This window comes from Alnus glutinosa, chromosome 7 (genome assembly GCF_958979055.1).
Source record: "Alnus glutinosa chromosome 7, dhAlnGlut1.1, whole genome shotgun sequence".
Classification (NCBI taxonomy): Eukaryota; Viridiplantae; Streptophyta; class Magnoliopsida; order Fagales; family Betulaceae; genus Alnus; species Alnus glutinosa.
Genome location: NC_084892.1, coordinates 23,584,094 through 23,728,272, shown reverse-complemented (window position 1 = coordinate 23,728,272; position 144,179 = coordinate 23,584,094). Strand labels below are relative to the sequence as shown.

Here is a 144,179-nt window from a genome sequence, read left to right as displayed (position 1 = left end):
TGAAATTTTCTCTAAATATAAGGAAGGGAACCAATATAGGGTAACTGTTACTAGTGCTCTAAGACGTGTACTAACGGTACTTCAATAAACAATCTTGGAAAAGAATTGAATGATATTGTATTAAAAATAAATGAATGAATATGAGATTAAAAAAAACAAAAAAAAAAAATTACAAAGATCGACTACGTACAATATTTAACAACTAAAAAAAAAAAAGAATATGAAATTAAAAGACAATTGCAGTATCAAATTATCAACCGAAGATCGACTGCAGGAGCCTTATTTCCAAATAACAACTTCAAATCGTTCTCCAATGGCGTCAAGTTCAAGTCCAGGCACATAACCCTTTTACTGTTGGACCTTTTCAGCACAGCTGGCACTTTCGATTCAACTGTAATGGAAGAAGAAAACCCTTCGTTCATCGTCGCTCTATGCCGCCTCATATGCCCGCCCAAAGCTTGCCCCATTGCAAACTCCAGGCCACAGATCGAGCACTCATGCATCTTCGGTTTGTTCCCTGCAGCAGAGCCTTGGAGTTTGGTCCGGTCTCTCTGCTCTTGTTCTTCCCCCGTTAATCTCGTTCTATTGTGGCTGGCTCGGTGGCCGCCCAGCGCTTGGAACGACGAGAATTGCCGATTACATGTCTTGCACTCAAAGACAGAAGAAACCGGCGAACTCTTTTTCGGCTCGGTCTGTAGGCCGTGAGACAGAAACATTAGACAATTTGCCATGTCGAAGCTCTGATCTCTCGTTCTCTTCATTGCTACGTACGTAGGTTTGTTTAGCTTTGTTGACGTAAATGGTCTGGGAAAGCAATCTACTGGTGACAGAGCTTGGGAGCTTGGGTATTTATAAGGATGTTTTATTTGACGAGCGAGGAAAGTACGGTGTGGTGTTCCTGGCAATAGACAAGTTGGACTTTCTCTGTCCTTCTTTGACTGGGTGTGCACCGACGAGAACGCTGATACTTGTGTACCAAGAAAAGTAATAAATGGTATATCTCCACTTGTGATGATTGAGAGCTTCTAGACATCCTCCCCTCATCTTCCTTATCATCCTTTTATAATAAAAAAATTAATTTTTATTAAAAAGTTGTCTCTGATGTGACATCAAAGACAACTTTTTAATAAAAACTAATTTTTTTAAGGAAAAGAGGGTGACAAGGGGAGGATGAGAGTCTCCTCTTTAGCATTTCCTGTGATGATTTAAAGGATATGGACCGTGTGACCACTGAACCCTTTTATTTTTTGGGGTATGATTCATGCATACCGTAGTAATTTTAGGGCTGAGCATGGGGCAGGGGGTTGGGATGCCCATTTTTTGGCACTGCCCCGTATTCATGTAGGTTGTGAAAATTACTTGCGAACTGCACAAAATGGGGAGAACCCGTGCGGTGCGAGGTGGGGGTGATGTGGAGCGGAGGGTGCGGGTTGTGTGGGGATATGCGGGTTTAATTCTTAGATACATGAGAAACCAAATCAAAACTAGATTTTCTTAGGAACCAAATAAAAAAATCAGATTCAAACAAATCACAAAAAAGGATGATACTTGTGTACCAAGAAAAGTAATAAATGACTTATAAAAAAAAAGTAACAAATGTTATATCTCCACATGTGATGATTTAGAGGATACGGACCGTGTGACCACTGAACCCTTTTATTTTTGGAGCAAGGGGGTGGCCCGATGGCCACCCCTAGTAGATCTACGCGCCACCCCCAGTGGCCACTGGGGGTGGCTGCCACCACCTTGCCCCATTTTTTTTTTCTTTTTTTTCTTTTTTTTTTTTTTTTATTTTTTTTAAAAAAAGTATATTTATTTATTTTTTAATAAATTTATATTATTTTATTAAGATGTGCATGTCAGCGTCACGTGTCGCCAAAAAGATGGCGACACGTGGCGCTGACGTGGCATTTGACGGAATCTGTTAAAAATTTTAACAGAATTTGACGCCAGAGATCGATTTGTAATTATTGCATACCACAAGGACCTCTCATACACTTTTTAAACTATAGGGAGTGAAAAATAATTATGACATACCACAGGGACCAACGGTGCAATTATCCTTTTATTTTTTGGGGTATGATTTATGCATACCGTAGTAATTTTAGCATTTTTCTTATTTTTTATTGCTAGCCAACAAATTACGAGGCTATAAAGGAATTTTATTTTATTTTTTTAGAAAAGTTTCGCGTTATTCTCGACCTCACATTTAATTTACAACGTGTTTTCGAAATAAAAACTGCATCAATATTCTTTTAAATTATCATAAATAGTAAAAATTAAAAACTTTCAAAAAATTAAAATAAAAAAAGTGATGACAGGCACATTGCTTTTTTTTTTATTTCCCTGAATTTATAAAGATATTTTTGCCTTATTATTTTTTTAAAGGGTATTTTATCCTTTTGTTGGATAAAATATGTACATTGTAAATTTTTGATAATTTTTTAAAAAATTAATATAATCTTTACTCTTTAGTTAGAGATATTGTAAATTAAGTGATAATTTAAGATGTATATGTTAATTTATTTATTTATATATGCGAGTGAAGGAATCTTCTTTTGAAGTCTCATGGTAGGTTACTGGAAGTGTCTTACGGATAAATCCAAATGAAAAAAAAAAAAACCATACACGTAGAGTGACAACTGACAAGCCACCTAAACTATTATGTACGGCACTTGACAACTTAACCTACTATTTCTTTTTAATTGACACTTTGGTCGGTGTTTTACAACAAGGTCCCGTTTGGTTAGGGCTGAGCATGGGGTAGGGGGTTGAGATGCCCATTTTTTGGCACTGCCCCGCATTCATGTGGGTTGCGAAAATTACTTGTGAACCGCACAAAATGGGAAGAACCCGTGCGGTGCGAGGTGGGGGTGATGTGGGGCGGGGGGTGCGGGTTGTGTGGGGATATGCGGGTTCAATTCTTAGATACATGAGAAACCAAATTAAAGCTAGATTTTCTTAGGAACCAAATAAGAAAATTAGATTCAAACAAATCACAAAAGCCATATTCAAACAAATCACAAAAAAGGATGAGAGGTCAGAGGGGAATCATTCAATACCGGTCTTGAAGCGAGCATCGATGATATTCCCGCCATTTCCAGTCTCCTCGTCAACCCTGATCTGGAGTTTCATGACATCCCCACAGGACTGGCGACTCGACTATGCCTATCAAGCTCTCCATGGTCATCTCTTCTTTGGGAAGAGATGGGAATAACTAAAAAAGAATGAAAGAACTGAAGAAGAACATGGAGCCATGGTCATCTCTTTCCAAAGAAGAAATGGGAAGAACTGAATAAGAACGGGGCAGATGCAGGAAATCGTGACGAAGTCTCTGGAAGACGAAGAAAAGAAAAGAAAAATGAAAGGGGGAGGAGGGGTGCGGCGTAGGAGAAGTGTTTAGGGATTTAGGGTTAGGCTTTTTAATTTTTTATTTATGCGGGGCGGGGATCCGGGGAAAAAAAAACACTAAAACCCGCGCCCCGCCCTGCACAGGTTGGTTAAAATCCAACCCGTACCCTTTAACCAACCCGTACCCGTTAAAAAAACACTAAAACCCACATTTTTAGGGGTGGGTTGGCAGGTTTTTGCTTACTCCTACGTTTGGTAATCCCTCCTCAAGTATGGGGATTTTTTTTTTTTTTTTGAATGGTTATAAAAAGTGATTGATGTGATATAAACTAAAAATAATTTATATAGAAAAGTGAAAAAAAATATATATATATTTGTATTGTAGTGAATTTTTTTTTCTTTAAATAATAATAAAAAATTGTTGATGTGATATAAAAAATGAAAAAAAGATATGAATGCTTTGAAGAAGATTTTTTAGAGAAAAGTGAAAAGAAGGGAAGGGAGAGGGGATGGGGTTGCCAAACGGGGCCCTTGAACAAAAATTTATGCATATGATTTGTACTTGAAATGTTTAAATTAACCTTTAATAGGGCTGTAAGCGAGCCGGTCGGGCTCGAGGTCCCGTTCGGTAGCCGCCCGGTTTAATCCGATTCGAGCTCGACACTGTTAAAACCCGCTCGATTAGTTAGTGATACATACCCGACTCGCCCGACATAACTCGACGGGGGCTCACAAGCTTGACCCGTTAAGGGCCCGACTCGCTTGGCTCGATTGCCCAACTCGTTAGCTCGATATATATAATAGTTTATGTAGAGATATAAGTAGGTATTGATATAGGTTACTTAATATTTATATCTATGTTATTATATTTCATTACTTCTTATTTATTATAGATAATCTCATATCATATGATATTATTATTTTTTAATTTATAAGTTATAAGTATAATATTATAATTATATAATGTCATACAAGTATATATATAACTTCATATTAATAGTGTATATATATAGTTAGTTATATATATAACTTCATATTAATAGTGTATATATATAGTTAGTTAGTTAGTTAGTTCCTTAATGTATATATAAATATATGTAAGTACAATGGTAATATGATTCATACATTATTAAATTGAGTGATTAGTATTGAAGTAACTAATAATTTAGCATTGTGTCATATGATCATATAATTCATATAAGTATCACACAATCATATGATATAACATTTTATCATTTAATCATTATATTATATCATATGCATATATTAATATGATCATATATATGATCCAAGAATTATCATTAGACTCTTAGAAATCGCTGGATCACATAATTCATAATTCATAACTCATAAGCACTACAATATTATAGGCACATAATGTAACGTAAGTATAATGTATGCAAATTCATTCTAATACCATATTTAGTTTCTTAATATATGTATGAATGTATGCAAGTGCAACAATAATATTGTAATTTACATAATATAAAAAAAGTGAATATAATCACAATTTAATCATTAATCATTATAATAAATATTAATATATCGAATAAATACATGATAGTAACTTAGTTAATATATACTAGATTAGATAACATAGAATATAAGTAATAAGAGAGTTAGTTAATATATAATTATGTTGCTTGTTAGCCTGTGACATTATGTACAAACTATTTTAGTTTAACATTAGCGTTAGCATTAACATATATGATATTAACTAATATTACTAGACTACTAGTTACTATATTAACTAGTATGATAGAATGATCCAAGTATTATAATTAGTTACTTAAGAATCATTGGATCACGTAATTAAAAAACTAAGATCATTGAATTGTTAAATAATATGATCATATGGTACTACTTAGATTATCTGATTATTAGATACTAGGGAATTAAGATAATTATGATTCATGATGATCATACTTATCATAAATAATCTCACAACTCATATGATATGATATTGATTCATAATTCATAAATATAGATAATTACAAACTAAATACAAGTATAAATTATAGCCACATAATGTTATATAAGTATACAAATTCATACTAATACAATTAATTCACAGTAATCATATGATATAATGACAATTCTAAAACTTAATTATCATATACAATGATAATCTAATTCATATAGTCCAAAATAAAATAATTAGGATTAGAATCATCAATCTGTTAATTATCATCATAAATTAAGTATTATGATTGCAATTTAGATCACGTGCTCGTATGATCTAAGATTGTTCTATATAATCATTAAATATGAATCATATGATCATATGATCTAAGTAATATCATTATATATTAGTATGTAAGTATATAGATTTCGTATCTAGATTATGATTAGGTATTTAAATTATGAATTGTATACAACTTCATATGAATAGTATATACATATATGACATGTTAGACTTATATGTTACTAGTTACTAATTATAATATGTTAAATTTATATGTTACGAGTTATCATGTACGCTATTTATATGTTAGTACTATACTAATAGTTATTATGTTACTAGACTACTAGTCAATATGTGACACTTTATTAATTAATATGTTAGTAGTTAATAACTATAATATGTTAGACTTATACGTTACTAGTTAATATGTTACTATCTATTAGTTAATAATTATAATATGTTGGACTTATATATTAGTAGTTATCATTTACATCGTAATTAATATGATAGTACTAGACTACTAGTTATTATATTACTAGAAAATATATTACATTTATTAGTTAGTATGTTACAATTTTCTTCAAGATTAAGCTTTTAGAACAACTGGTAATTTATCATGATATTATAGTAAATATAGTCATAGTTTACTCAATTTCAATTAAAATATTTCACTTGTTGAACTTCATTTATTAAAAGAAAAAATGATCAAACATATATGATTATATAGTAATGTTAAATATGCCTATATATTAAAGTAATATGTATTATATATGTGTGTAATAAGATTTTAAATTGAAGAAAATTAACTATTTCAAATTATAATAATAAAATAAAAATAAAATCTGTAGTTATCATGTTACTTGAAAGTACTCTAATAATTAAATAATTAAAGAAATATATGCACAATAAACAAAATTATTTAATTAGTATTTTATATTAATTTATTTTTGACAATATTTTACAAAATATAGTGTTTAAATTACTAAATTAAAATATAATAAAATAAATCATCTAACTTACATAATTGTTTTTAATTTATTTCAAAAACTGATTATACGAATAATTATATATTATAAAAATAAAAAATAAAAAAAAATTGATGATAATGTCACAACAATGTGTGTGGCTGTGGCTGAATGAGGGAGAAGAATATCCCTCCTCTGTCACACAAGGTCTATAAGGCTACAAAGTTAAGATGTGCATTTTTAAAGAAGAATAAGCCTAACTGACTCAGTTCAATTACAAACGTGTTCTTTATAACAACCTGTCAACCACTAATACACTCTTAATACAAAACGGTGCATTGCTTCTGTACTAAAACAATGCGTTTGCTTAGCTGCTCTCCATACCACGTTCAACTGCTATCCACGCCAGGTGTCCAGCTTATACTTCTACACTAGTCTTCTCACGCATGTTGCACACACTATCCAAAGACTGAACACATCACATGTCTTCACAATGCTCAAGGCCTAGACTGATTCAATTCAAACCAGCCTTCAACGTCTCTTTGCTCTGGAATCTTCCCGGTTTCTCTTCCTTCTGTTCTTTCTTTCTTCCTCCTTACAGACCTTAGATGTTGGCGCGTTGGTGGCCACCACGACGCGTGGTGGCAATGGGCCGTTGTCTTTGGCCTAGGGGACTGTCAGCATAGATGCCGTCACTGCGGTGGATCGACCGGGTGAGCATGAATCTGAGGATGGTTGTTGCTGGGTCTTCGGTGCTGGTTTTGCTGGGTTGTCTCCGGCCACGGAGCATGTCGGGGTAGCCGCCTCTCGCGGTCACAAGCCTTTGTGCGGTGCTTTTGTGCCGATTGGGTGTATGATAAGTTTTTTATTTGAGCATATTTCTTTCATTTCTGTATATTTTTTTTTTCTCTTTTTTTTTTTTTTTTTTTTTTCTTTTACGAATTTGCTTGTAAATGCCAGAAATTATTTGTTTGGGATTTGAGAACCTGCGTCTCTGAGATCTTTAGAATCTGTGTTCTTCAATTTGAACTATGAGAATTTTTGTTAACACTAAACGAGCCCTAATTGGGCCGAGCTGACCAAATAGGGCTCGACAGTCCGAGCCCTCGATCTGGGACTCGGGCTCGGGCTCGAATCGAACCCCAATCAAAGTTTTGGGTTTGATCCGAGCTCGAGTCGACTCGAGCGAGCCGAGTACTCGGATCGACTCGAAAAGACTAGCTTAATAGTCCCGAGCTCGGTCCCGAGTTAAGGTATTACCCTAACGAGTCGATCCCGGACAAAGGTCCTTAAACCCGGCTCGAGCTCGGGATCGACTCGATTAAATTTTCCTTAAAACGAGCCGGTCCGAGATTGCCAAAACTCGACTCGGCCCGACTCGTTTACAGCGGTCCTTTAACAAAAGAAAAAAAGTCAATACGATTTGTTAACGTGGTTTGGAGAATATTTTATATTTGTAGTCTGAAAATGTAAAATAAAATAAAGAATTATTTTAGGTTTTGAGGAATGTTTTAAAATGAGAAATGCTAAATGTCTTTTATTTATTTTTTTCTCTCTCAAAATTGATATGTATTTTAAAATTATTATTGGACTAAAAGTCAATAATAATTTGTTATAAATTTAATACTAATTTTAAAAATTACTTTAATTTTGAAATGACAAGAGTAGACACGACAAGGTATAGCATTACTTTGTTAACACTATCCTGCCTTGTAGATAGGTAGGATTGGTCTATGTTGTTTCCCCGGTGGTGGCGGCAGTAGTTAGACCAACTGCACACCGTAAAGCAAGATTAGAACCTTTTAAACGTTTAGTTTGATTATTATTTATTATTTAATTTTGGTCATTTGGGCAGGTATTCCAGTTTGACGTCACATTTTCTTTTCACAATTCACATAGTGCGACTGTGAAATTAATGCGGCTACGTAATCACAAAAGCAATCACTTGGACCATGGCTTTTTACGTTTATTTAGAAGGTGACATATTTTTGGTGACATAATTTAAATTTAGTTGTATTACTTATTTTTGGTGACATATTTTAAATAATTTTTTATGTTAATTATTATTTTAAAAAAATTGTTACTTAGAATACACAATGTTACGTCAAGTTAATATATTACATAAATGTAAAGAGTAGTCATAAAAGCTCCCTAATGCCGTTAAGGACACGTTTCTAGAATGCCTCAACGTTTTGACCACACTAAGTACTTTGTACAGAAGTTGGACCAACTTTCACGTGAATTTTGTGCATTCTCATGCGGAGCACACCAGAAGGATCCTCTCCAGTTCAGTTATAGGGCAGGAGTATTTTTGTTATTTCACAATTTTTTTTAACAAATATATTCCTACCCTATAACTAACTGAGCTGAACCGGAGGGGATCCAAATTCAAACCATAAAGGGTAAGAAAGCCAACTTTGGTTCACATGTCAACACTTAAGTCCTCGTTTGAATTTTGAAGAAATTTTCGCTTACTCCTTAAACTACAAATTATTTTACAGGCATAATCAGCGACAGATCTAGCATTTAAAATTTGAAAAGCAAAATTAAAATATAAAAATATTTAAAAAATTTATGGAATACAATTTTAAAAAATTATAATAATATTTTTTAAAAAATTTGAAGAAAAAATGGTGGAGTAAGTAGCTCCAAGCCACCATGTAGTCTATGCGTTTGGTCATAACATTAACTTTAAATTTTTTGCAATATCAGTATTTCACATTCTAGTTCATTTTAATTTTATTCCTACCATTAGTATTTATTGTTAAATAAAAAAATAAACATGTGAAATCTTTCTTATATTCTTGTAAAGCTTATAAAAATATAAATTTATCCTAATTAAATAATAATAAAATAAAATAAAATAAAATGAAACTAGCTCTGTGTCTGGTCATAACATTAAACTTTAAAAAATATTTATGATGCCAATATCTCATGTTTCAGTTCATTTTAATTTTACTCCTACTATTAGTATTTATGGTTAAATAAAAAAAATAAACATGTGAAATGTTTCTTATATTTTTGTAAAACTTATAAAAATATAAAGGGAAAAATACATATAACTCCTTCAAACTACCACCTTATTGTCAATGTACCCCCCAAACTACCAATTATGTCAATGTCTCCCCTTAAACTACTAAAAAATGCCAATGTCCCCCTAATGACAAAAATGCCCTTCATAAAATTATTAAAATAAAATAAAAACTAAAAAAAATTATTAAAAAAATAGAAAATAACAAAATTTTATTCCAAAAAAATAATAAAAAATTAAAACTGTTTTCTATTTTTTTTTTAAAAAATAATTTTCAGTTTTTTTTTCGTTTTTTTCTTTTAAAAAAAATTGTTCTTTTTCGTTTTTTTAATTTAATAAACACTGTTTTTTTTTTTCATTTGTTTTATTTTTTATTTTTTATTTTTAAAAAAAATTATTTATTTTTGGGAAAAGTACACATAACCCCCTCAAACTACCACCTCATTGTCAATGTCCCCCCTAAACTACCAATTGTGTCAATGTCCCCCCCTAAACTACCAAAAACTGTCAATGTCCCCCTAATGACAAAAATACCCTTCATAAAATTATTAAAATAAAATAAAACTAAAAAAATATTTTTTAAAAAATATAAAATAAAAAAATTTATACCAAAAAAAAATTAAAACTGGTTTTTATTTTTCTTTTTTTTCGTTTGTTTTTTTTTTTTTAAAAAAAAAATTGTTTTTATAAGTTTCAGTTATTTTTTTGTTTGGTTTTTTATTTTTTTTAAAAAAAAAATCATTCTTTTTCATTTTTTTAATTTAATAAAAAACTGGTTTTTCCTTTTTCTTTTTCGTTTGTTTTTTTTTTTTTAAAAAAATTGTTTTTATATTTTTCAGTTATTTTTTCGTTTATTATTTTTTTTTTATAAAAAAAAGACTTTCTTTTTCGTATTTTATTAATTTTTTTTTTAATTTTTTTTTAAAAAAATTAATTTTTTAGTTTTAGTTTTTTTTTTTGAATTTATAAAGACATTTTTGTCTTATTCAAAAAAAATTAGGGTTATTTTTGTCTTTTTGTTGGTCTTAGGGGGGATATTGACATTTTTTGGTAGTTTGAGGGGGGCAATTGACACAATTGGTAGTTTGGGGGGTACATTGACAATTGGGTGGTAGTTTGAGGGGGATATGTGTACTTTTCCCTTTATTTTTTGTTTTTTTGTTTTTTTTTTTCTTTAAAAAAAATTGTTCTTTTTTGTTTTTTAATTTAATAAAAACTGGTTTTTCTTTTTTTCATTTGTTTTATTTTTAAGAAAAATAAATAAATTTCTATTATTTTTTGTTTGCTTTTTTTATAAAGAATAAAAAATTTGTTCTTTTTTTATTTAATTTTTTAAAAATAATTTTTTTAGTTTTTTATTATTTTTTTTGTAAGTTTTTTAGTTTTAGTTTTAATTTTTTGAATTTATGAGCACATTTTTGTCTTATTCAAAAAAAATTAGGGTCATTTTTGTCTTTTTGTTGGTCTTAGGAGGGACATTAACATTTTTTGGTAGTTTAGGGGGGGACATTAACACAATTGGTAGTTTAGGGGGTACATTAACAATTGAGTGGTAGTTTGAGGAGGTTATGTGTATTTTTCCCAAATATAAATTTATCCTAATTAAATAATTAAAAAATAAAATAAAATAAAATTTGTGACCCACGGTCAGCCTGGCAACTTTTAGTTTTTTAAATTTTTGAAACAGGGTGTTTGGAGCATTAATTTTGGCATTTTTCGTTGGTGCGTGAGATTAAAAGAGGCTGAAATATGGGGATATTGATATTGTAAAAATTAAAACTTTAAGATTATGATTGCAAAATTATTTATACCACATTATTTGAAATTAATGTGAACACCACGTTATGTGAAATTAATGTGAAAAATGGACGTGAATGAATGCCTCAACGTTTGAGAACAATTGGTGACTAGGCTAAACGGTTGTGGTCGATGATGGGCCAGGTTGGACTGTGGCCGGCAATGGGTGAGGTTGAGAGGTGGCTGATGGTGGACGGTTGGCGACAGACAGTGGCCGGTGGTGGGCTACTGGACGTGACCACAAACGGTGGTTGGATCGATGTGTAGATAGTGACCTCACGCATCGAATTTGGGCAAATTGGCTAGCGATGCGTGAAGTGCATGGGAAAAACGACGGAAACTTTGAGTGGCGCATTAGAGCAAGTACTATGGTGGATGTAAAAGAGAGTTTTCTCGGCTCAGCATATCAGCGGTGTCCACGCCTGCTTTTGGGATTATTTTGCAAGAAAGGCTAGATAAGGTGGCATGTACGTGTGACGTACGCGTGATTTTCAGCAAATAAATCGAGACTTCTAATATTATATTTCTGAGAGCGCATGCGGTGCGGAAATCACTACGTTCAAGCGGCACTATGTAGATTAATTAATTGGGAGTTACAAAACCTGTGGGTATTGTTTTTATACCAACAACCAGATCCGAAAAGCCCTCGATTTTTTAGAAAAGCCGTGTGGCATTTTCCTTGCTCAATATATAAGGCCAGATAAAAGTGGCTCTGCAAGTACCATAAGATAAGATTTGTGCAAGAGAGAAAAGCGTTATAGAATAGAAATCCTTGAAGATAATTATTGATTTCTATCCCACATTAATTAAGGGATTTAGATGATTTGATTACCGTAAATTAAGGAATTTGTTAACCCTAATCTAAGGAATATATTTGTATTTTAAATTATTAAAATCAAAAGTTCTATAAATAGAACATTGTACTAGATCAAATATGAAGGAAAGAATCAAAAGATGTACCTTATACAACTTTAACGTGTAGATGTATATCATAGGCCGAATCACCTTAATCACTTTTGTGTTTTATCTTTTTTTTCCTTTTTTTTTTTATCTATATTTTTATTTTATCAATTTCTATAAAAGGAGAGCACGGAAATTTGGGATGGTTTAGTCTTAATTAGAAGTGTATGTCCACTGCTAAGAAGAGACCGATAAGATAGACTACGTACATTCATTGTCTACTTATGGGGAAAATATGGTAAGTGAGGTAGGCTAGAAAAGATGATCAAATCCAAACATATAGACAACTATATTAAATATATATCTATAAGAAAAATACGTAAAAACTAATGCAAAAAAAAAAAAAAAAAAAAAAAAAAAAAAAAAAAAAAAATTTCCTATATAATATTATAACCAGATAATTACTTAATTGAACGTAATATAGAAATTCCCGGATATAAGCTAGGAGCCCAACAACGACCAACAACATAGAGGAATGGATTATACGATTTTGACACATAAGACGTGTACCGGATAAGAAGAGAAGAACAGTACTTCAATAAACAATCTTGGAAAAGAATTGAATGATATTGTATTAAAAATAAATGAATGAATATGAGATTAAAAAAAACAAAAAAAAAAAGTTACAAAGATCGACTACGTACAATATTTAACAACTAAAAAAAAAAAGAATATGAAATTAAAAGACAATTGCAGTATCAAATTATCAACCGAAGATCGACTGCAGGAGCCTTATTTCCAAATAACAACTTCAAATCGTTCTCCAATGGCGTCAAGTTCAAGTCCAGGCACATAACCCTTTTACTGTTGGACCTTTTCAGCACAGCTGGCACTTTCGATTCAACTGTAATGGAAGAAGAAAACCCTTCGTTCATCGTCGCTCTATGCCGCCTCATATGCCCGCCCAAAGCTTGCCCCATTGCAAACTCCAGGCCACAGATCGAGCACTCATGCATCTTCGGTTTGTTCCCTGCAGCAGAGCCTTGGAGTTTGGTCCGGTCTCTCTGCTCTTGTTCTTCCCCCGTTAATCTCGTTCTCTTGTGGCTGGCTCGGTGGCCGCCCAGCGCTTGGAACGACGAGAATTGCCGATTACATGTCTTGCACTCAAAGACAGAAGAAACCGGCGAACTCTTTTTCGGCTCGGTCTGTAGGCCGTGAGACAGAAACATTAGACAATTTGCCATGTCGAAGCTCTGATCTCTCGTTCTCTTCATTGCTACGTACGTAGGTTTGTTTAGCTTTGTTGACGTAAATGGTCTGGGAAAGCAATCTACTGGTGACAGAGCTTGGGAGCTTGGGTATTTATAAGGATGTTTTATTTGACGAGCGAGGAAAGTACGGTGTGGTGTTCCTGGCAATAGACAAGTTGGACTTTCTCTGTCCTTCTTTGACTGGGTGTGCAATGACGAGAGCGCTGATACTTGCGTGAGAAAAGTAATAAATGGTATATCTCCGCGTGCCATGATGAATTTTCACTTGTTTCCACTTGATATCGTGTCGGGTCGGTGATTGTCCTGATTTAGAGGACACGGACCGTGTGTCGTGTGATTCTGTGAACACTGAATTCACACGGGTTTTTATTTTTTTATTGCCGCCAACAAATTACGAGGCTAGAAAGAAAGGAATTTTCGTTTTTTTTTCTTTCTTTTTTTTGGGGAAAAGGTACGCGTTATCCTCGACCTCACGTTTAATTTACAACGTCTTTTCGAAATAAAAATTGCATCAATATTCTTTTAAATTATCATAAATAGTAAAAATTAAAAACTTTCAAAAAATTAAAATAAAAAAAGTGATGACAGGCACACTGCTTTTTTTTCTTTTTTTTCTTTTTTCCCGAATTTATAAAATTATTTTTTGTCTTATTATATTATTTTTAGGGTATTTTATCTTTTTGTTGGATAAAATATGTACATTGTAAATTTTTGATGATTTTAAAAAAAATTAATTTAATCTTTACTCTTTAGTTAGAGATATTGTAAATTAAGTGATAATTTAAGAAGTATATATTAATTTATTTATTTATATATGTGGGCGAAGGAATCTTCGTTTGAAGTCTCATGGTAGGTTACTGGAAGTGTCTTATGGATAAATCCAAATGAAAAAAAAATAAAACTTACCCATAGAGTGACAAGTCACCTAAACTATTATGTACGGCACTTGACAACTTTAACCTACAATTTCTTTTTAGGGATAATTGTATTATTGGTCCCTGTAGTATACTATAATTATTTTTCATTCTCTATGGTTTAAAAGTTAATGGGAGGTCCTCGTGGTATGCAATAATTACAAATCGATCCCTAGCGTTAAATTCTGTTAAAATTTTCAAATTCATCTTAATAAAAAAATATAAATTTATTAAAAAATAAATAGAAATACTTATTTTTTTTTAAAAAAAAAAGAAATTCAAAAAAAAAAAAAAAGGGCCACCCCTTTGAGCTTTCTTTTTTTTTTTTTGAATTTTATTATTTTTTTTTTTGAAAAACTTTTTATTTATTTTTTAATAAATTTATATTTTTTTATTACGATGGACACCTGTCACCATCTTATTAGCGACACGTGTCGCTGACGTGGCATTTGACTGAATCTATTAAAAAATTTGACAGAATTTGACGCTAGAGATCGATTTTTGTAATTGTTGCATATCACGAGGACCTCCCATGAACTTTTTAAATCATAGGGAGTAAAAAATAATTATGACATACCACAGGGACCAACGGTGCAATTATTTATTCTTTTTATTTGACACTTTCGTTTGTGTTTCCGTTAAAATGAACGAAAACTTATGTATATAATTTGTACTTGAAATGTTTAAATTAACCTTTAACAAAAGAAAAAAGCCAATACGGTTTGTTAATGTGGTTTAATTTGGCAAATATTTTTTATTTTCAGTTTGAAAATGTAAAATAAAATAAAGAATTAATTTATGTTTTGAGGAGTGTTTTAAAATGCTAAATGTTCTTTTTGTTTTTTTGTTTTTTTTTTCTCTCTTAAAATTGATATATATATTAAAAAGTAATGATTCAACACCATCTAAAGATACAACTTTTTACTACCTTACCTATGTGGCAAGGTGCTTCATCACCTTAATTTATTTTTAAAAAATAAAATAAAAACTCAAAAAGTAGTAGAAAATCACCTTGCTACATAGCCAAAACGGTAAAAAATTATATTTTTGAATGATAATGAACTATTACTCTATTTTAAAATTATTATTAGATTAAAATTTAATAATAATTTATTATAAATTCAATAATAATTTTAAAAATTACTTTAATTTTGAAATGACAAGAGAAGACACGACAACGTTTAGCTTTACCGTCTTAACACTATCCTGCCTTGTAAATAGGTAGGATTGGTCTATGTTGTTTCCCCGGTCTTGGCGGCAGTAGTTAGACCAACTGCACACCGTAAAGCAAGATTAGAACCTTTTAAACGTTTAGTTTGATTATTATTTATTATTTAATTTTGGTCATTTGGGCAGGTATTCCAGTTTGACGTCACATTTTTCTTTTCACAATTCACATAGTGCGACTGTTCGTACACGCCGCAGCTATGCACTCACAAAAGCAATCACTTGGGTCCACACATGTGACACTTTGGCTTACGTTTGAGACGCGCCGGCATTTGGATTATATGAGAATGATTTTTTATAATTGGTAATCGTAAATTATGTAATAAATAAAATATTAATTTATTTAAGTTTATATATATAATAATAATCACATTATTTAATCTTACATATAAATTTATATAGTAATTCAAATTGTTTATTATCTTATATGCAGATAGTGAATAATAATTGTATTTATTAACCGCAATAACCACGCGAATGCAAATATTGCTAATTGTTACATCTGTATCCGCATTTTCACCCCTACTTATTTTTAGGATTTTTTATTTTAGTTTATTTTTATTATTCTTTCACTTTTTAAAAATTATCATTCATAAATTTTTTTCTTGCTCTTTCTTTTATCTTTTTATTTTTTTTAAAAATTATCATAAGATATTTAGGGCTCATGTGTCTCAATCTTTTTTTTGCTCCTTTCATCCGTTCACATTTTTAAAAAGTGGGAGGAGAGGAAGGGATCATGGCTTTTTACGTTTATTAAGAAGGGGTCAATCGGAACGAGTAATCATACTCTTCAAATTTATTTGTAATACTTATTTTTGGTGACATATTTTAAGTAATTTTTTATGTTAATTATTATTTTTTTTTAAAAAAAAATTGTTACTTATATAATACACTATGTTACTTCAAGTTAATTACTGATCCCTAATTCGTTAAGGACACGTTTCTAGAAGACCCCGTTTTGACTACACAACGTACTTTGTACAGAAGTTGGACCAACTTTCAGGTGAAGTTCAGAAAAATTCAGTGCATTCCCATGCGGAGCACACCAAACCATAAAGGGTTAAGAAAGCCAACTTTGGTTCACAAGTGAAAACTTAAGTCCTCGTTTGAATTTTGAAGAAATTTTGGCTTGCTCCTTAAACTACAAATGATTTTACAGTCATAATCAGCGACAAAGCTCACATTTAGAATTTGGAAAGCAAAATTAAAATATTAAAAAATTAAAAATTAAAATTTAAGGAATAAAATTTTAAAAAATTATAATAATATTTTTTAAAAAATTTGGAGAAAAAATGGTAGATTATGTAGCTCCAAGCTACCATGTAGTTACGCGTCTGATCATAACATTGACTTTAAACTTTTTGCAATGTCAATATTTCATGTTTCAGTTCATTTTAATTTTATTCCTACCATTAGTATTTTTACGGTTAAATAAAAAAAATAAACATCTGAAATGTTTTTTATATTCTTGTAAAACTTATAAAAATATAAATTTATTCTAATTAAATAATTAAAAATAAAATAAAATAAAACTTGTGACCCACGGTCAGCCTGGCAACTTTAAGTTTTTTAAATTTTTGAAATAGGGTGTTTGGGGCATTAATTTTGCATCTTCCGTTGATGCGTGAGATTAAAAGAGGTTGAAATTGGGAATATTGATATTGTAAAAATTAAAACTTTAAGATTGTAATTGCAAAACTACTTAATACCAGGTTATGTGAAATTAATGTGAAAAATGGACGTGAATGAAACCTACAAACTCCTCTAGAAGACATGATAAAAAAAAAAAAAAAAATCCTCTAGAAGACTAGAATAGGCAACGTTTTGACCACAGTGAAATTGAAATAGTAGGAACATTCATGCGGAGCACACCACAGGCAACCAAAGAAGGGTTAAGAAACTACAATAACTTTGATTCACAAGTCAAAATTTAAGTTCTCGTTTGAATTTTCAGACAACTTTTCCTGATGGCTTTCATTTAGGTTTCCTACAATCCTACCTGCAAAGGATTGTAGGATTTATTCATCAAAAGACACCCATTTAAAAAAAAAGAAAAAAGAAAGCATTAATTATTCCACTTCTAGTTTTGACAGGAAAGCTAGGGATCATACAGGAATTGATAGATCAATTAAGCACGTGCTATTGAATTGGAAATGGCTCACACCATCCTAAAAAGAAAAGACTTCAAATCACAGGATATATGGGGCTCTTACAAGAATTATTTAATGCCATTACGAAACTAATTGTATCATCCAAAACATATAGCTCTAGATAGAGACGTACATGATATGCAGACTCATACTCATCAGTTGATGAGCAGGTTCTGGGATTGAAACGAAAAGGCTTGATTAACATACAAATAAGCATAGCTTCTATTATTTTGATTACTAACATTTCTAGCTAGTCAAAATCAATTGACATCTGCAAAAGGAGTTCTCTCAAGTATTGGTGAGACTCTCAGATGCGGCGGGATCTTGCTTTCTGTGAGAGTCCATTTCAATCTATTCTCTGAAGTTTTGTCTTCTTTGTCAATTTCAAAGGCAGGTTCTCTCATCTCCTCAATGGATGCCAAACTTGGCACTACTATAGCTCGTTTCTTAGGCGTTGTACAACTATGCTCATCGACCTGTTCATGGCAACATTAATGTTAGATAAAAGTAATAGAAAGTAGAAAAATGAAATGGTTTACAAAGAGTTACAACAAATATTTCTTTAGGATATAATGGAGTCCAGAAATCTTTTGTTGTTTAGATTCATTTTCCACAAACAAAACTAAACCTAAAAACCCTCCAATTTTTTATTCTAGCAAGAGACAGAAAGAAACTTTGAAATTTTAAAGTACAAAAGGTGGTAGAGAGAAATAAAAAGAAGTGAATTATTCTGTGTTTTAAAACTGGGTTGCAGTAGACTATGTATAGTGTTAAAAATAGCAGTTATTATGCTTGTTCAACAAGTCACTTAGTTTCGAAATAAACTGTTATTTCTAACAGTAACAATTTGCAACAATATATAAATTGATAATTCAACAGTAATAAATTGCTAATTTCATAGATACTTAATTCAGTCATCATATCAAATAATAACAATTTGATCGTAATTATTTAATCTCAACCGTTAGATCAAAGTTTATTTGACCTTACAATTTACTTTAGTGATGATCCAGTAATACTTTGTTGTTGTTGCACTTGTGTGTATACTCTAGTGACACTTTTGTGGGGCTGTTGGGCTCTAGTGACACTTTTGTTTCGCAGCAAATACTTGAAGTGTGTTGGGGTTTTTATGCCAATTTGACTTTCTCTTTCAATGCTTTTTAATACCTTCTGTTGCGAAGAATCCCACTCGACCTGGCCCACGTTGGTAGCTACAAGACTTTCAGCCCATGCTCAGGTAAGGAAGGAGAACTGCTAGTATTATACTTGCACATACTATACACTCAGGGACTGACTTAGGCATCGGAGGGAGGAACGTCGGCCAACCCTCGGCGTGTTCTCTTCACCTTGTTTATTTTTGCAGCAATCAGAAGGCGAAGAAGTCACCGTAAAGGAATGAGCTGTCCCAGCCATACCAAAATTGTACTAATAGTTTGGTGCCTTATGTGGGAAAGTGTTTTCCGTTCTCATTAAAAATATCCGGCATGGCAATAACCACCCCCTCCGACAACTGAGTCAACAAGCAGAGAAGATAGGCACTGGAGACAGCAGCTCAACCGAACCTGCTTCCGGAAGGCCAGAATGATCCATTGCCGCCTCCTAACACTGCCCTCGGGCAATGTAGAATAGAACCAAATAGTGGCATTTGAAGCGCAACACGACAAAATACGGAGCAACACGAATCCTCGACCAATCTCACTCTAAGATTAACCGGGAAGAACATGAAAAGGAGCACAACGGCGGAGTCCATCCATCACGAGGACTACCCCTACAGGGAAGACTGCCAGGAAGGAGAACCCCCGAATATGCACTATGACAAGAGGGATCTAAGGAGGGGTTTGGTGGGAGATGCCGAAGAACTTAGACAAGAAGGTCGCTGAGTTGGAAAGGAGATGTGTCGACATGGCTCAGAAGATGGAAGGAAAAGGGCAAGGGCAAAGCCGCCACGGTGGACAAATTGTTGATGGGCACTGGTATCCCGTTCACACGACGGGTCGCTGAGTACCGCATGCTTGAGAAATTCAAAGTCCCTCAGATCCAGAGCTATGCTGGGACCGGGAATCCTGTTGAGCATCTAGAGAACTTCCGAGTCTATCTCAACCTGTATGGAACCCCGAACGAAGTTGCTTGCCAGGCCTTCCCGTTGACTCTGACAAGAATGCCCAAGATTGGTTCAAAAAGCTACTCCAAGGATCTATCGACACATTTGAGGAGCAGTGAGACCCTCAAGGATTTCATGGCTCACTTCAACTCAGAGAAGACGATTGTGGAGGATTTGACCGACAACTGGTCTTTGCAGCCCTTTATCAGGGGGCTATCACCGAAACGACCGTCGAGGAAGAAGCTAGCCAGGACACAGCCGAGTTGATGGAGTTTCATCAACTAGGAGGAGACCCTCAAGGCCATGATCAATGAAAGAAGAATTAGCCCTGGAGAAGAAGAAGAACAAGAAAGCCGGCAAGGAGGAACTGAAGCCGGTCAAGAAGTTCTTAGACTACAACTTCACTCCTATCAATGCGAGAGCGGCTGAGGTCCTTGCGGTGATAAGAGGAGATTCGGAATTTCATCGGCCCCCAAAACCATCCCGGCAGCAAAGATTAGGGGTGCATAGCTTCTGAGGGGTGCATAGCTTTGAGGATGCTCATCGAGAAATTCATCCCGTACTGATCCGATTCTTAGGAGAACAGAGAACTCAAGAGGCGAATGACAAGCCGAGGGACTAACCAAGATGCCCGAGAACACCCGCCTAGGGACAACTGGCCCCGGGATAACCTCCCGATGACGACCTCCTGGACCTTAGAGAGTGGAGAGACGGCGGTCAAGGAGTAAGAGTCAGCACTGCCGAGAGCGATTGAGACGAGTCCAACTCATCCAGGAAGGCTTATGCCCAGCGGGTGAAGAACTCGGAGGTGTATGTGATAGAGAGGCCCCTGAAGCTCCGGAAGAAGGAATCTATGGTTCTTAGACGACGATTATGAAGGAGTCTCTTGGCCCCACAGCAATGCCCTGGTGGTTTGCTGACAATAGCAAACAACGACGTTCATCGAATCCTGGTGGACAGCGGGAGTTCTGTTGATATATTGTACTAGCTAGCATTCGAGAAGCTAAAGTTGAGCCAAGACAAGATAGTCTCAATTCAATCCTCGTTGATGGGCTTTGTGGGCGAGCAGGGTTGGGATCAATTGAGCTTCCATTGACAGTCGGGGGTGATCCCAAAGCATGGTTAGGTCAAGTTTTTACTGATTGACCGCCCTTCGGCATACAACGTTATTGTAGGAAGGACGGTTCTCAACCAACTCAAGGTCATAACCTCGACCTCGCACCTCAAAATGAAATTCTCCACCGAGAATGGAGTCGGTGAAGTAAGGGGCGCTTAGTGGGTAGCTCGACAATGCTATAATGTGACTTTGAAGGACACCCCAAAAAAGGCAAGCTCCGGGACAAGATGCAACTCAAAAAAATAGCAATTACAAAGTGGGGAGCCGGTCAAGGAGGAGTTAGAGGAAGTCTAGACAGATGATTTAGACAAAAAAGTTGTTACCGTGCACAACAATGATGAATAACAGAATTTACGTGGTTCGACAATTCCACAGGAGTGAGTGCGGCTATATTCATTTTTCCAATCAGTTTGGGTTACAATAAAACATATATATAATGAAACCCTATTATCCCTAAAATACCCTAGTAAACCTAGCAGTAATCCATGTTTCTCCAGACGCGCATCCGGACAGCTTCACCGCTAGCATAAAGACTTCACTGTCTACAACCATCGCATTGTTGTCCAGACACCACATCGAACGAGTGCTCTCTGTGGGTCACGTCCACTCGACCGTCTGGACGTCTTTGCAAACACGAGCTCCTCTTTGTGATTTGTTTTTGCTGAACTGTTTAGACACTAGCGGGCGTCTGGCCGGACGGTTGCCCTCCCGCAACTTTACTGATACTCTCAAACTTCTCTCTATGCCCAAGAAAATATGAGTAACTTGTTCCAACAATCTCCACGTTGCGCGAATATTCACCTCTTTGAAGATAAACAAGTATTATACCTCCACTTGAAAATTGTAGGTTGGGGATGTCGCCTCCTATCCTCTCCTTTTTAGCACCTGGAGACATTTATCAAGTCCAAGCAATGCTTGAATTTGTTTTCTGTAACAGGCTTCGTCAACATGTCTGCTGCATTCTCAGAAGTGTGGATCTTCTCAAGTAACAATTCACCTGTAGCAACCAATTCCCTAATCTTGTGAAATCTCACATTGATATATGCTTTGTTCTCACATGATACACTTGGTTCTTTGCCAAATAAATGGCACTCTGACTGTCACAATTCAACTGAACTCCACTTTGCTAAATACCTAGCTTCCTGACTAACCCTCTAAGCCACAAAGCTTCTTATAAAGCCTTGGCCACCGTCATGTACTCCGCCTCAGTCGTGGACATCAGAACAATAGATTGGATCATAGATTTCCAACAAATAGGTCATCTTGCAAGAGTAAACGCATAACTTGTCGTCGACCTCTTGTCATCCAAATCCTCTGCATTATCTGCATCCACATACCCCACAATTGACAAATCACTCTTCTGTCCGGCAAAAGTGATCCATTTGACCAAATCCCAAAGCTATCTCCCTGGATTTGCCATGTACTTACTACATTGACTACTTGAGCTAAATCTGGCCTAGTACATACCATAGCGTACAACTGTCTTTGGGCACTGTGAGGTAGACAAATGAAAGTGATTCGCTTTGAAAGTTGTACTCACCGGTTTCGCATCCTCTATGATAAACCTCTCCAACACCTTCATATAGTCGGCCTGAGATAGCCACAATCTCCTGGCATCTTTGTCTCTGCAAATCTCCATCCTTCTTGGCAGTGCCCAAATCATTCATGTCAAATTCTTTACTCAACAAAGCCTTCAAATTGTTGACCTCCATTCTACTTCTAGCTGCAATAAGCATACCATCCACGTACAATAACAGAAAAATAATTGAGCCACCATCAAGGCTTTTCATATGCACACAGCAGTCATACTCACATCTCTTGTAGCCAATTTTGATCATGTAGAGTCAAGCCACTTGTACCACTGCCTCGAATTGTTTCAACCCATAAAGTGATTTCTTCAGTTTACAGACCAAATGCTCTTGTCCAGGTTGACTGAGCCTTTCTGGTTGCTCCATGTAAATTTGCTCCTTCAAATGACCATAGAGAAAAGCTGTCTTCACATCCACCTGCTCCAGTTCCATGACATAATGAGCTACCAATGCCAAAACTGTTTTGATGGAAGTATGCCTGAACATTAGGAAAAATATTTCCTCATAGTCAACACCTTTTTTTCTGATACTGCTTCATTTTTTTTTAACACCCATTTTACACCCTATTGACCTTTTCCTTTTCGAACGCTCCACCATATCCCACGTCTGATTCTAATGTAAAGACTCCATCTCTTCCGCCACAGAACACACCCATCTATTACTCTCTTGGCTATTGACAACCTCTTGAAAAGTTGTAGGATCTCCGCTACTGATACCAAGAGCATAAGAAGCCATATCTTTAAAACCATACCTGGTTGAAGGCCTGATAGTGCACCTGGGTCTATCTGTGGTTATAGTGTGCTGCTTCTCAACATCTGAAGTAGAGGTCCCTGTACTCTAAGAAATGTTCTCTTGTATAAGAGTCTCCAGCTCCACCTACACCACCTGCTGCTCTTCACCCCGAGTACTTTTCAACATGAAATTCTCATCAAATACCACGTCTCTGCTGATCATCGCTTTGTTTGCCTTCGGATCCCACAACTTGTACCCCTCAATCCTTTTTCATATATGAGAAATACACATTGTCTAGACTTTAAGTCAAGTTTCGATTGTTTTTCACTAGGTATGTGCACATAGGTTGGACAACCAAATACCCTCAAACCAAAGTAATATACCTCATTACTGGTCCACACCTCCTCTGCAACCTTACCTTATAGTGCGCCATACTCACTCAATTTGCCCAAAAATTCTTTGCAAGTCCTGCATTCAACCTAAGACATCGTGCTCTCTCTGCAATCGACCTATTCATCCTTTCCACCACACAATTTTGATGCGGTGTCATCCATACTGTGAAGTGTCTCTTTATCCCATGCTGCTCACGGAAATCCATAAACTTGTCATTCGTGTATTAAGTACCATTATCTGTCATGAGGCACTTGACCTTTCTCCCAATCTAGTTCTCCATTTCCACAATTTGAACTTGGCAAACATCTCTGACGTGTACCGCATGAAGTACACCCAAACTTTTTTGGAGAAATCATTAATAAAAGTCAAGAAATACACATTCCCCGTGATGTTGTTCCCACTGGTCCCAAAACATCTAAACGAACATAATCCAAAATACCCTTTATCTTGTGTGTGGTTGTCTTGAATTGCACCTGGTTCTGCTTCCTTAAAATACAAAACTTACAAAACTCAAGGTTGCACGTTTTGACACATTTCAACAGATTTCTCTTATGAAGTTCTAACTTTCCCCACTCACCCATATGACCCAACCACATATACCACAAAACAGTACAATTAGATTCAGACTCCACAGAAGCTACTCCACCTACAGATATTCTTTGAATTTTTTTACCCCCTCATCACAACCATCGCACTCTTAGGTACCTTCATTATTCCACCTTCAGACTTTTAACTGAACCCATTAGAGTCTAAAGCACCCAATGAAATCAAATTCTTTTTCTACGTCTAGTACATGTCTAACATCACATAACATCCTAACCACACCATCAAACATTTTAATTCTAATATTAACCATGCCAGTAATTTTACAATGTGCACATTACCCATAGTAACTATATCATAATTAACTGACTTGTAGGTGTCAAACCAATCTCGGTTGGACGTCAAGTAAAACGAACGTGCTGAGTCCAGAAGCCAATAATCCATAGGATGCTCTAAAGCGTCTGAATCTTATAACAGAGAGCATATCACCATCAATAGTGTCTGAGTCTTCCTCCATTACGTTTGCAAACGTGGAGGAACCTTCTTTCTGGTCGGCCTTATTCCTCTTCCAATCTGGACAGTCCCGCTTTATGTGCCCTTTCTTCCCGCACTTGTAGCAATTTAAATTGACGTCCTTCCTCTTCCTGGACTTTGATTGAGAATTATTTCCCTTCGAAACCCTCTTGTTACTGCTTCTTCCACACTCCTGGTTACCCTTCACAATTAGCCATTCTCCTTGAGAACTTTCGTCACTGACTTAGCAAAACTTTTGTAACGTCCTCTAATTCCAAGGACTCTTCCCCCCCATGTCAAGGTTGCAACCAAATTTTCATACGTGGTAGAAGCTAGGAGTGAATTTAACAGCATCAAGGCCTTGTCTTCATCTTCGAACTTCACATCAACACTCTGTAAATCACTGATTACCTGATTGAACATGTTGATGTGCTGGCTCAAATCCGAGCCTTCCACCATTTTCAGCCCGTACAATCACTACTTTAGATAAAGCTTGTTCGTATGACTTGGACATATACCGCCGCCAGGGATTCTTCATCCATCCATGACATGATACATCACGCTCCTAGACAAAGCCAAATAGTAGCCACTGCTCTCGCCTCAAGCTCGTTCTAATCTATGTCCGGCATATCATCTAGCTTCGTCCCATATAATGAAACCCTACTATCTCCAAAATACTCCTGAAGCCACGAAGACATGTCAGGAATAGACCCCTCTATCATGGTGCACAAGCTAAACGTGGCTCTTGACTACCGATTAGTCAAGCAAAAAGGAGCTACGCACCTGAGATAAAAAAGTTGAAAAATTGTTTCAAGCCAGGTTTATCTGAGAGGTGTACTATACTATCTGGATTGGTTGACTAACGTCGTAATGGTGAAGAAATCTAATGACAAATGGAGAATGTGCATAGACTTCACCAACCTCAACAAGACTTGTCTGAAAGATAGCTTTCCCTTGCTCCGGATAGACCTGCTGGTGGACTTAACCTTGGGACATGAACTTCTTAGTGTCATGTATGCCTTATCGGGCTCAACCAGATACCAATGCATGAGATGGACCAAGAGAAGGCGGCTTTCATAACAGCTTGGGGATTGTACTGCTACAAAGTCATGCTGTTTGGGTTGAAAAATGCCAAGTCAACCTACCAACGTTTGGTAAACAAGATGTTCCGAGAATAATTGGGAGAAACATGGAGGAAGACTTGAGTGGGGTCTTGTTGGCAGCTTCAGGGGGGGACTCGAAAAAAAGTCTAAGGACAGGATCCTACTCTCTGCCTGAGCCTTCTTCCTTTAAGTCTTATTTGCAGGAGACATCCCAGGATTTGGTAGCTGCGAAGTCCTAGCAACTTTGGCCTTCTTTTTAGCCAGCTTAGGAGACCCGGCTGCTCGGGTTGTCTTCTAGGACTGTCGCCGCTTCTACTGGGGTTGAAGATTTCCAACCCGCAAACCGCACCTAAGAGAGATAGTCTATGCCGGGTGGATTACTGCGGGGCGAGTATTTTTGAGTGGCCTTGTAGAGGGGGACCAAAAAGGAGTGCTAGAAAAATGAAGAAAGCAAGGTCTTTGGTTAAAGAGTGAAGATTGAAGAAGAAAAAAGATTGAAGAAGGTTGAAATGTTGGATGGTGAATCGGTGATGAAGAACAAAGAAACGGCGCTGATTGCTGAAGAGTGAAGGGCAAAAAGAAAAGTGAAGGGCGCTAGGGCTGAATGGCTGATTAGGTTTTCTTCTCTCTCTCTCTCCTTTTTTTATTTATTTTTTTTTTCCCTTCCGTGCGGGGTGCGGACCCGGTTTTTTTAAAACACTAAACTTGCAACCCGCTCCGCCTCACAAGGATTTCTCAAATTAAGACCCTAACCTGCCAAAAAACCCGAAAGCCCTGTCCTTTGCGGGGCGGGGCGAGGATTGCGGGTTTTGTACACCCCTACTCGAGAACATTTCTTATAGGGCAGAATCAGTGACTATGGCGTTGAAGTCCATCTTCTCAATGTTCATCTCCTTGGAGAATTTGAGAGCGCGCTTTAACCCTCTTCCCTCTTCTTCTGCACGCAGGTCAACTCAAGAAATTCTCCCACTCCTTCAATATGCCCCACTGTCGGGGGACCTTCTGATCATCGGGAAGCTCCTCAATCCCTAAACGTAGAAGAACTCTTTGTCTCAGTACTTGTTGTTGGAATAAAGAGATTTATTCCAACAAATTGTTGCTTCACCCTGACGGTGAAGACTAGGGTCCCAACCTTGTTGTAGATATGCCAATAAATGGCGAAGAATTCAGGGATGGTCATTTGATGCCCGGGGTAGATTGTCGGCCATCAATACCTAGAACAGGGATAGCTGGAGAAAGCATAGCAACTCTCGAACGATGGGCAGGAGGGAGGGAAGCACATGCTTGCCATTGCTTATGGAGGCATATATCCCTGAAGCACTATTCTGGGAAGACGTTCTGGTCGCCTTTGGGAAAGTAGAGGCGCACGGACGACGGGATGTCATAGTTGTATTGGAGCCAGGCCTCGTCTGCCACTAAGTACTTGGAGCACAACAACCCATGGGCATACTCCAAGTCCGGAGGCAAATCTTCGATGACCAGGCCCTCGTTTGTGGCCAAGACTTCGCCACCTTCAACAGCCTCATCAGGATGATCTTCACCGCAAAAAGCAGGGTTGTCTTCCCTAAAGATGGCATTGTCAAAAAATCATACTCCAAGTGCGGAGGCATATCTCCAATGACCCTCGTTTTTTGCCAAAACTTTGCCACCTTTAACGGCCTCCTCGAGCTGATCTTCACAGCAGAAAGCGGGGTTGTCTTCCCTGAAGATGACGTTATCAAAAAAGGAAGTGCTAACGGAGGAAGACATTTTTGTCGATGGATAAAGGTTGGGTTGTAGAGCTCAAAAGAGAGAGAAAAATTTTCTTGAAAGCAAGGGCACGCAAATGAAGGAGGAGAGAGTAGGAAGGGGATATTTATACTAAAAACCCTGGGACATGTGGCAGAAGTGTAAAAACCCGGAACGTCGTACCCCGAGAAGTGTAATACGGGCAATGCGTGAAGTACGGAGATAGCTCATTATGACCAACAGCTACACCACCAGATACTGGACATGTGTCCCAGCTTACATCACGGACCCGAAATCTCGAGGGTTACAGCTGGCAACGAAGATACGGATCATAACCAAGCTTGGATAAGGGAATTGAGGTGTAACTGTTAGGAATAATGCCACTTGACTTGGCCCACTTCGGGATCTATAAGCCTTTCAGCCCCGTCATGGTATTATCCCGAGGCTAACACATCGGACTAGGAGCCTGTTAGGATTATTAAGGGAAGAGTCTCAGTTTATAAGGTGGGCAATTTCAGGCTTAAGGTCTGTTTCTGGCGGTGCTCCTAGGTCAAGGGAGAAAAAAGAGACAAAACCCTAAAGCGGTGAAGGTACTGATCACACAACCTATAAATAGGTCGAAACCTTACTATTATTATACTTGCACATACTATACACTTAGGGACTAACTTAGGCATCAAATAGAGGAACACCCCAATGCGTTCTCTTCACCTTGTTTATTTTTGTAGCAATTGGAAGGCGAAGTCATCGAAAAGGAGCGAGTTGTCCTGACCATACCGAAAACTGTACCAACACCTTCCATTTAAACAATCTCAAACAAAAAAATAAATATATACCCAACTTAGAAACTCTGCAACAGTATCTCCAGACAAAGCCTTCATTACCATGTATAAAATGCAGGACCTCAAATGAAGGATCATCTATTTGCAATCCTATCTGAGTATTAGCCTAGTTGTAGACTGTTCATAACCCATTATCACATTTAGGCTGCCTAAATTAATTAAGCGTTGGGCACTCAAGTCCTTTCAAATCTATTCCTATCCTTTAATGGAGAAAATAAAGGAGCTTCAAGTGAGAGAGAGTACCAAATAATCTTTTATCAGGCACTTTTCTGCTTGGCTTCGGATGTTTGATATGCTTTCACCATGCTTCTCTTGTGTAGATTTAAGCTGATCCAAGCACAAAGCTGTTGTGGAGTCTATTTCCTTCTTATTTTCACGGTCCAGTATTAGTGAATCTGCTCAGTCCAGTATCTCCAGACAAAGCCTTCATTACCATGTATAAAATGCAGGACCTCAAATGAAGGATCATCTATTTGCAATCCTATCTGAGTATTAGCCTAGTTGTAGACTGTTCATAACCCATTATCACATTTAGGCTGCCTAAATTAATTAAGCGTTGGGCACTCAAGTCCTTTCAAATCTATTCCTATCCTTTAATGGAGAAAATAAAGGAGCTTCAAGTGAGAGAGAGTACCAAATAATCTTTTATCAGGCACTTTTCTGCTTGGCTTCGGATGTTTGATATGCTTTCACCATGCTTCTCTTGTGTAGATTTAAGCTGATCCAAGCACAAAGCTGTTGTGGAGTCTATTTCCTTCTTATTTTCACGGTCCAGTATTAGTGAATCTGCTCAGTCCAGTTAGGTTTTTAGAGAGTGCATAATAAGGAAAAAGAAACTTAAATCAACATGTAATGAAATTTAATTACCTTTAACAGTGACAAGCATGTCACACGCTCCAGTATTGAAATCTGCACTTACAGAGGAAGATGCAGATACAAATTCCTCATATGCAAAATGATTTGCGTGTATATTTTCCCTGTTGAACAAAGGTTAAGCACACGAAGGTACAAGAAAACTAAGAATGAAGAAGCAAAAAAATTCAACAAAGCGAGGAACAGGGAAACTTACATAATAGTAGATCCTATATCTGCAATGCCAATGTTATTAAGATGGTCTATGGTTGACTGGGCATTTTCCCACTGCTGCCCAGAATAATCCACTTTCTTTGAGCTGCATACCGCGAAAAGATACAATCATATGCGCAAAATAAGGATGTTTCAAGTATCAAAAAGAATTGAATAACATGAATCTGCCAACAACATTCAACACAAAGACAAGTCCACAGACGTCAACATTCTTCTCTAATATCACTAACTCTTCCCTTCACCATACCAAGAAAAAAAAAAGAATTTAAAAGATAAAGAATCAAATGTTATGGTTAACTGGGCTTTATCTTTTGATAGCTAAAGCAATTCACCCTCTTGAGATTCAACCGCAACGCACTTCCTAACTTATTAGTAAACTACTTTATGTTTGTGTAATTGCTAGTGTATATGTATTGAAACATGCTTCTGTGATTTTCTTTCTTCTGCAGACAATGAGAATATTTGCACCCACTATGATATTGCTCATACATTAAAAAATGCTGCTGTCCTTTGTCTTTTATACTTACGTTTTACCATTTGCTTTTTTGGATTCTTTCCAAGTTATTTCTCAGTATGGAGCTTAGGTTTCTGTTAATTTAAGCCATAAAAGTAAAAGGTTTACCACTCATGGAGACAATCTTCCATGATAGCCCTAGACTCAGCGGCTGAGAATGAGTCTTCCACGAAATGACTTTCCAAATTTTCTATGTATTCACTCAATTTCTTCGTAGCAACAGTTGAAACTTCCTGCATCTCGGACATCTTGTGCTTCAATTTTGTGCTCTCTTGTATACTTGAGTCCTGGATACTCCTTGATGCCTTTGAGACCTAATATAACATTTTTAAGCTGTCAATATCAAGTAACATTGAAAGAACAAAAAGCGACTAACCCACCATAGCTGCTTTCTTCGATGTCAAAGTTCTTAATATTCCTGCAATTTTCTCCAAAGCCTGCTTTTCCTCTATAGCAGCCTCATCCTGTTTCACAGCAGTAGAAGACATGTATCAGCTTTTATTCTGTCAGTCATACATGGGGCGCACCTCAAAATTATCTTACCTTAAACATCTTCTCAAATTTTATTAATTGGTTGGATCTCTCAATTTGGCTTTCATCAAGAACTATCATGACTTGTGAAGCATGATAGTGAAGGTTATTAAAGAAGCTCATGGTTTCCTTTGAAATTACTTGTGCTGAAACCAAACTACGTTGTAAACCCTACAGTCCACAAAGATTAAGTATTTTCAGGACATATTATATTTGTAAGTTATCAAAATAAATTCTTCTTTCATCAACAAAATAAAATTCTACTTAAAATCTACCTCCTCCTGTTGTCGAGTGAAGAAGGCCAATAACTGTTTTTGCTCATCAAGAGAATTTTGGATGTCGCAAATAACCTCCTCGGCTTCCAAAACAGCAGTGACAAGAAACTGTAAAAATAGCATAGTTTTATAATCAACTATTAATCTAGTACTTACAGAACCAACATAGGGAGAACAAAATTAGAAAAAAGAAAAAAAAACTTCTTCTTTGACTCCTTACATTCTCAACTGTCATTGCTTGCAATGAGATAGTAGAATTTATCTGCTCCAGGTCTGAAGAAGCTTTCCTTTGCAATGCATTGGCAAGGTCCTTCAAGGTTGCTACTCCAGAAGCACAAGTCTCAGTCATTTTCTTAATCCTTGATTCAAGAGCCTGTGTTGCCTGGTAATAGCGATGGAAATAATGAACCAAAGAACTAGCACAAATAATGCAAGCAAAAAGATGAGATAAAAAGTCTCTTTCCTTACATCACATTTACTAGCAAGATATGAGTGGACATGTTCTTCCATGCATCTCAAGTATTGCTGTTGTTGAGAAACTGACCCCAGGACAGTCCTGTGAAGGTCTTTTAAGCGCTGATCAAGATGAGAACCAAAAGTCAAAACCATGCTCTGGTTTTCTGCTTCCATCCTGTCTTTCTGATCTGCAGAGCAACAACATTCTTATGTATGAGAATAATGTAATAAGAGCCCATGAAGATGCGTTTTAGAAGACACATGAATGAATGGATTAAGAACTTTTATAATTCTTTGTTTCCTACCTACATTTTTTTTTTTTAAAAAAAAAAAAATAGAATGTGGAAGCAGTCCCATACAGTTTTCATTTTTCTATATGACATATGTCCTTCATCATAACCATATAAATTTACAATGATTCTGGAAGGCAAGTTCGTTTTCTGTTATGCAAAGGATTATCTTAAAATATAAAATTTCTGAAAAAGTGATATAAGGAAAAGGGCTTCTTAAAACAATAAGATTGACAGTCTGCAAAACATTAGAGGAAACAGAAAACTTCTCTTACCTAATTTTGCAAACAATGAAGCTATATCCTCTGATGCACTCTGCAAATTGGTGCGCAACTCCTTTGCACATTCAATTAAAGAATTTTCTGTTTATGCATAGATAAAAAAATAGAAGTTTGTCAATGGAAATGTACAGCACGAAGCCCAAAATTGTGTTGATCTTTCAGTTGACTTGCCTGAGCGTTGCAGCTTGGAAATGATAAACTCCTTTTCCTTCAGCATTGTGATGGCTAACCTGTAACTTTCTTGAAGATCAAGCAATGTCTTGTTACTGTTTTCAAGATTTATCTGAAAGAATATAATTTCACTTGATATATCAGATATCTGCACTGAGGAAACTAAGCAAAGAAGAAGAAAAAATTAGAATTTTTTCACCTTGCAGTCCTTGAGCTCACTTTCCACATCCAGTTTCTGTTCTTGCTCAGTCAAATAGAGCTCACGAAACCTATCCACTTGCTGCAGGAAGGAGAAGTTATATAATAGGAAAAATAATGCAATTAACCATAGAGCAAGTGAATCATACCTTCTCACTGAGGTTGAGATCATTCTCCAATTGCTCTATCTTCTCTTTACTTGCCTGCAGGAGTTCAAAAGAGATCAAACTTTTCAGTTACAGCTTTCAGGTTTTCTTGAACTGTGAATAGCAGCACACGGTCAATTTAAAGTAGGCAATGGTCTAGTTTGAGAATGGCCTAAACAAGTGATACTTAACGACTTTAGTCCCAACTAATTGAGGGAAGAGATGCCTTCCAAATCTGTAATTTTTAAATAATAGAGTACTACATAAAAAGCAATGGATCCAAAATCTCAATCCAATTAAGGACTATTAACTGTATCTCGTTCCTTTATATTGTCCTTCAGATATATGTTTTCAATTTAAATGTATGAATAACAGTCCACCTTTTTTTCAGCTTCTTCCCTGGCAAATCTTTCAAGCGGAATATAAACACCATTCTTTTCCCTTGCTGCTCGAACATCTGCATCGATATTAAAAATATGACCCCGAGTCTTTTGTTGCACAAAACAATCTAATAAAGCAAGTGAATCATCAGACCTTGTTTCATTCTCTCAATTTCCAAATACAAATCCTTGAGCAACACAGCTTTGGACATTTTCTGATTGGCCTGAAAAGACAAGTTTCATCATCAGCACCAAAACATAAAGAAATAAATAAACAAAATAAAACAAAATAAATTGGAGGCAAAAAAAGTAGCAACAAACCTCAGGTTTGTTTTTTATGTTTTTGGCACGATAGGCATAATCTAAAGTGCTTAGAGTTTCTTCCAAACAATGAACAGAGGGAGAAACTGTAGCAATGATGCAAGTTTTTGTTTTCCCCCCTAAAGAGTCCCTTAATAGCCTCGTAAGCTTGCTATCCCTGAATTATAAGGAACTGGTAAAACATGGAAGATGTGCTGGAAAAGAATTATGAGGAACCCAACATTGTAAAGAGAGTGGATAAGATATCGAGATGAACCTGTAAGGTATATGAGCAGAGTGTTCCACAAGGGCATTTATTACACGGCCTAAGGTGAGTAAGCTTTTGTTTATCTCCCCTGCTTCTCTTGCACGACCCTGCAATTAGATTGCACGCTTAATTGAACATTAATAGTCACTCAAAAAAGGGTAGAATTGAGAAATTCAGATTCTAATTGTAAATATACTGCTGTAGCCATGGACATGCTTTTAAAGTCAGAAAAGCTTTAAAACATATAAAAGAAAAAAGGTGTTTTAAGGAAACAAAAAAGCATGATGGCGTCCATGATGACAATATGCCTTATTTCATGTGATCTAAAAGTTGCTAGCAAACCCCACCTGCCATCAACTTGTTCTAATTGAAAGAAAAGGAAAAATAGCTTAAAATTTTCTAGCTTATTTTGGTTTTGGTAAGAGATGCTTACATATGACTGTAAAGAAGCCAAACTCTCAGTACTAGATATCCTAAGAAATGGAATTCATTGCCGATTAAAGGTATGACCATACCTCCCGTGCACCTGACCGAGATATATTCTCTGATCCTGCCAAATCAACAAGATTAAGCTTGCCGCACTTAATTAGGTCCTCATCACCAACAGTTGCTTCCTTTATATGGACAGTGATGGTAAAGATAGAATGAGAACGGCTGAAACCAAGAAAAAAAAAATTGGTAAATCATGGTTTCTTTTAGATCAAACATCTTTAGTGGAAGAGGTAACAAATGAATAAATAGGTAAATAAAAATTTGAAACCAAATAAAGAAAAAAACTACCTGCTATGCTTGTTTAACAAGGTATCCGCTGTGCGCCTTTTGGCTGCCCCTTGTTCCAAGAGACTATGAATATCATTTATACTGTATACTGCTTTTTCTTCAAGGCCTCTTAGAACCACACAACCCTTTCCATCCTCCATCAAGGAAATAGGTTTCTTTTGTCTATCTTCAGTTGATCTTGAATTGTCTTCAGGAGCCAGTAAATCAGTTATTTCTTCATTGTACAGCTCCAAAAATGTTACTTTCACACTATAGTCAGCGTTTTGAGCCTCAAGCATATCAAAAATTTGACGAACAGCCCGTGGAATAACTCCGGACTCAGCAGGCAAATCCCCACCCTGCAAATCATAGTATGACTGCGATATTTTACTATCATTTAAAAAAGCAAGGATATTTTTAAATTACCAATCTCTACCTTCTTTCTCATCCCACCCTCCATAGTATATGTTTTACCAGTCCCTGTCTGTCCATATGCAAAGACGGTACAGTTGAATCCATCAAGAACTTCATTAACAATTGGGGAAATGGCTTGGTCATATATAGATCTTTGCTGTGCTTTGGGCCCAAAAACCTAGCATATGTTACAAAATGGGAAAGGAAGTGTCACTATATTTAAAATCCTAATAATCTGAAAAACCCATGGAGGCAACATATATCATTAATAGGGGTAGAAGCATACCTTGTCAAAGGTGAAAACTCTATCTACTTGCTTGCTACCTAAATTTTGCAAAACAGTCACTTCTCTTTTATGTTCATTACATGATATCACCTTCGGCACATTCAACCTTTGCTCATCATCACTTAACGGCCTGACATGGGAATCAAATGAAATAGTGCTAAATTAAGTGCACAATGGGTTCGCAAACACTTGAATTGACTAAAACTAATACTTTAGAGTAGTCAAGAAAACATATCAAATGCCAGTCATATTATTCAGAGGGCGCCACAAGCAAACAACAACCATCGTTGAGAAACCGATTATCAGTGTTGAACCCTAACCTTCAGAACTTGACACTATCAAATAAAAACCCAAACAGAGAGCCCAAAAAAAAAAAAAAAACATTAAACACCCACCTGCATCTAAGCAGAACTTGCACATTGGTCTCTTTATCCCTGTCCTGACGGTTTGAGTTCCAGTCTACCATTCTCGGATCCGTACGCCGCCGTTCTGGACGAGGCGTAAGAAAAGGATGTGGAGATGGTGCAATCCCTAATCCCACTTTCTTTGATAGATCAGGAGTGAGTGACATTTTCTTGACTAATTTGGATCTAAGAATGATCAGAAGCACAAAATAAACCCTAATCAGCGTGTTATAAGGGAAAAAATTAATTATGAGACATTTCAATGTATCAAAGCGATAAATGCAAAATTCATTCAGATAACAGAAATGCAAATCGACATTTCATGGGTAAAACCAGTCACACTCAACCCTCCCGTTTGGTCTAGTTCATGCGAGGGATCTTGTCTAGTTCAGCCAAACACAAGATCTTATTTTCTCTTAATTTCTTTTGGTTTCCTCAGAAACCAAACAGAATGTAATTCCAGAACAGATCTGAGTTACTCAAAAGGAAAAAATTTGACTTACACAGTGTTTGGCTGAGAAAAAGGATTCTTATCAAAACCGTAGACAGATCGGAGAATCTGATGAAAGAGCGAAACAAAAAGAGCTTTTAGTTTCTGCGTTTGTTTGTTCTCTTTCTGAGATCGGAAATTTTTCGTCTTTTGCAATTTTGGAGTGTGTTTTCAAAATGAATCTTTAACGGCTACTTGGGTTATTTGTAGAGAAAGATAGCCGTTGGGCACGCAGGGAGCCCTGGCCTTTTTTGAAAAAGTGGGGGCCCGTTTGGGGAAATTTTCAAAATCGGGCGCGTCGGCTGAGGAATTCCAATTTTGTGATTTTGGTAAATTCGTTTGGTCCAATTTCTCTCATTTTTTTTCTTCTTTCTTCAAAAAAAAAATTCTCTCATTTTTGGAAGGAGATTACTTTGTTACCATAACGGTAATCAATAGGCCTAATCTCATCGTAGATGGGTAATTTGAGCCAATAATCAGAAATATCCTTCTAAATCTTGCCTGCATTCATTCTTGGAAAGCTTTGAAATCCCGAGGCAAGCCAATGAATTAGGATCCTTTATGATTTCAAAAAAAAAAATTAAATTCTCAAATTATTTGAATTTAAGTCTTTTTTATATTGAACTGCATGAAAAATATTAAATATTAAAGATATGATATGTTATAGAATTTAAAATTTAAATTCTATAATTTTTTTTTTTTACTTTGGTAGAGATGCTTATTCTTTATTAAACTAAAAGAAAAATTTTTGCTCAAAACTTTATACGACATAAAGTGTAAGAACCTAATAAAAATATACTCAATTCTCATTGTTAATATGTCATATTTTTAATATGTACAATTTTTCATGCCGTTCGATACATAAAACGACATAAATTCGCATAATTTAAGAATTTATAATTTTTTTAAAATTAGAAAAGAGATCATGATCCAAATCGGATGGCTGCAAAAAATGGGTTTTTGCTCATAATTCTTATAGATTCTATCCCTGTAGCTCTAATTTGTATTCTTATGGATAAATGGGACCTTCGTAATTAAATCTATTTTGGAAATATATAAATGAGAAATTTACTTATTTATTTTAGGGGATCTTATATCTTAAAAGTTTTGGTACGACGTCAATCATCCTATAGAATTCGTTAGATACACGTGAGTTCAAGTCACATCAATCACTGATTAATATATGTTACATAGTTGATGACATGACTTAGGCTTGTTATAAAATTATAATTTTATTTTCAAATAAATAGATAAAAAGATGTTGAATTATAAGTACTGAGATAAGGATATTAAACTAGTAAAAATTTCAAATTAAAGTATCAACTTTTTTAAACATTTCACGTAAGGGTAAACCGTTAGAATTTGCTGTTAAATCTTAACGGAATATCCAAAATACCCATTTTTTTTAGAAAAAAAAGAAAAGAAAAAAAGAATGCTAGGATTTAGTCATTTAGGTGTTAGTTAAATTTAACGAAATTTACAAAAATATCAGTGTTTAAATCTTTAAAATTTTTTATAATTTTTTTTTTTTAAGAAAAAAACATGAGTATTTTAGAAATTTTGACAGGATTTAAAAGCAAATCCTAACGGAGTACTTTTAAGTAGACGTTTGGAAACGTGAATACCTCAGTTTAAGACGTTTGATAGTTCAGTATCTTTATCCCAAAACGACGTATAATTCGAGACCTTTTTATAAAGTTATCCCCTAAATAAAATTAAAAACAAAACAAAAATGCCTCTATCGCAATAAAAAACATTGGCAGTACTAACATTAGAATATTACGTTTATACAGTACATAAATTTGAATCGAGCAAGGAGAATAACACTTTCAAGCAAGGGCCTTTAAGAAAAGTGCATCTAAAGTAGTGGTTCGAAGTCAAATAAATGTAAATAATAATAACAATAATAAAAATAGTGATAATAACAATAACCACGACCATATGAGCTTATGCCTAGCTTCTTCCCAGAAGCATGTTTAGAAACAATTATTAATTGCCAAAAATTATCATCTCCTCTCCCATTTTTGCAGCAAATGCCATTAATCTCATTTGGTTTTCCCGTAATCAGTTCATTCACAGGGGCTCCCTTCCGTGTGTCACAAACCTTGCCTCTCAAATCTTCTGCATTAGCTCTAACCACTTTTTGGCCTAGAAAAAAAAGAAAAAAAAAAAAAAAAAAAAAAAGAAGAAGAAGAAGTTGCCCTCCTCTCCTTAATCCTAGTCCTACCCCGGGATCCCCTCCGTTAGAACAGTTTTGCTTGTGCCATAATACTAATCAGAGTGCCTGCAAAAGAGAAGCATTTGGATCCTCTCCATTTTCCCTGTCCGAAAGAGAAAGAAATCAATAAAGGATTTTGCTGGAACGGGCTAGTAGGGGATAGCTTCGAGGAATGAATCAGCAAAGGAGTTCAAGAAGAAGATCGAGACTGAATAATGGAAGAGAATAGGATAGAGAAGGAGACAAAAATCTCATTTTACCTGACATTGGTTGCTTTTCTAATAAATTCCTTCGTAACTGCATGCCATGTGTTGTTTTTTCATTGGAGATTTTCTTTGTACAGAATGGCCCCGTTTGAAAATCTCTTACTCCTCCCCTCTCATTTGAAATTTTTTTTTAAATGATTAGAAAATAGGGTTGATGTGATATAAAGTTAAAAACAATTTATAATTTATATGAAAGTGAAAGAAAATTTGTATTGTAATGAATTTTTTATTTAAAAAGTAATAAAAAAGTGTTGATGTGATATAAAAAATGAAAAAAAAAAAATAATTAAGAATGTTTTGAAGTTAATGTGTTTTTGGAGAAGTGAAAATAAAGGAAGGAGAAGGAAAAATGAATTTCAAACAGCTAATATTTCACGTCTCACGAACTCCCTCACACCTATTGCCTCATTCTAGGAATCATGAAGGTAGTTATTTACGTGGCATGGGGAGGTATTCTGTATGGTGCTACCAAAGTGTTCTCAGATCACTAGGCTTGGACCAAAAGCCCTCTTAAAAGGGTGGAGCTTTTGACCCAAAAACTCAATAGTTACCCCCCATCCTTATGTCGAATGTGTCAAGTTGGACATTAGGGATTGTTAGCATTGACGTTTATGCATTTGTTTCGATTTTTGAAGAGGAAATTAAAACTAAAAAACTGAAAAGAAAATTAAAAAATTATAGGAAAAAGGTGGCAAGGGTATTATAAGGATATTTCGATAAAATGGGCATTTTTGAAATGTTTTGGTAGTTTGGGGATTGGCAATTTGAGAGGATAAACTGTAATTTTCTCTAAAAAATAATATAGAAGAAAGTAATTGAAAGGAGAACTCAAATAATGAATTTGTAAAGTTGATCATTACTTCTTCTTTCTTCTTTTTTATTTTTTTAAATGTATTCAATGTGTGTTTTGATTTTAATTTAAAACAAAGGTCTTCATTTGCCTGAGGAGAAAGGGAGTGGGGGAGGAAGGGAACTGGTTTTAAAGGGAAACTAAGTGTTTGGACGACCGCATATGAGTTATGGGAGTATGAGAGGAAGAGAGTTGGTTTTAACTTTTAACACAAATCATGAACTACTTATTTATAGACAAGTTTGGATTGCCATTTATTGAAGAAAGAAATTAATAAAAAGAGAGTATTAACATGTTATTAACACAAAACATGCATGAATAGTACATGCTCTTAACATGTAACTTGCATGAACTACTCACGGGTGTGTTGCATGTTTTGTAAATATGGAATTCGCATCAACTAGTCATGGGAGCCCATGTTTTGTAAACAATGTACAAATCACTCATGGGAGTAAGATCCTCTCCAATTCATTTGAAATATCAAGTTCAAAAGGTCATAGCTTTATACAGTACATGATTGTAGAATTGCTACAGATGATTGACCCACGGCTTCTTGGAGGAGCTCAAATTAAGCATAAAAATGTGAGTGGAGGATCCTTTAGTAAGATCCAAATCATTCAAATCTAAGTAACCAATCCCCTTTCATTGAAAGCAACTCAACTATCTAATATCGCTTGCCATTTGTTTTTGTTTTTATTATCCAAGCGAAATTACACTTACCCCACAAACTACCATCCTATTTGCAATGTTCCAAAACTTTAAAAAGTTGCAATATAAGAAGTAGATTAGATGGTCAGCCCCAGCGATGGAAGATGATCTAATGACTCATGACTCAACGTAGGCTAGGCCCCTCAAACCAGCAGGACTTGATCCCTCATCAAGTCACATACACAAATAGCTCAACCTTGGGGGACTTCAACGTTCACATGGCTATAGAAATGCACCCAAAAAAAAAAAAATGTTCTAGCTTTTTGCAAGACTAACTCTTGCATTCTAGAAAATTCGTCTCCCCTGATGGAAAAAATTTAAATCAAGATGATATCATAGGGGTACAGATCCATAAAACACTGCTTCAGCCGGGCCAGTCATGTACACATGATTGTCTTCCTCCCTCCACTCGATCTGCAATGGCCCTCCAGGTAGCTCAACCGTGCAATTCTATGTTTAAGGAAAAACAAAAAAAATAGATGTAAACTGTTGGGACAACAACAGCAAACAGAGAGAAAGTGGGGGGTAATTTGGAAACCATAAGATAATAATACAGTGCCCTTTTTAGTTGTAGCATATGAAAACAGAGACCCATCATTTATAATGAAACAACCGCTAAAATATAGCATTTTAGCCCTTTTAGATCGTGCAATTTGAAAATACATTTCTTAAAAACGCAGTTCTGTACTAACTAAAATTGCAATTTGGCCATTAAAATTGCAGTTGAACTTCTAAAATTGTAAGTTTTTGAAAATGCACACGCTTGTGATTTGAAAACGTTGATTTTTTTATGTTTTCAAATTGCAATTTTTTAAAAAAATACTCTCAAACGATTCATTTTTTTCAAATTGCTTTAAAATTACATTTTTTGTCTGTGAAATCGCAGCATCAAATGCACTTTGGATAAATGTTCTTGCCCAAGCCAATGGAACATGATGCAAGTCAATTTCTTGTGGTGCAAATATACCAGCAAAGCAATTACATGCGTGTGAGTTTAAACATAGTTCGCGTAAATGCTATACATACCCTTCCAGCACGACCTTCAAGAACTGCTGCAACAACAGTTGCACAAGCTCCAGTTCCACAGGCCAGCGTTGCTCCTAAAATTTACAGTAACTGAGTTTAGCTTTCCAATCAAACAACCAAGGAAGGACTTGTTGAATTGCATCACTACATTCAATTTTCCAACATATCTTAATAAGAACTGACCTGCACCACGCTCCCAGACACGCATTTTCAGGTGTGAAGGAGAGAAAACTTGCACAAATTCTGCCAATCAAATCAGATGGAATTCGTGATTACAAAATCAAATATTGGAACAATATAATAATTAGGAAGAAAACAATGAAGGACTAAAAAAAATTTGATTAAAAGAAGAATATTTCATTTCTATAAAAAGAACATCAATGACCTTTATATACAAATCATTTTTTCAAATTCCACGCTGATATATCTCTATACCATGTTTAAATCGTAAATTCCTTTGTTCTCATTCCATACAGATATTTTTTTCTTTCTTTTTTTGTTTTTTGACTTCATAAACAGCAGATGCATTACACTCTCTCAAACCACCATATCAAGCATTACATTTAATTTCTTTTGAACAAACAATTATGTAAAATGGAAAGTATGAAACATTTGTTTCTCCGTATGTTTGCAAAAAGGAAATCCAAAAATTTTAGTACCAAATACATGAGAAAAAGGGAAAAGGCACTAGACTCCTAAAAGTAAACGGGATCTGTTGATGTCTCTTTCAATTATTCAATACCAAAACGCAGACCAAGAAGCTTCAAACTCGACAATTCTAGAATGCTCACCTAAATCCCGAATACCTTTATCACTTCTTCAAGAGTCACAACATATTTGGAATTTATAAGGCTTCTTGTGGGTAAGCTTCTATGAGACTCATGAAAATATCCTGACAATAATACACAAATCTCCTTGTGTTTGCTTTGCAAGCTCATTTAGATTTAGGAAGCAAAACTATGTTCTGGATCAATGCAGATACTGGATCAATATGGCTCAAAACAGCTAAGAATTTGAGAAATTACTCCATGCACCTATGTCCTAAAGGAACATGAGGTCAGAATTTGAAACACAGATGCACAGGGAAAGGCAACAGGCCTCCCAGAGGCCATTTGCCAACACCAATCCATCTATTAGTTTAAAACTTGCAGAGAGAAACAAGGACAATGAACCCAAAAACCCAATCATCTCCACAGAATGAAAAATCTAACCTGTGTTAGTCCGTGCAGGGAACATCTCATGATGCTCAAACTTTGGACCAATTTCAGCTAACTTCAATTCATCAACCTGCAAATTCTGTTGGATCAAAAGCATAAAGATAAAGATTTAGAATCAGCAGAGGTAATATATTCAGTGAAAAAAAACAACATTTCAACAGGGAATAGGTAGACTAAGTTGAGTGTAACTATATAATTTACAATGTCCAACTATTGTTCGACGATGCCGAATATCAGACCAGAAAATATACATAGATACATTTAATACTTGACATTCACATCATGGAGAGCTTAGATAATATCAAATGATTGAATTACCAACTATCACAGTCAAAGAGTTCCTCATGGCTCAGAAATATTTAAGCTCATCCAAAAGAAAGTAAAAACTAAACGATTACATAATGACCTGATTACTAGAGATGGGGGGAGATTGACATAGGAATTAAATCTAAATCTTATCAAACAAGATTTATCTATATTTCACAATATTCGGCTCCCAAAACCCTAGTTCTTTTATTTTTTATTTTTTTGCTTTTTCTTGGGGGGGGTTAAGGGTATGTGCTTCCAGAACAATCAGCAAAAAGCACAACTCCGAACTTCTGCCATGTCATATAAATGAAAGTGACTGAAAAGCACAGAGTTCAAAGCAAAGGCAGCATAGAACTTCTACATGGAAGTGAATGAAAAATCTAAACTTATTCTCAGTTGTCTACAATACATACCTGGCCTTCTTTTGTACCAAAGATTACACAGTGAGGATTTCCCATACTAACACATGTCACATTCCAAGTTACTCCATCTACATTTAGCTCTGCCTTGACAGCAGATTGATCTTTATTTGCAGGTAATCTTGTAGGCACATCAGATGCTTTAAGTATGGGTTCTCCCATATCAACTTTAACCTGAAATTGTAAAGACCAATGTTGGAAAAATAGAAAAAAGCACCAAATACAAAAAAGTTGGTTATTAGTTCATAAGTGGAAAAAAATTTCTATATAAAAACATGGTCATAGAAACGCTACAGGGGATTCAATCAATGCCGCAGTAAGTTGAAGTAGTTCTGACTAGTCTTTTTTTTTTTTTTTTGACCTAAGTAGTTCTGACTAGTCATATTGTATGCAAGCATCATCTATTTAATGCCCAGAAAGTACCTCCTAGGCCAGAGATCATGTAATTGCAACACAAAATGTCCAAAATTATATACCTGCCCATCATCTTGAATTTCTGGCACAATTAGACCGGCACCTGTATGTACAGTGAAACTGCAGAAATATGAAGTAACAGGCATTGTCAATCAAAGTTTTTTTTTGATAAGTTGCATTGTCAATCAAAGTTAAAGTAGCCCAGGTGTTCAATAGCCGAAACACTGCATTTGTATCTAAGTTTTCACACACCGATGAAGCCACATCCACACGCACAAAAGAAAAGAAAAGAAGAAAGCATTAATATATTGCTTCACTAAGCAGTAATCTGGCAAGTGGCAAGAGTTTTTGAGTAAGAAAATTATCAATACAAAATAAACTCAAAACCATACCTTTGCTTTCCCTGCAAATTCTCAAGCTCGGCAATGAATCTGGCGAAGCATCTCACACCATTACCACACATCTAGAAAGAAAAAAAACACACAATCATCACAAACTTCACTAAGAGTCTGACATATACACAGTGAACACAAAGAGCACAGTCAACGTAATGTAGAAATTTTACATATTCAGAAAGAATAGTCTTTTCAGTGTATGATATTCAAACTCACAAGTTCATAGCAAATATGATATGTAACATTGCAGTAATTGTGAAAAAAGAGAATCACCTCTGGTTCGCTACCATCAGAATTGAAAATCCTCATGGTATAGTCAGTGCCATTGATGCCCGGCATGGCGAATATCACCCCATCAGCACCAATCCCAAAGTTCCGATGACACAGCTTCACGGCTTGTTCCGGTGTGATCCTAGGCTCTGAAGAATCTCTATTATCCACCTGTTCGAATTCACTTGAAAAAATCAATAATCAATATCATTTCCTTAAAAAAAATTAAAAATAAAAAACTTTTTCTAATCCAATCGCTTCTTTATCTTTTATTTTTTAAATTTTTTGAAATCCCATAACTGAAAAATTACCAAGATAAAGTCGTTGCCGAGGCCGTGGTACTTGACGAAGTGAAGGAATCCACTCTCTCGTCGGTCCAAAAACGACGTCGGAGGGGAAGATTTCTCGGGAGCTTGGATGCTCATGGACGGAGACGCCGAAATGCGAAAACTAGGGCATATGCGAGTGCTATCTTTCCTGAGGAAATTGAATTGACAAGTAGAGGAAGAGAAAGAAGAAGAAATAGGTCGAAGTGGGTTGGTGAAGGTGAGAGAGCAGCGAGTAGGAGATGTGAGAGGCAGAGAAATGGTGGCGGCTATGGCCATAGCTTTCACGAGCAAGTATTTTCAATCTCTCCTTCCCTGCCCTTCGGGAAAGCGAAACTGAGTGCTGCTTATGGTGTCCGGGCATAACAGTGCCATGACAAATGGTATTTCCCAATTTGGTAGAAGTCTTGGGCCCAATTCAAGGGACGGGCCTAAGCTTTTAGGGATATATAGTTTGGGCCTTTTGGTATGAGTTGGGCTTGACCGTTGCTCTCTCCCAACGACTCTATCTAAATGGGCTTCACCAACCACAAAAATAAAAAAAATAAAAAAAACGTTGGGTCTCTTTACGAGTGATTGCAAAGAGCTTTAACTGGAATTTTGAATAGTTTGATAGAGTAATAGCACATATGTGATTAACATTTTTTTTTAAGTAGTCGTAAATTATATTAAAGCAATCTAATAACACCATGTAACGCTGAGACATTATATGACATGTGTCGTGATGAGGACATCGGGAAATTGAATGGGGTAAATTGTAATATCTCAGATAAATTGTTTACATTGAATGGGTAAATTATAAAGGTATTTATGGGTGTTAAATTTCACATTAACTTTTTATTCGGTGAAACTAAGCTTTTAAAAGTAATTTTAAAGAGCTTTAGTTGCTACTCGACTACCCATTTTAGAATGATAACGGTTTTTTGGATTATTACAAGCTATGATTCTTGTTATCTCTGTTATTGTCATTCAAAAGTAGAGTTTTCCTTAATATTTTTCCTAAAATTCAATGATTTTCTATCCAAAATTACTCAAGCAGGAAGGGTAATGCCAATTTGACATCTTATCTCGAATGTATAGAGTATGAACAAAATAAATTTCTAGCGTATGGGCCATTGGTTTTGGGGCAAATATCATCTGCCACTATTGAAGAAGTAATGCTAGAAATTAATTTTTTGTTCACTTTTTATTCTCTTAAAGTTGATGTAACTTTTAAAATCATCATCGACCCTTAAAGATCTCCTATATTTTGTTTTGGCATGTCGATATAAGAAAAATCAATCTTTATAAAGCATTAACAAACGGAGCACAAAGAAAATCTTCCCACGGTCTCATTTTTTAGACTCAAAATAACAAAAATAATTTGCATAGTATTAAAAAAAAAATCTAAAAAAAAAAAGAGAGAGAGAAATTAAAAAAAAAAAAAAAAAAAAAAAAAAAAAAAAAAAGCAAAAACAAAAGACACCACTTCGATCTATTTTGATTTTTGTTTTGAATTTTTTTTTTTTTTATCATTTTCTGTTTTTTATGTAATATATTTTTGTCATTTTGAGACAAAAATGAATATTGCAAACCAATAATATATTAGAAGGACACATTAACCATATTAATATATATATATATATATATATATAAAAGCATTATAAATTACATAATAAATTGATGGAGACTACGGACTAGAAAGTTAGTACAGAGTATTCAGAAAGGAGAGTAATATTAGGAAGAATGTTAAGCATCTTTTGGTGTACATCTAGAATGTCAAAGATGTAATTAAAAAAATTATATCTATGTCATTTTGGATGGCATAGATGTAATTTTTTTGATTAAAAAATTATATTTATGTCATTTCAAATGTACACCAGGAGATGCTCTAACATTTTTTTAATATTATGTAGAAATTAGAATTTTCTTTGTGTTCTTTTATATGTCATGTAACTTTTAAAATCATCATTAAATTTGAGATAATTATTATTAAATTTTAATCTAATAATAATTTTAAAAATTACATCACGTGAAAGACCCAAGAAAAACTTTAATCTCTTTTTAACATTACTTGGGGAAATTATCTCCAAGAGAATTGAAATGTGGCAAACTCTTCAAATTTAAAGTCAAAGATAACGATCACATCTAACTCAATTTTGATGAATTTTTTCAATGGATCAATCACCACTCCATTGAATTTTGGTGCACATTGGTGCAATAGGAGTTTTGAACCCTTTCTTTAAAATTAGAAGTATAAATTTGTTGAATAAGTAGTATTGTATTAACAAGCAGCACCAGAATTATACGTGAAAGAAATAGTAAACCCATCCAGAGATAGTTTTCACCCAATAACAAAATAAAAATAAAAATGAAGGAACATGGCAGCTGAATGCCTAGTGAAATTAGGCAATCACCTAAGGCTCCAAATATTTATAGTGTAATTAAGTTTCTTTTTATAAAAAAAACTTTTAAAGCCAAATTAGGACAAAAAGGGTAGTCAATACTCTTTAATTAAGGCTTCAATTATGATAAAAAAGAATTACAAAGAATTGAATTCCAAGATAACGAGACTTTAGGAGAAAATGAAGAGAAATATGAAAAGTCACATTTATAGCATCCCTAAATTAATAACTAAACTCATAATTTCACCTAAACTAAAAACCAATGTGTCCTCTAAGTTTGTTCATTAAATTATTTTTATAATAAAGTAAATTTCCGTTTACACAAATTAAATTTTGCATAAAAAGAACTATATATAGTTCAGTTGAAAATGTCATTTATTGAAATTAAATGTCCAGTGACAGAGATGAATTCTGCATATCTTTTGAAAAAAATCAAAGGAAAAAGCAAGATGAATAATTTAAAATTAAAACTACTTAAATACATAAAAAAAGCTCTACTTAAATTTGCCGCCTTAAGCCTCAAAACTTAATAAGCTGGCCTTATGCAGGAGAGAGAAAAAAAAAAAAAAAAAAAAAAAAAAAAAAAAAAAAGCATACAAAATATTGCCTGGTTGTGATAATGCTAGTTAGGTAAAGAAATTTTATTTTGGTAAGTAATTTGTGTTAAATTATCAATCATGTGAATTAAATAGATATCGTTCAAATTCAAAATCTCAACCCTCATATATATCAAGTTAAATTACCAGTTTTTCAAACAACTTGATGCAATATTGTAATTTTATTATTTCCATAAAACAATTTACTATCAAATTATGAATTTCATTGATTTTTTATGAATCAAAAACCTCTTTTAAATTTTGTATAAAAAATATTCTTTTTTTTGAGTAGGGTATGTTTATTAATGTGTTTTGGAGAATGTTTATTATTTTTTGTTTAAAAAAATATTTTGATGTAATTTAAAAGGAAAAAAAAAATGTTTTCATCTTTTGAAAAATATAAATGTGTTTTTGTATTTAGAGGCTCCGTATAAATTCTCTCACATTTTTTTCTACGAACAATTCTAATCGAAAATTGCTCTGAATCTGGATGTGGAGGAGATGGGGGGCAAAACTCTTAAATTAACGAAGGCCAGACATTTGTTGAACATTGGGCACTGAGAATTTCTTCTGTAAATCCAAACAAGAAGTTCTTGTTCAGAGATAATACTGCAATCTGCTGTTGGTGCTCCTGCTTCAGCTGGCTCAGGGGGACCTTTACAACCCGCCATAATCGATTTGTCGGTGACATTACAATCATTGAATTGAGAACAATTGCCTTCTCAAGCAAAAGCTCCATTTGCAGTAGTTGATCATCTTCGACGCTAAAGCCCAGGAACCCAACAATTTTGAGGTGATCAAGTTGAGAAGTATTGGACTCAATCGCTGTAGAATCCATCCACAGATGAGGCTCATGCCAGTATTGGTGGAAATAAGGACGGGACTGATCTGTGGCTGCGATCAATCTGCATTTTTTTTAGGAAAAATTTCGCTTATAACTAAATTCTGATTTTTCTTCACTTTTTTAATCATATTCTTAAACTTTAAAAAGTGTTAATTTAGTATATTCATATTCAAATTTTAAAAAAGGAGAAAACTTCACTTATAATTCTTAATCTTTCATCACTTTTGAAAAAAGGTACCTAAGCTTTAAAAAATGTTAATTTATGATATTTATCTTTCAATTTTTTATTTTTTTTTAATTTCAATCGTCCGTTAGAATTTTATGTTAAATTCTATCAAAATTTCCAAAATATCATGTGTTTATTTTTTTAAAAAAAAAAAATTATAAAAAAATTCAAAGATTCATGCATGGGTATTTTTGCAAATTCTGTTAAATTCTGTCCAATACCTAAATCCTAGCAATTTTTTTTCTTCAAAAAATGAGGGATATTTTGAAAATTTTAACAAGATTTAACGAAAAATTCTAACCAAGGGTTAAAATTGAAATAAAAAATTAAAAGATTAATATCTTAAATTGATACTTTTTAAAGTTTGGGTATCTTTTTTCATATGTGATGAAAGATCAGGAATTATAAGTGAAGTTCTTCGATCTTTTTAACTCTTGCGGGTATGAAATTTTTGCCATGTTTAGAAGAGTACTCCTTGCGAATTTTCTTAATTGAAGTGGGTATTTTAGGCAAAGATTTAGGCATAAGTATCTTTGTAAATTCCGTTAAATCCTTGCAATTTCTTTTTTTTTTTTTCTAAAAAAAATGTGGGATAGTTTAAAAATTTTGACACAATTTCATTAAGATTTAACGAAAAATTCTAATGGATCGGTGAAATTGAAAAAAATTGAAAGATGAATATACTAAATTGACACTTTTTCAAATTTAAGGGTATTATTACAAAAATAATGAAAAATATGAGGTGGTAATTTTTATTTTTATTTTTTAATTGAGATGAAAGAACTGAGAAAATGAATTGGAAGTTGGAAAAGAACACATACTCTGATAAACAGCTTCTCCAAGAAAGGAGCTATGTTTATGAAGCAAGCCAGGGAATCCCTCTTGGCCCTGTTGATCGAACAATCAATCCACCTTAATTCCTTCAATTTGTTGAATTGGAATTCAAGCCGCCTGAAAATCACCCCTGCTGAACACAGCCACTTCGGAAATGGCATGTATTTTTGGTTCTAATTGTCAACAAAAATCAAAGAAAAAAAAGGAAAATAGAAAAGACAAGAATATATACCTCAAGAACCCAGCCGCTTATGATAAAACTTTCAACTTCCTTTAGAGAGGCTAAAAGCGACAGGATTTCCTCACAATCAAACTCATTATGGCCTACACCATCCTTCAAATTAAGCATAACATCGACCAAGTTCAAAGTGTTTATCAGATGAACCTGAGGAGAAGAGCTCCTTGATACAAAAAAGACTTGAGATTTTCTGCAGATATTGTAATATGGACAATATCTGGACAATCCACCACCATCAAGCTCTGAAGACAGCTACCCGCCTCTATACAGAAGACATCTAATCCAGCACACTTGTCAAGCTTCAAACTTTCAAGAAGCTGGCATCTGGAGAACAAAGCCGAAACCAAGCCTTTGGCAAGGTGGGAAACTGACCTGAGATGAAGGCTAGGGTTTTGAGAGCAGAAAAACCTGCCATCTCCATGGCATGGTTGGGAAATTCCTGACAAGTTTGCTCCAATCTCAACTGACCCATCACTTTCTTCCTCTTGGAGAACTGAAGAAGAAGCTCTCTTTCTGCTCCCTTGGTAGCCAAGACAATCATTTCATCCTATTCCTTGCTGTCAGGAAAGGTAAGGCAGAACTTCCATACCTCAGGAAAGTCAAAAGACCTTAATATTTTGCTGATGAATTCTAGTACCTCTTTGCTAGCTTCATGGCTGGTTGGGTTTGTATCGAAGCCTATATCTACTTGAAATGGAGTCCAGAGGCTCTTCCATGCCTTTGAAAGAGTGCTAGTTCTTACTGCATCTTCTAATGGGAGGAACGACAAGATCCGCAGGATAATTTTGACTGGTAAACCGCTGATCAAATCAAGCCTTTCCTCCATGTTTTTTGTCTCTCGAACCAACACCAACAAACTTAACAATTGGACCAGATAATGAAAATCAACTGCCAAAATCCTTACACTTATCGATCATATACGTACAAGAAATAAAGGAAATATTTTGGACAAAGAAGCAAAAGTTAAATTACTTTGTATGAACCCAGAGACTGACGCAAAAAAAATAAATAAATAAATAAAAAGTGTTTGTCATGGATGACGTATGACCGGCCTCCATGCATGGACAATCCAACCGGTGAGTTTTCAAGCTGAAATGAAGTATTTAAAGTGGCATTCAAACCTTGATATTAAACTCCTTTTCTATATTAAAGCTAATTTTATTTCACTTAAAAACTACTGAAAAATGTAAAATCTCCGTGTAGTTACACAATACAAGTGTTATTTATATACTCATATTTAATGTGAGATTCATGCATAAGAGATGAATTCCACATGCATAAAGTTCTCATCAAATGTACATGAGTGTGTACAAGAGCTCACTTTGGCATACAAAAATAACAAATAAGTCCTTATTGTTAAAATATATTCTGAATATACTTTGACATTTATTGTATTTAATTTATATTGATTTTATTCTATAATATTGTACATTAATTTTTTATTGTATTTTTTAGTTTATCGGGCCTTATTTAACTATAAACAAGGTTTTCTTGTACACAGTTCAAGACATACAGAAATATAAAATTAAGTTCATACATATATTTTCTAATTATTTGAACACTTATTGTCAACCTTTATTGAAAATCTTGATAAATTTGGTTAGTATGTCACATTAAATCCAATTATATAAAGACATGTGTCACGCCGTAATGTTATCTAGATTATTTCATGTGCAGAAGAATCGGATGTCCCATCGGTCTGGCCTGATTCCTAAACATCGTAGCTAACTGGCCTCTTCTAGCAAAAAGCAAATTTTTTTAAACTAAAATTTAAATAAATAAAAAATGATAAGTTGATGGAAATACATCGAATATGAGTAATTCTACATATCATATAAATGTTCATCAAGTGTCTATCAAATAATGAGGTGGTTTTTAAAATCACCACTTAATCAAATTCATCATTTGATCAATTACATGTCCAATGGTAATTTTAAAAATCACATTATTATTTGATGGATACTTGATGAACATTTATATGACATGTAGAATTACTTCACCGAATACTCTTAAGTTTCTTATGGCCAGAAACCTGTGGCACCTAAACTTTCCTATGCCCAATAAAGGAATTCCAAGGAATTCTTTGATATTTACAAAACAAAACTTACAAAGAAAAAAAAGAAAGAAAGTAAATGCATGATAAATCTATGAGTTAACTCGTGATTTTGAAATAACTTCTTTACTTTTAAAAATTCAATTTTAATACTTTAAATTTTCGCGAATTTGAAACGAGTCACTCCATATATTTTATGTCCAATTTTGCAACGTACATTTATGCCACATCAATATTTTTGTTACATCACTTTAAAATAATAATTTTTTTTATTAAAAGAAAATCTGAAGAAAAAAAAAAAAAAAAAAGTTAGTCAAAGGAGGCGCCACTGGCCACCTTAACAAAACGGATCCTCTCCATTTAAAGCCGTTAAGTTGTTTTTACAATGAGCAAAATTGTCATTTCAATATTTTAGACAATTTTGCCCCTTGTAGACCGGCTCCTCTACATTCACTTCCTATTCCCATCCTAGCGGAGAAATGGATCCTCCCCATTTCATGTGAAATGGAGAGGAACCTGTTGGCTGTTGGTGTTCAAGGAAAGGCAACCCATGGGTTAAAGATGCTACTGGATTGCCACCCATGCCTCGCCAAGTACTCTACCTTTGCTGGCATCAATTCATCTTTCAAAATAAATTTGAGTGCTTGATCCTCCTTTGCATAGCATTACTAGACAATGTAAACGGTTACAGCCATACCAAATTCTGCTTGGCCTGAGAAACCTCAACCGAATTTTCTCTCTCTGTGTCACCCCTCTTCACCACTGATGGATTCTTGTAGTGTGGGTGATGAATTGTAATTGTGGTTGATGGGTTGTAAAAACGAAATTGAAATAAGTTATCAACTTAGGGTGGGAATTACCACATACAATATGTTTGATAGATTAATTCTCCAATGAACTCATTAGGTCTACTGAATTCCCTTTATAGAGAGAATCATAGATAACACTGACGGGCTTGGAAAACGATGTGATCCAAAATCCGGCATACCCCACCTGAAATCCACCTTACACACTGGGAAACTTTTCCCGACCAATACTACAAAAGCAGGCCCATGACTTCAGTCCCGTTACAAATATATCTTTGCCAAACTGGGCACTGGACGATGAGCCTCCACCCAATTTATCAGCCCCAAGAAATGCTCCGCTGTCACCTCACCTTCCAAGAATTAATGAACTTTATCTACCACCTAGTACAATGGCTTTTCATTAAGCTCATCCACTTTCTTGGCATCGTAGGGTATGGTCCGTATGGAAAGAACATTTCCAATGTAAGAACCCATGAGTAAAGCTTTATGTTCATCTCCATGGATCATCAGCACTTAACCTTGTTCTTCCCTCAACAACAACGCCCATCTTGGTTATCTTTTTGTCTACATTTTTAATCATAGCCCAGCAACCATATTGCACAAGAATGCACTAAAAGACTCTAGTTTGGTCCTTCGGCACCTCTTCGTACTGGCTAGTGATTGGAGCTGGCTGAGTTGTTCAGCCCTTATGTAGCTAGTATATGTGGCTTATGAGATGATCAGAATCAGGTTGTGGATCTTTGGGAGGGGACAATTTGTTTACGGGGATGTACATATCGTTCAAGAAGGGATGAATGGAGCCGGGGCATCAAGGGTTTAGTAATCGCCGGCCATTTATGAAATATTGTTAACCGCCGGTCACCTCTGGGGTGGCCAGTGGTGGGATGCTTGGTGACTTTTTTTTTTTTTTAGGTTTAAGATTTTATTTTTAAAATTAATCTTTTATATTTTATATTAATAAAAATTTTAAATTATTATTTTAAGATGATGTGGTACTAACAGACGTTACAAAATTGGACGAACAACACACGAAAGGACCCTTTCAAATCTGCGAAAAACTTAAAGTGTTAAAATTGATTTTTAAAAAATGAGAGAATAATTTCAAATCACGAGTTGATTCAGAAATTTATTATACATTTACCGAATAAAAAATATAACAAGGTTAAGGAAAAATAATAATAATAATAATAATAAAATTAAAGGAGCTTAGCAAGACAATTCTTACTAAAACAAGATTTTAATGGTGTGTTTGGCAACAGAGTGGAATTATTATTTTTCAATCTCAAAATATAATATTTTTCAATACTTGAGTTTGACCCGAATTTCATTTGAATTCTAAGCTGACATTTTGAGTAATATTTTTTACCATTAAATAATTATTTTGAGCATTTTTTAAATAATTATAATGCTTCAAAATATAATGTAGCTCAAGAATATTATTATTATTAATTTTTTTATAAGTAAAGATCAATTTCTTTAACTCAAAAAGAATACCCTATATTAAATGAACCACAAGAATGTCGTTTTTTATATTATTATCATTATTACTATATATATGTAAGGGTATGCGGTTAGCGGTTATTAACCACATCCGCATATATGGGCGAATAATACCTGTATTTGGTATCCGCACTTTGCAAAGAGCAAATTTTAGTAACTGCATCGGCATCCACACTTTGTGGAATCCACCCATAGCATTACACGTGCGTGCTTGTTTTTTGTATTAACCACCCGTAACATCCGCTTTGCAGTTTGGGCTTTTTTTTTAATTATTATTTTTAACTATGAACTTAATTTATATGACCTTTTTCTGAAAAGCTTTTTGTCATTTATATATATATATATATATATAAAAAGGGCGTAATCCAATTTTTGAACTAAATACATTTGTAAATTATAATATGAATATATATATATATATATGTGTGTGTGTGTGTGTGTGCGCGCGCGCGGAGGCGGAGAGTGAATATGGTATTCGCCTCTACCTACTCATATTTCACTATCCGTCCGCATATGTATGGATAGTAAATACGGTTATCTACCCGCTTGAATTTAGGGGCTGAAAATCCACTTATACAAAAATAGTAGAACAAAACCTAGTTGCTTTTAGGGGGGGGGGGAAGTTTTTCAAAACTAAAATTAATAAAATCTTGTTTATTGTTTAACATCAACTATGTGACAGGAAATATCAAATGAATTAATCATATTATCTATTCATAATAATATATTATCAAAACTTGAACACAAAAATTTACTGCTAAAGAGTGCAGTATTTAAATACAACTTACAATGAAAAGAGGCCCCCAAGTGCGATGCATGAACTTGTAAGGAACCACAACTATTCATCCATGGTGAGATAATAGTTTATAAATTTTATTCCAACCCAACACAATACCATCAGTAAAACACCCAATAAAATAACAAACTCTGAAAACAATTCCTCCACTTCCATCTTCCTTGCTCCTCTGCCAGAGTCTAGTTCCCCACTTGGCCACGTAACAATTATTACTATTATTTCTTCTTCTTCTTCCAATATTCTTGTTGTTTCTGGTTCAAAAATTTTGCAGAGAAGCTTGCGCTTCAGCTCAATTATGCGCTGTCATTGTGGAAAGAGTAATTTAGTTTCCCTGAGTTTCCCTTCTTAAACAGGGGCAAATAAAATTGTAGGGAGCTGTGAGAGGAGACTCTCCGCTCGGACAACTTGTTCCGGTGGGTGGACTCTTTGCTCGGGTAAAGATGGGGATGAATTCAAGAAAAATGTTTTCACGATTACTTTTAGAATTTCAACTAAAAAACAACAAGTATGTAATTTTGTCATTGAAAACATATTTTTTGACATCGAAACAACACAATCTAACGGTTAGTTTCCAACAGGTGAAAGTAGGTTTGAGGTATAATAATATGGGAAGAAGCCCCAAATAAATAATTGAAGATATACTCAGCACTCACCTCTTGATGATCACTCCACCAGGAAGGCATTGCTTCCAACTCTCTCTTCAGAAAAACTGGTATCGTCCTGGGGGAAGGGAACACACACACACACACATATATATATATATATATATATATATATATAAGAGTGAATTTCAGGGTTTTTTTTTTTTTCTGTTGAATAAGTAGTTGACTTATGAGAAAGCTTCCATAATCGCAATCTAACCCGGAAGAATATATATATATATATGGTATGTAATTTGTAAAACCTTCTTAAAATGAGTATAAGATCTATTCTCTTCCTACAATAAAAATAAACAAAGAAATTCCCTCCGTGCCTATACAGATTCTGTCCCTCGAAAAGATATTTTGACGGAAATCCCATGCAATAGGCCTGTAATTTTAAATCGTGGCCATTCATTGTAAAAGAATGGCTAAGATCAAGCCATGTCAGGTGGCAAAAAAATTTCACCCCTCCGTCCTCCATGGCTGCTGGCTCCGGCTGCGGGTCATGGAAGAGAGAGGAGGGGGGAGTCAACGGCCGTGGAGGAAAGAAAAAGGGATGATTTATTTTTCCTATGACGTGGCATGATCATGACCATTCATTTACAATGAATTATAACGATTTAAAAATGATAAGGGATCTTGATCCAAAAGATTTATCTCCCATCTTCTACTCCGATGCTGGAATTTAAAGTGAAATTAATGGCTTTTGCCTCACGATGATTTTCTAAACTATACTTAAAAAAGAAAAAGAAAAAGAGAAAAAACACTAAAGGGACTTTGAGCTATATATCCTAGATCCGGTTACTATGTAGTACATAAAAGTATCGCATATCTGCGGTAGTTTTAAGTACCGGTTACGATCCATTCTCCACCTTTTTATTTGTTTTTTCTTTTTCTTTTTTTTCTCTCTCTTGGCTTTGTGGGAAAATGTACAGCCGTTCATCTTTTTAGTTTTTTTGTCTTTTTGCTTTTAACTCCGTGAAGGGTCCGTTAAACAGAAGCTCCTGATTTTTTTATTTTTTTTTTTCCTCTCATTTTTACAGAACTTGCATCATGGGTGCTAGCAGAAATCCATCAATTTTTGCTTAAAACACTTGTCAATCTTCTCCTTCACCCTTGCCCTCTGCTTTTCTTACATGTTCTAAGAAATCACACTCTGGGTTACATCAGAATTACTTACAAACCCACAATTCTACAACAAAACCTAATCAAAAAACCTAAATCACTTCCGCTGTGCAGTCCCTGCAATCCAACCAAGGGAAGAAGCTGATTCGGCCTCTGAGTTCGACGTTGCTCTTGACCTTCACGACCACCTTCATCCCAGAGAGATCGAACTCGGTCATGCCGCCTGATTTCGCCGTCGTCTTCGAAGCGTCTGCAGCCGAGATCGAACCGTCGCTACACGATCGCCGCGAGAAGCTGCTGCTCCTCTCGCAGATGAACTTCCCGATGGCCGGCATGTCTACGGACAACCATTGCGAGTGCTGGAACGAGACCTCGCTGTCGCCATTCGAAGAAGAATCGCTTGGGGGAGACTTCTATTGCGGTAGATAGCTATGAATGAAAGAGAGAGAAGGAAAATAATAATAATAATAATAATAACAACGGAGTCTACGACGCAGAGTTAATAAAAAAAGAAAAAGAAAAAAAGAAGCCAAATACGAATACGGAAAAAAAAAAAAAAAAAAAAAAAAAAAAAAAAAAAAGAAGAATGAATCGTAGCCGGTACTTAAAACTACAGCAGATATGCAGTACTTTTAAGTACCGCATAGTAGCCGGATCCATCCCAACCTACCAAGAAAGTAGCTTATCGTCTAGTGAAAGTAGTTCTTTTTCAATCTCTAGAATAAGTTGGAAGAAAGATAGTCCAACCTTTATTTGAAATATTGTACTCGTTGAGCAAGAGTTTTCGTTCGATTCTAATGAATATAAAGAAATTCCTTTAAAAAACAAATCATTTATTAAAACAAAAAATTTCTTCATACCACCCCAACCTCATATATATATAAAAGAAAGTAAAGGTTTCAAAATTAAGAGCCCAAACAGTTGGTGAATAGCCCAAAAATCTATAACCCGTATGATACCTATTTAATTCACAGTCCAATTGCTTCTATAAATTATAAACAAACAGAGCCCAAGCTCTTCTTCTGTGCCACCTAGTCTAGCTATCATTATTTAACACTAATAGGGTTGTTATTATTATTATTTTTTTAAAAAATAATTTAGAAGTTAATGAGGCATCACTTTTTATCAAATTGCTCTATAAGACTTAAATTTTATCAATTTGTTATATATGGTTAGAACAGTTATCAAATAAATCATTTCATTCAAATACTATTAAAGTTTTAACAATATTGTCACGCTATACTTAATTAATTAGTAGGTGACACGTTTCTCTTTTAATAAAAATTATAAAAATAATAAAGGAAAATATATAAAAACAAAAAATAAAATTATAAATATGAATATAAAAAAAGAAAAAAAAAAGGGAGGGGGGGGGGGGGGGGGGGGGGTAGGAAGAATCTATTTGATAATTGATAAAATTTAAATCTTAAGGCCCTCTCTAGCATTTTTCCCTTTTTTCATTTTTTTTTTTTTTGTTTTTTTTTTAACATTTGTGTTCTGTTCCTGGTAATGGTAGTGGTAGTTAATATAACATTGTTAGTCCAGCTTAATTAGCCCTTGGAAATAACTTCTTAAGTTGTCATATGAAACTCTTAACTTAAAAACTCTCCCAAATATTCTCCTAAAATGATATTTTTCTTTTGGGACAACTTTCCCAGCATTAGCCCGACACTTTAGACTCGATGTTTGTCGTAGAACAACTAGAAATTGGAGTGCTCATATGTTGTAGAAGGGAATTTAATTAGAGTGACAATTTGTGTTTGTGTGTTATGTTAGATTTCGTGACGAGGAATGAGTATAAAATTATATACATCAATTTTAACTTGATCCTTTTAATTAAATGGGTCAGACACAATAATCATAATCCTCTAATTTAGTGATAGGTTTATGTTGAATTTGCAACTCGGGTAAAAAATTGTCAAATTTATAAAATATTTGTCGCGTGTAACTCAATCCATTTAATTAAACGAATTAGACCTTTAACTATAACCTACTAATTTTGTATTGGATTATCGAATTTATAGGGATATTAAACATTATGGGCCTATCTTCAATACCTTAATGATCCTTTGAAACAGATCATCTCCGGTTCAAATGAACGGGAGAGTATTCAGTTTCTTATAATGTAAATGTATTTGTCTTTTTATATTTTTTTTTTTTAAATAAAATTGTCCCTAAGTTAAAAGGAACTGAATACCCTGCATTTGAACCGAAGAGGATCGTAATGCTACATTCTGATCGACACGGTTAATTAAACTTATCATTAACCTTAGAACTATGAAAGTACTCTCCACTTCCAATTAATTTCCTTCAGCCATTGATCTTACAGTCATCAACTATCTAGCAGATTTAACCACAGATAGAAGTTGTCCAATATTTGCATCACGTATGGGTAATTGAGTCCTCAGATATCCCTCCCGAACTCGCATATGAAACCCATAATTTACAGACTCCCCATCTCTCAGCCCACATTGAGAAAAACCCAGAGCTTAGCCTGTAGCCTTCTCGTTGATATTCAGAAAGCTTATGCACATGTCCATAAACTAGGAATCTCAGCTGCTCAGCCTGATATTCACTCAGAATCAACATCATTCTCGGTTGCTCTTCAACTGTTCGACGAAGCGTCTGAGTTGAGCGTAGTGTCTGCCACAGCCATCATTGGGCGCTTTGTTCAACAGCACCGCCATGAAGAGGCCATGTATCTTTTCGCAAGGATGCTTGTATCAAATATTAGACCCAATGAGTTCACATTTGGGACCGTAACTCACTCATCAACTGCGCTGGGAAACCTTTATATAGGGAAGCAAATTCACGCTTGCGCAACGAAGATTGGCCTTCACTCGAATGTTTATGTTGGTAGCGCACTTTTAGATCATTATGCCAAGTTGAGTACCATTGAAGAAGCTCAAAGGGTTTTTGAAGATACCTGCAACCGGAATGTGGTATCTTACACGACTTTGATAGGTGGCTACCTGAAAAAAGAGAGGACTGAAGACGCTTTCCACCTCTTTCGAGAGATGCCCGAGAGAAACATTGTTTCTTGGAATGCAATGATTGGCGGGTGTAGCCAAACAGGCCACAATGAAGAGGCTGTGAATCTTTTTGTTGAGATGCTTGGAGAAGGGTTGCTGCCTAATCATTCAACTTTTCCTTGTGCTATTAGTGCAGCTGCCAATATAGCAGCCCTTGGAATGGGAAAAAGTTTTCATGCTTGTGCTGTTAAGTTCTTGGGTAAGCTTGATGTGTTTGTTGGCAATTCTCTGATCAGCTTTTATGCCAAATGTGGAAACATGGAAGACAGTCTCTTGGTTTTTAATAAACTTTCTGAAAGAAATATTGTTTCTTGGAATGCTGTGATATGTGGTTATGCACAGAATGGTAGAGGAGAGGAAGCCATTAGCTTCTTTGAGAGGATGCAGGCCGTAGGTTGTAAACCTAATAGTGTTACACTTCTTGGGCTATTATGGGCTTGTAATCATGCTGGCCTTGTTGATGAGGGTTTTTCATATTTCTCTCGCGCAAGACTTGAAGACCCTAGCATGCTAAAGCCGGAGCACTATGCTTGTATTGTTGACTTACTCTCCCGCTCAGGGCGCTTCAGACAAGCTGAGGAGTTCCTTTGCGATTTGCCATTTGATCCAGGAATTGGGTTTTGGAAAGCATTGCTTGGAGGCTGTCAGATTCACTCAAATATGGAATTGGCGCAGTTTGCCGCTCAAAAAATCCTAGCTCTGGATCCTGAAGACGTTTCATCATATGTAATGCTGTCAAATGCTCATTCTGCAGCTGGTAGATGGCTGAGTGTGTCAACAATAAGAAGAGAGATGAAAGAGAAGGGTTTGAAGAGGATTCCAGGTAGTAGCTGGATTGAAATCGGAAGCAAAGTTCACGTCTTTGTAACTGGAGACTGGAGTCATCACCAAAAGGATGAAATGTATATGGCCTTGCGGTTTTGTATGGAGCATTTAAGGGAGATCAAAGCTTCCAATCTTCTTGAAGAGTCGTGAGTCTAGCTTTTTGAAGAAGTGATTAGAGTGGCTCTCCTTTATAGATCTGGATTCCCAATGATTTGCTAGCAATCCGAACAACAAAATTACTAAAAATCTCTATCTCCGCTTTATATATTAGAGTCATGAGCATTGAGAATTGGGAGGACTGAACTCATTTACTTCAACCTCCTCGTAGCATCTATAAGTATCAAAGAACAGTTCAACTACCGTAATAGATTGCTCTAAAAGAAGGCAGGAGGAGCGTTGTTTGAATAACTGACCTGCGTGCTATCAAACCAACCGTATTGGCTTTATTTGCTTACACCACATACTAACCTAGGCAATTAATTAATGGTGGGGTTTTAGAAGGATGCCCTTCAAAAGCAGCTGCTTGTAGAGTTCTGCAACCGTTGGCTTCACAGATCACAGGAAAATGGGAACATTTTGTAGGTTTGCTTTTTATCATATGTTGTTTATACGGCAGATGTAAAAGCTGATTTTTACTATTACATCAACTTGTATGACATTTTTTCCAGTATTTTTTTTCCCTTTGTGAGGCCATGGCAGTTTGAGCTTTGGCGAGTGTGAGATTCTAAGGGTCTTGGCATGACAGATGGAGCTTTAGTGATCTTGGAAACATTATTGTATGGAAAAATTTCTTCCAATATTGTAAGCATTACATTATTTTTTAAACTTGTGCTTCATGAGATCTGTCTCTTGAATTATTAAAATTCCACTCAATATTGTAAATAATTCTTCAATAATGATAAGAATTAAGCACTCCCCCTTTACAGAAAGAAAATCCTATTGCAAATCGAAAGTGTGCAAAAATTTAGTTCAAACTGTTAGGATTGCCGTGGACTATGCGATTTAAGTGGACGGACAATGTGCCAATGTCCACATAAGCATGATTAATGTGATTTTCTCATTCAGAATATGAACTGCCATCTCTAATACAAACACAATCCACTGCCCTGCAAGACATGTTCATCAGAAAGGCAATGAAGAAATGTAACAACTTAGGCGACTTGGCAACCAAAAGATGCATAAAGGCAGCTCGATTATGCTTCTCACCAATATGCGAAAATTAAGTTGAATAGTTACTAAATATCTCTAGATGAATTGTTAGAATCCTAATGTAAATCCTTTTTATTGGGATGTGACTTCTATTTTTTTTAAAAATAAAAAATAAAAAATAAAAACTAATTTTTATAGGAATATTTTGTCTACGAATATAACGAATGTTAATAGGTTTTGCATTGCATCCAAATTAGTTTAAGATTTGAAAGAGGAAAAGACTGAAAATTATAACATTATTTATATTCAAAATAAACTTCTGCCTTAGAAGAGTTTAAAAACCACAAATATAACCTTGAGGTCGGGCTGTAAATTAATGGAGTCGCTCACGAACAGCCCCAAGCTTGGCTAAAATTAGCTCAGCTCGAAATCGATTCATTTATTAAACAAACAAAGCTTGAACAAATTTTTAGGTTTGTTTATTAAACGAGCTGAATTGAAATGAGGATGTGCTTATATGTATAAAAGCACCATTCTTGATATAACACGTTTGAAAGTCATGATGATCATGAACCTATCATAATTCCGCAGTTAAACATACTTCTGTGAAAGTAGTACCAGGATGGGAGACCTTCTAGGAAGTCTAGTTCAGAGAAACCCGCAGACAATATTGTGTCATTGAGCGTGGGTCATTATAGATGGTATCAGAGCCATTGTCCAGCCTAAGATGGAGGGAGCGTGCACAAGCCCATGAGGGTCGCCAACGAGGTTGCTGGATCCAAAGAGGGGGTGATTGTGACGTCTCACATCGCCTGAGAATGAGGATATGCTTATATATATAAATGCATCCTTTTTGACACAACGTGTTTTAAAGTCATGATGGCCATAAACCTATCAGAACTCTACAGTTAAACGTGTTTTTGCGATAGTAGTACCAAGAGGAGTGACATTTTGGGAAGTTTGGTTCGGAAGAGCCAAAAGTGGACAATATTGTGTAATTAGGAATGGGTCGTTACAATTGATATAAACTCGACTTGACTCGTATTAACTCATATAACTTCATTTTTATAGTATTATTTTAATTTAATAATGAAAACATTTTAAGTACATTAACACATAAAATAGAATTATCTTCATAATACGATAGATATAACTTACTGGAATTGATGTGATTTTGAGTCTTAAAATGGATACATATATGTTTGTGTGTACATGAGTGTGATTATATATATATATATATATATATATATATATATATATATATATATATATATATATATATATGTGTGTGTGTGTGTGTGTGTCGCACGCACGGAAAAATGAATTTATATACATACATATAAACTCAAGATTATTAAACTTTATTTATTTAATTAACTCAAATGACAAAATTTTAAAAATAATAAATTAATGATTAGTATCGATTTATGAAAAAAAAAACAAAAAACAATCATGGTATTTAATTTATATAAGGAATGAATAAGTTAATTGAGCAGTTCATGAACAAGTTCGAGTTAGTTCAAAAAAAAAATAAACCGAACTTGACAGATTATTTAGTTCGGTGATAAGTTCGAGTTTTGCTCATATTCGAAATAAAATTAAATGAACTAAGTTTAAAAATTCAATACTCGGTTCAACTCAACTTGTTATGCCCTTACTTTGAGGGATTCGAAATTATGAAAGCCAAACGCTAATTACCTCATAAAGATTCAGAAAATCATTATGGGCCTTAATTCGACTTGGCCCAACTGGCCCAAAATTTGCGACTCAAAGCATTTCCACGCGCCCCATTATTTTAGAGGGTATTTTTTATTTGAAAAAAATATTTTAAAGTGACATAAATATAAAAGTTAAAATTAGGGAAAATATATATTAGCCCCCCAAACTACCACCCTTTCTCCGGATGGCACCCCGAATTACCAACATTTGCACTCCGACCCCCCAAACTACCACTTTCTGATTTTTTGGCCACATCCGTTTATTTATACCGTTAATTCTAACATAAATTAGCCAAAAACCCGAAAATACCCCTCTATTAACCGTGAGAATTTCAAAGTGTAGGAGGGGTATTTTCAGAATTCTGTTTAGAATTGACAGCATAAATGAACGGATGGGGCCAAAAAATCAGAAAGTGGTATTTTGGGGGGCCAGAATCTAAGCATTGGTATTTTGGGGGGCCATATGGAGAAAGGGTGGTAGTTTGGGGGACTAATATATATTTTTCCCTTAAAATTAAGTTTTTCTTTCTTTTTTTTTTTTTTTTTTTTTTTAAATTTCAAACTATTCGTTAATGCTTTTGTTTTAAAAATAGAAAATGAGGAGGAGTAAAAAGCTTTAACGAACAAAGAGGAGTCCTTGAGTAAAACCAGCAGGCCCCGAAACAATCAACTCTCGGGGCCCAGCGGTCAGGTCTCAACCATAGTTAGAAACGCACCATCAATCCGAGTTAGCTTCCAACGCTTCAGGTTTAGCTTCCAGATCTGCTCCAAGATTAGGGTTTCCAGATTTCCAATCGTTCTCATTTTCTCAGAAAACAAAAACAGCAGAAATTGGTGGTCGATTTGTTTCATTCTGGATCGGGCCGTTTCGAATATCTCGCTTCTTGAAGATTTTTGATTCATCTCTGCAAATTCATCGTGTCATCGCAAAGAGCGAAATTGGAGAAGAACAAGGGAAAAATGGAGACGCAGAGGATTATAGAATTCCCGCACAAGAACATGGACAAGCGACCGAGGAAACGAGCTCGCTTAACTTGGGATATACCCCCTCCTCTTCCTCCTCCCAAGGTATCAATCTCTCTCTCTTTCTCAATCACTGTAATTCATCTATTCGTATTTTTGTATGATATAACAAATTGAGTTTGTGATCCTCGAAGGTGGATTATTGTTTGATTATGCAAGAGAATTTCTAATTTTCGCTTTAAATTAATGAATTTTTTATACGTTTGTAGAAAAATGCACTCTTGATTTGGTTCTTTATTTAAATCTTGAGTTTTTTGCATTTGCCATAAATTTTTTAGCTTAGGAAAAAAATTATAATTTTCATGCTATGTAATTGTTGAAAAAAAAAAAATTGCCTAATTTTCATACTGTGTAATTGTTGAAATTTTTACCTAATTTTCATTCTAAGTAATTGTTGAATAACTTTGGCCTTAACTTTCATAATGTGTAACTGACTTATCAAAAAAATTTCATAATTTGTAATTGTCTGCAAGATCTCAGAATTGCAATTGGGCTTACTGATGCTAATTTTGATCTTTTTTTTTCCCCCTCTTTTGTAATGCAGGTGGTTACACCTATCTTTTGTGGGCAGGAGTTTGGGAACGCAGCAATGGCCAATTGTGGATATATTTCATCTGTGTTTTACAGCGGAGTGCCTCGCAATGCCTCCCCGCCTTGGAGATCAGATGACAAAGATGGCCATTATGTCTTTGCCATCGGAGAAAATTTAACTCCTCGCTGTAAGCATCTCCCACTCACTGTGAAATGCCGTTCCAATATAAAAATTGGAATTGTTGCAATGTGAGGATTGTTGCCTTTGGGTGGAAATGTGAGTTGCAGTTGTGATATATTCTGTTTATCTTATCGCACTATAGGATGCTGCTTGAACAGCTTTGGTGCTTTTCCTTCAAAAAATTTGTCAGAGCCTTAAACATTTATAATCACCCTAAATTTATGTGGTTCAGTATATGCTTGAATTGCTACTTGTAGGCATCCCTCATATTTAACTGGAAGTTAAGATTCTTTTGTAGTCTGGCTTCTAGGGCTTCCAATTTGGATGTAAAAGAAGTTTTGGTTCTCAGTCTGTTATATCATGACTAAACACCTTGTCAAGCCATTTCCAATATCTATGCCAGGCATGTTTGATTTATGTGTTTAATCATTCATACGTTTATTTGTTCATGCTTTCATATATGTCACTGTTTATTCAAGGATTGACTCTCATCTTATACTTCTGATTTATGAGTGGTTCTGGTACTCATAACTTGTTCACTAGTAACTAACCTTTTGTTTTTTTTTTTTTTAATTTAAAAAATTATACTTGCAGACAGGATTCTTGGCAAAATGGGCGAAGGTCAGTGTTTCATTTCAGTTTTTTTTTTCTTCCTCCTTGCACCTTTTATATGTTTTTGATTTCATTAGTCCCTTATGAATTGATATCATCTTTTTATGGTAGTTTGCGCGTGTTTCTTATTTCTTGATTTCTTATTTATTTTTATTAATTATTATTATTATTTTGAAATATTGCTGTCAAAAAAATTTCTGCTGCTGTTAAGATAACATTTTGGATCTTGAGATTCAGTAATGTTTATATATTTATTTCATTTGCTTCTTGTGATCTTTAACACAGAACTTTTGCAGGGACTTTTGGGCAAGTCTTAGAATGTTTTGACAATGAAAAGAAAGAAGTCGTGGCAATCAAAGTCGTTCGCTCCATTCACAAATATCGAGAAGCTGCAATGATTGAAATCGATGTCCTTCAGAGGCTTGCCAGGCATGATGTTGGTGGCACCCGGTATGGATGTTATGTTCTTTTTTTCCCCTTATTGGTTGTAGAACTTCGAAGTGTTTTTGGTATAAGTGGTTTCATTCTTTGCAGTTGTGTGCAAATACGGAATTGGTTTGACTATCGTAATCATATTTGTATTGTAAGTATTTATTGGTGCTTCTGATTTGATTAATTTGAAGGGACAATGTGTGTTCCTTCATGCCTGAATATTCTGTGAGTTAGAACAACTTGCGGATGAAATTTAAATGGTTTCAACAGGTATTTGAGAAGCTTGGACCAAGCTTATACGATTTTCTTCGCAAAAACAGCTACCGTTCATTTCCCATTGATCTTGTTCGGGAGGTTGGCAGACAACTTTTGGAGTCTGTAGCATGTGTGTGGACAATTCTTGCACTATTTTATCTGAATTCTTTATACTTGATGCTCAAATGTTTTTAATATAAAGCTGAGATTTGAGCATCTAGTTACTTCATTTCCATATTAGAAGATTTCTCCGCTTCAAACTCAACTAAATTATTTTTTTTGGGACAAGCATGGAATTGATGATTGTTGAAAATTATTTTCACCTCTTATTGACTTATTTACTGGTTTATGTTTGTAGTTATGCATGATTTGCACCTTATTCACACTGATTTGAAGCCAGAAAACATTCTTCTTGTCTCCTCCGAGTATGTCAAAGTGCCGGATTATAAGGTATTATTTTCTTATTCATGTTCTTGGTTTCTAGGCATATCCCCCTTTTTTATGACTTTAAATGGGTGTAAATCATTGATTTGTTTTGATGGTACAATTATTATAACATGTTTGATTACTTGGAACACGCATACACATGCTTTCATTTCTTTTTAATTTAAATGCTTTTATGTTGTGTTTGTTTTGGTGTTTGAAGTGACAATATATATTAGTTTTGAGCGTTTAAAATAAACACAGTTTGGTTAAGAGGTACTATACCTTCTCATGTCTTATATTTGATCACAAGCACGGTTGAATTTCATGCTTTTGAGCTGGGCTATTGGTTAAATTCAAAATTCTGATACTGTTTCTAATTCTCCACTGGCGACAATTTAAGTTTTTATCACGGTCGACAAAAGAAGGTTCCTATTTCAAGAATCTGCCTAAGTCGAGCGCCATTAAACTCATTGATTTTGGAAGTACAACATTTGAACATCAGGATCACAGCTATGTGGTGTCAACTCGTCATTATCGTGCACCAGAAGTTATATTGGGTAAAATATTATTCCCAGCCAAACTACTGTAGTCAGAATTTTGCTTCGGTTCTTCTAGATAATACTCTGTGGGATGATGTTGCAGGTCTTGGATGGAACTATCCTTGTGATTTATGGAGTGCGGGTTGCATACTTGTTGAGCTATGCTCTGTAAGTGCCTTTCTGTCTGTCTGTATGGCCGCCAACATTTACAACTTAACGGCATTGAATATATCGTGTTAATTACAACAATCCTGTGCCCCCCCCCCCCCAAAAAAAAAGTGTGACAATTATACCAATTTTACTGAACATTGGTTTTGGTGATTCATTAAGAGAGTTTAATGTGCAAACTGGCCTTTGATGACATGGGGCACCCTTGCAATTCAAATCGTCCTTCTGTTACTGAAATATTCATTGTTGAACTATTGCATAATGTGAACACCTTGGGGACAAATTATTGTCTAGAACATTCTTTGCATAGATATAGGTTCATTGTCTCAGGAAACAGATTGTCCACTGCGAAGACATATGACTTTGGAACTATGGAGCTCAACAAAATACCTTGGGAAATTTAATAATATTCACGATTGGTCCTGGAAGAATTGAATATTTCCATGCAGCTATAAAGTCTGGATCCATGTTTACCTCTTACACCCTCTGTTTCATTTATGATCAGGGAGAGGCCCTTTTCCAAACACATGAAAACTTGGAGCATCTTGCCATGATGGAGAGGGTTTTGGGGCCAATACCCCAGCATATGGTGCTTCGAGCTGAGTAAGAGTGACTAGATTGTTCTTTCTGCAATGTGTTTCTGTTTCTTTATGTGGATGAAGCTCTTATGTTGTGTACCTGTGCATGATCAGCCGCCGTGCTGAGAAATATTTCAGGAGGGGTGCAAGGTTAGATTGGCCTGATGGTGCAACATCGAGGGAAAGCATGAAAGCAGTTTGCAAATTGCCCCGTCTGCCGGTAATTATTCAGAATTTGCAGCTTCATATTGTTTATATAAATTTGCCACTATACATCCGCAATTTATTTCTTTGATTTCCTTTGTTAGATAGATTGATATACCTGCATATACCTTGCTATATGCCAGGTAGTGGGTAAATCTACCCAGCTTTTGTCTGTAAAAATGCTGATTTTCAGTTGCTATCAGCATTGGAGAATTTAATATCTCAACAAATCGCATGTAGCGAGATACATAGAGACAATTTGGATTAGCTAGATTCTTGGTGTGCTAAATACCATGGGATAGGTTACTTTTTATTGGAATATTTTTATTTTTTTAATTTCTAGTTTTTACATCATGAGCTGTCCTGTAACAATTGACTCTACCTTCCGTACAAAGGTTAGCATGGTTAACATCGGCAACCTAAAATAAATCTGAACCATGCCAACTGCTTTGTGTATTTTAAGATCTCAAAACATCAATTTAGATACCATCTTGAGATATTTGTCTCCTGAACGTTGTTCACACCAGTTTTTTCACTGAGTGCAATATTTTGTTTTATCTTCTGCTATTCTGTCACACCATTTAGTTCTGATATGATAAAACCCTTTGCTACCTGCGTTAACATATATTTGGACAAAGTTGTTTACAGGAAATTGTTTGATCTGTTCCTATTTATAAGTATTGTCTTACATGCGCAATTGGATGAATCTTACATTAAACTCTCTGTCACAGAACCTAATAATGCAGCATGTTGATCACTCTGCTGGCGATTTGATTGATCTCTTGCAAGGGCTCCTCCGTTATGACCCAGCAGAGCGACTCAAGGCAAGGGAAGCACTTAGACATCCCTTCTTTGTGAGAGATCCAAGAAGGTGTAGCTACCCCTTGTAATTGGAAGTTCTCATCCATGTTAAAGTTTGAGCATGAGCAATGGATGAGTTGATTGTACAATGATTGTACAATCCTTCCTTACTGTATAGTTCAAGTCTATTCTCTTTCCATTTTATGTCCATTTGTTTGTTTTACTGCTTTCTTTATATGGTGATCCCAAATGAACTGGATCCAAGTGATTTCCCTCGAATGTCCCACCACAAGTTTCTGCTTTATTTTGTCCAATGATTTCCCTTGAATGCCCCCCCCCCCCATCACAAATTTCTAGTTTATTTTTTTATGCTCATTAAGAAAAAAGAGTTTGTTACCTTGCTGTATGGGAGTGCTTTATTGTGTTGTTAAGTGTACTATTCATACCAGATGTGAAATAAAGGCACGATTTGCAGAGATTCAATTCAATTAGGAGTGGAGCCCTGGTTGGATGAAGTGTCGTGTTTAGCGGAAAATCATTGTGGATCAATGTCCTGGACTAGCTGCATGGCTGCTATATGATCAAAGTGGAATGAAACACCTCAACAGAGTTGCACTATTCTCATTTCATGCATCTTCTAGCGGCAACTCTTTTATACTTCAATTTTCTTCTCTGATAAAGTTTGCTAATTCTCAAAAGAAGTCAGCGATTGGCCCATGTGTTATGCGCTTGCAAACATTCACGATTACTGTAGTTTGGAGAAATTTGCATGATGAACTTGCATGCATCTATGATTTATTAGATAAACTTGAAAGAATTATTAGTCTTTTTTTCTTCTTTTTTTTTTTCTTTTTTAAGCGCATTCACCTGTATTTATGGAAGATAATTTTATTTTATTTTAGTTTTTTTTAAGAAAAGCACAAAAGAATTGAAAAGAAAAGCTAATCTAATAATATTAGAGTATTTACACGAATGATTTATTTATTTATTTTTCTCTCTTTTAACTATGATCTTTGAATTTTTATATATTAGATTGAAAAATTGAAAATTCTGGTTATACCGTAAGAACAACTAGTAGTATTGCTTTTGTTAGCCTGACCCTCCAAGAGATAAATAGCATCTCCATTAGATGATCTCCAGCAGAGCTTTTAAATGGGCAATAATAGCTATATTTAGCTACTATTAGATAATTTACCTCTTCAACAGAGTTTTTAAAATAAAAGTTTCTTATCCAATTTACTAAAGTAGACTTCCATATATAATAGAGCAACTTGGACTAATATAATAATATTTAAAGAAAGTAAGAGAGAAAGGTGAAAGGTTAAAAACATAATAAAAAAAGAGTAGAAAATAATATTTAAAGAAAGTAAATGGTGAAATAGACAGTCCAATAGAAAAATTAGTAGCTTAAATAGAAAAGATGATTTTTTTAGCAGCTAAAATAACTCTTATTGCTAAAATGTCATTCGGGCTTGAGTACAACAAAGAAACTTGAGGATATCTAATCTTGAGTAATGCTATACTTCAATCTCCTTTTATTTCCTAAAAGATTATATAACTTTTAAATCAATATTAGATCAATTCAATAGTAATTTTAAAAGTCACGTTATCTTCGGAGGATTAAAAGGGGATAGAAGTCAAGTGTAGTTGAACTTCTTCTTTTCCTTTTTTTTTTTTTTTTTTTTAATGATAGAAAACCCCCTAAGGTAATGTCACTTTGTGTACCCACCACTAAATGGCAAACTCCGAACCTGTGCATCCCCCACACGGCTACGAGCCTCTTGGGGTGGTCTTTTGTCATCTGGCTACTTTGAGCCGGAGCATCACCCCCACGCGTCGAAGCGTGGGATAAAAGGCAGCAGCCTTCCGCTGGTCCCCTGTGCTGGTCTTGCTGTATTGCTTTTGTTTTTTCTATGCTTTTTGTTGTAATTTTGTTCCTAAATTTCCGTTTTTCCCTTTCTTATATATGTTTGTTGTCTCTTTTCCCCTTCAAGTGTTTGGGTAGGGTTAAAGGGTTTCATGAGGGTCATGCCCCTATCTGAATCCCTTTCTATGCAGGTTCGAATAGAATTGAAGGGTCTCATAACAGTCATGCCTCTATGACTCTATCCACGCTTTATTTAACCGTCTTTTTTTGCAATTTCGTTTTATAGTGTTCGTACCAAGAATCAAGAATTAATAAGGTTGAGTTATTCATTTAATGCATTTCCTTTTACTTCCTGTTTACCTTTATTGATTTGGTGCTTCTTGTTGGGGATCCGACTTGGGTGTTGTAGTTTAAAACTACAGCACCGTGCTGTAAAAAAAATGAGAGGCTGAGAATTAATCAAGCTTTTTATATAAAACCAAACGTCGTTTCTTAAAAGTTCAGTTGTTTGAAGCAAACGTTTATTAACGTTTCTGTTTTACGACTTCGCAAAAGCTAAAGGCAAACGTTCAAGAGAGGCAAAATCACGCCTTTTGTTAAAAAATTTCTTCATTGCACTGTACTGTCTTCTTCTTTTTCATCCAAAAATTCTTCCATTCTGCTTTCTCCAAAGAGAGAATCTTTAACAGAAAAATAGTATAGAACCCCCAAAAAAAAATAAAATGCAGAGCTTCCAGGCGAGGAGGAGACGAAGGCCAGAAAAGAAATAGTTTCAAGGTTGCTGTTCAAAGAGAGATAAGGGAGAGAAAAAGAAACGAGTTATCTAAAATCTGCAAAACTTGTCTAATATTGTTCTTTCATAATTTTGGTCTTCTTTTTACGGCTCCAAATTCTAATCAGAGGACTACCTTGGTTTCTCAATCCCAGGTTAGTCCACTATATTAGATGATAAATATCTCAATTACAAGTCAGTTATCTACCAACCACCACTACTCCAGATATCACACCCAACAGAAGCCACCTAGTCCCTTGATCTCAAGTCTTTTCCTTTTTCCATTTTCCTTCTTTGTAGTTACGTGTAAGCCTGAATGAAAAGCCTTTTGGCTTTGTCACTTTAGTTCTCTAAGCTCATTGTAAAAGACTTTCTGCATTTTGGCTATAAATAAGATCAACTACTCTGCCTTTGGTAAGCAACCAAATCAAAGCTTTCCAAAATCTTTCACTTTGTTAACCCCTGTTTTTTGCTAGCATGAACAAAGCAAGTGGTAATGAGTAGTGCCGTGCTGTTAAGAGATCTAATGGTAGCCCTTCTTATTTTTTGAGTTGCTTCCCCTTATTAGAATTTGGAGCCGTAAAAATAAGCAAGAGAAATGGGTTTGTCCTCGTCCTGCAGAGCACTTGGCACTATTTCACAAGTTCACATGTTCCTTCATGGTTCTCCTTCAATAGACCAAAGGAGAATTTTGCTTAACGTGAGAACATGAAGACTAACTTGGTATTGAGACAAGTTTTGCAGATTTTAGATAACTCATTTCTTTTTCTCTCCCTTATCTCTCTCTGAACAGCAACCTTGAAACTCTTTCTTTTCTGGCCTTCATCTCGTCCTCCCCTGGAAGCTCTGCATATTATTATTATTATTTTTTTTTGGGTTCTATACTATTTTTCTGTTAAAGACTCTCTCTTTGGAGAAAGCAGAATAGAAGAATTTTTGGATGAAATGGAAGAAGACAGTGCAGTGCAATGAAGAAATTTTTTAACAAAAGGCGTGATTTTGGCTCTCTTGAACGTTTGCCTTCGACCTTTGCGAAGTCGTAAAACAGAAACGTTAATAAACGTTTGCTTCATACAACTGAACTTTTAAGAAACGATGTTTGGTTTTATAAAAAAGGCTTGATTAATTCTCAGCCTCTCCTTTTTTTACAGCACGGTGCTGTAGTTTAAAACTACAGCACTCAAGCCAAATCCCTTGCGGGCAGGGGCGGAGCTAGGATTCAAGATTTGGGAGGGTCAAATTGAAAAAAAAAAATTTGAGAAGGCTAAAACTATAAAAATAACAAAATTTAAGGATAAAATTAATTAATTATTTTTTTTTAAGGAATTTTTTTTTTTTGGGAGAACCCTGGCCTTGGGGGCCCCCCAAGGCCAGGGGTAGCTCCGCCCCTGCTTGTTGGGTTGCCCAACCCTGGTGTGTTATTCTTAGTTGTAAATTTTCTTTATTTACCAATATATAATAAAAAGAAGGTACAATTTAACCATCATTTTTTTTTGTTTATTTGCCGGGTTAAGAAATGTTCTTGGGTAGAGCTACAGAGTAAGTGTTTTCCCTCAATAACATAAGGATAAATAAACAGCAAGCCATGTCATTATCATTTCTAGCTGTAATTGCACCAGATAATATTATTTATCACTATAGACTTAGCTGAAAACTATATTTTAAGCTCCACGTAGAACACTAAAGTCGACAAAGAGATAATGGTACGATGCTTTAGCTAAGATTATATTGACTAAGAGTAGAAAATAAATAATAATATTATATTGATTAGATTTCTAGAGTCACGGACACTATGACGTCACTCATAGTCATAGAGGATTGGTAAACTATAAATTAAATGTTTAAGTTTATTTTTTTAATTAGTTTTTGCTTTTGAGATAAATTATAATTTTATTATAGTATTAGAACAGAGGTCCGAACTCTCTCTATCTTTCAGCTTCCATTTCCGTTAAACATTTTATGTGTTGAGTTTCATCTATTAAGGGAGAACTCTCTCTATCTTTCACTTTCCATTTTCGTTAAACATTTTATGTGTTGGATTTTATTTATTAAGGGAAAGTTTGAACCCACATGTGAAAGTGGAGTGTTATAATATAAATTTATTTCTTTTTATCAACTTAAACTTTTGAAATAATCATTCAAATTTTTATCAAGATGCAGATTGTAATACAGTAAATCAAGTTCTTAAACACAATTTAGGGATTTAATTTCTTTGATTCACACTATTTGATGAAAATTGTACCAATTAAATGGATGAAAGGGGTCAGGGCGGAACAAGGGGACCGGAGGGCCTTGGCCGCCTAAGTTTTTTAAAATTCTCTTAATATATATATTGGCCTAAAAATTAAACTCGACTCCTCATTCATATTTTGACCCCCCCTCTTTTGACCTATGAGAAATCCTAGCTAGTTCCGTCCCTAAGAGGGGTTCATGCTGCCTTCATATATATATATATAGTGTGGTTGCAAACTATTTGTAGAGTTGGGTGGCTTGACAAGAAAAGAGAGAGAACAAAAGAGGATTGAGTTTTTGAGAGTGGTTGAAGCAGGGGAGCTAATATCACCAGAAAGGAAATGGAATAATAATGAAGGCCCACATTCCCATTTAGCAGCAAAAACACAAACACCATGAATCGGTCCATGATGATGGAAGCAATTAATTAAGACCAAAAACATCAACGGGTATGGAGTCCATCAAATGTCAAATTGGGCACGCTGATAAAGTGAACTTGCTCTATACTTTCAAGATAACAATGGCCATGGGAACCATAGAAAATATATATGGGTGCCAATTTGCCAAAGCACGTGGTATATTTCTAACATTTTGTTAGCAAATAAGGGGAATAAAGCCAAATTACAAGCTATTTAAACTTATTTCAGGCTCTACCCCTACTCACATGGATATTTATATGAGGTGCACTTTTGTTGTAAGAAACTTCCAAATCTAGATTCGGGCTATACTCATTCATGTTCATGACCATGTTATTGGTCATTCAGTTTTGAAGGGAACTCTATTATTGTTAGCTTTGTTGTCTTTTGGTCTCTTCAACTCATTTCGGAGCTGGTTAGAAATAAAGATAATTATTAATTGTTTCAGCTGTATTCACAACGTAGATCTCATATAGGCCGCTACAACCGGCCACTTCTGTTTGGCATTATTTCCATTCGATTTCTCCACCATGAGAATTCCCCTCATATATAGCTGAGGAAATGACCTGCTTTAAATGGTTGTTAAGAATAGTAATCTTTTGTTGGTCTGTCATGTATAAGGGTGGGCAGAATATTTGATTGCCGCCTACCGATTTTCGATAGTCTGTAGTCGAAATAACAAAAATTATTTCGACGTTGGTTCGGATCTATTAATTGTATAATTTATATTTCTTCAGTAAACCGAACCAACTTAACCAACTTTGACCCTTGGTTTTGCATAACTTGTTTATCTAAAAAACACGTCCAATAAAACACTTGTTTAGCCCAAAAAACAACCCATTTTGGCCCATAAAAATAGGCTTGACCCATTATAAAAAAGCTCATGACTAACCGACTTCACTGAGTTAACTAACTTAATTAACCGAAATAGTCTAAATTTATTCTTGTTGATATGAAGTCGGTTAATTAACCAACTTAATAGACTTTTCAATTTGGTAGGCGAAAAATACATCTACCATCACCGATTTAACCGATACCCCGCCCTAATCATGTATTTGTTTTCTGTAATTTTTTTATTTTATTTATAGTTTTAATTCCATGCATTATAATGGCTATTTTTAGGATCTTTGTTGGGTCCTTAATTAACGGATCCACCCTCTCGTTTTGTAGTTTTCTTTTGCAATTTGGAACATTTCTAATGTTGATTTCAATTGTTTGGATTAATATTAGAGTCATCTCAATATATAATTCTATAATATTTCCAAATTTGAAAATTTGAAATACCAAAATCTCAAGTTCAAATTCTATTGGAAAATATGTCATCATATAAATTGTATCAATAGCTAACATTATCGTATTATTTCTATTTTTTTTTTTTTATCATTAATTAATTGTTCACGATCACCATTGTCATTGTCACCCTCACTATACAACGCTACCACGAGTACAACCTATACAACCAATCAACCATACAGGCACAGACGCACAGTGATGCTACCCTATCATCATCACCCACGTTTTTCTTACTTCCATTACCATTATCGTTTTATACAAAGGAGATTTAAAATTAATTTTGAAAATTCTCAAATCTTTTCATTTTTTTTTTTTTATCCAAGCACATAAGGATTTAATCTTGTGTTAATATAACATGAACACATCGTGTGGGAGAATTCAATATCAACTGAAAAATGAAAATTATGAAAATTTCACGTTACTTCATCGATCAAACTATAATAAAATTTAGCGATGGTTTTCAAAAAAGATACTCAAGTAATTCACGGGGAAAAATATACTTTTACCCCAGGTGTATTACAAACCATTTTTGCATATATGGCACCAAATTTTAAAAAATGACACCTACACTACAATGGGTTAATGGAGGGAGGGGGTTGTGACGTTTAATTTAGTGTCGCTTGTACAAACTGATGCTAAATAGCATTGCTTATTGTTTAACCGATGCTAAATTTAGTGTTGTTTTGGACTAAATGACACTAAAAAAACTAGTATCGTTTACTGCTCAATCAACATTAAATTTAAATTTAGTGTCATTTTCCATTTTGAGGGTGGTTTGGCCACTACATAGCCTGTGAGGGGCCATGGGGTGATTCGATCACTCAAATTTTTTTAGGGTCTTTTTTTTTTTGTTAGAAAGATTCAAAAAAAGTCATGTGTGGCGATGCACTACTTTTTCTTCCATTTTGATACCAATGGTGCATTTGGGACTACGATTTCATAGACAATATGTGATTTTAAACCAAATCACAAAAAATAAATTGTTTGGGAATTGCATTTTAAAAAAATTGAGATTTGAAAACGCATCTAATTTTTCAAATCGCAAGCAATGAAGTGCTTTTTTGAAAAGACGTAATTTTAAAGGCTAACCTGTGATCTTAAAGGCTAAATTGCGATTTCGTCAAATACTTAACTGTTTTGAAAAATTACTTTTTCAAAGCGCACATTTTAAAATCGTTAATTTTAAAACGCAAACTCAAACGAACCCTAATTGCTAATAGAATGGCTTATTTGTGAGGGAATAGGTAGTTGAAGGGATTACCTTTTAAAATTTATTGGGCATAAGTGCAAAAGTTGTGATAGTTGTGGTGATAAAGTGTATTTTTTTGTACTTACTAATTACCCATCATCATAAGGAGTAGTTTATGATTTAGTTATATATTAAGGGCATTTTCAACATAATCGACAAATGGTTTATAATAGTCAAATTTGACTATTATAAGCCATTTTTCGTCTCCAGCAGAAGAGGCAAAATAACTTTTTTTTCTTTTAGTGTAAATAGCAAATAGGTCATTCTGCCTATTCACTATTCACACTATAAAGAGTTTTTTATTATTTTCTCTTTTTTCCTATTGCTTTCACACTTTTTCACACACAAAATAATATGTAAATGCAAGTAGAGAGTAAAATAGATAATCTATTAGAGAGAATATAGAAAAAGTAGTAGCTAAAATAGGATGTTTTACTTTTTCAATAGCCACTTTAGTTATTATTGCTGAAGATGCTCTTAGTAGTTATCTATAAGTAAAAGAGAATTTTTTTAAGTTTTTGATCAAACCAGGCTATTACTAAATGAGGATTTAAAAAAAAAAAAAAAAAAAAATGTAACCAAACATTCCACCCATTTATCACGAGATCCAAATTCACCTTAAAAAAGTAGCAAACTCCTAGCTTATTCGTGCAATTTTTTGTACTAGCTAGCTCTGCAAAAGAGAGAAAAAACAAAATTCGTCATTTCTATAAAAAAGGTAATAATAATTGGGACCGATAATTTTTTACACAACTCGTTAACTCAACACAGATTTAACACAAAATTAGTAGGTCATGGTTAATGGATTAGACCCGTTTAATGAAATAGGTCGGATTAGGGGTCGATCACCCATATAATCTTATACACATGCCTCGACACAACTCGAACCTAACACGCAATATAGTGATTGATAATTTTTGATACAATCAACGAACCCAACATAAAATTTAGCAGGTTAAAGTTAAATGGTCTAATCGTTTAATTAAATAGGTTGGGTTATAGCTGATCTATATAGTCTAAAATTCATGCATGCCTTAACATAATTCAAACTCAATAAGCATGCCAGCCCTAATAATAATAATAAATAAATAAATAAATAAAAGAAAGGAAAAGAAAGAAAGAAAGTGCATGTTTTCTTTGGGCGGAGCCGGGAGGGGTGGGGGGAGTGTGGGTTGCTTGGACGAAACCAGTGATATCTGATAAAGAAAGGAATATCTAGAGGGCGTTATAAAAGCAATGTAACATCCTTTAAGTTTAACTGGAGAAATTTACCCCTTTCCGTTTTAAGCCGACCCACATTTTCCCGAGAGTGCAGAAAAGCCAAATGCTTTTTTTTTTTTTTTTTTTTTTTTTTAAAAAAAAAAAAAGAAAAAGAAAAATATATATAATTTGGGTCTGACTTCTTAATACAATTGCAGTAATAATAATAAAAATAATAAACTCAAAGCGGCCGATTGCGAAAGTCCAACACACCCCTGGCCTTGACGTCATTAAATTAAGGTTCTGTCACCTTTTCACAACTTCTTCTAGAAGTTCATCCAAGCCTCCAAGGTTAAAAATTAACTTCCTGTTCAAATCAAAATTAACTGCACAATATAAATCAAAGGACTATACATATTATAATGAAAACGTATTACATGCATGATAGCTATTTAATTTCTTTCTACACGATATGATATTACCTTAGAAAAGTAATTTGTTTCTCTTTTTTTAAAAAAATAAAATAAAATAAAATTGCAAGAATAGTTATAAATACTCTCAGGATCTCGATCTATATTCTTATTTCTATCAAATAATTCTAAAATTTTATAAAAGAAGAATATTACACACGTTAATACCTTTTTCAAAAAGTCCATAACTAGTATAACTATAAAAATCCATAACTAGTATATAATTTTTGGAATAACGAGTATAACTATATTTTTTTTTATGTAATTTCTATTATTTATTTGACAAAAGAGTTGAGAGAAGTTTCAAATTTAAAATATCCTAAATTTTTTAAAATTGAAATCTTTAAATAAAAATCACACTAAGCATGAGGTCCAATCATAATTTTCCTATTTTTTTTTTTTTCTCCATGCATAATGGCGAATGGCGGGAGAGGATTGGGTAAAAGAAGGGTGGAGCGCAGAAAAGCCTAAACAGAAGAAGCAAAGAGTTAACGAAGACGCTACGGCAATTTCACGGGCCGTTGGTTTACTGTGGGGCCCAATATTGGTGCCTTGGAATCTGGAGGAAACGCTGATTTATTTAGGCTAAAATGCAAGGTGAGAGAGGACCCCACTGTCACGTGGACAATGTGCCTTAGTGGCCACGTAAGAAACAAACAAGGGCTACTTGTAGAATCTCCTCTAATCCCCTCTCGACCAATCATCGTCCTCGTCCCACGTGGGAGTTTGGGCCCCACAGTCCTACTGACATCATATCATCTGCCCTTTGTTTTATTTTTTTAAATTTAAAACTCTGTTTTAAAGTTTTAACCTGCCCACCCTCTTTTATAAATTCAACCATTTGCCTCTCTCGATCATATTCTCTCTGCTCTCTCTCTCTCTTATTTTGTTGTCTTATCATCTTCTTTTCTTCTATCTTCTATTACTTTTTGCTAGAAATCTAGTTGTTTCCATTTGTTGGTTCTCTGTAATCTTTTAGCGCATATATATATTTACTGGTCTTTTAGGAGTTCAAGAGCTGCTATATACCAGAAGATCAATCATGGAAGACTCAGCTTCCTATATACGCATGGTGAGTTTCTGTTGATCATCGTCGTTCACGGTATCTCTGATTCAAATTTCTATTCCATCATGAGGATTAACCGTGATCGGTACTTTTGATCGAGTTGATGCAGGTGCACCACCTGATAGAGGAGTGTATCATATTCCATATGAGCAAGGAAGAGTGCATGGAGGCCCTCTCCAAGCATGCAAATATCAAACCAGTCATTACTTCCACAGGTCTGTCGTCACCTTTTTTAACGGTTACGGGCAATCGATCAAGTCGCATATAAATATTATTTTTTATTTTTTATTTTTTAAAAAGAAAAGTTTATTTGACTTTTTTTTTTTTTTTTGATGAATAAAGTTTATTTGACTTTTATTGGTTGTGTTACAGTGTGGAAGGAGTTAGAGAAGGAGAACAAGGAGTTCTTTGAGGCATACACAAAGAGCAGGGAAGATAGGGCGGCTTCTGAAATGGAAACAAGGCAAAGGATTCAGAAGATGCTTTCGGATTCTCCCAAAAGAGAATCCAACGACTAGTTGCATTCGTGCAAACAGCGTTGGGCCAAGGCCAGCTTCTTGTTGTTGTTGTGTTAATGACTCATGAGCTTTGGCAACTGAAGGATATAGACGGAGTAAGAAAGGAAGAAAGAGTCTTTCAAAAAAAAAAAAAAAAAAAGGAAGAAAGAGTCAAAGAGACAAGGAAATAATTAAAGAAGCACAAGTAAGCGTACGTCGTCGTGTAATGTGAACAGTAGTTGGTAAGCGTGACGGTCTGTGGCAACAGTTTGCGGGCGGTAGGTGGCATAGGGTTATTGGAGTCGAACCACGTTTCCTACACGTGGCGACGCCCTGCTGTATTCCATAGCATGCTACTTTGCGTGCCTCGATCACTCAAGTCTCAATTTGTAGTTTTTAAAATATTTGCTATCTATCTTTATTTTGGTTTGCATTTAATTTGGTTTTTCCTTTGACATGGATTTTGGGTGGACCATCCGAACTTTGTCCACATCACGCTCTTTTTGGTTTTGGTCGATTGGAGACGGTGACATGAACGGTGTTGTGCAGTAGCATGACGAACGTGCGGGCTGCGATCGAGGCTGTAAGCCTCCGTCGTCTATAATATGGCTTTGAGCCTTCGTCCCTGTCTCTCTGTCTCTCTTTTTGTCAAAACAAAAAAAAAAAACAAAAAAAAAAACAAAAAAAAGAAAAAAAAAAAAGAGAGAAAATGTATGGGCTGCGTCGCTGCGACGCTTTAACCTCCGTACGCATGATTATATTTTCTCCAATTTCTTTTGAGATTTGATTCATACACAACATCATCACAACAACCACACAACAACCCCTCACATGAGGGTGGGCCCCAGTGTGTGGGGTCCACCCTCATGTGAGGGGTTGTTATGTGATTGTTGTGTTGGTGTTGTAAATTTAACATTTTCCATTTCTTTTTGTCAAATCAATAGAAAAGGAAAAACTTAATTACCGGGCCTTCCCTTCTTATCTATTTTTATTGTCTTACTTAGAGTTCTAACAACAGATTCTCAATTATTTTTCTTATTTTATAAAAATTTTAGGGAATCAAACTACCTTTTTTTTTTTATATATATAAAAACACATCACAACAGTTTCGTTTGTCTTTCTCTATATATTATAATAATATTTTTCTTACCTTTTACTTTTACTTTCTTTCTTTTTAACTTTATTCTGAAGCTTTTTTTTTTTTCTCAATTTCTCTCTCATCAACGTCTTGTTTGTCCCTTCCAACACCCATTCTTCGTCTTCTTCTTCAACACAACAGCCCTTCTTCATCTTCTTCTCAATTTCTCTAGTTCAAAATCGTGGCTGTCTTTTTCTCCCAGGTCCAGTTCATCCGGGACCCCAATTTGCCTAAATCCCAGCTTCCAAACCCATCTCAGCACTAGTCTGGTTTCTACCATTGTTGAAAGAGGAACACGTCAGATTTGGAGGCTGAGACGCGGCGGAGGACAGTGAATACAACAGACATGCAGTCAGGAGGATAGAGAAGCGGAGAGAGAGGAACAAGAAGAGGAAGAGTGCAACAGGGAACATCATTCTTGGACAAAAGTTGTTCAAGTCGAAGTCAAGTTCCTCAGCGTGAAGGATAGAGCCAAAGATGAGAGAGTTTTTTTTTTATTATTATTAAAATAAGGGATTGAGTAGCATGGAGCCCTAAAAAGGGCAACCGCTGTGGCTTTTTTTTTTTTTGTAATTTTTTTTAAAATTTTCTTTATTTTAGATAATAGAACTACTTATAGGGCATATGCATAATATAAAATTTTCTCAATCGCTTTCATAAAAAAAAAAAGAAAAAAGAAAAAAGCATTCGCAATTGCTTATCTACATGAATATAAAATTATGAGTAATTCTTTTTTGCATAATTCTTTTATAATTTTTGTATAACTCTAACTACTTTTTTTTATGATTAATTATTATTATTTTTTTTTATGTGGATCCTAAATATTCATTGATTTTAATAAAAAGTTGTTAGAGTTGTGCAAAAGTTGTGCAAAAAACATTATTCTAAAACTATATACGTTAACTCTAAACCTATCCAACTTTAACTTTATACTTTTGTATTTGGTTGGTATTGGGTTCATGAGTTATATCAAAAATTAATTGTTATTATGTTGCGTGTTGAATATGTGTATAAACTTATAATTCGATTCATTTAATTAAACGGGTCAGATTTTTTAACTTTAACCTTTTAATTTCATGTTAGATTCATGTCAAATTTGCGGGTCGTGCAAAAATAATTAATCAAATAATTATTTTTCTATTTTAATTAATTACTTTTCAAAAACATCATCTCTTTCCGACAGTCATAATATAGAAGTTCGAACATATTATCTTATGCAGTGAGAAGTTAGAGCTCAACTTGTGCTTAGAACATAATTAAACAAATCAATCTTAAACCTTGAACACTTGGCTGGATTGGCTCCACTGCAACTGTTGACTTTGTTAATAAAAACTGGTATTGATCAAACATATATTTTGTCAATCGATGAATATGAGACAAATTAGTAGTTACTCGACCCTTTTTTTTTTTCTGAAAAAAAAAAATTTGTTAGATAAAGTTTTTTTTTTTTTTTTTTTTAAAAAAAAAAAAAAAAATCTTAAAAAGGGCTTGGTTCAAGTAATAAGGATCTTGATCTTGGTAGCATCTCTATCATGTTTAAGGTTAATTCGTATTTGTTTGAGTGCAAACAATTTATTGAGCTCACAGTCGTTGATAAAACTGAAGTCTTACTTGACTGGGAATTGATTGTTGGGGGACGAAAAACCGTTTCCCAACCGGTATTTATAATAAATAAATGTTTTTTGATTAAAAAAAAAAAAAAACCTTTTTTTTTTTTTTTGTTTGTTTTTTAATATGGACAAGTGTTAAATTCAGAGCAAAAAATGTACAAAACTTTTTTTTTTCTCTTTCTTTTTTAATATGGACGCGAGACTATGCTTTACGTTCTTTGGTAATTCCACATCGACGGTCTAAGTTGGGCCCAGTTAACGTTGGATACATTGGGCTTTTTTGAAATTGGCCTGTTCCTTTTTTTAGTGCAGGAATTTTAGGAAAAACTCAAATTTAATCACTTTCATGTGTTTTTAATTTATGCTCCGTTTGTTTTAATGTAAGATGATTTCCGTTGTAAAATATTTTCGGCTAAATTATTTTCAGAAAATATGATTTGATTGAAAATATTTTTCGACGTTTGTTTCGCACGAAAAAATTACGAAATGAGAAAATTAGAGTTTGACAAATGCTGCCGGAATTCGGCAACGTCCGGTCGCGTTGCCGAATTCAGGGGAGCAAGTTTGGCCGGGTCCGGTCGGACTCTTCCGGATCTGTCCAAATCCAGCAGGATCCCGACCGTTTTAGCCAGATCCGGTCAGCTTTTGACCATGGCCGAAATCCGACAATATTTCTGCAAGTTTCAGTCGGAATCTGGTCCGCTGGCATCCAGAGACGGTGGCTGGATGTTGCTCGATTCTAGCGCCGGCAGGATTCCGGCGACCGGATGTTGCCGGACTCCGGTGCCGGCTGGATTCTGACGACCAACATTTGTTGAATTTTGACAATCGGATATCAAACGAGCGTGCAAGGATGAAAAGTTTAATTTTGGAAAACGATTTACGGTTTTTCGTTTTCCAAAAATTAAAGAAGCTTTTACGGTCAAACTGAAAATGATTTTCGTTGACCATTATTTTCGCCCCTACCAAACACAATAAAATGCCGAAATCATTTTACGCCGAAACAAACGGAACATTAGTCACTACATTTTCAATTTCAACAATTAAGTCCTTAAATTTTTATTTGATTTCAAATAAATTTTTATGTCTATTTACCATCCAATTAATTAATAATATGTTATGTCAGGCCAATAAATTAATGCCACATAGCTCTCGTTTGACACGTCATATACCAACTGTATATGCCACACTTTAATTTACAAATGTAAATATTATAAATAAGGAATTTGTGTTTTAACTTTATTATTATTATTGTTTATGGTATATTTGCAATTGACAGTTTTTGTCTCATGTGACATGTATAGTTGTCACTTGACATGTCGATTGAGATTCACGTAACATTAATTGATTGATCTGACATGACATACTGTTTAATGAATTAGATAATAGATCGACAGATGGATCTATTTGAAACCAAAGGAAAACTTAAGACCTTATTGTTGAAATTAAAAACCTTGGAACTAAATTGAAATTGCGTGAAAATATACGATTAAATTTTATTATAAATCTGTTACAAATTAACTTTGTAGTCCATGTGACACTTACAATATTAGCCACTAAACAATTAATTTTACCTGTCAAATATTGTTACATAATTTTTTCACCCATACTCTTCAATTTACTTGTCCAAAGAGTAACATTCTCTATTTTATCTACTTATTCAATCTTTTTCTTTTCGCTTCAAATACTATTTATTTATTTTTTATTTTTTTAACTATTTTTTTTATCTTATTATTATTATTATTATTTTTTTTTTTCTAACATTCATATTTGCAAGAGTTTTGGACCAAACAAAACAGGAAGCCATTTGTGCTCTCCATTGAGAGATTAACAAGTCAGCTTGGAACAAGAAAATCAAATGTACCCAAAACACTGGATTTGACCTCTAGAATCCCTCATCTACGCGAAAAAAAAGAAGGAAAAAGAAAAAAGAAAAAAAAAAAAACACCCTCCCATTTACCTTTGTCACTAATCCATCTCTCACCTCAAAAAATCACACGGCCACCCTCCACCAAACTCCAAACCCCGCCCTCCGCCAAACGCATTTCCCACACTAGTTATGTCAGCGTGTTTAAACTAGGCACGAACCCGTGCATCTCTTTTGTGGGAGAATTATATTTCACTATATTTTAAGTAGTTAAAATAACCACTATCGGTGGATATGCTCTTAAAATGATGAGAGAGACATAATGATTAATCTTTGTCATTTTGAATGTTGACAAGAAGGTGGATTGGGGAATTTTACAAGAAATTTTACACCATCACCTCAACGGAAGCAACCCATTCTGTAGAATGGGGTAGAGTTTTACAATTGCCCCATTGATCTGTAGAAACAACCTATCTGCAGGAACAATGAGCTTTAACTTTTGGAAAGGAGCAAATTGGAATGGATTATAAAAGATGAACATATAAATTACGATTATCATGGTTTCCAAAGCTCATAAAATATAAAAAGAAAAAGAAAAAGCAATACAAAAGTAAATCAAAACGTGCATCAACTAATACACACGGTGCTATATATCCAACAATAACCAGAACTCTAAAAAAGAAATGGCAATTAATAAAAGAGTAAATGAGAAGAATGAAGTCAAGACTTTCAAAGAGAATAAGCAATTACAAAGAAAAAATGTAAATGAGTAAAAAGTTAAAAGCTCTCAAAAATTGAAAAGAAAAAGAAAAGAAATACAAAAGTAAATCAAAACTCGCATAGGCCAGGCTAATACACATGGTGGCGGGTATCCAAAAATAACCTAAACTCTAAAAAACAAGAGGAAATAAAAGAGTAAACGAGAAGAATGACATCAAGACTTTCAAAGAGAAGGCACAATATGCCTACAGCGAAGATGCTAATGATGCCGGAGTGGGAAATGGCGTTCCGCATAGGTGGAAGGGGCAAAGACGAATGAGTGGTGGCTAGTTATATTCTCCGTAGACGCGATGAAGAATATATTAGGTTAATGATGGAGTTTTATTATTATATTAATATTTTTTTGTTGTCGCCGATAAGTGACAAGAAAGTAAAAATTTAGTGTTTTTCGTCATTCACTTATATATATTTTTTAAAAGTACATGTATCGTCATTTTATTAGAGGGTACAAAAGATTGAGTTTGTGCCAAGATCTTATAGAAGTTATTCTCTTATTGATTATCTACCTGATGAGAAATTAAAAAGTGAACAATTCAAAGAAAAAAAAAATCAAGTAAAGAAAAGATCAATTCAAAATGCTATAAAATTAGGAAAAAAAAAAAATGCAATAAAATTAAGCTACCCAAACGGTCGTGTCCGATTGTAGTCGTTGTCATATTTGATTCGTAGAGAGGGACAGGGTCTTGCATGGTTGTCAATTGTCATAATCCATTGGAATTTCAAAACGACCAGTCGTGGGCAATCCGATAAACGACTATAAACGGCATATTCTGAGGGGTTGTGAATGAAAACCCGTACCCTTGAATCACATACTCAGGGTTTTAGACTCTCTCACTCTCTTCTCTCAAAATGGAGTCCCTTGCCAGACTGAACTACCGTCACCAACCCCTTCACCTCTCGCTCAATCACCACCGTCCGTCATTCCCAACGCCCATTTCTTCACTCTCTTTGAGGACCCCACCACCTCCATCATCACAATCGTTCATCAAAGCCTCATCCTCCTCGAACCCACATCATCAAACCCTCCAAAACCCTAAACCCCAGCTCTCCCAAACCCTAAACCCCCTCATCAGAACCACCTGCGCCACCATAGCCGCCGCCGCCGCGTTCTTCTTCATGCGGTTCCACCACAAACCCGCCATCGCCGCCCCGACGGCTCCGCCCACAGTGGAGCCCTCCAGGGAATCGGCTGCCAACGCCTCTTCGCCCGAAGAAACGGAGAGGATCATCGAAGAGCAATTGAGCCACGAACCCAACGACATCGAAGCTCTACGATCCCTCATGGAGGTCCGAATCAAGGCCCGGAAGTTCAGAGAAGCGATCCTGGTCCTGGACCGTCTGATCGAACTCGAACCCGAAGAGCATGAATGGCCATTGTTGAAAGCCAACGTCCATAGCTACATTGGAGAGCAGGAAGTGGCGAGAAATGAGTTCGAGGAAATTCTGGAGAAAGACCCGTTTCGCGTCGAGGCCTATCACGGCCTCGTGATGGTATCGTCTGAAAAAGCAGATGAGAATTCTCTGGATGACGTTTCGAAGAGAGTTGTGGAGGCAATGGAGAAGTGCGAGAAGCTGGGAAGGAAGACAGATGTGAGGGATTTCAAGCTCTTGGTGGCGCAAATTAGGGTTGTGGAAGGGAATTATCTCGAGGCTTTGAAGGTTTATCAGCAGCTTGCGAAGGAGGAGCCGAGGGATTTTAGGCCGTATTTGTGCCAGGGAATTTTGTATACTCTGCTGGGCAAGAAAGACGAGGCGGAGAAACATTTTGACAGGTTTCGGAGGCTCGTGCCGAAGAACCACCCTTACAAGGAATATTTCGATGATAATATGTTTGCGACGAAGATTTTCTCGCAGAAAATTGAAAGGGAGAGAGCGAGTTCGAGGCGCTGAGGGAATTGGCCAATTGTCAATTGGTTTTCCAGTGAGTGTTTCTTTTTTTCTTTTCTTTTTGGGCTAATGTTTGGGTGGTGAATTTTGTTTTTGGGATTGTAGGCAAGTAGGGCTAACATTATGGAAATTAATCAATGGCTTGGTGGAATTTAATATTTAGTTGAATTGCTATCTGTGTCTAAGGTGAATATACTAGCTACTTTGATGCGGGAATGGTAACATTGCCATTTTGGTTTTCTTCTTATAGGATTAAGTTACTTTTATGGGTTTAATATGTAGTAGCTAATTGGAGCGTTTTGAATGTTCGATGGAAACTGAGGTTATCTGTATTCTGAATAGTTAGTTTAATAGTAGACTGGTTGGTAATAAGGTATTCTACCATAGGTCTCCGATATACAATTCTACATCAGTTCGATAGTCGGGCACGGTAAAGGTAGTTTCTTGCATAGGGTAATCGATTTAAAGTTTTTCCTTTTTTCATCTAGTGTCTCTAACTGGTGAATTTTGTCTTTTGTCCTTGAAATTGAATGATGAATGACTGACCGGTAATATTCCGGGGCTTTGCCCTGACCTGAGTCCCCATGTTTTCTCTTCTCGAGAAACTGCAGTTTGTTGTGTGGTGAACGATAGAAGCTAATGTTGTAGCTTGTTGGACTGTTACTTATATACTGCATCATTATATTGAATAGTTATGAATGGAAAACAGCATATATAATTCAGGAGCTGGAACATTTCATCAGGCGTAATTGAATAAGCCACTTGCTTCTGGAGGAACGGGTTTAAGGCTTTGAGAATGGAATGAGGAAAAGCATAAAAAAGTTAGAGTTATAGGTGTGTGTCAGTTCTGGTGCATGATGAGCTGCTGTAACTACTCTTGCTCTATACATTTGAATGGTTCTGTGACTGGATATTCATTTCCTCATCCTCAGTCGGGTTCCAAAAAAATTGCGTAATTGCTTAATGTTTGTGATAAGTCTTTTGGGAGCATGTCAATGTCCATATTATCCATCCACTGCTAGTCAGTATTTCTTGTATTTATCTGGCTATCCACAATGCCTTATCATTTTAATCAGAATGGCAAAGCCACATGTCAGTGTTTAATATATTTCCCCAAGCACCAACGTGGTTGCTTCATATCTACAACTGTAAGTTTTCTGTTGCAAGATACTGTATCACTAGAATGTCAGCATCTGTGAGATTAGATGGGTGGAACCATTTCAATTGACAGATTGGCTGGTTGGTGATAATTGAGATAGGTTGAAGCATAGGTTCTTGGCATTTCCATGTCTTAATTTGTGTGCGCGCTACATTGCAGTGTGCATGTGCATGCTTATAAGCGAATTACTGTTGGTTCACCATGATTAAAGTATGTTGTTGCAGTTAATAAAGACTTGATTTTTGGTTGATTGTGTATAAAGCTAATATATATATATATATATATGTAAAGTGAATATACATCTACCTGGGATGATCTCGTGGTTAATATGGAGCGTCGTTTGGCTAGTTGGCAAAGGTTGTATTTGTCCAAGAGTGCTAGGGTTATCCTCATCTATTAGCGCACAGCATACTCCTAGTGTGATTCAATTTCTTAAGAATCCTAGTGAGTGTGCTGATAGACTTCCGGTTGATCAAACCTCCTAGTGAGTGTTGATAACCCAACCGATTGATAAGGATAAGATTATCTAGAGGAGATTTACTTGTAATTAGATTTCTATCTAAGAGTTTGTGTTAGATTAGAATACGATTTATTTGTAATTAGATTTCTATCTAAGAGTTTGAGTTTGATTAGAATACTATAAGCTAAGGCTTATCATGTAAACAATACTACCTTGTATGTTCTATATATAACCTTATACACGCTCACTAGATGAGCAAGCTTGAAAGCCAATATACTCTGGACTTTTACATGGTATCAGAGCCACAGGTTTCTTGCGATGATGGATCTATCCCTCCCGTTGTTGTCCACGTGTTTGGCCATTAGTTGCCACACGTGAGGGGACGTGTTAAAGTATCCCACATCGCTAAGATTTCCTTCACTTGGGCACTTTATAAGTCATGGTGTCCCCTCTTCTCTCAAGGCGTCTTTTGAGAGTGAGTAAAGCCCATGGACTTTTACATTGTAAAATTTCAGAGTATATTGGCTTTCAAGCTTGCTCATCTAGTGAGCGTGTATAAGGTTATATATAGAACATACAAGGTAGTATTGTTTACATGATAAGCCTTAGCTTATAGTATTCTAATCTAACTCAAACTCTTAGATAGAAATCTAATTACAAATAAATCGTATTCTAATCTAACACAAACTCTTAGATAGAAATCTAATTACAAGTAAATCTCCTCTAGATAATCTTATCCTTATCAATCGGTTGTGTTATCAACACTCACTAGGAGGTTTGATCAACCGGAAGTCTATCAGCACACTCACTAGGATTCTTAAGAGATTGAATCACACTAGGAGTATGCTGTGCGCTAATATCCTCCCTCAAGTTCAGCGGGAGTGAACGAACGTTGAGCTTGAAGCAAAGGAGTTGAAAACGGTTTGAAACAAGGGGCTTGGTGAGCACATCCGCAATCTGATCAGAACTTGGAACAAAGTGAATTTCTAAGAACTTGGAAGCAATTAACTCCCGAACAAAATGAAAATCAATGGCCACATGTTTCGTCCTTGCGTGGAACACGGGATTGACCGATAAGTAAGTGGCCCCAATATTGTCGCACCAAAGTTTTGGTGGATTAGGTCGTGAAACACCAAGTTCTTGGAGAAGAGAACAAAGCCAAAGTAATTCTGCGGCAGTATTGGCAACAGACTTGTATTCAGCTTCTGTGGAAGACCTAGACACGGTTGGCTGCTTTTTAGAGCTCCAAGAAATCAAGTTGTTGCCAAGGAAAACACAGTAGGCTCCTGTAGAGCGCCTGTCATCAGGGCATCCCGCCCAATCAGCATCCGAATAAGCTTGAATAGAGGTGGAAGAGTTCTTGTGCAGCAACAGACCGTGAGTGATGGAATGCTTTAGGTATCTAAGAATTCTCTTGACGGCTTGCCAATGAAGCTTTGTTGGGCGATGCATGAATTGACAAACACGATTGACAGCAAACGCCAAGTCTGGACGTGTGAGAGATAAGTACTGCAAAGAACCAACTGTGCTGCGATATAAAGAGGGATCTTCCATAGGGTCACCCGTGAATGCAGACAAGGCTGAGGAAGAAGACACTGGAGAACTAACCGGTTTTGCATCTGCCATATTGGTTTTGTTTAGTAGATCCCTAATGCACTTCTGTTGGGAGAGAAGAAGACCATCCTTCACGGGTATAACCTCAATGCCAAGAAAATAGTGTAATGATCCCAAGTCTTTAACCGCAAAGTCAGTGCCGAGTAGCTGTAAAATTTCAGAGTATATTGGCTTTCAAGCTTGCTCATCTAGTGAGCGTGTATAAGGTTATATATAGAACATACAAGGTAGTATTGTTTACATGATAAGCCTTACCTTATAGTATTCTAATCTAACTCAAACTCCAAGAGCACACTCTCTAACCTCCCTATGTATGTCTTGTCTCTCTTCTCCATTCCTATTCGTGTGGCCAACCGATTTGAGAAGCTCCAAAGAGACTTTCTTTGGGGAAGGATAGGCAAAGAATTCAAATATTACTTGGTCAAATGGGACAAGGTTTGCTCTCCGATCTCTGAGGGAGGATTGGGTATTAGAAACTTGAGGACTTTCAATCGAGCCCTTCTAGGCAAATGGTTATGGTGTTATAGATCTGAGCGAGATGCTTGGTGGAGATTCATGGTGGACTCTAAATATGGTAGCCTTAGAGGCGGTTGGTGCTCCCTCGAGCTAACATGTGCGTTTGGGGTGGGGGTATGGAAAAACATCAGGAAATGCTGGATTTCGTTCTCTCGTTTCACTAGATTTGTCGTTGGGGATGACTCCAAGATTAGTTTTTGGCATGATTTGTGGTGTGGAGACACAACCCTCAAAGTAGCCTTTCCAGCTTTATTTGGCATTGCTCGTCTTAAGGATGCCGTTGTTGCGGATAATTTGGAGCTGTTAGGTGACTCATTCCAGTGGAATGTGAGCTTCATCAGGGAGGCTTATGATTGAGAGGTGGATGTCTTTGCTTCTTTCTTTCAATTACTTCACTCAGTCAAAGTGAACCGAGACAATGAAGACAGTTTGTGGTGGGTTCCTTCCAAAAAAGGAGTTTTCAAAGTCAAGTCATTCTTTTACTCCTTAACTAGCGCTGGTAGCAGTCGCTTTCTCTGAAAAAGTGTTTGGCATACTCAAGCTCCTCCTAGGGCTGCTTTCTTTGTTTGGATTGTGGCGCTCGGTAAGATACTCACCCAGGACAACGTTAGGAAACGGCATGTTATCGTGATCAACCAATGCTGTATGTGTAAGAAGACCGAGGAAACTGTAGATCATCTTATTCTCCACTGCGACGTGGCTTCTATTTTATGGAATTCTCTCTTCAGCCATTTCGGGATGTCTTGGATTAGGCCTAGACGGGTTATTGACTTGCTTGCATGTTGGTGGTCATCTGGTAGATCAAGGAGTGTTGCTGTTTGGAAAATGGTGCTGTTTGGAAAATGGTGCTTATTTGTATCTTTTGATGCTTATGGTGGGAAAGAAACAATAGGAGTTTTGAAGACTTGGAAGAGATCCTTTCTTTGCTCTACCACTCTTTATTGTTGGACTTCGGCTTATGTCCATCCTTTGTATATTTCTTTTTCTGACTTTCTCACTTGCTTTTCTACTTCTAGATAAGTGTTTTCCCTGTATACTTTCAGTGTACTAAGGGGCATCTTACGCTTTTTCTATAAAATTGATCTCTTACCTATAAAAAAAAAAGTGCATTATCACATGCAAACCCATATATCTGTATGTAATTTATGCACACTTTGATGCATATGGACTAAGGACAAATACAATCAAAGGCTAGGGGGTGTGATCGCCCCTTATATGTGTTGGGTATTTTGACTCCCCTCCTTTTTTTTTCTGGCGTGAAAAACTTTCTGGATCTTTCCTTGATATGGACCAGATTTATAGACCTTGTTTTTGGTCCTAAGTTCCATGACATAAGGACCTTTAGTTTGATGCTAAACATTTCTGATGGTGATAGTCTTTGCTTTCTGCAATGGCTGTTTAGGCAACAATCATGGCATAGACAGAAATATGCTAAAAAAAATTCCTTATTTTTAATGGTTCCAATGGAAAATGCCAGCTTCCAAATTCGCTAGAAAATCTATCTAGCTTCCTAAGAATGGATCCAGCTTCTTTTCTATTGGACCAAGAACTGCCTCCAAATCTCAGGTCATCCAAGTCAGCACTATTGAGCAAGCGAACCAACTACTGAATCTAATGAGTTAAAGTAAAGTCAAAGTGTTGCTTGGACATTGTTCGTTCCAAAATAGAAAGTGGATTCGATACAATTATTTTTTCTGTTTCTTTAAAAATGATTTCCCATATCTCAATAATGAGGTCTGTTGATTCTAGACCGGGATGAGGGGTGAGGCATTGCAGAAGCCCTGCCTGCCCTTCTCTATTTTGAGGGTTCCCTCATGTTTAGGATTCCAGGCTTCCTAGACATGTAATACACAGCTAGGAACAACAATAGGGTCAATAGTTTGTCATTGTAGATCCTTCCCAAAGAGATGACCCTTTCTTTTTCTTTCTTTTTTCGGTTAAATCCAAAAATGGTTGATGTGGTTTTCATGTTTATCAAAACACTCATTGGGATTTAGGAAGTGATAAAATTGGTCATTGGGCTTTTTGAGTTTATAAGATTAGTGCTTCCGTCGACCTGACGTCATGAAATCTGATGGTCCGTTTGCCACCTGTACAAAAATGCCACGTAAGACCTATAAATACAAAAATGCCACGTAAGACCTATAAAACTGTCACTTGTACATCTTTGCCATATCAGCATATCCCTTAAAAAAAGGGGGTATCGAGGGGTGAAGAATTCAGGGAACCAGCCAACCCACTCGAATCCTCCAACCCATAAGGGTAATGGGCGGGCGGTCCCCGCCTATTTACAAGGGGATAGCGGTATATGGGTATGGAGGACAAATAATATCCACCCGTCCGCATACCCACTATATATATACACACACCAAAATGATGTCGTTTTGACAAGGTAAAGGATTTTTCTAGAATCCCTTTCAGAGCAGCCGTTCTCTCTTGCCGGAATGTCTCTCTCTCTATCTTCGTTTGTCTCTCTCTCTTTTGTGGGTCTAAATATTTGATAACTTTTTATTTGTTTTTATTTTTTGCCTTGCCGCTCAAATCAAGTCCCAAAGCCAAAGGATCTGTGAGTCTCAACTTTGTGTCTGACTGTCTGGTCTTGTTTGGTGGTGACTGTGAAGGAGGTCAGCGACAACATTTTATAGGTCTTATGTGGCTTTTTTGTATCGGTAGCGCCGTCAAATTTCATGTCAATAAGTGGATGGAAGCACTAATCTTATAAACTCAGAAAGCTCTAGCACCAATTTTATCACTTTCTAAAACCCAAGAAGCTTTTTGATAAACATGAAAACCACTAGAACCATTTTTGGATTTAACTCTTTTTTTGGGGTGGTTTTGTTGTTCAGCGTGTCATGAAATCATGAAGCTGGAATAACTCAGAAAGAGAGTGGCACCAGCTGTTGAGAGTGTCTGTTGTCTTTGTAGAGGAACAATATAATCTTGGATTTGGCCCATATTCATTCTGAACCAGTTCATGTGTTTTTCAATCATTTGTGCTGGGCTTTTGAATAAACCCATGGTAGAGGTCATAGTGGCCTGGTGAGGTTCTGTCTTCTGGGTAACGGCTAAGTCGTCCCACTGGCTAGCTGTTTTGGTTCCTGAAAATCCTGTGAGAATTAAATATGTGCATACACATATGATTAGTACATATATATACTAAAGCTTTAGTTGAGTTGAGTTGTATGCAAATAAATGTGTACGAATTTGTTGGTGTAAATTTATGATACCTTGCGGATGCATATAGATTGAGCCTCTCTTGTTCCTGCTGTCATTTTTAATCTTGCTAGATGCAGCTGTTTGGTTTGGAAATAATCTATTAGCTAGCTTACTTCCATTGCTGATGCTCACACTAGATCAGCTGCATAACAACCTTTTAATCTGATGCTACAAAGTTTCTTGCAGTTTAAGTCTACAATATGCTAATTACTGATTAGATGACAATCACAGAATGTACAAAGAAATCTCAGACAAAGTTATCATTCTATTTTAATTGGATTTCATTGGATGTGCGGTTATGTCATTGTCCTTTTTTTTTTTCTTTTTTTTTTTTCTTTTTCTCTTTTTCTCTTTTTTGGTACATTTTTGCTGCAGGGTTTGTGCTTAGTGGTGTTTATTATGTGAAGAAGCTGGTAAAGAAAGCTCTTGGGAAGACTTGAAACTAAGTCCTATGTCCAAGTTTTGAGCCCTACCGCCTTAATGATGGCATGTTAAGATGGTTTTCCACCTTATACTGAATTCCATTATATCATCACTTTTTCCCCCTGTATGCATCATAATTTAGCTTGAGAAAGTCTTCTGCGTGCTTTCTGAATACAAAAGTTCAGATTGCCTTACATGTGTTATTACACTTGGTTGTTTTTGGGGGTTGTCTGTATGGCTCCTTCAGATCGTTTTCAAATTCTATACAATGCAGCTCCATATTCTCTGGTATATTTGGAAGAGATTTACATGTATGCATCACAGTATGAACAGTGTATTTGACATATATCACTCTTTTACCATATTATCATTTGATTGGACAACATTCAGCTACGTATTTTTAAAAAAAACAGATGCACATATTATCATTTGATTGAACCTTTATGAAAATTGTCAAAGAAGCTTAACAGGGCCTACTGAGGCTTGAACTGTTTGTGATGAATTCTTATAGAAGACCCCTTACATCGTTCGCAATGGGATTTTCAAATTTTCTCTAAATTTAACTCGAAAATACTATTAAGCTAGCCACTTTTCAAATCTACTAAATATCAACCTCTCTAAATATTTCTCTACTTTAACTAAATATTATTTTTTATTAGTGAAACTAACTACCAGAATTTTAGAGTAAATATAACATTGGTTAAAGGGCTTGTTTTATGATGTCTTTTGTCAAATTTTAGAGTAAAACCATATGTAGAGAGCCCACTAGAAATGCTCTTACAAGCTATGGGGATAATTACATATAGAAAGAAATAAGATTACTTGGAGAAGAAGGATAATAGATGAGTGTACTTTATTTTTGCCAAAGTTATCTTGCCGATGGAGATGGATAATAGAACCCATGTCAGTGTTCTAATGGAAGTCGTCCAATGGAGATAGCTAGTGATGAAGAATCTTTGTTTCAAATATTATAGGTGGTATGTCTCCCCCAAGAGCAGCATCGTCCGAAATATTAGTTGTTTTTAACCTTTGATTTTTTTGTCCAGAGATTCTATTTCTTGGATTCTGGTACTGACACCAGTCACACCCACGCTGAATGGAGATTCTTAGCCTACAGATACTATATAGCGTCCTGGTTTAAGAAGCAGGAGACATGGGTCGGAAAGCAATTGATCACTGGAGTGTCCTGGTCAGGTCCACAAGACGATGTAGGTGACTAGGTGAGACAATTTTTTTTTTTTGTTTTTTTGGGGTTTTCTGCTCAACAATTTTCTGCTGAACACATAAAACTTCCAAGATAATGAGTACCTAGAACGGTTCCCCTTCCCCGTGTATAAACATGTAGTTGGACATTAGATATTCTCTAAAAACTATAGAAAATTAGAGTAAAAATAAACCTGCTGTCCATGTTGATACAAATTGCATTAATTTCACCCTGCCCGATGTCATCCATGTTACGAATTGGAATCTTACGTCCTTCCGTTTGTTTTAAAATATATTTTTTTTTTTTAAACAAAAATATTAACAAACAATTCAATATGAACAACTGTAGAATTTTAGTTGAAGTTTTAAAAGTGACAGAAAAGGAAGCCCATAATAGTTGCCTAGACCTACCAAGCTCCCAAACCATGCAATTTAACAAATGTTTTTTGTTTTGTTTTGGTTTTTTTTCTTTTCTTTTTAAACCGGAGCTAGGTATTGTCAGATTGAGGGTTTTAATAATTTTGTTGTTCAGATCGTTAACAACTCTAATATCAAATTTAAAAAAAATTAATATGAGACCCATTTGCTCAAGCAAATTTATACATGAACTTCGTAAAGAATTTTTTTCATATTTATTACTCAAATTGTCAGCCATTTGTATTAGCTATTGTCATATCTAAATGTATTTGGTTTGACTAGTCTACCGAAGTGTTCTTCTTATGCCATGTCTTCCTAAAGGCTACATGTGTCTAAAGTTCAGCCTTTTCTTGGGTTCAGGATAGATTCCAGTCTCCAAGGGATGCACAATTGCACATCTTTTTAACTTTTGTCCTTATTATATTATGCATCTAATTACTCTCTAATTATTGTGTATTAAGAATCCGAGAGTTAAACCTTGACTTCTCCTCGTCGAGTTGACTTTTAGCAGACCATTCTACCATCTAGGTTCCATATAGCCAATTTTAAATGTTTTTTAACCGATGAGAAAATGATGGTTAAAAGAACATGATCCATGGTTTCTCTCAATTTGTCCGTTTCAAATGTCTTGATTAAGAAGATAGGGATTTCCATTATTATCCTTGATTTATTTTTTTTCGACACAGATATACATGAGTTGTCACTTTTTTACTTGAGCATAGAAGTCCCGTCCGAACAAAGAGTCGGATAGAAGAGTTTTGCTTGAATAGAAAGTCATTTCTCACAACTCTTCATTATTATCCTGCTCTCTCTTCTTTAAACAAGAAATGACATGGGATCCGAACCTTGTCTCGAGTTCATAAATAAAATAAAATAAAATAAAATAATTAGAAGAAAATAAAAGAAGGAAAATTGTGGTTAAATTTTTTTTGGTGCTCTAGACGATGTCCAGGTGGTATTAGTTGGCTTACCAAGGGCCAATGTTTGTCAAAAGTTCACAGATAATTACGGCCATTCAAAAGCAATGATTGTTGATTTACACCTACATAACACTTTATTTGAGACAATTGGCTTTAGCTTTTTCTTTAATTTGGTTCTTTTTCTCGAATTTTCTCAAGCAACTCCATCTCCAAGGTAGAAACATCTTCCTTTCCTTGAAATTTTAAATTATTATTTTTTAAAAGCTTCTTGTAAGTGAGACATGATGAGATTATGACATAATTGCTTCACAATATTCATCCACTTGCTCAGGCCCTAATGCCCTATTAGGAGGCAGTGACAAATCAGGCTCTAGGATTTGTTTCACTCTTTGAACACCCTCTGTCTACCCTCTATTCACAAAATATTAATGCTGTTTCGGAAAAGAGATCCACGCGTCTTCACCAACATGAACATGAGAATTTTCTATATTTTTTTTTTAAAAAATATTTCAACATAACATAAATGTGTGTTTTTTTTTAGCCCATCATTCAATGGATGAGAGAAGAGTTTTAAGCAAACAAAAAGTTCGACAGAGGTAAGCTCCTCAACAACAAATTCAAATCAATGAAATAATGCATAATTTGAATACAGTAAACATATCAAAATGGGTGTGTTTATGAATCTGAAGTGATAAAAAAAAAAAATGTCTCGATCCTCTAAATTTTGGACAAAAGTTAAGGAATAAGGTGCAGAAAGCGATATAGACACCAAAACAGAAGAGGATAGGAGCATGACCCTTGCGAGACCCTTTCACCTTATCCGAACTTTCAATAAAGGAGACGAAGACAGTAACATAACTCTCGAAAGACCCTTCAACCTTATTCAAACCTGAACGGGCATGAATATAACCTTCACGATACCCTCTAATTCTACTAAAAAGGGACACAAACAGTGGCATTTCTATCGAAGTTTTCTAATACGTGATAAAAGGTGAGCAGACATGATTATGCATGACCAATATAATTATGGGTGGTGGGGTTCTTCAATGAACAGCCATTTGACTTACTTGACCATGAAAGGTATAAAAAAAAATAATAAAATAATTGGAGAAATATAGAAGCTCCCGCATCATTGTGATGCTATAGAAGAGTGAAGTAGCTTTATCGTAGGGATCGGAGACAACAATGATCTCCTTGTTATGATGCCCTTTACTTTTCTTCCATGTTCACGGAAACAAAGGTGTGTCGGAGCTTAAAAATTACGGAAAATATATGGGTATGGACGGTGGTGAGCATCACTGCCATCACATCACATCACATCACATCAAATCATATATATTTCGCTCACTCTGCACACAAACTTGAAACTCGGCTAATTACATGATCAGACAGATGGGTAATTAAACCCCGAAAGAAAGAATTAATGCAAGGACAGGCACGCAGACAGTGTGTTTTCCATTTCCATTTCCTCCCTCGCCGGATGAACAAATGCAAGGTTGAAAATCCTTTACTTGAGTGTTGCTTGTGGGCATCTTACATGGCCAGCCTCGGTGTAATTATATGCTTAAATGGCGTGTGTATCAACAACATTATTTGCCTAATCATGGATTTAGAACTTGCTTCTATTTTACACACTCGAACGTGCATGGTTAAGTGGGAATTAGTCAAATTTTGATTGCCCATCGCACTAATTAAAACCCACAAATCAATTTCGGCAAGCAAAATAAAAACAATACCCAGAAGAATTAATTTAAGCTATTTAACTACACCTACCACGTGCCTAGGCTCCCTTACAAGAAGGCTTTCCAAATTATAGATTCCTAGCTTTGTTTGGTCTGCGTCATTTTCTTCATTATCTTGCTGAGGAAGGTGGCGGTTTTGGGCACCGTCAACAAATAAAATTATAAAACCCAATACAATATATGTTGTCCACTTAATAACGTAACTTAAAATAATTTTTAATCGGCATGCTTATATATTAATCATATATTGATGTTGATCATAACAACCACCCAAATTAATCCTCCACTTAATTAGATACATATATATATATATATCATCTAAAAGAACACCTAAATCAGGCATGTCGGCGACAGTTTGGGAACACATTAATTTGTCGTGAATTATATTGTATGTTTAGGCAATCAATTCATATATATTAACAGGCTAATGAATTATAAATTGCATGCTTCTAGCCTTCTAGAATCTAGGCTTCATGTATTTTATGTGTGGTAATGATTCATGAAACAAATGTAATTAGTCGATCCAGATTTCTTCAGCCTTTTTGTGTCGTTAATAATTTCAGTGTGACCAATCTGAGATAAGGAAAATGTTAATTATATGTATATTTTCAAGCTAGTTCTACTATTTGATGAGTAAAAATTATCGTTATATTTTGTTAAGATTATTATCTTTCTATTCTGACGTGACATTATCAATTTATAATTGATTTTTTTTTTAAAAAAAATAAAAAATAATGGCTAATCTAAGAGTAGATTGACAATTCCACGTAAGCACAATTAGTCAGGAACGAAATCAAAATTTTTCATTAAAAAATGCCAAAGTATGAATGAGATGTCAAAATTAATTTTGATAGAGGCCACTTTACTTTTAAGCATAAACACACACACACACACACACACATATAGCTTAATAAATTTAAAAGAAATTTTTGAAAATCGATAGGGCCATGACCCCTACATTTAGAAAGTAAATCCTTCGTAATGTACTTATCACGTCAACCACTAAATCAGGTGTTTGCAACACAAGTATGATGGACAAGGATCTTAGAGAGGGAGTAATTCTAATAGTACATGCATTAAGTGTCCATAAAAAAATGAAGTGCCTTTTAAAATTACAATTTGATTAAAATCACAATTTAATTAATCACATGTCCAATAGCCACCTTATTTTTTAATGAACACTTAATGTATATATAGAATTACTCCTGAAGATGAGCCAATTAGTATAAAAATAAAGCCGAAGTTGTCATTTTATATTTTTTTAGACAATTTTACCCTTTCACTTATATTAATCAGCTTCTCTCGAGTTCATTTGTTAAACTAATAGACTCCTCTACAGTGAACTCGAGAGATCCAAATGCGAGTCTGATGCAACTATTGGAGTCGTTGTTAGCATGTTTAGGAGAATCAAAATAAACAAAAAAATTGAATTCGAAACTTTGTAGTAATAATTATGGCGTTCCTTGTTTGGCATGGGAAGGGGGGGTGAAAGGGAAGCCAACAAGAAGGAAAGGTACGCTGAGGACGTGGCATGGTAAATGAGCCGAAACGTGGAGCGTAGGGGCGCGGATGCACAGACGGTAAGAAAGAGAGTATATACTGTAGCAGCCCTCTTGCCCGCGCAGCGGCTCAGGCCTTGTGTCAGTATATCGGTATTTGAATGTTCAAAAACGAGACCAAACCCCCAGTCTCACTCACTCACGGACTCCTCTCACTCTCACTCTCACCCACTCCCCACTTCATCGACCTTTCCAACGGACCCATCTTTAATGCTCGCCGCTCTCTCTCTCTCTCTCTCTCTCTCTTCAAGATCCGGCTTTTGGATTTTGGGAGGGTTTTCGAATGAGCTAAAAGGAGTCTAGGGTTTTTGTATTCTGTGACTTTCTCGGTTCCTTCTCCTCTCTCTCTCTCGGATCTGGAGGTGTTCAGCATTACGTGTTTGTTTTCTCGTAATTCGGAAAGAGAATACTTCTGATGAGTGAGGATGGAGAATTTTCGGCAAAAGAGATCCAAGATTGTGAGCATTGCTGATCGGAGCTCCGGCGAAAGGTTGTTCTCGACGGAACGAGCTCACCGAGAAGGTCAGATTTTTTTTTTTTTTTTTCAAAATGGTTGTTGTTTTGATTTCCCTCTGCTTGGTTGCCGAGAAAACCGAGGAAAAAAGCAGCTACCAAATGGAGCCTGTACCTCCGTTTGGTTGCTGAGAAAACTCAAGAAAATTAAAGAAGAGGGAAATCGAAACTCTTCGTGAAAATGGAATAATTAAATAAAACAGTTGAAAATGAAAAAGATGTGAAATTCTAACTTCGTTTCTTTGCGGGTTTTATTTTTATTTTTTATTTTTTAAATTATTTTTTAATATCCAAGCTCATTTTCTTCTTCTTTAGCAGTATATTTGTAGCAATGCAGAGATCATCCACTAGGTTTGGTTTCGGCTTTGCTTGTGCTTTTTGTTAAATCAATTTGTCGAATTTGCAAGTGCTTTTCTGTAGTGGCATCAGCATGATTTTGTTTCTTTCTACATAATGAATTCTAGGGATATGATGGGTTATCATTGCATTGCCAGCTTGACTACTGAGTTCTCTTTAAAGCAGTCTCTTTCATTTATTTGCTATCTCTTCATGTTCTGTTTTTTTTTTCTTCTTCTTCTTCTTTTTTTTTTTCGCTTTTTCTCAGACATGGAAATTTTCCTTTGTTCTCTGCTCGTTGTTTCCTTGGATTTTTGCCATGTTCCTATTCAATGATTTGCTTTTTCTGTTTCTTTCTTTTGTTTCATCCTCTTAAAAATAATAATTTTTGCCTCGAGTTTCGCTAAAAAAAGCAATGAAGGTTCTTTTGACTAGCTAACCAAACAATACCTAAGTTTCCCAAGCTGATTTCACTCCTAATTTCGCTTAGTAGGGGTTTCTGTTGCAATTTATGTCCATATGGGCGTACTCTGTTCGCTGATTGTTTCCTGGCTTTTGGATTCTAGAAATTTTGTCGCTTTTCTTTCTTCGGAAGTGCTCAAGAAGATCCTTCCCCACTTTTACTACTCTTGGATGGTAATCCTAATGTTATTATAGGGATTCATCTCCAGGAAACAGGCAGGTTCAGAAACAGAGGACATATCCGAAATTGGCCTCCGATTCTAGTTCTTGCAGTAGTGGTATTACGGACGAAGATTTGGTGCGCTCATTTTCTTGTTGCTGTTCATTAAACCTTATTAATTAGTTTGTTTCTGCTTTCCTTTTTTCATAATATCGGTAGAGGAACAACTTTTCTGAGTTATATTAACTTTAATTTCTTTTTTTTATTCTGATTTTGAATTCTCTATGTATAAATAAAATAAAATACTAAACTAACAGTTACATCAAATGCATTTGGACTTTGTAGTTCATGTTTGAATTGGATCGGAGATCTTCAAAACAAGCTGTTGGAGCTCCGATGAAGAAGTTACTAGCTGAAGAGATGTCGAAAGAAACTGAATCCAAAAGGAGGTCCCCAAGTGTTATTGCCAAATTGATGGGTCTTGATGGGCTGCCATCTCAGCAGCCTGCTCACAAACAACAAAAGAGGTCCTCAGAGAACCATTTAAAAAGGACATCAGTAGAGAAAGCTCAAAAGAGTGGCACGTTTTATGATCGTCGCTCATCTAAGAGGAATTCAAAGGAGCAGCAAGAATTTAAGGATGTATTTGAGGTTTTCGAAACATCGAAGATTGAGAGTAGCAGTTGCTCATCGCAAGGGGCTACAAACTCAAAGCTCAACGATGCTGAGATGGCATTTATTCGGCAGAAGTTCATGGATGCTAAACGTCTTTCAAGTGATCAGAAGTTACAGGATTCAAAGGAGTTGCATGATGCACTTGAGGTGCTAGACTCCAACAAGGATCGTCTGTTGAAATTTCTTCAGCAACCAGATTCATTGTTCACAAAACATTTGCATGATCTGCAAGGTGCTCCTCCCCAAACCCATTGTGGTCGCATAGCAGGTATGAAGTTGTCAGATGCTCAAAAGTATGAAAGCAATGAACTTGGGCAATCACAGAGACGAACACCATGGAGAAATTACAGTAGATCCCCTCAGAAGTGTTGTGGTGGTCTAATTAGCCAATCTGACAGCAGACATGCTTCTTGTGATTCTCTTAATTCATCCAAACTTCGATTTGAAGGGAAGGATGAGTTGACCACTCTACCTACAAGTATAGTGGTATTAAAACCAAATGTTGGGAAGGCCCAGAATGGTACCAAACCTGCTTCCTCACCTTGTTCTTCGCATGCTTTTCCGTCAGATTGTAGGGTGCACACAGAATTTCCGAGTATCAAAAATAGGTCGGGAGAGTTATGGGGAATGAAGAACTTTCCCGATGATGTGGGGCTTTCAAGGCATAAGTCCAGAGAATCTAGAGAAATTGCTAGGGAAATAACTAAACAAATGAGAAATGGTTTTCGTAGTGGTTCTATGAATTTTTCGTCTGCTGGATTTAAAGGTTATGCTGGGGATGAAAGTTCATGTGACACGTCTGGAAATGAATCGGATGCAATTACAGTGACTTCCAGAAATTCCTTTGACTTTAATTGCCAGTACAAGCCTTCATCATCCCGTTTGACTGAATCATCTGTGAGTAGGGAGGCCAAGAAAAGACTCTCAGAGAGGTGGAAAATGACTCACAAGTCTCAAGAGTTGGGAGTGGTTAGTAGGGGTAGCACACTGGCTGAAATGCTTGCTATACCCGATAAGGATATGATGCCAGCAAACTTGGATGGCATGAGTTGTGCAGATGGAATCAGTGACAAATTTGCCAGTGATGATGGACCTACGGGGTGGGTTGAACCTTTGGGAATCAGCAGTAGGGAAGGCTGGAGGGATGGGTCTAACAGAAATTTATCAAGATCAAGATCTCTTCCTGCTTCTTCTACTGCCTTTGGAAGTCCTAAGATAAGCGTACATAGTGAAACACTTTGTGATGGCAGACATCTGATGCCAAAAGAGGCCTTGAAGAAGGAAAGAATTAAGAGAGTGAAGGGTAATTCTGATTGGAGAGAAGGTTCAGCCCCTAGAAACTCAAGATCTAGTCATAAGAAATCTCATTCTTCTATCTGCACAGTTAGAGAAAGCAATGAGTATTCAGCAGAGATTCATACAAGCCAGAATCAAGTGAAGGCTAGCCTTGAAAAGGTTGAACCATCTGAAAAGGATCTTATGATCTTGGAGACATTAGTTGGTAATGTCAATGATAGGACGCCAGTTCCTGAAAATGTGGTTGATATGGAAGATGACAATATGATCATGCCATCTGAACCTCCTGATGAGATGCTACCAGGTGTATCAGCTTGCATGGTTTTAAAGGATATCTCTGCTGGTGGCCCGGATGTCCTAATTCCACAGGTTTGATTTATCACATATTCTGATTGGTTTTTAAATTCTTCTTAGCATGCCACTGATGCAGTAATGATAGAGAAACTGTGGAAACCTATTCCTTACAATATACCATGGGCTGATAACTAAATCAACCCATTAAATCTCTCCTTTTCTTTTGTCCCTTTGTAAATAGACCTTCTTGTTCAGATTATTAGTTAGTTGCATATGGGTCTTTTTTCTAACCGGTGAGAGGCCTTTAGCTGTGTTTTTGTTCCTTTTTGCTCAACTGAACTTTAATATCAGTTTCACTACAAAAGGGTCGGTCAATAGCATAGCTCTTTCTTTCCCGGGTCTCCTTTCAAAGGAAAGGCCTTCGCATTCGTAATCCGGTAGGGGGCTGGATGGGCCACTATGGATAGAGGCCTGTAATCTGCACACTTCTGCAGGTTACGTCCACCTTAGACCCTGAAGAGTAATTTCTGACCGATACCAGGAGTCATTGTTTTCTGTAAAAATATTGCTTTGAATGTTGCTGTTAAAAACAATAATAATGAATTGGTACATGATTTACAACTTATTGGAAAATCTCATTTGCATTACAATACAAGTATCTAGATGCTTGTTAGATATTTCCTCCAAACTCTGTGTATTAGTTCTGCTAGCTCAAATGGTTCCTCCTTCCGTAATAATAGAGAGGGGAGGGGAGAGGGTAAAGTTGTGGGTTCAAGACCCACGAGGTGTTTATAACTTATGAATGGAAAAAAGTTTATTTATTTATTTATTCTTTCGGATATTGGATTCCTAATATTTTCAGTTCAGTAAAAAGTATGGCATCTTTAATTTTGCATCAAGGATATTTTGGGTTCTAAATATTTATGATATTCCAGGAAAAATCGATTGGACCATCCAAGGACAGTTCAGTCCCTTTGCTTCACCCTCCGCCTGGTCTTGAATCTCCAGTTAGCTCTAAGGAGGCTGATCAGCCCAGTCCAGTTTCAGTTCTCGAAGCTCCTTTTACGGATGATCTGTCATCATGTTCTGAATGCTTTGAGAGTCTCAGTGCTGACCTCCACGGTAACTTCAAAGTTATTGTTTTGGAATTCCTTGTTCTTAAGACCCCTCTATGAATCAAATTGCATTCCATTTTCCATAGAATATTTTGCTGCTTATTTTTCATTCAGAATGTGTGAAAAGATATAAATCAATAAGGTAATGCTACTTAAATTTCAAAATTACAGTGGTGATCGAAAATTTGAAGTTCGTTAGCAATTTCACATCGTATGATACACAAAATGGCAATTATTTTTATTTTTTCTGTTGCATGTGGTAACACTGTTATGTAAATAACAACTTCGTCATCTAAAGTGTTTGCCATAATGCAATTCAAAGTTGAGTGCAAACGCTGCTAGACCTTAACTAGAAGCCTTACTCATCCAATACAGATAACGTGCAAGTCCCTTTTTTAAGTATTTTGCTCTATGTGCCTATTTTCCTTAAAATCATCACCCAACATACATCTTCTCACGACTTCAAGCTCAATGTATGTCAACCTAAAACTGGTTCTTGTAGCAACTTGAATTAAATTATGACACTCCTTACAACTGCAGTAATTGGGTTACAACTAGATCACCTCAGCTGATTTTCTCTGAATGTATTCTCCTGTGGTGGTGCCTCTGATTCAATCTTATTAGAATCTCAGGACTCAACTCCTAAATCTAATAATCCTAGAAATCTCGAAAGGGCAACCAGCCTTTAGCAACCTATTTCCAAGATTGAACTACAGTTATAACTGCATTTTGCCACGCCATCCTTTAATCTGTGCTCATGTTACCAACTTAGTTTGATTGCTTTGTAGTTTATAAATTAAGAAATCCTTATTGTTTGGAGCCTCCTATCCCATATGTTAGCAAGTTAATTTCTTGTAGTTTTTCACCTACCGATGTTTCGTTGACTTGTCTGTTTCTAGGGCTTCGGATGCAACTTAAGCAGCTCAAGTTGGAGTCAGAAGTGTATGCAGAGGGACCAATACTCATCTCAAGTGATGAAGATGTTGGGGACGGATCCATTCTGAATGAGAAGGGAGTTTGTAAAACTGAAGAGGGCTGGGAGCCTTCCTACATAGTTGACGTCTTGACTGGTGCCGGTTTTAACGCTGCTGATCCTGATATGTTCATGGGTGCATGGCACTCTCCAGAATGCCCTGTTGACCCCCTTGTATTTGAAGAAGTTGAGAAGTGCTGCGACCAGACTTGTTGTCCAAGGTCGGAAAGGAGGTTACTGTTTGACCGTATAAATTCTGCACTCCTGGAGATGTACCAGCAATTCATGGATCCACACACATGGATGAGGCATGCAGCACGGGTTGGGCTCGGAGATCGTCTCTATGCCTTGTTGGCAGGCCAAGAGAAGAAATGTAATAAAGACACTCTTGGGAAGGTGCTGGCAGGGGAATCACAGTGGTTAGCTTTGGGAGATGAAGTTGATGTAATGAGTGGGGAAATTGAGAGATTTTTAACAGATGAGCTAGTAGCAGAGGTAGTGGATATGTTGGGTATTTGACCAACCCGACCCTTCCAGCCCCTAGTTCTTCTGATTTTGCTAACATCCTTCGATGTCAGGCCAACCGAAGGAAGACGAAGACGAAGACGCACCGGGATCCTTAGAGATCCGCAACCAAGGCTGTATTTGGTCTAGGAAGTCACGCATATGTAAATGAAGTGATGAATGGTCAGTTCATGAGAGAATGAATAAAAGGATCAAAAATCTTTGCATCCAAAAGAAGAATCAGATTGCAGATGAAAACTAAAGGAAACCAAAATCAAACAAAGGTAATAAAGACAACAATATATAGGAAAGCAAAACCAAAACGAAGAATCATAGTTGTAACCACTTTTTTTTTATTTTATTTGATATGACAATTGACAACGGTGCAGCTCATCAGTCGGGAAAAGTTAATGCAACCTAATCAAAAACAGGAGGTGGTGGCATTTTATATAGGGGCGGGCCCCTAGATGGTCCAGATGGGGGCATTCGAAAATGCGGCCCCGATGGAGTAACAGGGAGAGGTGGTGGGGTCTCATATAGGAGCGGGTCCTCAAATGGCCCAGATGAAAGCGTTCCAAAATGTGGCCTTGATGAAGTAGCCGACGGAGGTAGCGGTGGGATCTCATATAGGGGTGGGTCCTCGGATGGCCCAGATGGAAGCGTTTCAAAATGTGGCCCTGCTGAAGTACCAGGCAAAGGCGGCAGGGGGATCTCAAATAGGGGTGGGCCCTCAGATGGCCTTGATGAAGTAACAGGCGGCTGCTGCGGTAGTGTTCCGAAATGTGGCGAGTAGTAGGAAACCTCTTCTTCCAAGATTGCAAGTTTTCTAGCCTCCGTAGGGCAGGAGGGAAAGCCCACAACTACTGCAAGCACAAAGGCCACCCATAACAATTTCCTACCGGTTACCACCATGTTTGTCTGTGCTTCTCTCTCGATCTGATTATTCAGGCTCTCCCCTTTGTGACCCTTTTTATAGATAGCTGTCCCTTGAGATGATTCCTTGGCTTCATTGATATTTGCATTAATTTTTGGGCTATGCAACTCATGTCCCTGTAATATTTACTTCTTGTGTCAGTTAGGCTTTAATAACTGGCCATACATAGGCAATCTTTTGAATTTTCAGCGTCCCTTTTTGGGCCATCCAGTTGATGTCCCTCTAATCCTTGTCATTTCTCTTTAAGAATGTATTAATCTATTAATCGGTTTCCATATTAGTATTTAGATTAGGTACGTATATTTGTACGTGTATTTATTATATAATTTTACATTTTGCAATAAATTTACTGCCAAGTATATCTTCAAATTAAACCGCTTACAAATTTAGTGCAAGCTTTAGATAGTGAAATAGAGAGAAACCAATCTCACAGTTTAAATTTTATTGTATCTAATTGTATACATGGTGCTACTTTATTTAAAACAATTAAATAATACGGCAACATATTCACAATGTGACAATATATATGTTAGAGTATATTATGGGATTTAATTTTAGACATTTGATTGTAATGATTTAGTGGATTATCGTAATCTCAAATCTCCTATGAATAAAAGTATTTTGTATTTGGTAGTTTGTAGTTTGTAGGAGACATTGACTAGGCCCATGAGCCCAAAATTCATCCAAAGTCCCATCCTATTCTACCCGCGTAGCATGAATCCATTCCCAAACTAATGAAATGCGTCTCAATGATAATAACTATACACAAATCCACAACATGGGACACGTTCCTAATTTAAAGGATAATTGACAGTAAAACTTAAGCCATCATGGGGGTACTCACACGTAAAAATGGAGGCATGAAAACGTTTATATTGGAACCTCTATAAAAGGTAAATCCGAACTAGGTGAAAATGACTATTGACTCTAAACTTAAAAACCGACTTAGCGCATCCGGTTTTCTTTCTCAACCACAATATTAACTTAAGCATCAAAGCTATCCGGAATGGCGTCTACCAGCACTATTCGGCTTTAAGAAGTTGTTCTAACAATGATAATAATGGTAATATTGGGGGCATGGCATTACCAGTTCGATCAAGATTGGGGAATTAAAAATTAAAGGACTTTTGCTTGTTTGGGTGTATGATTTTTTTTGTATTATATTTTATTATTCTTTATTATATTCAAAATTGAGAATACCGATAAAATTTGTTTTTTGAAATTATGTTTAGATGGTTTAAAGAACTTGAGATAAAATTAATTGCAACCAACATTTATGCAGTTAACAACATTTTTTTAAGATCAACCATTGAATATTTATGTCACACATGTAGAAAAACAAATCCAATGGTTGATCATTAAAAAAAGTAGTTAAGAGTTGTACAAAAATTGTATAAGAGTTGTGCAAGAAACATTAGTCGTTATAAAATATGAATACATCACTTACAATTTATTGAGTAAAAACGTAAACACGGTAAAAGATTCTATGATAAAGGTCCAATTGAGAGAATTTGGGCATGTGATTGTGAGAGATCACTTATGGGAATTGTGATCTACCTGATCAAATAAAAATTAGGTTGTCCAAGAATTTTTGCTATACGCTCATTCCAACCCTCAATCCTCTTTTCTAGATTCATCGATATTGAATCAATCGTATACAATTCTTGTAGAATTCCAACAGCTTTTTTTTTTTTTAAAATCAACCATTGGATATGTATGATCCACGTATAAGAAAATAAATCCAACGATTAGTTTGAAAAAAAGTTGTTGGAGTTCTACAAGAGATATATACAAATTGTAAAAGTATCATATATCTTATTAAATGTGAGCAAGCACATATTAAGTAGAGATCTATATGGAAACAAATTATTCAAAAAATATTATTATGAAGAAAATTTGAAATGAGTTCAATAGGTATTCTTCAATATATATATATATTTTTTTTTTCTACCAATCAATTATTTCCATAAAAGAAAGACTATTAATGCGAACAGATACACATTCAGAAAAGGTCAAACATAATAAAAATGGAAATAAATTATTCAAAAAAGATATATAATGAAGAACATTCAAATAAAAATAACTTCGAAGAATACTCACAATTAAAGCAGCTTCGTGCAATAAAGGACAACCCTTCCCCTCAGGATGTGTGGGGAATGGGTACAAAGAGGATGTGAAAAAAGTTCTTGTGAGGGCCTTATTTTATTAGTGAGAAATACTAGGCTTTTCAATTTTTTGTTTTTTATTTTTTGTTTTTCTTTTAAAATTTGGTCCTCAAATAGAATTGTAACACATCATTTGAAAATTAAAATTTGAAAAAAAAAAATAGAAATTATAGCATTTCTGTTTATTCATGGCTGAACTTGAATTATTAGTAGTGGTGGCAAGAAAAAAATGACCTGTCTTAAAAGAAATACAGTAGTACATGGCGAAAAGTTGTAAACTCAGACGGATGATGCAGAGGCTTTGAAAATATAGTCAGGGACTCTGAAGGCTTTGTAGCAAAAAATATACTAGCAGAGCTGGTAGTAGCGGAAGCCTTGGCAGTGTTATATGCAACAGAGTTGAGCAAAGAATTGGGTTTGCAGGAAATTGTATTGGAGGGAAATGCTGCACAAATTTGTGAATACAGTAAAGGTAAGAGGTAAAAATTGGAATAAATTTGCCCATATTGTGGACGAGATTATATTTGCTTTGAATAACTTGAGATACTGGCAAATTTATCAGGTAAAGAGATAGACCAATTTTGCTGTTCATGGTTTAGACAAAGCAGCAGTTACCCATATTAATCAAGTTTGGGTAGAAAAAATACTAAATTGTGTCTAGGATATATATTGTACTCAGGGATCAGCATATTGCTCTCTGTTCATCATCGAAGGTAGTAGACTATTTTGAATAAATAAATAATTTTCCATTATTCGTAAAGCGATAAAGAGAAGTTGATTGTTGTGAATACATCACTGACAATATATCCCTAGTAAAATCAAATTAAAAAAAACATTTATGTGTAACTGTGTTGGAGGAACAAGTCCAGTTTGGGGAGAACGGATCCCGTTTTAGATTCTCAGCCCCTTCGTGCAGTAGGAGGAAGGCTATGGGTTTTGTGGCTAGGCCCAGATGGAGGATTGGTTGAACCTTTGGGCATCTTCCCAAAATTCACTCCCTCGAACAGACCCCGTTTTACGTTCTTCTGCCTGTATTGTTTGATCACTCTGGCATCATCTGATGGACAAGCCAGTAGAAGCACAAGGGCCACAAACAACAATTTTAGAGTTGCTAATGTTGCCACCATCTTTTTTAGTGCTCGATCCTGTCTCTGTCTCTGTCTTTTTTTCTTATGATCGATCTCTCATTCCATGACCCTTTAAATAACATCATCTACACCACTCCCTTCATTAAGAGACGCTTTGAATTTTTCCTTCATTTTCTCTTTTGATCCCGTGACAACCCGATTTCTTTTTATTACTGCATGCGAGCAAGATCGGTGATAATTAAATATGGAATTAAATCATTATAACATGGAAATATTATTGTGAGTGGATCTCTTTTTCCTAATATATCCCATTGGATGATTTGGGCCAGATAATGACAAGAGCAACCAATTGATAAAAAATGATAGAGATATGATACGTTTATAACTTCTATACAACTTTTGTATTGCATGGATAACTTTTTTTATTTTTTTAAAAAAAACAAATAAATAAATTAGTCATTAAATATGTAAGACCCACATATAAAAAATAAATTCAATGATTAATTTGAAAAAGTTGTCTTTGGAATTGTATAAATTTGTAATCGTATATAAAACAAATCTTAGTTTTTGTTGTTATGTTTAAATTCCTTTGTAGTTATTTTGTACAGATGACAAACTCAATGGTAGTATAAATACAATAACTGCCATACCTATTTGGCAGGCAGCATTACACCCAAAATACCTGTTCACATTATGAAAAATGTTTCTTTTCATTCTGTCTTTAATCTGGCTCACGATGAGTTGGCATGCTCCATTTATCATTAATATTTTTTTTGTTTTTCATTTAAAGGTGGATGGAACATGGCACTCATCAAAGATGTACGGAAAACATTTTAAGGCCTCACTCATCACGCACATTACACTCAAAAATTACCTTGTATGAAAAGCACACCACTTTCCTTTTCTGCGAGTTCAAAATCTTTTTGGCTGTGTCTTTTGGATCCATGGTAGCCAGACTAATTGGAATGACCAATTAAGAAAAGATGATTCTCGTCTCCTAAGAGGTAGCTCAATCGACTAGGGACCACACTTCATGAAACGGAGATTACTAGTTTGAATCCTTTCTCCTCCCTCTTGTGTGGACATGTCACAAAAAAAAAAAAAAAAAAAAAAAAACAAGATGATTCTCAGTGTTATTATTTAATCTGGCGTCTCTAAAGAGGTCTTACAATAAGCACACTTTATTTGATCAACTCCCACTATTTATATATATGGTTAGAGGAAACAAAATAAAAATTGGTGCGTAAAATGGTTACTCTTTATTTTTACTCGAGGATCCTTATTCCTTTTGAGATGGATTTGATTTGTATATCGTCTCTACAAAAAAGAACTTTTTCCCATAGCGGTTGGAGACTCAATACGTGAAGTATGACAAAATTCGAATTCAGAACATTTATTTCAACACCATATTAAATAACTAGTACTTGTCTCTAAAGTTTAGTCAGATAAGAATTGTAAATTCAATAATTTAATTAATATTGTAGGAGTCGTTATGGATTTAGACTATTTAGTATTTGGTTATGAAAAACGTTACAGTGGAAACAGAATCAGATTAGCTAGCAAACTATTGTCTTACAGGGATCTCTCTACCTACGTTGTAGCAATTTGTTGTTGCTTAAGTTTTGAGAGCTGCCCATTATTAATGTGTTTTGTGAGTGTTTTTTATTTTTTGTTTGAAAAAAATCTTATGATCTGATATAAAGGTGAAAATAATTGAGTATATTTAGTTGTTTGTTAATGTTTTTATTTTGAAAACAAAAGGTAAAATATAGAAAATAAAAATTTTGCATAACATAATCTTGTTTTTTTGGGCTAATAGAATTAATGTTTAGATGTTACCCCCCCCCAAAAAATAAATTGCATATAAAAGTAAGAAGCATATATTTTTTTCTTCACTTATTTCAAAATTAAAGCTCAACCCAATAAGAATAGGAGAATTTAATTATTTAATTTATATTATAACACATTATTTAATTTATTTTCTAACATTCACTGTCCAACGGTACATTGAATATTTAATTGATGCTCCCAAAAGTTTAAATTGATAAAAAATGATGAATTTAATCATTTAATTTATATACTAACATAGATGTAAATTCTTTTATTTTTTGATAGAATAGGGAAAATGAGAAATGAGATGAAATCACAACACATCGGATTGATTTTAAGAGGAAGAGGACTATGTAAATTCTTTTTTTTTTTTTTTTTTTTGATTTCCGAAGATGTAAATTCTTATGGGAATATGGATTTACTTGTTCAAATAAAAATTAAATTGCCCAACCACTTATCCGGTCAGGTGAGTCCTATGAGTGATCTCTCACAATCACGTGGCCAAATTCTTTTAATTTGGCCATATAATTGTAGACACCTTAAATAACATCATTCAACTATTGATTTCTTTTCCTTTATTGACCGTAAATAATAGATTATTGAGAAACTAAATAGGAGATGCACCTTGAAAAACATAATTATGAAAGAATAATTGCGAATATTGAGCATAGTATCTAGCAAGAAAGAAACACACATCGGCCGGATAGGTATGCACAATAATACATAAATAATTTATTCAATGAGATATGAAGCATTTATAACTTGTATACAATTCAATTAGTTATCCGGGTGAAAAAACATTAGACATTCTATCTTCTGAAACCAACACTTTTGATGTTATTTGACACACAATGATCTCTATATGTCGATTATGAATCTGCACTCCCTGAGATCGATAAACTTTTTGGATCTTATTAACCAAAGAGATACGACTTTGCACTATGATTAACACAGTGCCAATCAAGAATCCCCAAGGAATTCCAAGAATTTTTTCTATACGCTCATTCCAACCCTCAATCCTCTTTTCTAGATTCATCGGTACTGAATCAATCATATATAATTCTTGTAGAACTCTAACAATTTTTTTAAAAAATCAATCATTGGATATATAGAACTCACATGAAAGAAAACAGATCCAATGGTTAGTTTGAAAAAAAAATAAAAAATTATTAGAGTTCTATAAGAGATATATACAAATTGTAAACGTATCATGTATCTTATTAAATGTGCTCAAGCACATATTGAGTAGAGATATATATGGAAACAAATCATTCAAAAAAAATATTATTATGCAGAAAATTTGAAATCAGTTCAATAGGTATTCTTAAAAATAATTTTTTTTTTTTTTTTTTTTTTTTTTTTTTTTTTTCTGCCAATCAATTATTTCCTTAAAATAAAGACTATTAATGCGAACAGATACACATTCAGAAAAGATCGAACATAATAAAAATGGAAATAAATTATTCAAAAAAGATTTATAATAAAGAATATTCTAAGGGTTCATTTGGGTTTGTGATTTCAAAAAGTGCGATTTAAAATAATGATTTTAAAATGTGCGATTTTAAAAAAATGATTTTTAAAAACGCAGTTAAGCGTTTGGCAAAATCGCAGTTTAGCCTTTAAAATCGCGAATTTACCTTTAAAATTCTGCGTTTTCAAAAAAGCACCATCTTATCTGCGATTTGAAAAAGCAGATTTTCTGCGTTTTCAAATTGCAATTTTTAAAAATGCAGTTCCCAAACGATCTATGTTCTGAGATTTGGTTTAAAAACGTACTTATTGTCTACGAAATCGCAATCCCAAACGCACCCTAAATAATTTCAATATTTTTTCAGTATTCTTAAAAGAAAAATGATACACATACATCTCTTGCACATTTCTATAGAACCAAGTTTTAAATTCGTCAATGAATTAGTGAAACGAGTAATGATTCACTACCACCTAAATATACAACTTTTCACCACCTTGTCTATGTGGCAAGGTGGTCCCCCACTTTAATTTATTTTTAAAAAATAAAAAAAAAAACTCAAAAAGTAGTGGGGGACCACCTTGCCACATATGCAAGGTGGTGAAAAGTTGTATATTTAGGTGGCATTGAATCATTATTCTTAGTGAAACTCACATTGGATCATACAAATTCAATAATAAATATAAAAATGAGATGTGTAAGAGAACTATTAGTTTTATTGAATAAACTATTTCATTCTCTAAGAGGTACCTCAATCAGCTGGAGACCACGCCTCATGAAGCCGATGTCACTAGTTCGAATCCCCCTTCCCCTCTTGTGTGGACATGTCAAAAAAATAAATAAATAAACTATTTCCATAAAATAAAGATTATCCTGAAAAAACACATATTGAGAATGGTCAACATAATATATATATATATATATAGATTGTTACGAAGAAAATTTGAAATCATTTCAATCGCTTCTTGTATTCTTCAACATAATTTTTTTGTGAACCAATTATTTTTAAAGTTGTATGGAGATGTATAGCGAATGGATAATATTTTTTACACAACTTTCGTATGATTTTTATACAACTCTAACAACTCTTTTTAACATAAACCATTAGATATTTAGGGCTTATATATAAGAAAACAGATCCATTAATGATTGATCATTAAAAAAAAAAAATTGTTAAAATTATATGAAAGTTGTACTACAATCATTTCTTATGACGAATAAACAATAGAATGATTTGTAACATTTTTCCTTTTGAATACGTGTACAGAATCATAGTAAAGAATTAGAATGAAATTGTAGCAATTTTGAGTTTATCAAAAGAAAGAGGGACGAGCATTAAGGAAGAAATTCAATGTACGTAATATGGAAATAATTTGTTCCAATAAAAATAACTTTGAAGAATACTCACAATTTAAGCAGCTTAATTAGTGCAATAAAGGACAACCCTTCACCTCAGGATGTGTGGGGAATGGGTACGAGGAGGATGTGAAAAAATTCTTGTGAGGGCCTTATTTTATTAGTGAGAAATGCTAGGCTTTCTAATTTTTTTTTTTTTTTTTTTTTTTTTGTTTTTCTTTCAAAATTTGGTCCTTAAATGATGTGTCATCATCTCATGGGATTGTGACACATCATTTAAAGCCCAAATTTTGAAAGAAAAATTTAAGAATTATAGCATTTCTCTATATTCATGGCGGAACTTGAATTATTAGTAGTGGTGGCAAGAAAAAAATGACCTGTCTTAAAAGAAATACAGTAGTACATTGCGAAAAGTTGTATTTTGAATAAATAAATTATTTTCCATTATTTGTGAAGCGATAAAGAGAAGTTGATTGTTGTGAATACATCACTGACAATATATTTCCTAGTAAAATCAAAAAAACATTTATGTGGAAATGTGTCGGAGGAACAAGTTCAGTTTGGATAGAACGGATCCTGTTTTAGATTCTCAGCCCCTTCGTGCAAGAGGAGGGCCATGGGTTTTGCGGCTAGGCCTAGATGGAGGATTGGTTGGACCTCTGGGCAGCTTCCCAAAATTCACTCCCTCGAACAGACCCCGTTTTACGTTCTCCTACCCGTATTGTTTGATCACTCTGGCATCATCTGATGGGCAAGCCAGTAGAAGCACAAAGGCCACCCATAACAATTTCCTACCGGTTACCACCATGTTTGTTGAGTAATGCTACATGTCATACCTATGTCTCTCTTGTGTCCTTCTAAAAATGAGGTGGCTTTTAAAATTACTATTGAGCTTGTGATTGATCAAAATTGAATTTTGATCATATGGTGATTTTAAAAGTCACATCATTTTTAGAGGGATACAAGAGGGACATAAGTATGACGTTTAGAATTACTCATGTTTGTCTGTGCTTCTCTCTCTATCTGATTATTCAGGCTCTCCCCTTTGTGACCCTTTTTATAGATAGCTGTCCCTTGAGATGATTCCTTGGCTTCATTGATATTTGCATTAAAAATGAGGTGGCTTTTAAAATTACTATTGAGCTTGTGATTGATCAAAATTGAATTTTGATCATATGGTGATTTTAAAAGCCACATCATTTTTAGAGGGATACAAGAGGAACATAAGTATGACGTTTAGAATTACTCATGTTTGTCTGTGCTTCTCTCTCTATCTGATTATTCAGGCTCTCCCCTTTGTGACCCTTTTTATAGATAGCTGTCCCTTGAGATGATTCCTTGGCTTCATTGATATTTGCATTAAAAATGAGGTGGCTTTTAAAATTACTATTGAGCTTGTGATTGATCAAAATTGAATTTTGATCATATGGTGATTTTAAAAGCCACATCATTTTTAGAGGGATACAAGAGGGACATAAGTATGACGTTTAGAATTACTCATGTTTGTCTGTGCTTCTCTCTCTATCTGATTATTCAGGCTCTCCCCTTTGTGACCCTTTTTATAGATAGCTGTCCCTTGAGATGATTCCTTGGCTTCATTGATATTTGCATTAATTTTTGGGCTATGCAACTCATGTCCCTGTAATATTTACTTCTTGTGTCAGTTAGGCTTTAATAACTGGCCATACATAGGCAATCTTTTGAATTTTCAGCGTCCCTTTTTGGGCCATCCAGTTGATGTCCCTCTAATCCTTGTCATTTCTCTTTAAGAATGTATTAATCTATTAATCGGTTTCCATATTAGTATTTAGATTAGGTACGTATATTTGTACGTGTATTTATTATATAATTTTACATTTTACAATAAATTTACTGCCAAGTATATCTTCCAATTAAACCGCTTACAAATTTAGTGTAAGCTTTAGATAGTGAAATGGAGAGAAACCAATCTCACAGTTTAAATTTTATTGTATTTAATTGTATACATAGTGCTACTTTATTTAAAACAATTAAATAATACGGCAACATATTCACAATGTGACAATATATATGTTAAGAGTATATTATGGGATATAATTTTAGACATTTGATTGTAATGATTTAGTGGATTATCGTACTTATCTATCTCAAATCTCTTATGAATAAAAGTATTTTGTATTTGGTAGTTTGTAGTTTGTAGGAGACATTGACTAGGCCCATGAGCCCAAAATTCCTCCAAAGTCCCATCCTATTCTACCCGCGTAGCATGAATCCATTCCCAAACTAATGAAATGCGTCTCAATGATAATAACTGTACACAAATCCACAACATGGGACACGTTCCTAATTTAAAGGATAATTGACAGTAAAACTTAAGCCATCATGGGGGTACTCACACGTAAAAATGGAGGCATGAAAACGTTTATATTGGAACCTCTATAAAAGGTAAATCTGAACTAAGTGAAAATGACTTTTGACTCTAAACTTAAAAACCGACTTAGTGCATCCGGTTTTCTTTCTCAACCACAATATTAACTTAAGCATCAAAGCTATCCTGATTGGCGTCTACTAGCACTATTCGGCTTTAAGAAGTTGTTCTAACAATGATAATAATGGTAATATTGGGGGCAAGGCATTACCAGTTCGATCAATATTAGAGAATTAAACATTAAAGGACTTTTACTTGTTTGAGTGTGTGATTTTTTTTGTATTATATTTTATTATTCTTTATTATATTCAAAATTGAGAATACCGATAAAATTTGTTTTTTGAAATTATGTTTAAATGGTTTAAAGAATCTGAGATAAAATTAATTGCAACCAACATTTATGCAGTTAACAACCTTTTTTTAAGATCAACCATTGAATATTTATGTCACACATGTAGAAAAACAAATTCAATGGTTGATCATTAAAAAAAGTAGTTAAGAGTTGTACAAAAATTGTATAAGAGTTGTGCAAGAAACATTAGTCGTTATAAAATATGAATACATCACTTACAATTTATTGAGTAAAAACGTAAACACGGTAAAAGATTCTATGATAAAGGTCCAATTGAGAGAATTTGGGCATGTGATTGTGAGAGATCACTTATAGGAATTATGATCTACCTGATCAAATAAAAATTAGGTTGTTCAAGAATTTTTGCTATACGCTCATTCCAACCCTCAATCCTCTTTTCTAGATTCATCAATATTGAATCAATCGTATACAATTCTTGTAGAATTCCAACAGCTTTTTTTTATTTTAAATAAACCATTGGATATGTATGATCCACGTATAAGAAAATAAATCCAACGATTAGTTTGAAAAAAAGTTGTTGGAGTTCTACAAGAGATATATACAAATTGTAAACGTATCATATATCTTATTAAATGTGAGCAAGCACACATTAAGAAGAGATCTATATGGTAACAAATTATTCAAAAAATATTATTATGAAGAAAATTTGAAATCAGTTCAATAGGTATTCTTCAATATATATATATATATATATATATATATATATATATATATATATATATATATTTTTTTTTTTTTTTTCTACCAATCAATTATTTCTATAAAAGAAAGACTATTAATGCGAAAAGATACACATTCAGAAAAGGTCAAACATAATAAAAATGGAAATAAATTATTCAAAAAAGATATATAATGAAGAACATTCAAAATAATTTAATTTATTTATTTATTTATTCAAATAAAAATAACTTCGAAGAATACTCACAATTAAAGCAGCTTTGTGCAATAAAGGACAACCCTTTCCCTCAGGATGTGTGGGGAATGGGTACAAAGAGGATGTGAAAAAGTTCTTGTGAGGGCCTTATTCTATTAGTGAGAAATACTAGGCTTTTCAATTTTTTGTTTTTTATTTTTTGTTTTTCTTTCAAAATTTGGTCCTCAAATAGAATTGTAACACATCATTTGAAAATTAAATTTTGAAATTTTTTTTTTAGGAATTATAGCAGAGGCTTTGAAAATATAGTCAGGGACTCTGAAGGCTTTGTAGCAAAAAATATACTAGTAGAGCTGGTAGTAGCGGAAGCCTTGGCAGTGTTATATGCAATGGAGTTGAGCCAAGAGTTGGGTTTGCAGGAAATTGTATTGGAGGGAAATGCTGCACAAATTTGTGAATACAGTAAAGGTAAGAGGTAAAAATTGGAATAAATTTGCCCATATTGTAGACGAGATTATATTTGCTTTGAATAACTTGAGATACTGGCAAATTTATCAGGTAAAGAGATAGGCCAATTTTGCTGTTCATGGTTTAGACAAAGCAGCAGTTACCCATATTAATCAAGTTTGGGTAGAAAAAAAACTAAATCGTGTCTAGGATATATATTGTACTCAGGGATCAGCATATTGCTCTCTGTTCATCATCGAAGGTAGTAGACTATTTTGAATAAATAAATAATTTTCCATTATTCGTAAAGCGATAAAGAGAAGTTGATTGTTGTGAATACATCACTGACAATATATCCCTAGTAAAATCAAATTAAAAAAAACATTTATGTGTAACTGTGTTGGAGGAACAAGTCCAGTTTGGGGAGAACGGATCCCGTTTTAGATTCTCAGCCCCTTCGTGCAGTAGGAGGAAGGCTATGGGTTTTGTGGCTAGGCCCAGATGGAGGATTGGTTGAACCTTTGGGCATCTTCCCAAAATTCACTCCCTCGAACAGACCCCGTTTTACGTTCTTCTGCCTGTATTGTTTGATCACTCTGGCATCATCTGATGGACAAGCCAGTAGAAGCACAAGGGCCACAAACAACAATTTTAGAGTTGCTAATGTTGCCACCATCTTTTTTAGTGCTCGATCCTGTCTCTGTCTCTGTCTTTTTTTCTTATGATCGATCTCTCATTCCATGACCCTTTAAATAACATCATCTACACCACTCCCTTCATTAAGAGACGCTTTGAATTTTTCCTTCATTTTCTCTTTTGATCCCGTGACAACCCGATTTCTTTTTATTACTGCATGCGAGCAAGATCGGTGATAATTAAATATGGAATTAAATCATTATAACATGGAAATATTATTGTGAGTGGATCTCTTTTTCCTAATATATCCCATTGGATGATTTGGGCCAGATAATGACAAGAGCAACCAATTGATAAAAAATGATAGAGATATGATACGTTTATAACTTCTATACAACTTTTGTATTGCATGGATAACTTTTTTTATTTTTTTAAAAAAAACAAATAAATAAATTAGTCATTAAATATGTAAGACCCACATATAAAAAATAAATTCAATGATTAATTTGAAAAAGTTGTCTTTGGAATTGTATAAATTTGTAATCGTATATAAAACAAATCTTAGTTTTTGTTGTTATGTTTAAATTCCTTTGTAGTTATTTTGTACAGATGACAAACTCAATGGTAGTATAAATACAATAACTGCCATACCTATTTGGCAGGCAGCATTACACCCAAAATACCTGTTCACATTATGAAAAATGTTTCTTTTCATTCTGTCTTTAATCTGGCTCACGATGAGTTGGCATGCTCCATTTATCATTAATATTTTTTTTGTTTTTCATTTAAAGGTGGATGGAACATGGCACTCATCAAAGATGTACGGAAAACATTTTAAGGCCTCACTCATCACGCACATTACACTCAAAAATTACCTTGTATGAAAAGCACACCACTTTCCTTTTCTGCGAGTTCAAAATCTTTTTGGCTGTGTCTTTTGGATCCATGGTAGCCAGACTAATTGGAATGACCAATTAAGAAAAGATGATTCTCGTCTCCTAAGCGGTAGCTCAATCGACCAGGGACCACACCTCATGAAACGAAAATTACTAGTTCGAATCCTTTCTCCTCCCTCTTGTGTGGACATGTCACAAAAAAAAAAAAAAAAAAAAAAAAAAAACAAGATGATTCTCAGTGTTATTATTTAATCTCGGCCTCTCTAAAGAGGTCTTACAATAAGCACACTTTATTTGATCAACTCTCACTATGTATATATATGGTTAGAGGAAACAAAATAAAAATTGGTGCGTAAAATGGTTACTCTTTATTTATACTCGAGGATCCTTGTTCCTTTTGGGATGGATTTGATTTGTATATCGTCTCTACAAAAAAGAACTTTTCCCCATAGCGGTTGGAGACTCAATATGTGAAGTATGACAAAATTCGAATTCAGAACATTTATTTCAATACCATATTAAATAACTAGCACTTGTCTCTAAAGTTTAATCAGATAAGAATTGTAAATTCAATAATTTAATTAATATTGTAGGAGTCGTTATGGATTTAGAATATTTAGTATTTGGTTATGAAAAACGTTACTGTGGAAACAGAATCAGATTAGTTAGCAAACTATTGTCTTACAGGGATCTCTCTACCTACGTTGTAGCAATTTGTTGTTGCTTAAGTTTTGAGAGCTGCCCATTATTAATGTGTTTTGTGAGTGTTTTTTATTTTTTGTTTGAAAAAAATCTTATGATATGATATAAAGGTGAAAATAATTGAGTATATTTAGTTGTTTGTTAATGTTTTTGTTTTGAAAACAAAAGGTAAAATATAGAAAATAAAAATTTTGCATAACATAATCTTGTTATTTTTTTTTTATTTTTTTTTTAGCTAATAGAATTAATGTTTAGATGTTACCCCCCAAAAATAATAAAATTGGAAACCTCTTTAAATTATATAAATTCATTCATTACTGAAAATAAATGCAAGTTAAAAGGTTAAAGCTGTGATTTCCAAATAATGTAATTTGAGTAAATTTGGACAACTAATAAAGACATTTACATGGTTTTAAACTCGTTTTTTAGTTGGCATATTCACCATATTAGTAGAATCACTAATAATATGGTGCATGGTTTAGCTACGACTGCTGATAGAACTTCTTGACTGTATCTATAAAATTGTTAACAATTTGCTCTATTTCACTTATTAAGTAATACAAGTATGATAGATTTATATATATATATATATATATATATATATATCATCAGTCAATTGGCTGAAAATATTAGGTAATACTAGGCAACAACAGGAGTAAATAGACCCCAAATACGCACAAAAGTAAGAAGCAGATATTTTTTTTTTTTTTCACTTATTTCAAAAGAATAGGAGAATTTAATCATTTAATTTATATTATAACACATTATTTAATTTATTTTTTAACATTCACTGTCCAACAGTACATTGAATATTTAATTGATGCTCCCAAAAGTTTAAATTGATGAAAAATGATGAATTTAGAGAAATGCTTGGTTGTACACTCTCATCCCACTCCTATCTCACCTTTGCCTACTTGGACCAATAATATTGTTAAAAAAAATGGGTCCCACTACACTCTCTCCACTATCTCTTACATTATATTCTAACATAAATGTAAATTCTTTTATTTTTTTATTTTTTGATAGAATAGGGAAAATGAGAAATGTGATGAAGTCACAACACATAAGATTGATTTTAAGAGGAAGATGAAGATGTAAATTCTTTTTTTTTTTTTTGATTTCGGAAGATGTAAATTCTTATGGGAATATAGATTTACCTGTTCAAATAAAAATTAAATTGCTCAACCATTTATCTGGTCAGGTGAGTCCTATAAGTGATCTCTCACAATCACGTGGCCAAATTCTTTTAAATTTGAACAAATAATTGTAGGCACCTTAAATAACATCATTCAACTATTGATTTATTTTCCTTTATTGACCGTAAATAATAGATTATTGAGAAACTAAATAGGAGATGCACCTTGAAAAACATAATTATGAAAGAATAATTGCGAATATTGAGCATAGTATCTAGCAAGAAAGAAACACACATAGGCCGGATAGGTATGCACAATAATACATAAATAATTTATTCAATGAGATATGAAGCGTTTATAACTTGTATACAATTCAATTAGTTATCCGGATGAAAAAACATTAGACATTCTATCTTCTGAAACCAACACTTTTGATGTTATTTGACACACAATGATCTCTATATGTCGATTATGAATCTGCACTCTCTGAGATCGATAAACTTTTTGGATCTTATTAACCAAAGAGATACTGTAACGACCCAGGGAAAAGCGCTAGCCACATCTGCGCTACCACCCTAAAGGACTAGTCAATTTGAAGCTTTCCCTAGAATCACTTATAAAGCCCAGTTTCACCTAGTAACTGGGCAATGTGGGACTTAGCACCCATGAGTATCTTTATAAACTACTCACTCTGTAAACTATTCATATCTTCCCAATATGGGACCGGGGTGTTACAAACTCCCCCTCTTAAACCCCTGACGTCCCCGTCAGGGTCATGTCTTGAAGTGCTCCAGTACCACATGACCTGGCGTTACTAGGTGGCTCTGATACCATTTGTAACGACCCAGGGAAAAGCGCTAGCCACATCTGCGCTACCACCCCAAAAGGACTAGTCAATTTGAAGCTTTCCCTAGAATCACTTATAAAGCCCAGTTTCACCTAAGTTTCACCTAGTAACTAGGCAATGTGGGACTTAGCACCCATGACTATCTTTATAAACTACTCACTCTGTAAACTATTCATCTCTTCCCAATATGGGACCGACGTGTTACAGATACGACTTTGCACTATAGTTAACACAGTGCCAATCAAGAATCCCCAAGGAATTCCAAGAATTTTTGCTATACGCTCATTCCAACCCTCAATCCTCTTTTCTAGATTCATCGGTACTGAATGAATCATATATAATTCTTGTAGAACTCTAACAATTTTTTTTTAAAAAAATCAATCATTGGATATATAGAACTCACGTGAAAGAAAACAGATCCAATAGTTAGTTTAAAGAAAAAAAATAAATAAATAAAAATAAAAAAAATTGTTAGAGTTCTATAAGAGATATATACAAATTGTATCATATATCTTATTAAATGTGCTCAAGCACATATTGAGAAGAGATATATATGGAAACAAATTATTCAAAAAAATATTATTATGCAGAAAATTTGAAATCAGTTCAATAGGTATTCTTCAACATAATTTTTTTTTTTTTTTCTGCCAATCAATTATTTCCTTAAAATAAAGACTATTAATGCGAACAGATACACATTCAGAAAAGGTCGAACATAATAAAAATGGAAATAAATTATTCAAAAAAGATTTATAATAAAGAATATTCTTAAAAGAAAAATGATACACATACATCTCTTGCACATTTCTATAGAACCAAGTTTTAAATTCGTCAATGAATTAGTGAAACTCACATTGGATCATACAAATTCAATAATAAATATAAAAATGAGATGTGTAAGAGAACTATTAGTTTTATTGAATAAACTATTTCAGTCTCTAAGAGGTACCTCAATCAGTTAGAGACCACGCCTCATGAAGCCGATGTCACTAGTTCGAATCCCCCCTCCCTTCTTGTGTGGACATGTCAAAAAAATAAATAAATAAACTATTTCCATAAAATAAAGATTATCCTGAAAAAACACATATTGAGAATGGTCAACATTATATATATATATATATATATATATATATATATATATATATATATATATATATATATATATATATATATATATATATATGCAAATATAACGTATTCAGCAAAGATTGTTACGAAGAAAATTTGAAATCATTTCAATCGCTTCTTGTATTTTTCAACATAATTTTTTTGTGAACCAATTATTTCTAAAGTTGTATGGAGATGTATAGCGAATGGATAATATTTTTTACACAACTTTCGTATGATTTTTGTACAACTCTAACAACTCTTTTTAACATAAACCATTAGATATTTAAGGCTTATATATAAGAAAACAGATCTATTAATAGTTGATCATTAAAAAAAAAAAATTTGTTAAAATTATATGAAAGTTGTACTACAATCATTTCTTATGACGAATAAACAATAGAATGATTTGTAGCATTTTTCCTTTTGAATACGTGTACAGAATCATAGTAAAGAATTAGAATGAAATTGTAGCAATTTTGAGTTTATCAAAAGAAAGAGGGACGAGCATTAAGGAAGAAATTCAATGTACGTAATATTGAAATAATTTGTTCCAATAAAAATAACTTTGAAGAATACTCACAATTTAAGCAGCTTAATTAGTGCAATAAAGGACAACCCTTCACCTCAGGATGTGTGGGGAATGGGTACAAGGAGGATGTGAAAAAATTCTTGTTAGGGCCTTATTTTATTAGTGAGAAATGCTAGGCTTTCTAATTTTTATTTTTTTTTTTGTTTTTCTTTCAAAATTTGGTCCTTAAATGATGTGTCATCATCTCATGGAATTGTGACACATCATTTGAAGCCCAAATTTTGAAAGAAAAATTTAAGAATTATAGCATTTCTCTATATTCATGGCGGAACTTGAATTATTAGTAGTGGTGGCAAGAAAAAAATCGCCTGTCTTAAAAGAAATACAGTAGTACATGGCGAAAAGTTGTATTTTGAATATATAATGAACTGTTTGGGAACAGAATACAATAATTATTCAATCCGGGTTTTTTCTAAAACCCACCCACCCGCCCAAAAACCCGGATTTTGACCCGAATTTTGATATTCCTGGTGGGACCCAGCGCAGAAAAAGTTGACTAACAAAATATTAATATTAATAATTTAAATCAATATAAAATAAAAGAAATTAATATTAATAATTTAAATTAAAAAAAAAAAGAAATTAAAAAAAAAAAAGACAAAGAGGTGGCTGCCGGCTGGCAGCCACCCCCTTGGGGGAGGCCGTGCGGCCTCCCCCGACTACTGGGGGTGGCCGCGCGGCCACCCCCGACACTTGGGGGAGGCCGCGCGGCCTCCCCCGAGTACTGGGGGTGGCCGCGCGGCCACCCCTGACCCTTGGGGAAGGCCGCGCGGCCTCCCCTGAGTACTGGGGGTGGCCGCGCGGCCACCCCCAAGGGACGCTTGGGGGTAGCCGCGCGGCCTCCCCCGAGTACTGGGGGTGGCCGCGCGGCCACCCCTGACCCTTGGGGGAGGCCGCGCGGCCTCCCCCGAGTACTGGGGGTGGCCGCGCGGCCACCCCTGACCCTTGGGGGAGGCCGCGCGGCCTCCCCTGAGTACTGGGGGTGGCCGCACGGCCACCCCCGACCCTTGGGGGTGGCCGCGCGGCCTCCCCCGACCACTGGGGGTGGCCGCGCGGCCACCCCCAACCTCCTCTGGGGGTGGCGCGCGGACACCCCCATTGCCTGGGGGTGGCCGGGCCACCCCCAAAGGGGTGGCTGCCAACCGGCAGCCACCCTTGGTTCTTTTTTTCTTTTTTTTTTTTTTTAATTTTTAATTTTGATTTCAATTATTTTTTTAAAAAAAAATTATTTATTTTTTTTAATTAAATAATCAATAAATAATAAATTATTATTATTTAAATTATTATTTCACACAACTTTTCAAAATACCAATTATTATACACAACTTTTTAAACTATCAATCATTTCTTACCATTAAAATATAATATTTTTCAATCTCAAAATTCAACATCCAAACACAATTTCTTACCTCGATATTTGTAAATAGAATTAGAATTGAATTCTAATTCTCAAAATTCAATACCCAAACGCACCATAAATTATTTTCCATTATTCGTGAAGCGATAAAGAGAAGTTGATTGTTGTGAATACATCACTGACAATATATTTCCTAGTAAAATCAAAAAAACATTTATGTGGAAATGTGTCGGAGGAACAAGTCCAGTTGGGATAGAACGGATCCTGTTTTAGATTCTCAGCCCCTTCGTGCAAGAGGAGGGCTATGGGTTTTGCGGCTAGGCCTAGATGGAGGATTGGTTGGACCTCTGGGCAGCTTCCCAAAATTCACTCCCTCGAACAGACCCCGTTTTACATTCTCCTACCCGTATTGTTTGATCACTCTGGCATCATCTGATGGGCAAGCCAGTAGAAGCACAAAGGCCACCCATAACAATTTCCTACCGGTTACTACCATGTTTGTTGAGTAATGCTACATGTCATACCTATGTCCCTCTTGTGTCCTTCTAAAAATGAGGTGGCTTTTAAAATCACTATTGAGCTTGTGATTGATCAAAATTGAATTTTGATCATATGGTGATTTTAAAAGCCACATCATTTTTAGAGGGACACAAGAGGGACATAGGTATGACGTTTAAAATTACTCATGTTTGTCTATGCTTCTCTCTCTATCTGATTATTCAGGCTCTCCCCTTTGTGACCCTTTTTATAGATAGCTGTCCCTTGAGATGATTCCTTGGCTTCATTGATATTTGCATTAATTTTTGGGCTATGCAACTCATGTCCCTGTAATATTTACTTCTTGTGTCAGTTAGGCTTTAATAACTGGCCATACATAGGCAATCTTTTGAATTTTCAGCGTCCCTTTTTGGGCCATCCAGTTGATGTCCCTCTAATCCTTGTCATTTCTCTTTAAGAATGTATTAATCTATTAATCGGTTTCCATATTAGTATTTAGATTAGGAACGTATATTTGTACGTGTATTTATTATATAATTTTACATTTTGCAATAAATTTACTGCCAAGTATATCTTCCAATTAAACCGCTTACAAATTTAGTGTAAGCTTTAGATAGTGAAATGGAGAGAAACCAATCTCACAGTTTAAATTTTATTGTATCTAATTGTATACATGGTGCTACTTTATTTAAAACAATTAAATAATACGGCAACACATTCACAATGTGACAATATATATGTTAAGAGTATATTATGGGATTTAATTTTAGACATTTGATTGTAATGATTTATTGGATTATCGTACTTATCTATCTCAAATCTCCTATGAATAAAAGTATTTTGTATTTGGTAGTTTGTAGTTTGTAGGAGACATTGACTAGGCCCATGAGCCCAAAATTCATCCAAAGTCCCATCCTATTCTACCCGCGTAGCATGAATCCATTCCCAAACTAATGAAATGCGTCTCAATGATAATAACTGTACACAAATCCACAACATGGGACACGTTCCTAATTTAAAGGATAATTGACAGTAAAACTTAAGCCATCATGGGGGTACTCACACGTAAAAATGGAGGCATGAAAACGTTTATATTGGAACCTCTATAAAAGGTAAATCCGAACTAGGTGAAAATGACTATGGACTCTAAACTTAAAAACCGACTTAGCGCATCCGGTTTTCTTTCTCAACCACAATATTAACTTAAGCATCAAAGCTATCCTGATTGGCGTCTACCAGCACTATTCAGCTTTAAGAAGTTGTTCTAACAATGATAATAATGGTAATATTGGGGGCATGGCATTACCAGTTCGATCAAGATTGGGGAATTAAAAATTAAAGGACTTTTGTTTGTTTGGGTGTGTGATTTTTTTTGTATTATATTTTATTATTCTTTATTATATTCAAAATTGAGAATACTGATAAAATTTGTTTTTTGAAATTATGTTTAGATAGTTTAAAGAACTTGAGATAAAATTAATTGCAACCAACATTTATGCAGTTAACAACCTTTTTTTAAGATCAACCATTGAATATTTATGTCACACATGTAGAAAAACAAATCCAATGGTTGATCATTAAAAAAAGTAGTTAAGAGTTGTACAAAAATTGTATAAGAGTTGTGCAAGAAACATTAGTCGTTATAAAATATGAATACATCACTTACAATTTATTGAGTAAAAACGTAAACACGGTAAAAGATTCTATGATAAAGGTCCAATTGAGAGAATTTGGGCATGTGATTGTGAGAGATTACTTATGGGAATTGTGATCTACCTGATCAAATAAAAATTAGGTTGTCCAAGAATTTTTGCTATACGCTCATTCCAACCCTCAATCCTCGTTTCTAGATTCATCAATATTGAATCAATCGTATACAATTCTTGTAGAATTCCAACAGCTTTTTTTTAAAAAAAAATCAACCATTAGATATGTATGATCTACGTATAAGAAAATAAATCCAACGATTAGTTTGAAAAAAAATTTTGTTGGAGTTGTACAAGAGATATATACAAATTGTAAACGTATCATATATCTTATTAAATGTGAGCAAGCACATATTAAGAACAGATCTATATGGAAACAAATTATTCAAAAAATATTATTATGAAGAAAATTTGAAATCAGTTCAATAGGTATTCTTCAATATATATATATATATATATATATTTTTCCTACCAATCAATTATTTCCATAAAAGAAAGACTATTAATGCGAACAGATACACATTCAGAAAAGGTCAAACATAATAAAAATGGAAATAAATTATTCAAAAAAGATATATAATGAAGAACATTCAAAATAATTTAATTTTTTTATTTATTTATTCAAATAAAAATAACTTCGAAGAATACTCACAATTAAAGCAGCTTCGTGCAATAAAGGACAACCCTTCCCCTCAGGATGTGTGGGGAATGGGTACAAAGAGGATGTGAAAAAAGTTCTTGTGAGGGCCTTATTTTATTAGTGAGAAATACTAGGCTTTTCAATTTTTTGCTTTTTATTTTTTATTTTTCTTTCAAACTTTGGTCCTCAAATAGAATTGTAACACATCATTTGAAAATTAAATTTTTGAAAAAAAAAATAGAAATTATAGCATTTCTGTTTATTCATGGCGGAACTTGAATTATTAGTAGTGGTGGCAAGAAAAAAATGACCTGTCTTAAAAGAAATACAGTAGTACATGGCGAAAAGTTGTAAACTCAGACGGATGATGCAGAGGCTTTGAAAATATAGTCAGGGACTCTGAAGGCTTTGTAGCAAAAAATATACTAGCAGAGCTGGTAGTAGCGGAAGCCTTGGCAGTGTTATATGCAACGGAGCTGAGCAAAGAATTGGGTTTGCAGGAAATTGTATTGGAGGGAAATGCTGCACAAATTTGTGAATACAATAAAGGTAACAGGTAAAAATTGGAATAAATTTGCCCATATTGTGGACGAGATTATATTTGCTTTGAATAACTTGAGATACTGGCAAATTTATCAGGTAAAGAGATATGCCAATTTTGCTGTTCATGGTTTAGACAAAGCAGCAGTTACCCATATTAATCAAGTTTGGGTAGAAAAAATACTAAATTGTGTCTAGGATATATATTGTACTCGGGGATCAGCATATTGCTCTCTGTTCATCATCGAAGGTAGTAGACTATTTTGAATAAATAAATAATTTTCCATTATTCGTGAAGCGATAAAGAGAAGTTGCTTGTTGTGAATACATCACTGACAATATATCCCTAGTAAAATCAAATTAAAAAAAACATTTATGTGTAACTGTGTTGGAGGAACAAGTCCAGTTTGAGAAGAACGGATCCCGTTTTAGATTCTCAGCCCCTTTGTGCAGGAGGAGGAGGGCTATGGGTTTTGCGGCTAGGCCCAGATGGAGGATTGGTTGAACCTCTGGGCAGCTTCCCAAAATTCACTCCCTCGAACAGACCCCGTTTTACGTTCTCCTGCCCGTATTGTTTGATCACTCTGGCATCATCTGATGGACAAGCCAGTAGAAGCACAAGGGCCACAAACAACAATTTTAGAGCTGCTAATGCTGTCACCATCTTTTTTAGTGTTCAATCCTGTCTCTGTCTCTGTCTTTTTTTCTTTTTTTCTTATGACCGATCTATCATTCCATGACTCTTTAAATAACATCATCTACACCACTCCCTTCATTAAGAGATGCTTTGAATTTTTCCTTCATTTTGTCTTTGGATCCTGTGACAACCTGAATTCCTTTTATTACTGCATGCGAGCAAGATCATTGATAATTAAATATGGAATTAAATCATTATAACATGGAAATATTATTGTGATTGGATCTCTTTTTCCTAATATATCCCATTGGATGATTTGGATCAGATAATGACAAGAGCAACCAATTGATAAAAAATGATAGAGATATGATACATTTATAACTTTTGTACAACTCTTGTATGGTTTCGATAACTTTTTTTTAAAAAAAAAAATAAATTAGTCATTGGATATGTAAGACCCACATATAAAAAATAAATTCAATGATTAGTTTAAAAAAGTTGTCGTTGGAATTGTATAAAGTTGTAAACGTATCATTTCTGTAAATGATAAATGTACAGTAAAACAAATCTTAGGTTATGTTTAAATTCCTTTAATTTGTAGTTATTTTGTACAAATGATAAACTCAATAGTATTATAAATACATTAACCGCCATACCTATTTGGCAGGCAGCGTTACACCCAAAATACTTGTTCACATTATGAAAAATGTTTCTTTTCTTTCTGTCTTTAATCTGGCTTACGATGAGTTGGCATGCTCCATTAATCATTAATCATTTTTTTTTTTTTATCATTTAAAGGTGGATGGAACATGGCACTCATCGAAGATGTACGGAAAACATTTTAAGGCCTCACTCATCACGTACATTACACTCAAAAATTACCTTGTATGAAAAGCACACCACCTTCCTTTTCTGCAAGGTCAAAATCTTTTTGGCTACGTGGATGGAACAACTACCTGCCCACCTCAATTTAATCTTGATCTTTTGGATTCATGATAGCCAGACTAATTGGAATGACCAATTAAGACATGATGATTCTTGTCCTCCAAGGAATAACTCAATCGGCTGGGGACTGCGTCTTATGAAACGGAGGTCATTAGTTTGAATCTTACTTTTCCCCTCTTGTGTGAACATGTTAAAATTAAAAATAAATAAATAAATAAAAAAGACAAGATGATTCTCGGTGTTATTATTAAATCTCGGCCTCTCTAAAGAGGTCTTATAATAAGCACACTTTATTTGATTAACTCCCACTATTTATATATATGGTTAGACAACTTAGACGCAACAAAATAAAAATTGGTGCGTAAAATGGTTATTCTTTATTTTTACTTAAGGATCCTTATTCCTTTTGGGATGGACTTGATTTATATGTCGATTCTACAAAAAAGAGCATTTTTTTATTGCGCGCGTCTTGTGTGGTGTTGTCTCCCATAGCTGTTGGAGACGACCCAATACGTGAAATATGACAAAATTTGAATTCAAAAAATTTATTTCAATACCATATTAAATAACCAGTTGTTATCTCTAAAGTTTAACCAGATAAGAATTTTAAATTCAATAATTTAATTAATATTGTAGGAGTCGTTATGGACTTAGACTATTTAGTATTTGGTTATGAAAAAGGTTACCGTAGAAATAGAATCAGATTTGTTAGCAAACTATTGTCTTACAGGGATCTCTCTACCTACGTTGTAGCAATTTGTTGTTGCTTAAGTTTTGAGAGCTGCCCCTTATTAATGTGTCTTGTGAGTGCTTTTTATTTTTTGTTTGAAAAAAATATTATGATGTAATATAAAGGTGAAAATAATTGAGTATATTAAGTTGTTTGTTAATGTTTTTGTTCTGAAAACAAAAGGTAAGAAAATAAAAATTTCGCATAACATAATCTTGTTGTTTTTTTTTTTTGTTTTTTTTTTTTTTTTTAATGGGCTAATAGAATTAATGTTTAGATGTTACCCCCCCAAAAAAAAATTTGGAAACCTCTTTAAATTATATAAATTCATTCATTATCGAAAATAAATGCAAGTTAAAAGGTTAAAGCTGTGATTTCCAAATAACGTAATTTGAGTAAATTTGGACAACTAAGGAAAGACACTCGCATGGTTTTAAACTCGTTTCTTAGTCGGTAGATTCATCATATTAGTAGAATCGCTAATAATACGGCGCATGGTTTATCTAAGACTGCTATTAGATGTTCCTGACTGTATTTGAGAAAATTTGGACAACTAATGAAAGACACTCGCATAGCTTTAAACTCGTTTTTTAGTTGTAGATTCACCATATTAGTAAAATCGCTAATAATACGATTGTTTAGCTAAGACTGCTGTTAGAATATCCTGACTATATCTATAAAATTGTTAACAATTTGCTCTATTTCATTTATCTATATATATATATAATGATCATTAGTAGTACAATTGGCTGAAAATATTAGGTAATACTAGGCAACATCAAGAGTACTAAATAGACTCCAAATAAGCACAAAAGTAAGAAGCAAATATTATTTTCTTTCACTTATTTCAAAATTAAAGCTTAATTAACCCGATAAGAATAGATGAATTTAATTATTTAATTTATATTATAGCACATCATTTAATTTATTTTTTAACAATCATTGTCCAACAGTACAATGAATATTTAATTGATGCTCCCAAAATTTTAAATTGATAAAAATTGATGAATTTAATTATTTAATTTATATTCTAATTAACATAAATGTAAATTCTTACAAAAAAAACATAAGCCGAAATTACTGATCGTAGGGAAATAAAATAGAATACTTACCCGATCAATTTGGGTATAATATCAAACAATAAACACGTTTATGTTTTATTGTTCTTTTCAATTTTCAACTTCTTTCAACCCCACTCCCCCTCCGACTGCTCTATTATCGGTTTGCATGTAATTGGTCAAATGCATCTTAATAACAGATTTGAAACAAATAATCAGTAACTGAATATAACACTAAACCTCACAAATAAATACTCGATAAGAAAAAGAAAACAAATGAAATAACAAATCTTAAAACAAGAAATAATATGAAATAATTAATAGACACAACATTGATGAATCTTAAAACAAGAAAAACTAAAGATCAATAGCTCCATTAGGATCTAATTGTTTGCATAAAGCTAAATAAGTAAGATAAAGCACTCGGTCTTTTGCTCCCGTCCTGTGATTCTTAGTGTGCTTGCAAAAATACTTCAATTCCGAGAGTTTGCAACACCCGAGCATCTGTCCCAGAAGCAAGAACAGCCAATTGATCGATCTCTTCTTTGAAACAGCCGGCCTCACGTAATTGTTCTGATCACAAAATTCGCAATTGGGGAGACTAGGATTCATCCAAATTGCCGGTGCCCGGTCGTGCATGCCGCACTTGTTCTTCGACACAAAACACGCAACCTCCATGAACTTTTGCCGCAAATCATATTCGACCTCGTACTGTTTGTCACACCGTTTGCAATAAAGGTTGCCACTAATCACGTTTATCCCTTTCGACAATAGATAATCAAGACTATGCACAGTAGCACGCCGCGTCGTAGCCCATGGATACGGTGCCGATACCGCTTCAGATTTCCCTTGTTTAAGAGCCTGTATGGAAGGTTTGCGGCCGGCACGACCTCGGCAAGGTATCGGAGCAGTCTCGAGGTTTGTTGATGGCGGTTGCAGTGGTGGTGCCGCAAAAAATATTGGTTCTTGTGGTGATAAAGGCAAGGGCGGGAGCGGCAGCGCTGTGGTTGTAAATGTGGGTTGAAGCGGCGCAAGCGGTGATATTTCTGATGATAGATAGGAGTGAAACTGGTTTAATGGTACCGTTGCCGGTGACCTAGCTCCGATCGAGAGAGAAAGGGTAAGCAGATCCTCATGATCATCGTTTTCACCGTTAAAAGAGAAAGAAGTATTCATAGTAAGAGAGAAAGAGAAAGATATAGAAAGAATTAATAAGGTAAAGAAAAACAAAGGATCGAAAACAAGGTTTAGGAGAAAGTCTAAAGGAAAAATCAAGGAAGACAACTCTTTGAAATAATACAGACTGATCGAGAGAGTCGCGTGTATATACACCGGCCGGTGGGTGTAGAAGTCTAATGAGAATACAATTCTTACTAGCTTGAAATTTCGAAATGTAAGTGCATGATTATCGTTAATGGTGGTCGTGGAATTCGGAGGTGGGAAATAATTAAGGTGAGAAAGTTGTGAGATGATGTGGGATTCGATCAATTTTTTTTTTTTTGAATCATTTTTTAGGTTTAGATGATATATATTAAATATTTTCAATTTTCATGCAGTATTATTCAAATAAAGGAAAAAAAAATTGAGCGAAAACGTTTCTGTACGTAATCCAATCTATAAAATTATTATATATTATTTGAATTAAATCACATATTTTTTAAAAATTAAATTAAAAAAAAAAATTTGAACACAATTTAGTAGAAAATTCTATCCCGACCTGCTAGTCCCACCAGAACCATTTAACCCCCAAGCCCCAAAATATTTTCCAACATTTTTTTTTAGACTCCTATAATTTTTTAAGTATCAAATTTTTACCCCTTTAATTTTTTGTTTTTTAAAAAAATTTTGTCCCCCCGCATTTAAAATTCTAATTCTAATTCTTCATCCCATGCATGCTTTATACGTGCATTTTTGAATTTTCTGTTGATAGGCTTATACCTCGATCGAAACGTTTTGGATTGAGGTCAGGGTCAGGGCTTGGGCCTGCCCGATTCTGAAACCTTTATCCGTTAAAAAGGGTGACAAAACGTTTCTATCCTAAATAGTATTTATTTATTTCCCCTCCTGATGGATAACGATAGGAGGAGCACAAGGCAAGCCCAATAAGGTTGGAGCCCAAAATTAAATTTAATATTCAAACTTTTTTTTGTTTGACTTTAATATATAATTTATTTTTATAAATTCTCTCTTTTCTTTTTTTTTGGGTGAATAATCCATGAATATTCTCACACGTAATGGATGGAAAGCAGAACATGTCCATTCTCCCGGATGCAGGCCAGCATTAGGTCTCCATATATAGGTCCTGTAAAAAGAAGAATTCAGAGTTGTTTAGATCTCTTTATTGGTAGAAATATAGTCGATCGGGTTATATATGCTAAGATAAAATTAAATATTTATCATGTTAAAGCTTATCTTTTTATAATTTATTTAGCATTCTAGTTCTTTATTTTATTTTATTTTATTTTTAATAATATTAATTTTTATCGAATACACTTCAATCACCTAGGGGCATAGCGTTCTGTAAAAATAATACCACAAATATAATTTGAGGTTTCTTCAACTCAAACTCTATCTATAATACACAAAATAGCCTCTTTGACTATAATATGAACAGCTAAATTCACATTCCGTTTGACATGTTCAATTCTCCAAAATCTTATCTGACCATCTCATCTTTGATGCCATTCACAATGTATCTAAACTTGCTCCAATTGCTTTTCTTTTCTTTTTAGAACTATCAATTTATATATTGAGTGAATTACATTGGTTGTTCCCGATAATTCCGAATAGACTATGTAGCCACGTGTCAAACCAAACGTGGTGGAGACGATGCTTTGCAACCAATTGGGAAAGTGAATGTGCTACTACATTGCACTCTCGTCTCACATAATTTACACTCCATCTATGAAAACTCGACAGTAGATCCCGGGCCTCCTCCATGAAATTGTTGTATTTGCTCGACCAACCCTCCTCTTTACGTAAAGCTGAGACAATCTCCAGGGCATCTCCTTCCATAATGATCGACCGGTTGCCCAGCTCCGTGCAGAACTCCACTCCTCTTCTTGCTGTATACGCTTCAGTAATAGCTGGGTTTGAAATATATGGTTAAGTGGTGCACATGGCCGCACAGACCTGCCCCAAGTGATCTCGCACTATTGGCCCCACTCCATGAGGTTTTGTCGCCCATCAATAACGGCATCCTAGTTCCGCTTGAGAGAACCAAGGGGTGGTGGAGCCCCACTAGTTGTTGCCTATTGTTTTAACTGCATTTACAATACGTAGAGCGTCCTTTTCCAAAATGATATAAACAAATTCTGTATTTGGGATTGTGATTTCGTAGATAAAAAGTGCGATTTTAAACTAAATTGTAGAAAATGAACTGTTTGTAAATTGCGTTTTAAAAAAATTGTTATTTGAAAAACGCAGAAAACTGTTTTTTTAAATCATAAGCAATGAAGTGTTTTTTTGAAAACACAATTATAAAAACTAACCTGCAATTTTGCCAAACGCTTAAAAATTATGTTTTTAAAAATTATGTTTTTAAAAATTATGTTTTGAAATTGCAAATTTTATAATCACTATTTTTAAATTATACTTTTTTAAATCGCAAACCTAAACAGACCCAAAGTCCATCTCATCACATAGCACAACAGCATAGAAAGCTGCCAAAGCTTCAACAACCATAGGAGCGACAATAAAATTCTTCGTGGTACTTCTTGCAGCTACAACAATAGCCTCAAAATCATGTACAACAATTCCAAACTCAGTACGCTCATTCTTTGTTATCCACAGCTACATTCCAATTTATTTTATACATACCTGTGGGGGGTGGCTGCCATAATAAGGGAGAGTCAGTAGATGTAGAACTGTCGGCAGCCAAATCAGAGACAATCGCTCTTCGAAAGTTATCAAGAGACAGACTTGCTTCTTGGAACACTTGTTGAGGATGAATGAACGCTTCTTCATGCACTACCCTATTTCTACGGAACCAAATTTTTCAAGCCACAACCACGATTAGCTCTAGATCCATCATATCACATTGCTCCATACAGAACTCAGACAAATTAATGACAGTATCCGTACCTTTTTGAAACTTTTTGGGACCGTAGCCCCATACATATTGACCCGAATGGCAATTTCAAAAACTATGCTTCAAAGTTTCTGCTTCCCTTGTACAAAGTGGACAAATGTCAACTAAGACCACACCGCGTCTTAGTATATTCGATTTGGTGGGAAGAAGATCATTACACTCTCTCCACATAAACATTTTACTTGCATTAAAGATTTTAGGATTCCAGATGGTCTTCCAAATAAAATTTCCTTCACTTGTTGAGAACTTCCACTATATACATTGCTTGTAAATCCTCCTCCATATGGTATGCACTACAAACTGAGAAATCCTCACTCAAAGTACCGTGCCAAATGAGGGAGTCCTTTGCCTGCAAAGGACTTAACGAAATTTGGCATATAATAGGAGTCTATAAGTAAGCATGCATGTACCCTTTTTTGTTTTTGTTTTTTTTTTTTTGAATAAATAGCAATTTTTATTGAATAAACATCAATCACCTAGGGGCAAAACTCTCATTGGATACAATCTCATAAATACAATTTGAAATGTTTTTTAACTCAAACTTTATCTATGACACACAAAATAACCTTTTGGTTATGGTATGAGTAGATTCGCATTTCGCTTAACATGTTCGATCTTGGATTTCATCCAACCAAAGTTGCTTCAATTATTACTTGTTTTTTTAACCACATCTCCCTAAAAAATTATATCATTAAAGTTCGTCTCTTTACATACCTCTATGTCATGAAAAGATGCCAATACTTCAGCCACAACAGGTTCAACTAAAAAGTTCCTGGTAGTGCTACGTGCAACCAAAACAAAACTCTCATGATCCCATACAACAATACCAAACCCGTCATCAACTCTGGGTATAGTTTATCTAAAAATAAATAAAAAAAACTCTAGGTATAGTTTGGTGAGACGTTGTCTTATATATGATAGAAAAATGCTACAAATGATTTCGTTGTTTATTCACCATATATTTTTGTACAGTTTTTTTACAAATTAATTATTAAATTTGTAAAACCTACATATAAATCTTACAAATTTAACAATTCACGTACTTTAGTTTTTATTTCTTTTTAATATTTGAGTTTGGAAAAAAAAATTAATAAAAAAAAAAAAAAGATGTGGGTTATTTTTGGAAACATAGTTTATTCCTAAAGGGGATATGTTATTCATACATCATCACATTATGCTACATCAATCTTACACTAAGGGTCCGTTTGGGTTTGCGATTTCAAAAAGTGCGATTTAAAATAACGATTTTAAAATGTGCGATTTGAAAAAAGTGATTTTTAAAAACGCAGTTAAGCGTTTGGCAAAATCACAGTTTAGCCTTTAAAATCGCGAATTTACCTTTTAAAATTCTGCGTTTTCAAAAAAGCACCATCTTATCTGCGATTTGAAAAAGCAGATTTTCTGCGTTTTCAAATCGCAATTTTTAAAAACGCAGTTCCCAAACAATCTATGTTCTGCGATTTGGTTTAAAATCGCACTTATTGTCTACGAAATCGCAATCCCAAACGCACCCTAAAATACATTGGATGAGGGACCCATATATATGAGACCTACATGCATGGATCCCACACTATTTGATTAATGTTATATACCACATTATTATCTCATTACCATCTCACTATATTAATGTGATATTATGAATTCACCCAAGCCACCATGTTTTCCCCAAATTTTTTAAAAAATATTATTATAATTCTTTGAAAATTAAAATTTTACCCCCAAAATTATTTTATTTTTCAGTTTTGTCTCCCAAATTCTAAATGATAGCTTCACCTTGGGCCTTAAATCAACCCTTGTTAATAATAATAATAAAAAATTAAAAAAATTAAAAATCCACTAATAATTCGACAATACCGCATTAGCATAGCATTATAGCAAAATAATTATGAGCTAATTGTGTGAAATATATGGCCAATTAATATTTGAAATATAAAAATACCATTTCTCTTCTTAAATACGTTCTTTTAGGATACGGGGACAAAGTTCCGAGCAATGATAGGCAGGGGCAAACCAGCCGGCCCCTGCTTGGCCCTTTTCATTTAAATGAAATTTATTGAATCAAAAGCAACTTCTGATATCACATCAAAAAGAGCTTTTGATTAAATAAATTATTTTTTTATTAAAAAAGTCGGCTAAAAGACTGTAAAAAGTCCTCCAAGTATCATTTTCCCAAAGTTCCTGGAGAGCTAGCTGGCTTGAAATGAAATTGGAAGGGCCGTCAATAAAACATTAATAATTTAATATGTTTTTTTTGCCCCCATACCTTAATACTGCCCTCTGAACTTGTCATCTTACCAGTACAATAATTTTGCCAATTATTTAGTACCATGTGCTATCTATGTATGAGTCACCATCAATTCATGGGTGCCATGCCCACATTGCCCAGGTTTTAATTATATATCAACTAAAATGGGGACCATGATGACCATTGGACCATAAAGTAACTTTTACCGCTGGGTCGCGAAGACCAAATTCATAGTAAAAAAAATTAAAAATAAAAGAAAAAGTGGCAAATCCGGGGCTTATCTTTTGTGTTTTTGCGTCTGAAAAATTATATGCTTTGGTGAAAAGGTCTACCATTTTGCTAAAAGGCAATGAAATGGGGCGGCCCAAAAGGCATGCAGGTGGATGCGAGGGAACCAATTACTGCCATCGGGGGTGCCCATTAGAGGGTTTAATCAATTGGGCTGACGGGTACAGCTACACTAAGCTTAATTATATTAAAATAAAATAAAAGTTGAGTATTTAAAACTATTTATTTAAAATATATAATTTTCATATATATATTTTTAGTTCGGTAATCTATATCAATTTAATAAAGTGAACTGAAAAAATTTCATCTAACTGGGTGTGTTTGGCCACACACTCTTCACTTTTTTTTCTTTTTTTTTTTTAAATTTTTTTTTTTTCAAATAAAACGTCAACTCTTTATTTATTTTTATTTTTTTTCTCTTATTACCAAACAAGTTTTTAAACTTTGAATAACCTTTATTGTTATTATTATTTTTTAATAGAAAGCAAAGCCTTGCTTTGATTGCTTTCTCATGAAGCCATGAAGGACTATGACGTTGTCTAGCACTCTGACCGCCTTCAAATGCAAGTTCGAATGTACGAAGTACAAGGTTTTGCTAGAGGGCTAAAAAGAAAAAATTGCTTATCCTTTCAAACTACAAGGAGTATAGATTACATTAACATATCTACCAAATTATTCAAAGTTGTCAATGTCTTAAAAAAAGTAGAGAAAAATAAAAAATAAAAAAAACCTAAAATGGCTCCAAATCACTCTCAACACCTGCAGCGGCTAGGGTGTTCCGGCCACCCTCTTTGAGTTTCGAGAGTTGCTGAGCCACTCTAAACACTTGAGGGTAGCTCTACAACCCCTAGGGGTGGTTCGACGATCACTCCTTCTTATTTTTTTTTTTCCTTCTATTTTTATTAAAAAAATAGTTTTTTTAAAAAAAAATTATTAGGGTATTTTTATCTTATTAAAAAAAATGTTATGGTCATTTTTGTCTCTTTGTTGGCTTTGGATGATATTGACAATTTTTTACAGTTGAATAGGACATTGCCAATCAAGTGGATCTTTTAAAAAATAAAAAATGTAATTTGTTAAAAAAATAAAAAAGATTGCCAGGAAGCATTGTTTCCATATAATGCTCACCACTTCCCTAAACAGACTACCAAGATGGTAGTTAAAGGCACAAAATATGTTGTTGGGAAGCGCAAAGGTGGTAGAAAAATGCTACACTTTTCATAATATTTTTTTCAAATTTGCTCATCAATAATGTGTCACAATTTTATAACATGATGATACATTTTGAAAATAATAAATTACATAAAATTGTGACATATTATTTAAAAAATAAATTTGGAACAAATTTTTTAAAAAGCTTATCATTTCTCCATAGGTATACCATTGACCATTGTTATGGCAAAACCATGGGAAATTGGATGGGACATTAACGGGCCATAGCTAAGCATACTTTTTGCTTTGATTAGAATGCCAAAAAGACCCCATTCGTTTCTTACAAACAGAAAGTACAAACTCTTATAGCATAGCTGGAAAAAGAGAACCCAAATGGCCTCTGCTGTACTTTTAATTACTTCATTCTAATTAAGACTGGCATTTACACTAAATTACAACTATTTGTTTAATTTGATGCGTGCACAACCAACAGAGCAGAAATTTGCAGATTTTCTCATTAGCCAACTCTTTCTTTATTTCTTGATTTCTACCTTACCAGACCCAACAGATGGGGTTGTAGTTGATGAAATTGTAGTTGGCCAAAATTGTGCATTCTTCACCTTTGACACACTTGCCAGGACACCTAACGGGGTCACATCTCCAATAATTGTTACCTTTTTCGCTGCAAAGTCTATGTTAAAGGACGTGACTCCTGCGCACATAATCATCAGCAACGTACATGCAGTTAGAGTTTTTCTTTTAGTAATGGAGGTAGAGCAATTGTGATTGGATTTTTTTACTCATTATCAGTTTAAGAACAATTGGTCTACAGCAGAAAAGAGGCTTTGAAGTAAATCTTAACCTACCCATAGAGGGAGATTTGTGGGAAAGAAAAGCTACACTTTTAATTTTTTTTTCTCCCAAAGTTAATTTTCAAGTGATGTATCATAATATTTCTCTCGAGAAAAAGGGTAGCAGTAAAAATTCGGGCCAACAGATTGAGATTTCTAACAATTTTTCTTAACAATAAATGTGAGAGCTTCAACAAAATCCACTTATCCGAACAGATCTCTGATAATTCACCCACTTGGTAGGTGGCCGGAATTCATTGAAACTCTCAATATAAACAGCAAATTGCTGGACATCCGATCCCAAGTTGATGGCTTGTAGTTTAAAGATCCTAAAAAGTAACGGTAGAAAGGCAGGTGCATACCTTCCATTCTAGATAGATGCTTCCTCAGCTTTCCTTCGCATCCTTTGCAGTGCAGTGACACCCTCAAGACCACAACCTGCGAGAAATTTCATTAATCTCACCAACCACCACTGAACACCGTACACTATTCTAGATAGATGTTTCCTCACTTTTACTCCACGTAAAATTGGCTTCTACTTTCAAATTTCAATCATATATACCAACTCTTTTGAAGAATTTGAGAATTGGTCAATCATTTCGTCATCTAAAGCGGCTTTGTTAAACTCAAATCCGACATCTAATAACCCCACATCGTGGGTTGTGTAGATTGAACTGACCAATTCCAAATAAATCTCATAATTTATTGAGCAATAACATATGTAAAACAAAAACTTTAAGAATATTAGTAGACATAGGAATGAATGAAAGAGAGATTGTGAAGGAACCTGTTTAGACGAAGGGGGTTTGGGAGCAGTAGTTGATTCATCTTGATTTACAGGTTGAGTCGTCTTTTCTTCGACCGGAACCAATGACAAAACGGGGTCGTAATCCGACAAACCGTCGAAGTAGGCGGTGTCGCTTAACAAATATCTAGTGGAGCCAGGAGGAGTGATTAAATCAGTCTGTTTAGCCTCACTTTTCCTTATGATATCAGTTGGCGGTTGAGAAGAGTTGTTGTTGATGATAAAATGATGATCAGTTGGCGTAGCTACGCTCTTCTTCTTTTGATCAGTGCTTGGCCTGGAAGAACTTTTCTTGTTTTGGTCGCTTTGCTTTGAGGAAGAGCTTTTTTTCTTGGTCTTTTGGTGGAGGTGATGGTAAGGTTTGGGATTGATGGGTGGTTGAGAAGAGCAAGGGGCGGAGAGAGCTGATCTAGTGCTCCTTCTTGCATCTCTGATGATGGGGTTGTGGCGGTCGATGGCCCGGCCGCCGAGTTGAATACTGGATGAAGAGGAGCAGGATGCTTGTTCCATGCTTTGACATATGGCTGTTGCTGCTTGGGATGCGCAGAAGATATCTATGCCTTTCATCTTTGGATATAATGATGACAGGAGAGGAAAACAAGTGGCTTACAGAATCTGCGTATGATTGAGAGAGAGAGAGAGAGACAACCTCTACGCAAAGTTGGTCACTCTGCATTCATACAAAAAAAAAAGGTTGGTTCTTCTGCTTTAAAGCTTGCTTGAGCTCTCAGAGAGAGAGAGAGAGATGAAAGTTTATCGAACGATAGAATTTTCCTTTTTGAGATGAAAAGGAAATTTATTTAAGAAAACATAAAAAAATATACGTTAAAAAACACGGGTCAATTTTATATATCGACTGAAATAAAAGAATATTTTACCGGCCAACTCAATTAGGAGGAAATTCTATCCTTTATGAAATAAGGGTAGAGTGGTAATTTAATATGGTATTAAAGTCAATGGTTTTAAATTTGAACTTTAATTCTGATATTTACCTTTCATTTCAATTAAATATTTTACGTGTTAAATCTTATATATTAAAACATAATTTTAAACCTACAAATAAAAAAAAATATTAAAATATTAATTAAATAATTAAATTTACCTCTTCCTCCTCCCTAAACTTTTAAGAAAAATATCAGATTTAACGGTCAAATGACTTGTGCATTATTGCTCCAGTCTTTTGTGATGACGATTACGTGTGATGGTTTCCATACTTGATGAGAATGGAATTGGATTAAATGG

General features: G+C 34.8%; 12 protein-coding genes and 1 pseudogene across 18 annotated transcripts; 5 read left to right on the top strand and 8 right to left on the bottom strand.

Moving 5' to 3' along the window:
- Positions 1-94: 94 nt before the first annotated feature.
- On the bottom strand, positions 95-835 carry LOC133872873 (zinc finger protein ZAT11-like). Its single transcript, XM_062310509.1, has one exon. The coding sequence runs from the start codon at positions 759-761 to the stop codon at positions 246-248; it is 516 nt and encodes a 171-aa protein (XP_062166493.1). The 5' UTR covers positions 762-835; the 3' UTR covers positions 95-245.
- Positions 836-12,837: 12,002 nt separating this feature from the next.
- On the bottom strand, positions 12,838-13,576 carry LOC133872872 (zinc finger protein ZAT11-like). Its single transcript, XM_062310508.1, has one exon. The coding sequence runs from the start codon at positions 13,501-13,503 to the stop codon at positions 12,988-12,990; it is 516 nt and encodes a 171-aa protein (XP_062166492.1). The 5' UTR covers positions 13,504-13,576; the 3' UTR covers positions 12,838-12,987.
- Positions 13,577-17,850: 4,274 nt separating this feature from the next.
- On the bottom strand, positions 17,851-35,871 carry LOC133873348 (kinesin-like protein KIN-5B). Its single transcript, XM_062311064.1, has 26 exons — positions 35,715-35,871; positions 35,203-35,397; positions 34,808-34,937; positions 34,544-34,699; positions 34,129-34,466; positions 33,864-34,002; positions 33,358-33,455; positions 33,102-33,258; positions 32,935-33,004; positions 32,781-32,857; positions 32,404-32,457; positions 32,256-32,336; positions 32,057-32,168; positions 31,880-31,966; positions 31,327-31,502; positions 31,079-31,240; positions 30,859-30,966; positions 30,596-30,754; positions 30,433-30,516; positions 30,161-30,366; positions 29,522-29,623; positions 29,320-29,429; positions 29,087-29,238; positions 28,886-28,949; positions 28,696-28,847; positions 17,851-18,267 (listed from the first exon to the last, which is right to left on the bottom strand). Exons 2-26 carry the CDS (start codon positions 35,376-35,378, stop codon positions 18,052-18,054), a joined length of 3,366 nt encoding a protein of 1,121 aa, XP_062167048.1. The 5' UTR covers positions 35,379-35,397; positions 35,715-35,871; the 3' UTR covers positions 17,851-18,051.
- Positions 35,872-39,659: 3,788 nt separating this feature from the next.
- Positions 39,660-44,487, bottom strand: LOC133873596 (diaminopimelate epimerase, chloroplastic). Its single transcript, XM_062311329.1, has 9 exons — positions 44,105-44,487; positions 43,797-43,964; positions 43,521-43,591; positions 43,191-43,248; positions 42,709-42,888; positions 41,981-42,065; positions 40,953-41,012; positions 40,770-40,843; positions 39,660-40,193 (listed from the first exon to the last, which is right to left on the bottom strand). Exons 1-9 carry the CDS (start codon positions 44,396-44,398, stop codon positions 40,077-40,079), a joined length of 1,107 nt encoding a protein of 368 aa, XP_062167313.1. The 5' UTR covers positions 44,399-44,487; the 3' UTR covers positions 39,660-40,076.
- Positions 44,488-47,512: 3,025 nt separating this feature from the next.
- Positions 47,513-50,067, bottom strand: LOC133873346 (F-box protein At2g39490-like; annotated as a pseudogene).
- Positions 50,068-58,387: 8,320 nt separating this feature from the next.
- Positions 58,388-60,882, top strand: LOC133873644 (pentatricopeptide repeat-containing protein At5g42450, mitochondrial). The gene has a single exon (XM_062311380.1). The coding sequence runs from the start codon at positions 58,592-58,594 to the stop codon at positions 60,167-60,169; it is 1,578 nt and encodes a 525-aa protein (XP_062167364.1). The 5' UTR covers positions 58,388-58,591; the 3' UTR covers positions 60,170-60,882.
- Positions 60,883-63,513: 2,631 nt separating this feature from the next.
- Positions 63,514-69,472, top strand: LOC133873068 (serine/threonine-protein kinase AFC1). 3 transcript variants are annotated; one of them, XM_062310785.1, is made up of 12 exons: positions 63,514-63,954; positions 64,454-64,628; positions 65,216-65,242; positions 65,530-65,683; positions 65,768-65,816; positions 65,936-66,050; positions 66,279-66,370; positions 66,747-66,903; positions 66,989-67,053; positions 67,559-67,656; positions 67,746-67,851; positions 69,112-69,472. In XM_062310785.1, exons 1-12 carry the CDS (start codon positions 63,847-63,849, stop codon positions 69,148-69,150), a joined length of 1,185 nt encoding a protein of 394 aa, XP_062166769.1. In that variant the 5' UTR covers positions 63,514-63,846; the 3' UTR covers positions 69,151-69,472. The 3 variants fall into 3 exon arrangements, with proteins under 3 accessions (XP_062166769.1, XP_062166768.1, XP_062166771.1); XM_062310784.1 differs by lacking the exon at positions 69,112-69,472 and adding an exon at positions 68,567-68,940 and having other exon boundaries at positions 63,515-63,954; XM_062310787.1 differs by lacking the exons at positions 63,514-63,954; positions 64,454-64,628; positions 65,768-65,816; positions 65,936-66,050; positions 69,112-69,472 and adding an exon at positions 68,567-68,940.
- Positions 69,473-78,984: 9,512 nt separating this feature from the next.
- LOC133872836 (uncharacterized) lies at positions 78,985-80,136 on the top strand. The gene is made up of 3 exons (XM_062310454.1): positions 78,985-79,207; positions 79,311-79,416; positions 79,574-80,136. The coding sequence occupies exons 1-3, from the start codon at positions 79,178-79,180 to the stop codon at positions 79,717-79,719; spliced, it is 282 nt and encodes a 93-aa protein (XP_062166438.1). The 5' UTR covers positions 78,985-79,177; the 3' UTR covers positions 79,720-80,136.
- Positions 80,137-85,882: 5,746 nt separating this feature from the next.
- LOC133872835 (protein SLOW GREEN 1, chloroplastic-like) lies at positions 85,883-94,732 on the top strand. The gene is made up of 2 exons (XM_062310453.1): positions 85,883-87,014; positions 94,321-94,732. The coding sequence occupies exon 1, from the start codon at positions 85,943-85,945 to the stop codon at positions 86,981-86,983; it is 1,041 nt and encodes a 346-aa protein (XP_062166437.1). The 5' UTR covers positions 85,883-85,942; the 3' UTR covers positions 86,984-87,014; positions 94,321-94,732.
- A 5,513-nt stretch (positions 94,733-100,245) lies between these two features.
- LOC133872899 (uncharacterized) lies at positions 100,246-107,742 on the top strand. Of its 5 annotated transcripts, XR_009901092.1 has the most exons (6): positions 100,246-100,731; positions 101,730-101,818; positions 102,026-104,020; positions 104,881-105,067; positions 105,960-106,821; positions 106,927-107,742. XR_009901092.1 is itself a non-coding variant. In XM_062310542.1 (5 exons), exons 1-5 carry the CDS (start codon positions 100,635-100,637, stop codon positions 106,550-106,552), a joined length of 2,961 nt encoding a protein of 986 aa, XP_062166526.1. In that variant the 5' UTR covers positions 100,246-100,634; the 3' UTR covers positions 106,553-107,742. The 5 variants fall into 5 exon arrangements, 4 of the variants coding, with proteins under 4 accessions (XP_062166526.1, XP_062166529.1, XP_062166528.1 ...); XM_062310542.1 differs by having other exon boundaries at positions 105,960-107,742; XM_062310544.1 differs by having other exon boundaries at positions 100,248-100,731; positions 101,716-101,818; positions 105,960-107,742.
- On the bottom strand, positions 106,955-107,449 carry LOC133873345 (proline-rich receptor-like protein kinase PERK9). The gene has a single exon (XM_062311063.1). It carries the CDS (start codon positions 107,447-107,449, stop codon positions 106,955-106,957), a length of 495 nt encoding a protein of 164 aa, XP_062167047.1.
- A 26,121-nt stretch (positions 107,743-133,863) lies between the features above and the next one.
- Positions 133,864-134,682, bottom strand: LOC133873344 (uncharacterized). Its single transcript, XM_062311062.1, has one exon. The coding sequence runs from the start codon at positions 134,680-134,682 to the stop codon at positions 133,864-133,866; it is 819 nt and encodes a 272-aa protein (XP_062167046.1).
- A 6,888-nt stretch (positions 134,683-141,570) lies between these two features.
- Positions 141,571-143,653, bottom strand: LOC133872269 (protein SODIUM POTASSIUM ROOT DEFECTIVE 1-like). The gene is made up of 3 exons (XM_062309745.1): positions 142,920-143,653; positions 142,495-142,570; positions 141,571-141,993 (listed from the first exon to the last, which is right to left on the bottom strand). Exons 1-3 carry the CDS (start codon positions 143,502-143,504, stop codon positions 141,815-141,817), a joined length of 840 nt encoding a protein of 279 aa, XP_062165729.1. The 5' UTR covers positions 143,505-143,653; the 3' UTR covers positions 141,571-141,814.
- Positions 143,654-144,179: the final 526 nt, after the last annotated feature.

Coding starts and splice junctions, on each gene's coding strand:
- LOC133873345 (XM_062311063.1), bottom strand. CDS start 107,449: ATGGTGGTAACCGGTAGGAAATTGTTATGGGTGGCCTTTGTGCTTGCA.
- LOC133873348 (XM_062311064.1), bottom strand. CDS start 35,378: ATGTCACTCACTCCTGATCTATCAAAGAAAGTGGGATTAGGGATTGCA. Junction 32,458..32,780: donor GGGAAGAAGCTGAAAAAAAG/GTGGACTGTTAT, acceptor GAACTCCTGCAG/GCAAGTAAAGAGAAGATAGA. Junction 32,169..32,255: donor GTGAGCTCAAGGACTGCAAG/GTGAAAAAATTC, acceptor ATATTCTTTCAG/ATAAATCTTGAAAACAGTAA.
- LOC133873068 (XM_062310784.1), top strand. CDS start 63,847: ATGGAGACGCAGAGGATTATAGAATTCCCGCACAAGAACATGGACAAG. Junction 66,051..66,278: donor ACTTTTGGAGTCTGTAGCAT/GTGTGTGGACAA, acceptor TTATGTTTGTAG/TTATGCATGATTTGCACCTT. Junction 67,852..68,566: donor GCAAATTGCCCCGTCTGCCG/GTAATTATTCAG, acceptor TCTCTGTCACAG/AACCTAATAATGCAGCATGT.
- LOC133872835 (XM_062310453.1), top strand. CDS start 85,943: ATGGAGTCCCTTGCCAGACTGAACTACCGTCACCAACCCCTTCACCTC.
- LOC133872872 (XM_062310508.1), bottom strand. CDS start 13,503: ATGAAGAGAACGAGAGATCAGAGCTTCGACATGGCAAATTGTCTAATG.
- LOC133873344 (XM_062311062.1), bottom strand. CDS start 134,682: ATGAATACTTCTTTCTCTTTTAACGGTGAAAACGATGATCATGAGGAT.
- LOC133873596 (XM_062311329.1), bottom strand. CDS start 44,398: ATGGCCATAGCCGCCACCATTTCTCTGCCTCTCACATCTCCTACTCGC. Junction 43,965..44,104: donor TCGGCAACGACTTTATCTTG/GTAATTTTTCAG, acceptor GAATTCGAACAG/GTGGATAATAGAGATTCTTC. Junction 42,066..42,708: donor TTGGTACAAAAGAAGGCCAG/GTATGTATTGTA, acceptor TTGATCCAACAG/AATTTGCAGGTTGATGAATT.
- LOC133872899 (XM_062310542.1), top strand. CDS start 100,635: ATGGAGAATTTTCGGCAAAAGAGATCCAAGATTGTGAGCATTGCTGAT. Junction 104,021..104,880: donor CGGATGTCCTAATTCCACAG/GTTTGATTTATC, acceptor ATGATATTCCAG/GAAAAATCGATTGGACCATC. Junction 105,068..105,959: donor TCTCAGTGCTGACCTCCACG/GTAACTTCAAAG, acceptor GTCTGTTTCTAG/GGCTTCGGATGCAACTTAAG.
- LOC133872269 (XM_062309745.1), bottom strand. CDS start 143,504: ATGAAAGGCATAGATATCTTCTGCGCATCCCAAGCAGCAACAGCCATA. Junction 142,571..142,919: donor AACCCCCTTCGTCTAAACAG/GTTCCTTCACAA, acceptor AATTTCTCGCAG/GTTGTGGTCTTGAGGGTGTC. Junction 141,994..142,494: donor GCATCTATCTAGAATGGAAG/GTATGCACCTGC, acceptor TTATGTGCGCAG/GAGTCACGTCCTTTAACATA.
- LOC133872873 (XM_062310509.1), bottom strand. CDS start 761: ATGAAGAGAACGAGAGATCAGAGCTTCGACATGGCAAATTGTCTAATG.
- LOC133872836 (XM_062310454.1), top strand. CDS start 79,178: ATGGAAGACTCAGCTTCCTATATACGCATG. Junction 79,208..79,310: donor CAGCTTCCTATATACGCATG/GTGAGTTTCTGT, acceptor GAGTTGATGCAG/GTGCACCACCTGATAGAGGA. Junction 79,417..79,573: donor ACCAGTCATTACTTCCACAG/GTCTGTCGTCAC, acceptor GTTGTGTTACAG/TGTGGAAGGAGTTAGAGAAG.
- LOC133873644 (XM_062311380.1), top strand. CDS start 58,592: ATGAAACCCATAATTTACAGACTCCCCATCTCTCAGCCCACATTGAGA.